The 106,988-nt window shown below is 47.1% G+C and overlaps 3 protein-coding genes and 1 pseudogene across 5 annotated transcripts; all 4 read left to right on the plus strand.

Annotated features, from left to right (window-relative positions):
- Positions 1-8,621: 8,621 nt before the first annotated feature.
- Positions 8,622-11,016, plus strand: LOC109434521 (uncharacterized; annotated as a pseudogene).
- A 35,632-nt stretch (positions 11,017-46,648) lies between these two features.
- On the plus strand, positions 46,649-62,687 carry ZNF8 (zinc finger protein 8). 3 transcript variants are annotated; one of them, XM_074315520.1, is made up of 5 exons: positions 46,649-46,831; positions 51,482-51,608; positions 51,913-52,008; positions 53,412-54,869; positions 57,197-62,687. In XM_074315520.1, the coding sequence occupies exons 1-4, from the start codon at positions 46,688-46,690 to the stop codon at positions 54,821-54,823; spliced, it is 1,779 nt and encodes a 592-aa protein (XP_074171621.1). In that variant the 5' UTR covers positions 46,649-46,687; the 3' UTR covers positions 54,824-54,869; positions 57,197-62,687. The 3 variants fall into 3 exon arrangements, with proteins under 3 accessions (XP_074171621.1, XP_074171620.1, XP_074171619.1); XM_074315519.1 differs by lacking the exon at positions 57,197-62,687 and adding an exon at positions 55,936-57,184; XM_074315518.1 differs by lacking the exon at positions 57,197-62,687 and having other exon boundaries at positions 53,412-55,093.
- A 7-nt stretch (positions 62,688-62,694) lies between these two features.
- Positions 62,695-75,411, plus strand: LOC141567603 (uncharacterized). Its single transcript, XM_074315580.1, has 6 exons — positions 62,695-63,602; positions 64,147-64,378; positions 68,218-68,298; positions 70,307-70,433; positions 72,770-72,856; positions 73,857-75,411. The coding sequence occupies exons 1-6, from the start codon at positions 63,547-63,549 to the stop codon at positions 74,138-74,140; spliced, it is 867 nt and encodes a 288-aa protein (XP_074171681.1). The 5' UTR covers positions 62,695-63,546; the 3' UTR covers positions 74,141-75,411.
- Positions 75,412-76,705: 1,294 nt separating this feature from the next.
- ZSCAN22 (zinc finger and SCAN domain containing 22) lies at positions 76,706-101,888 on the plus strand. Its single transcript, XM_019711634.2, is given in 4 exon segments — positions 76,706-77,195; positions 97,134-97,345; positions 97,348-97,575; positions 101,139-101,888. Coding segments are annotated over 4 exon segments (1,041 nt in total). The 5' UTR covers positions 76,706-77,118; the 3' UTR covers positions 101,663-101,888.
- The last annotated feature ends 5,100 nt before the right edge of the window (positions 101,889-106,988 follow it).

The following is a 106,988-nucleotide window of genomic DNA, read 5'->3' on the forward strand; positions in this document are numbered from 1 at the left end:
CAGCATGATGTTAAGCTCTGTAAATGAAACTCATTTCATCCTCACAGCAGCACCATGAGGCAGGACCTGCTATTCTTCCAGATCTACAGATGAGGAAACTGAGGTCCAGAGAGGTTAAGGCCTGTTAGGGGTCCTACAGAGGCAAGTGGTAGAGCTGGGACTTCGAAAGCAGGCAGTCTGGCTACAGGGTGGGTGTTCCCAACCCTCGCTCTTGGATGCCTCCAGACAAGCAAGGAGAGGATCAGAGGGTGGAAATGGAAACAGGCAGTAGGAGATGGCCTAGGGATGGGCTGGAGCATCAGAACAAAAGAGCATCATCTAGAGTTTTGGGCAGCCTTCTTTGGTGTGGTGTACGTGTGTGTGTGCGTGCATGCGCACTCAGAAGTGAGCGGTCGGGAGAGGGTGGGCAAGGGGGGACTGGGAGTGTTTTTCCCTCACTCAGCTGTGAGGAGCAGGAGCACCAGTAAGGGGGGGAGCACTGGGATGTAGGAGTTGCCTTCGCCAGAAGGAAACCCCTGAGAAGTTGAAGGGAACCACTTAGGAGGGTGTGGGCTTGGAAAGTGGAGGAGTCCAGGGCCATTGATTGGAGTGAACTAAGAGGCAGGTCTGCACAGAAGGGGTAGTGGAGGCAGTCGCTGGAAGGGGGAGTGAAAGCGAGGACATGCAGCTTAGGGGATAGAGATAGACTGCAAGTCGGTGTCCTTGCAGCCTCATACCACCTGGGACTCAAACCAGCAGGGGCAGGCAGAGAGGGCAGCTGGTGGCATGGGGCAGAGTGTGCAGAGCACCCAAGTGAGAGAGGCTGAGAAGTGGGCTCCAGATGGAGGATGATAGGAAAGACAGCTGGGCAGGGCTAGACCTGAGGGGGTGCTGAGATGACAGTGTGTGGAGGGCCATGGGCTGCAGAGTCCCAGCTTCCTACTCCCATGTCATGAGACCTTGGTTACTTTTTGACTTAAGCTTTCTTTTTTTTAAGTTATTTTTTAAATTAGTGAGTATACTATATTATTTTAGTTGCAGATATACAATGCAGTGTTTAGACTTTTATATACCTTAAAAGTGACCCCCTCCAATAAGTCCACTCCCCCCTGCCACCAAATGTACCATGTTTCCCCGAAAATAAGACCTACCCAGACCTTCAACTCTAATGCGTCTTTTGAAGCAAAAATTAGTATAAGATCTGGTATTATATTAATTTACTATACTATATTATATTATATTATACTGTATTATATTATAGTATATAGGACTCGGCCTTATATTACAATAAAATAAGACTGGCTAGGTCTTATTTTCGGGGAAACACAGTAATTATTACAGTATTGACTATATTCCCTGTGCTGTGCTTTATAGCCCTGTGACTGATTTCAAATGGGCAATTTGTGCTTTTTAATCCCATCATCTTTTCGCCGAGTCCCCCAAACCTCCTCCCATGTGGCAACCATCAATTTGTTCTCTGTATCTATGAGTTTGTTTCTGCTTTGATTTGTTTATTTTGATTTTTCAGATTCCACATATAAGTGAGGTCATGTGGTGTTTGTCTTTCTCGGCCTTATTTCACTTAGTGTAATAATACCCTCTAGGTCCACCCATGTTGTTTCAAACAGCAAGATTCTTTTTTTATGACTGAGTAATATTCTGTTGTGTATATGTACCACATCTTTATCCAGTCATCTATCGATGGACACCTAGGTTGTTGCTTCTATATCTTAGCTGTTGAAAACAATACTGCAGTGAACATAGGGTTGTGTATAACTTTTCAAATTAGTGTTTTCGATTTCTTTGGATAAATGCCCAGAAGTTGAATTACCTGGTTATAAGGTAGTTCTGTTTTTAATTTTTTGAGGAATCCCCGTACTGTTTTCCATAGTGGCTGCACCAATGTTCAATCCCACCAACACTGCACGAGGGTTCCCTTTTCTCCACATCCTCACTGACACTTGTTTGTCGATTTATTGATAATAGATATTCTGAGAGGTGTGAGATGATATCTTATTGTGCTTTTAATTTGTATTTCCCTGATGATTAGTAAGGTTCATCATCTTTTCATATGTCTATTGGCCATCTGTATGTCCTCATTGGAGAAAGGTCTATTCAGGTCCTCTGCCCATTTTTCAATCCGTTTTTTTTTTCAGGTGTTTTTTTTTTCTTATGTTGAGTTGTATAAGTTCTTTATATATTTTGGGTATTAACCCTTTGTCAGATATATCATTGGCAAATATCTTTTCCCATTTAGTTGGTTGTCTTTTTGTTTTGTTGATGGTTTCCTTTGTGGTGCAAAAGCTTTTTAGTTTGATTTAGTTCCTTTTGATTAGTTTTGCCTCTGTTTCCCTTGCCTTAGAAGACTTTTCCCAAAAAATACTTCTAAGGCCAGTGTCAAAAAGTTTATTGCCTATGTTTTATGGTTTTATGTCTTACATTTAAGTTTTCAGTGCATTTTGAGTTTATTTTTGTACATGATATAACAAAGTGGTCTAGTTTCATTTTTTTGCATGTATCTGTCATTTTTCCCAGCACTGTTTATTGAAGAGATTATCTTTACCCCAATGTATATTCTTGCCTCCTCTGTCATTAATTGACCATATAGGCATGGGTTTGTTTCTGGGCTCTCTACTCTGTTATTCTGCCCCAGGCAGTGGGGTAGCTTTCTGGTGCCTCCAGGATGTCTTGAGGGGGGTGCGCCTGGGATGACACCCCCTTATGAAGTGTCCTCAGCTGTTCTCCTATGGATTCTCATATCCTCCTTGTCCCCATCCCCCACACAATTTTGGAAAGCGGCTGATGTGTCATTATGAGAAGTTTAATTGTGCAAGTTTTTGATACCAGCTCATATTTCACTGGTATTTGAAAATTGTAGAGTTTTTTTTTGGGGGGGGGGTTTGGGAAACCAGTTGATGTTTCACTGGAATTTTTTAAAATTGTACAATTGTTTTGACCATCTGCCTTCACCTCCCTCTATTTCAGTCTCTTGAAATGACAGGAAAAACTGGCCTCTTCTTTGAGGGTTGAGGGACAGCTGTGTATGTGTGGGCTCACAGTTCAGACACCCCAGGTCCAGCATGAGCAGGCTGAGCTCACATCACAACTAGAATGCTGGCATGGCCCCTCAGCTAACATCAGAGCAGTGGACAGGGAGGCCAGGTGGTCAGACCCCTGCCTCCCTGCTCCTCACACCCCGAGAGAATGTCCCCTCAGCTGGCACATCTCTCTTCTGTGTTTGGGGTTGGGGATGGCCTTGGGGGCTTGGGAACTGAGGTGGCACTGAATCCCTGATTGTTCCCCAACCCCAGTACTGCCTCCTGAAGATGGCTTCCCTTTGCACGACAGCTTCTTCAGGTCTGAGGAGGAAATAGAGGCACGTTCTCAGCTGGTCCCATCCCAGGTGAGTTGGGACCTTTGCCCTCTTTGCCTCAGCCTCCTCAGTTGTAAAGTGGTTCTAGGAATAGCGCCTGCCTCCTCAGGGTGACACACATGAGAGCTTCATGATGCTGCCTTGTGCCTTCAGGTGAAACCCACGGGTTCCCAGCTGATGGAGCACCTTCCCTGAGTGGGTGAACCACAAGCCCCTAGAGTTCCCACACCTGGTTCCCTGGGCCAGGCCTCTTCCCTCGCATCCTGTGAGACTGCCTGGCATGGGACACTGTCTCCATGGTCATGTCAGGGCAACTTGTGCCAGAGAAGTTCAGGGACATGTCTAGGTGTCCAGCTAGTAAGCCATGAAGCTGAGATGCCATTTCAGGCCTGGCACCCAGGGCCAGGGAGTTGGCCCCTTGCCTGCCATCCTTTCTTGAGAGCAGGTTCTACCACTGTGTTCTGTGAAGGACCAGGTGGAAACTGTCTTAGTCTCTGCAGGCCAGATATAGTTTCTGTCCCATCTTCTTGTACATGGCCCCTTAAAAATATAAAATCCATTCTTAGGTGTCTTAGTCTGCTCGGACTGCTGTAACTGAATATCACAGAATGTGTGACTTAAACAACACCATTTCCTCACAGTTCTGGTGACTGAAAGTCTCAGGTCCGGGTGCCTGGAGGGTTGGTTTCTGGTGAGGACTCTCTTACTGGCTTGCCCATGGTGCCTTCTCTGTGGCCTCACATGCTGGGGAAGGGAACCTCTGGTGTCTCCTCAGATTACAGGGATACCAGTCCCACCACATTAGGGCCGTGCCCTTATTACATTACCCCCATTAACATTACTTTCGTAAGGGCCCTGTCCCCAAATACAGTCACACTGAGGGGGTAGGGCTCCAACATGTGAATTAGGGGAAAACACTTCAGCTCATGGCATTAGCCTTCTAAAGACACCTGATTTGTCTCTCAGGCTGTAGTTCACTCATCTCTGATTTAGACCATCTTCTTTGACTGGTTTCAAGTCTGATTTTGTAGAGAAGTGGGATGGGGGAGGTTATCTGTGTGGGGTTCCCATTGTTTCCCAGGACAGAAAATTGAGATCACTGGTGTGACCCATAATAGACAAGTCGTTTAGAAGTGAAATCACCATGGGACTGGGTAGGTGTCTGATCAAAGCACTGCCCACAGCGAGAACCCCATGGATGCTCATGGATGTTGTCTCCAGACTATGCCATCTCCCTCCCATATGTTTGTCCTGTCACCCCCCAACCTGCACATCGCGGAGGCAACACCCCATGGTGACTCGGGTGATGTTTCAGCCACCTGTGAGCTTCACGGACGTGGTTATGACCTTCACGCAGGAGGAGTGGGGACAGCTGGACCCGGCCCAGAGGACATGGTACCTCACCATCACTCTGGAGACCTGTGACCACCTGGTCTCCCTGGGTAAGGCAGGCTCTGCCCATTGCACAGGCTTTCTGCCTCTGGGACTCAGAGCTGTGACTCTTCACAAGGGTTGCTAGGGCTGGGCTGAAGCATTCCTAAAGTGGGTCCCCTTGAGATGCATATCCCAGGTATTTCTGCTCTCTCAACCTGCACTGCAGGTTTGTGACTTATTTTCTCAGAATGGCTCCAGACCTCTCTTAGTCCATCCATGTCTGTCCCCAGGGGCCAAGGGCTGGTCCTGAGGAACAGTTCTCTTCGTCTCCAAGCAGATCACCAAGTCCTGTATTTTCACCCCCCATTGACCAGGGCTTCTGCTCTCCAAACCAGATGTGATCTCCTGGCTGAAGCTGTGTGAAGGACCATGGAGGGCGCAGGAAGAACCTCTTCCCCTAGGTGAGTCATTGGTTAACGTGAGCAGAGAGGTCCCAAGTCAGAGGTGGAGCAAGGCCTTTGCAGGGAGCTCCCTCTGTATTCTTCTTTGCTACCTGATGTCCAACAAGGCAAGGCAACCACTTCCTTATGCACATGCCCAACCTGTGGAGAACATATGCCACTGTTGTCTACACACTTCTCAGGCGGGGATTCACTTCTGCTCCCATCTTCCCTTTCGCCTTCACCCCTCAGCCACCTCGTCTTATTCCCAGGTCCTCATGGCCCCTCTTTTCCATGAGCCCCTCATCATGCCTTCCACCTGGGGCAGCAGTTCCTCAAGCCTTCCATTCAGGACTGCTCTTTGCCTTGCAGTTGGGTGTCCACCCCTTCCATGTGGGATGTTCCCATGACTTCTAAATGACCCCGCACTGTGGTGAAAACTTGTGCATCCTGGGAAATGGCAGTGACCTGTTCCTTCCAGAAGGATCCCTCCTATGTTGTCAACCCTGGACCTGCTTCCCCAGGTCTTCTCATCCTGTAGACTCACCTCCTTATATCTCCCAGTGTGTCATCCTCATTTGAATTCTTCTTTTTTTAAACAGCTGTATCAAGATATAGATTACCCATTTAAAGTACGCAAAGGCTTTTAGCATAGTCACATCACCAAAATCAATTTTAGAACATGTTCATCACCTCGACTGTCTGCTTCTGATGTCTTTTTGTTGTTTTAATTAGTGGACTTTTTATGATTTATGCATAGAATAATTTTTTAAATTTATTTTTCCATTATAGTTGACATTCAATATTATATTAGTTTCAGGTATACATCATAGTGGTTAGACATTTATATAACTTACAAAGTGATCTCCTGATTAGTCTAGTACCCACCTGGCACCATACACAGTTATTACAATATTACTGACTGTATTCCCTATGCTTTGTATCCCCATGAATATTTCTATAACTGGGAATTTGTACTTCTAATCCCTTTCATTTTTTTCACTCTAGACTTTATTTTTAAAGCAGTTTTATGTTTACACAAGGTTGAACACACAGTACAGAGTTCCCATATACCACTCACCCCCAAACTCACAATTTCCCCCATAAGATCATGCATTCTGTCGTACATTTGTTAACAGTTGATGAACCTGTAGTGATTAATACATTATTATCGATAGAGATCAATAGTTGACATGGTCACTCTTGATGGTGTAATTTCATTTTATGGGTTTGGATAAATGTGTAATGACATGTGTCCATAATTACAGTGTCATACAAAGTAGTTTCACTGCCCTAAAAATCCTCTGTGCTTCACCTATTTATCACTCCCTCCATCTTCACTCCTGGTAACCACTGATTATTTTCCTGTCTCTGTAGTTTGCCTTTTCTAGAATGTTTTATAGTTGTGATAATGCAGTGTGTGCCCTTTTTGACTGGCTGGTTTCAGTTAGCATCACGTGTGTCCTTCACACCACCTGGAGTCATTGAATTTATCTTGCATGTTTCTGCTCCTTCTTACCCTGTAATCTCTAGCCTATAGCATTTGTTATTTCTTCCTCTGAAGTCTCACCTATTTTTACTCATCCTTGGTCCTCAAATGACATTCTGAATTCAGTTTACTAACAGTGTCTTCCTTCTGTCTGTCATAGAGGTAACTTTTTGGCTGACGTGCACAATTTGTGTTCCTCTTTACCTGATCCTGACAGAGACATTGGTGTAAAATGTTTAACCTCTTTTACCCAGTTTTCAACAGCCAGGCGCATCTTACCCACCCAGTGATTTGGTTTTTTTCTTCTTGTCCCCAAATATCCTTTCACTCCCCTTTATTGGATCATTGTTTCATTTGAAAAAGTTCTCATCCCCATCATCAGGGATTCCAAGGCAACACTACAAGGAACCAGCAGAGTCTTGGGAGGGAGATTGTGTTGGTTGTGGGGTTTGTTGGGTATAGATAAGGACGTTGCCAAAGAGGGTGTTTGTTTGACATGAGGGAAGCGTCCTCCTGGAAGTCAAGGGAAGGCCAGAGAGTGTAATGAATACTTTGCTAAGTGATGGAGGGTTTTTGTCTCCTTGGTGGGCATGGATATTGAAGCATAGGGACTTGAGCAGAAGCCTTCGTATCACTAGATGTGGGTGACTACATGAATGAAATGTGCAGAGAGACCAGTAAAGGGAATTTTGGAGGACCCCAGTGAGGCTCCTGAGTTGGGGGCTTGTAGCCATCGTTAGAGGCCCAATATCTTCAACACAGGGAGGAATCCCCACTAAGACAAGGGTGATGATATTGGCAGTACTGTATACTGACAGTGCATATTGTGCCAGACACTGTGTGAGCCTCATGTATTGACTCATTTATGCCTCAAAGTAAACCTTATAAGCTAAGCATTCTTATTCTTGGCTTACCGCTGAGGAAGATGAGCCTCAGAAGTCACCAGCTGAGGAAGCCTAGTTGCAGCTCAGACTGGCCAATCACACTGCTTCAGGGACCACAGTGCTTTTCTGGAAAGTCTGTAGCATCAATTCTGGAGTGGTAAAAGAGACTTTTTTTCTCTGTAGGCAGCCTGAAGAAGTGGTATAAATGGTGTGTTATAAATATTAAATCATTGCTGGTGTTTGGGATCCTGTTTCAAGATCCAGAATCAGAAAATAGACTAAGATTCTCGGTCAATAATACAGGCTGAGGCACCAGTTAAGATTTTGTATTGGTTTCCTGTGGCTTAAAGCAACACAAATTTATTCTCCCACACTTCTGGAGGCCAGAAACCTGAAATATCAATATCGTTGGACTGAAATCAAGGTATCAGCAGGTCCATGTTCTCTCAGTTGGCTCAAGAGGAAATATGTTTCTTGTCTCTTCCAGCTTCTGGTGTCTGTGGCATTCCTTGATTTGTGCCCAAATCACTTCAGTCTTTTGAGTCCAACATCTTCAAATCTCTTTGCTCTGTGTTCAAGTTACCTTATTTCTGTGTATTACCTCTTCCTCTGCTTCCCTCTTATAAGTACACTGTTGGTGACATTTAGGGCCCACCCAGACAATCTCCCTAACTCAACCTCCTTAACAGATTTGCAAAGATGCTTTTTCCAACTATGATACCATATTCACAGGTCCCAGCAATATGACATAGGTATCTTTTGTGGTTATTTAGTGCTATATACCTTCAGACACAAAGCTTTCAGTGGATTTCTCCTTTAATCTTCATGCTCTTCTATTTATTCTTATTCCTCTGCTCCTTCTTTGGGGACCAGTTCTCCTGGATCATCTCTTCATTATCTTTGCTTGTATTTTTATACCTTACCACTGGTTTCCTATTTGCTGATCCATCCCACCCTTTTACATCCTGCATGAAATTTCAGTCCATGGATTAGATGCCTCTCATATTTGGTGGTCTCTTTCATTCCCTCTCCCCTGTAATGTTTCTCCAGTAATTCAGCCATTTTGGATTTCTTTAAGACTGGAAGACTATACTTGAAAAGAAAGAGTCAGCTTCTGAAGAGGATATTACTGTGGAGAAACCATCTCTCCACATGGAAATGAAATGCTGTGTACAGGAGGAGGGCCCCTGGTCAATGTCAGTAGGAGAATTACAGAATTGGAGGAATCAGCCAGGGGAGCACCAGAAGCAATCTTTGAGTCAAACGGTGCTTATGTTGGAGGAGAGACCTTTTGCTCAAGGAGAATGAGCATGACCTTGGGGGAAATTATGTGAGTATAAACCTTCTACCTCTTACATTACCCACAACAAATTTCCACAAGCTTGACTTGCAGGTTAAAAAATTGAAACAGAATTCAGTTTCCATCAATCATCAGAAAGGCTGGGCCAATATGAAGCTCTGCAAAAATCATCAAAGTGCCAGAGCCTTCTCTCAGAGCATTTGCTTGAATAAGCTTGCACATGTTGAAACAGAAAATAAAAAGCCTTCTGAATATACTGTCAGGAATGACTCTTTAAACTATAGCACCTGTCTTCATTTTCATAATAAATTCTTTCAGCAAAGAAGAGCAATGATGGTAAGGACTATGGAAGCATCATTAATCACAGTATGTCTCTGAATGAACAAGATCCAATATATTCTGGAGAAAGTCAGAATGAGTGTAATAGATGCTTCATAAAATCTGAAATAACTGCCAGTGATCCTGGATGTCAGCAGGACTGTGATACCTTCTGCATGGCCTCATCTTTTACTGACTGTGACACCATTCAGACCCTAAATAAGCCATATGCATGTAATCTGTGTGGTAAATCTTTCAGCTGTTGCTTTGAGCTTGTTGCACACCAGAGAACACTCACTGGAGAGAAGCTTTATAAATGTAATCACTGTGAAAAGGCCATTATTGGGAGCTTTCACCTTATTTCACACCAGAGAACACACACTGGCCAGAAACCCTGTGAAGGTAATGATGGTGGGAAATCTTTTCAGCTGCGATCACAACTTATTGTGCATCAGTGAACCCATACTGGGGAAAAGAAAATTTATGAATGCAGTCATTGTGGAAAATCTTTCAAACGGAGATCTCTCCTCATTATTCATCAGAGGACACACACTGGAGAGAAGCCCTATCAGTGTGACATGTGTGCTAAAGCCTTCAAACAAAAGTCAAACCTTATTGAACATCAGAGAACACATACTGGAGAAAAGCCCTATGACTATATTGACTGTGGAAAAGCCTTCAGTAGTTGATCATATCTTAAAAACACACAAGAGAACACATACCAGAGAAAAACTCTATACATGTGTTGACTGTGGGAAAGCCTTCTGTTATCAATCATCTCTTAGAAAACACAGGAGAATACACACTAAAGAGAAACCCTATGAATGTAATGACTGTCGGAAGTCTTTTCATCAGCAATCACAGCTTGTTGTGCATGAGCGAACCCATACTGTGAAGAAAACTTATGAATGTAGTCATTGTGGAAAATTTTTCAAATGGCAATGTCTCCTCATTATTCATCAGAGGATACACACTGGCGAGAAGCCCTATCAATGTGACATGTGTGTTAAAGCCTTCTGTCAAAAGTCAAGCCTTATTGAACACCAGAGAACACGTACTGGAGAAAAGCCCTATGAATGTGACTGTGGGAAAGCCTTCAGTAGTCGGTCATCTCTTAGAACACACAAGACAATATGCACTGGAGAGAAACCCTGTAAATGTAACAACTGTGGTAAATCTTTTCGACAGTAATCACAGCTTGTTGTGCATCAGTGAACCCATACTGGAGTGAAACCTTACGAATGCAATCATTGTGGAAAAGGTTTCAGGCATAAATCTGTTCCCATTATACATCAGAGAAAACACACTGCAAAAAACACTATAAATGTTATTGACTGTAGGAAAGTTTTCAGTGATCAGTCAGCTCTTAGAAAATAGAGAGAATACACACTAGCAAGAAACCCTATGAAAGTAATCATTATTACACGGCCTTTATCAGCAGAGTCAGCTTAGTAGGCTTCAGATAATTTATACTGCAGAAAAACATTGAGTTTGCACATTGTGGAAAAAGTCCTTCTGCCATAATTCTGGCTTTGTTGCACATAACAGGATTCACACTCAAGAGAAGCCCTATGAATGTAACAACTATGAGAAATCTTTTTGGCAACAATCATAGCTTGTGCATCAGTGAATCCATACCGAGGAGAAGAAATACTGCAGTCATTGTGGAAAATCTTTCAAATGGAGATCTCTCCTCATTACTCAGAGGACACACACTGGAGAGAAGCACTATAAATGGGAGCTAAAGCCTTCAGTCAGAGATCACACTTTATTGAACATCAGAGAACACATACTGGAGAAAAGCTCTATGAATGTATTGACTGGGAAAGCTTTCAATGATTGGTCAGCTCTTAGATAACACGAGAGAACACACATGGTGAGAAACCCTATGAGTGTAATTGTGAAAAGGCCTTTAGCTGACAGAGTGGCCTTACTTTGTATCAGAATTCATACTGGAGAGAAACCCTATAAATGTAACAAATATGGGGAAGCTTTCAGTTATAATAAATCCCTTATTCGACATGAGAAAACTCATAGGAGAGAAGCCATATAAATAAATAAATAAGATGGGAAAGCTGACTGTCAGAAATTTTGTTCTAGACATCAGACATCCATGTGCATCAGAATCACTTGGAGTGTGTATTGAAACTGCACTTTACCAGGCTTACCCTGAGCTACTACATCAGAATCTCTTAACAGGCAAACCCAGGAGCTTGTTATTTCTAAAACCAGCACATGTTATTTGTAGTGCACTAAAATGTGTTTACTTCTGCATTTAGATGAGAAGGTATGAACATGACCACTGATGGAAAACTTTCAGTCAGAGCTCTTAGCAATAGTTAGGAAGTTCAGAATGGAGCTGTACCCACCAGATTATCATTTTATTATCATTTAGGTGGTTGAAAACAACCACCTAAACTTAAGCAGATGTTATCCTTGTAACACATTCCTGAAAATGATTGAGAGACTGCAACATATTCTTTTTTTGTTTTTTTAAGATTTTATTGGGGAAGGGGAACAGGACTTTATTGGGGAACAGTGTGTACTTCCAGGACTTTTTTCCAAGTCAAGTTGTTGTCCTTTCAATCTTAGTTGTGGAGGGTGCCATTCAGCTTCAAGTTGTTGTCCTTTCAGTCTTAGTTGTGGAGGGCGCAGCTCAGCTCCAGGTCCAGTTGCCATTTTCTAGTTGCAGGGGGCACAGCCCACCATCCCTTGTGGGAGTCGAACTGGCAACCTTGTGGTTGAGAGGACGCACTCCAACCAACTGAGCCATCCGGGAGCTCAGCGGCAGCTCAGCTCAAGGTGCCATGTTCAATTTTAGTTGCAGGGGGCGCTGCCCACCATCCCTTGTGGGAGTCAAGGAATTGAACTGGCAACCTTGTGGTTGAGAGCCTGCGCTCCAACCAACTGAGCCATTCGGGAGGCAGCTCAGTTCAAGGTGCCGTGTTCAATCTTAGTTGCAGGGGGCGCTACCCACCATCCCTTGCGGGAGTTGAGGAGTTGAACTGGCAACCTTGTGGTTGAGAGCCCACTGGCCCATGTGGGAATCGAACCAGCAGCCTTTGGAGTTAGGAGCATGGAGCTCTAATCGCCTGAGCCACCAGGCCGGCCCCTGCAAGATATTCTTGATACAGAGACTTGAACATTCAACCTAAGAAGAAATTATTGCATGAGGAAATTGGTGTCGAGTGATGAAATATGAAGCCAGCCATGTTCAATATAAACCAGCAATTAAGAACACGAAGGAGGACTGAGGTGGGAAATCTTCTGAAATGGTTTTATTGGAATTAAAAGTAGATTGGGGAAAAAAAAGTAGATTGAGTATTTTAGGAACTCTCTTATGCTCTAATTTTGTTGCTCAGTAGGTTGACTGTATTTAGAACTGGGTGCATAACAATATGGAAAATATCAGATCAAGTGAACAGACCCCACAGTCGTATATGCACAAAACGTTACAACCACATAACAACATGTGCACAGATGTTTGGTTAAGAAGGTTAGCTCAGTAGACTGTTCAGAAAAAAAGGCGAAAGTGTACATCAACAATGGTGAAGAAAGTGGGAGAGGCCATTACTGCAAATTTGAGCAAGGTGAAAGCAGGTGGGAGAGTGTCACCTGCAGATGCAGAGTAGGAAAGACTGAAGCCAGGAACATGAGAAGAAGGCTGCAGCAGTGGATGTCACAGCCCCTGGCAGCGTTACAGACTGACATGTGGCACAAAGAGGGTTAATTGAAGGTCTGTTCATGAAACTGTAAATGTCCTCCATCTTTTTTTTTCTTGTCTTGAATTAAATATCTGGCTGTGGGTGTGCAAAATAAAATAGGGAATGATTTAGGTACTAAAAAAAAAAAAATTAGTCTGGGAACTAGGAAATCTGGTGTATTATCCCCCCAGAAAAAGGACTGCCTTATATTTGCATTTTAAGAACCTTTATCCTAACACCTGGTTCTTGTCCTTTTCCCCCTAAAATGAAGCGTGCCATTAAGCCAGCCCCACCCATCTATGGAGACTCCCATGTGCTTTCTAACTTAAAAAAGGAAAAGGAAAGTAATCAGACTTCAGGGTAAACAAATTCTTCAAGAAAATATAAATATTGTACAGGACAACTATAGTCCAAATGTGAACCAAACTTTAGAAAGGAGTATTCATTTGACTCTGATGTTAATTTTTTTTCCTAGAAGAGGCAGAGGACTCATAAGATTGGAGTAAAATAGGGATAAATATAATCCGATTGTTTTGCTTGGCCCTTTACTGAACCCTATTTCCATAGATATGATATAAACAGTGGGTATTGGTTTTTTAATTTTAGGAAGAAATCCAGAGCTGTAACAGGATTTCATAATGGCAGAATGGTCGAGGGGGAATTATCCCTGTACCCTCATTTTAGGAAGTGAGCTTTTCAATATAATATGTTAGGTTATGTAGGAGACAAAAATTAGAGCTCCAAACAGTAATATGACAAAGGCTGGAAGCAAATAGAGGAGCAGAGATGGGGGTCAAATCTTAATTCCTTATCATAGAAGGAAGTCAGTAAATGCTATAGGCCATGAAAGATCCGAATTTTAGAGGTAGCTTCAAGTGGAACTGGAATAGAAATGATTAAAATTGGTTGGTGGGATGTGTGACTGTAAGGTAGGGTGGGGCTGAGACAGCTGCTTTCCATTTTAAGCCTTCTGTAATATTTCTTTCCGTAGTGGTACACTTCTTATTTGAGTAACAAATTTCAAATGTGTACCTATAGTTGAGGAAAACCACAGTACATGATGACATCTCTAACTGATTTGTGTAATTTTCCTCCTTTGATTGAGCATTGTCAGTAAACTGACAATTAAAACAGCAAGAGTGAGAAGAAAAGATGTCAGACTCTTCTTTTGGACCAGTTAGAGTTGGTTCCAGTAGGGCAGAAAGGTCCCTTGGCTTCTAGAAGTCCTTGGAATTGAAGGGCGTGGGTTATTTTAAGACTTGATTTTCCAGAAGTTTTATCATCAGAAAATCTCTCGGGGCCTGGAGAGGGGCTGGTATCCTGGGATTACTGGTCCAGTTCCCTCTGAATGGGCAAGATGGGTGCATGAATTTGCATAACCACCAAGTACCGAATGTATTTCCCTAAGGTCCCTCTGGCAGTTACCTGATACCTTTTATAAAACTCTTTAGGGAACAGCCCTCGTGATTCATGTGTGACCATGAAGTTGAGATGGGTGGCCTGAGCAGAGCAGGTGGGGATATTGCTTCCTGGGGAGACAGTTGGTCCTGCTGCTGGGAACAACATTGTGGTGCAGCTTTCAGAAGATGCTGGAGCCTCGAAGGAAGGACGTGCTGAACCGATTTTAGCAATGTGAACATTGTTTGATAATTCTTGTTGAGCAGACATCTGAGAGCAAGTTCTATTCAGCAAGTCCTGAAAGTAGTCTCATTCAGTGAAAGCACTACTGGAGGCTCAGGGATGGAAGGTGTGTGCAATACCACTATGTCCTTACGTCCCTTCTCTCCAAAATGGGGGGCTCCACACAGGGGCTTGGTTTTATATGCTGGAGACAACACCCAGCCGGAATCACACACAGGGAGAAGGATACGTGTGCAGGAAATGGAAGGACAGTATCTGCATGTGCAGTGAGTGAATCAGGCCCTGCTTTGAGAGAAATTCTTCCCATTCACAAATCAAAAACCTGAGACATTTCCACATCAAATGATTCTCATACCCAGAGGCCAGTGATTTTAAATGAAAACGTGTGTAAGAACCACCTGAAAGGAGGTGTTGGGCCCATCTTCAGAGTCCACTTGGTCATGCTGACATTTGCATAGTTTGAGAACATTATATCTGTAACTTTTAATATTTTTAAAAGAGTAATCAAAATTGTTGTTTATATATCAATTTCCTTTTTGTTGGTTTCACTTCAATTTGTGGCTTACTTGAAAAAAAAGACTCTAAACAGATACCATACTCATTACGTGTGCCTGAGGGGCTGCTTTTAACAGAAAACTGAAATCCATCCCCCTCCCCTTTGTGTAAAAACAGATATCAAAAAAATCCTAAACTTATTTTTGATACAACTAGCAGTGGAACAATTGGGGTCTCAGAAGACCACCCCCACATCTGGAGATTTTCCAGATTTCCTGGGACTCAGCGTATAGTTGATAAGATTTATTGCAGTGATGTATGAAGGATAAACAGTTGATTCATACGGGAAAGGACAGGTGAAGTCTGGGGGGATCCATGTGCAGGATTCCAGTGCTCGCTCCCCTGAGGGGATCGCACAAAGCACTGGGGACTAGGCAAGCAGGCACTGTCAGCCCAGCATGTACCAAAGTCCAGACTCCCAGAAAGCAGGTGCTCAGTGTAAATCATATTGTTTGCACAAGCAGTCTAGGCACAATGAGATGGTACAGACAACACTCTAAAAGCCAAATTCCCAGATGCCAGCCAGGGGCCAACCTTGCAAACAGGACCTAAAGTGTGAAGCCTCAGCTCTCAACCTTAGTGTCATCTTCTTAGAAACCTCCGCACCATGAGAGCCAAGTGGAGGAAGAAGTGAATGCACACGCTGAAGCACAAAAGAAGATGAGGCAGAGTTCCAAGTAAACTGCTAGTTTGTGCACCTATGGAAGCCACAGGAGCAGAAATGAGGAAAGCCAGGGGCTGGGGACACTGATACAAATTGTTGGGCTGCATGCCTGCTGTCTAGAACTCAATGGATCTAGAACATACATCGCCATCTCTTCCCCATGACCACCTTTTGGGAGATTCACCTTGCTCATACAAAAACAGTCCTTTTCTCTGGATCTATGACATTCTGGACAAGTTCTGTTCTCAGTTGTGGCTGAATTTAACTTGTAGAATAAGTTGTCTGCTGTCTTAGCTGAATGAATGAATGAATGAATGAATGAATGAATGAATGAATGAATGAATAAAATGTACAGCCTCAGACCTGCTGTGTTAATCCTTTTTGCATAAACTTTCATACCTCTTCAAACATGAGTACAATTAGCCATATTCATGGTACCTGTTCCATTAAGCTGCAGCTCTGGCAACACATGGAGAAAGCACAAGGGTGTCATGTAGTTCCTGCTTCAAATTGGTTTTCAAGAACCTGTTGTCACACCTCAAGGTTGACGTTTCTTGCCATAATTTCATTTTGTAGACCTAAAATCCATTTGGACTGCTCCAGGCTTAGCGTAAACACCAGGGTCTTGATAAGAGAACAATAACAACAAAAATGCTGCATTCCCCCCCTATAAACACCCTGAACATAAAAATGCAAATTTACGTTAAACAAATGAACTTTGCCAATTGGCCATTGAACAATGTGCCTTGTATATCTGACATTACCCAAGAATTATTCATACTCTTCATATTCAGTCTTGTAAGAGGTCTAAAATGGTGGAGCAGCTTCTGAGTATTAGGATCCTTCTTCCTTTCAGGTTTTAGATCCTATTTTTATAACCTGTCCTCTTGCCCCCCACCCCCACCCCATCAGAACTTCATCTTCTTCACGGCCCCACCCCACCATGCTCCTTTTTGACCTTCAAGTTCTCACAGTGGAATTCCCACGGAATCTGAATTCCCATGGAGACTATCATCATCTCAGCTGCCCATGCTTGAATGTGTCACCTGCTCCCCCAAGCAGCTGAGGTGGGTGGTTGCTGATCTCATGGACAGAGATTCATCCAGACTAGGTGATACCTGCTGCAGGGGGTGAAGAGGGAATTGAGACAAGGAGGCTCTCTGGTGGGAGTCTGGTGACAAACAACATTCAAAATGGTGGCTTCTCCATGCAGAGTGGTTATGATGAGATGAACAGCAACCCCTTCCCCACCCATTCAACTGCCAACTGCAGTGTAAACAGGAAGTCAATTGTAAACAGACCAAAACCACTGAGAGTGGGGGCTTGTTTATTACTTCAGTAGAACCTAGTCCATCCTGACTGATAACATCTGGCGTAAAAACTACTTAGTTTTAAGAGATGTTTCTAATAAATCTACACACCCCCAGCCCCAAGCACACACACAAAAATGTCAGCTCATGAAGGTAGCGGTTTTCTCAACCACCAGATAGTTCCTGGTACATAATAGCCATTCTTTGTTCAATGAAGAAATGTTGGAGAACAGCCTTTTTAAATTTATCTTTTACTTGAGCACTGGAGGGATGATGGGGGAAATAGAGAGGAGCAGGTCTGGGGAAGGATCAGAAGAGTTTGGACAAGATTGAGGACCTACTAGTCATAGTGAGTTCTTAACATGCTGTGTGGCCTAAGGGCAGTTAGGCCCACCTCTCTGCTCCTCAGTCCTCCCCATAGGTGAAGGATGTTTAGGTCCCATTTCATCTTGCACAGGCTGGTACCAATTTCCTGACTTCCAGAGGAGAGATGTTGACACATGAGATGTTAATCTCACTCCTTCAGGGGATGGGAATGAAGCAGTCATCCTGTGAGGAATTCTTCAGGGACATCAAGTGTGTGACGATGTCCAGGCTGGAACTAGGATCTATAAAGGGGGGGAAAATGAAGCCTCACTCCAACTCAGAGCCATGCCCAGGTGTTCTTAGATGTGGCATGGAATATATGGAAAGAAGCCCTCTAGTTGGAGATGTAGATACGAGATCTGACAATTGTGAACTTGTTGCGACGATGTTGCTAACCTTTTCTGATATCAGAGGGATTATTCATTATGAATTTGTACCAACTAGACAAACAGTTGACCACTCACATGGCACTGTCTGTGAGGGAGTTTTTAGCCAGTAATCAAATAACTATTGGAACACCCTCCCTACTCCCCTGATCTGGCCCTCAGTGACTTCTTTCTTTACCTGAAGATAAAGGAAATAGTGAAAGGAAGACATTTTGATGACATTCAGGACATCAAGGGTAATATGATGAAACTCTGATGGCCAGTCCAGAAAAAAGTTCCAAAATTGCTTTTTTGAGTGGACTACATGCTGGCATAGGTGCATAGCTTCCCAAGGGGAGTGCTTCGAAGGTGACCATAGTGATATTCAGCAATGAGGTACGTAGCACTTTTTCTAGGATGAGTTCGCAAACTAAATTGTCAGGTCTTGTAGTTTGATGGTGGCTTCTGGCTCCTGCACACAGGGAAAGCCCACTTTACTGGGCTAAGAGTGAGTAAGGCGGGATCACCCTTAGCCTACTGCACTCTGAGTCCACACATCCAGCCATCCCAGGTGGAAAGCTGCCTGACCAAGAATCCAAATTAGAGGATTCTACACCTGGCCACTTCTCAGCAGGAGATTTCCCTGGGAGGTCACGAGATTCCAGTCACCCTGCAGCCTGTCCTCGGAAACACTCCACTCTGGTGGGGTCGCCTCCACCAGCAAGTCTGGTGTTTGACCCCATCTGTGCTGAGCTCCCCAGCATTTTTCTCCCATGAGGTGGAAGAACAAGGGAGCTGTTCTTTGCTGCCAGGCTGGGTCTGCCCCACAGAATCCAGAGCAGAGAGGGTGCCCAATAAATTTGGATGGACTAACACAGAATGATCATGTGGTAAGCAAATGGTCTGAAATTAGCTGCCAAAAGTAAAAGTAAGACAACCCAAAATGCTTAGAAGAAATTATTCAAACATGGCCTTGCAGTAGATACGTAGATGGAAACTAGATGATTAAGGAAATGCGAATTTAAATGTGAGTCACTGTTCCATGCCCATTGGCTTTGTGAGGATTCTTTTAAAATTGTAAAGCTCTATGTCAGGGGTTGGTGAGGGAGACACATTGATGGAGACTTGTCGAGGGGCAGATTTCCTGGAAAGGCATTTGTCTCGGGTGTGAAGAGCTTTACAAGGTTTCAGACTAGTTGACCCCTAGAACCCTATCTATTCTGCAGAGGGATGTTTCATGTTGTGGGAAATTAAAATCTACCACTACTTTAAATTGCCATGAACCTCCAGAAATAGTCCAACTGAAAACTGGTTGAAATACCAGGAATATGGGTAAATCTATAGTCATTTGGGGACACTATTAACATATTTAACATCAGAAAAATGACTGGTGAAACAGATAAGTGATTGACCATGAAGCAATAATTAACAAGGTTGATGTCACTGATACAATACTTACCTTCACACACTCATAAAACACATGCATACATTTGTGACCAAATAGTTTAATACATTTCTTCTTCCAGGTACTCACTGAGCCCTGTCTATATTTCCTCAGCAATTGCCTTCATCATTAGCTTCTCCCTCTTCCTGTTTCTCTGTCTAGAGTCCCCATTATTTGGCCATGATGTCTTCTAGGTCTTTATACCTGGTCTCTTTTCTTTTCCATCAAGATCCTCATCTCTTTATGTTTTTGTTCTTTCATGAACTATTTCTTCTGTGGTTCTCAACAGAGACACTCTATCCCAGCTTATCTACTGAGGTTCTTAACTTGAAAGTAATTTTGTTGGCCCCAGAAAGTTTCTATACTCTAATTGGGTCTCCCTTTAAATAGCTGAGTGTGATTAATAATAAAGCTATGGAAAATAATAAAGAAAGGCTTTATTTGCTTGTATAGAAATCTTTCCAAAATATTGTTAAATGAATAAAAGCAAGATAAAATTCAATGTGTGGTAGCCACGACTTGTGCAAAAGAGTGAAAAATATACATATTTATTTATGAATGCATAAAATATCTCCAAAAGGCACACAAGAAACTAAAAATAGTAGTTGCTGATAAGGAGGGAAAATGGTGGGAGTCGAGGGAGAGGTGGAGATCTCAGCAGATACCCAATTGTGCCTTATGAATTTGAAACAATGGGAATGTATTACCTGTTGAAAAACATTTTTAAATATTTTTAAAACAATGGTGAGGGCCTGAATTTAAGACCCTTGTGGTGGAAAGAAAGAGAAAAGAGCAAGAGGGAGAGACGTTTAAGACGTGAAAATTCACAAGCCAGTTTCACACTTCCAGTGCTGTGTACCAAATATCCCAATCACAGGAGTTTAAAATAATGACTTCTTTCATTTCTCACCATTCAATGAGTTAATTGGGATCAGCTGGGTTTTCTCACTTAGGGTTCCTCATGCAGTTTCAGAGGCAGTGGGGGCCGGAGTCCTCTGAAAACTCAATGTCCAGTATAGCACACTCACAAACTGGCAGTAGATGCTGGATGCCAGCTGTGAGCTCATCTGGGACTGTTGGCTAGAGGATCACATTGGGCCCCTTCACATGGTTTGGGCTCCCCTCAGCATAGTGGCTGGATTACAAGAGGGAATATCACAGGATAGAGCATTGCAAGGGACATAGGCAGAATCTGCAAAGCTTCTTACGACATAGCTTCAGAAGTCACACATCATCACTTCGCCATGTTTTATTGGATAATTAATCAGGGTTTTCCCAAAGTCACGGGGAGGGGAAATAAATTCACCTCTCAGTGGAAAGAGTAATGAAGTATTAGGGGCATCTTTAATCCACCACGGAGCCTCAGTGTAATTAATAGAGAAGGAGGAATCTAATTGTGGGGGCGGAGCCCCAGAGAGTAGTTTCCAGGCTCTCGGCCTCACATAGACAGGTGCTGGCTCAGGTAGTAAATGGCCAACTGTGATTGCATGGCCATCAGCTGTGGCTAGTTGGCCGTCAGCTGTAACCAGTGAGCCATTGGCCACTAATATAACTGCTGTGGCTATGCTAGGAGAGAGAGGAGAGAGAAGGAATGGAGGCTAGCAAGGAGATGGCGGTTGGGCTGGCAAGCGTGGATGGCGGTTTGCGGACAGTATGGATCCAGCCTCCAGTGAGAGTATAGTGCCGCCAGAGAGAATATAGTGGTATGACTCCCCTATCTATGGCTCCGTGGGTGTTCCTTTTTGGCCTCACCATATCCTGCGTTCTTGTATGGGGAGTGGGAGCAGAGACCCCGCAGGTCGCCCGGCACGACAAATGGCGCAGCGAGCAGGGTCTCCCGCACGACAAATGGCGCAGCGAGCAGGGTATGGTGCCGGCCAAAGCTCTCCCAAGAGTGGTGGAGCAGTTTGTGTGTATGAACACTCAGTCTCAGGAAGACCAGGAGGAGCAGCTGCTGGAGAGCTGGACCCCCGTGGAGGGGTGGGAGGACGTGGACGGTTCTCCCACCAGCACAGGAAAAGCCATGCAGCTGCTGCAGAGATGGAGCCCCGTGGAGAGGTGGAAAGATGTGGACGGTTCCCCAACCAGCACAGGCCGGAGAAAGCAAAGGTCGTTGCGGCCCTGTGGGCTGGGAAGTTCCTGCTCAGGCAGCCCGGATGCAGGACTTGTAGTCCCAGGAGGTAACGCTTGCTGAGTCCTCCGTGGGAGATGAGGGTGAGGTCAAGGTCGTCCCTCACCCCCAGGACAGCCCTGGTGAATGACTATGGACTATGGGGAATTGCCTTCCATCCCTAATTTAATGGACCGCTTGACTGTTTGTTTGGGAACTGTTGTTAGTGGAACTGGGGGATATTTGCTTTTGTCTCTTGACTGGCCGCCATTGAGAATATGTAAGCACCTTGATTGTGAGTCGCTGTTGTTCCAGCAGGGTACCCTGAGAGGCACACAGAGAGTGGCAGTGCCTTGAGAGCCCTGCTGAGTCCAGGAAGTCTGGCTGTGCCCTGAAGATACCCTGGCTGTGCCCAGGAAGTCGGGCTGTTCCCAGAGAGAGTGGCAGTGCCCTGAGAGCCCTGGCTGAGTCCAGGAAGTCTGGCTGAGCCCTGAAGATACCCTGGCTGTGCCCAGGAAGTCGGGCTGTTCCCAGAGAGAGTAGCAGTGCCCTGAGAGCCCTGGCTGTGTCCAGGAAGTGTGGCTGTGCCCACAGAGGGTGGCAGTGCCCTGAGAGCCCTGGCTGTGTCCAGGAAGTGTGGCTGTGCCCACAGAGAGTGGTAGTGCCCTGAGAAATCCTAGCTGTGCCCGGGGAAACTAGTGGTATCCTAAGAAGTCCAGGAAGTCTGGCCATGCCCAGAAGTACTGGTGGTGCCCTGAGAAACCCTGGCTGTGTCCGGGAAGACAGGTGGTACCCTAAGAAGTCCAGGAAGTCTGGCCGTGCCCAGAAGCACTGGTGGTGCCCTGAGAAACCCTGGCTGTGTCTGGGAAGACAGGTGGTACCCTAAGAAGTCCAGGAAGTCTGGCCGTGCCCAGAAGTACTGGTGGTGCCCTGAGAAACCCTGGCTGTGTCCGGGAAGACAGGTGGTACCCTAAGAAGTCCAGGAAGTCTGGCCGTGCCCAGAAGCACTGGTGGTGCCCTGAGAAACCCTGGCTGTGTCCGGGAAGACAGGTGGTACCCTAAGAAGTCCAGGAAGTCTGGCCGTGCCCAGAAGTACTGGTGGTGCCCTGAGAAACCCTGGCTGTGCCCAGAGAGCCTGGCTGTGTCCAGGATATTGCATTCACCCCCAGGCTCCTCGCACAGGTCCCCTCGCGGAAGACGCTTGTCTCGTAGATTGTGAGGCGAGAGCCTGTAGGGGTGGAGTGTGGGGGCGGAGCCCCAAAGAGTAGTTTCCAGGCTCTCGGCCTCACATAGACAGGTGCTGGCTCAGGTAGTAAATGGCCAACTGTGATTGCATGGCCATCAGCTGTGGCTAGTTGGCCGTCAGCTGTAACCAGTGAGCCATTGGCCACTAATATAACTGCTGTGGCTACGCTAGGGAGAAGAGAGAAGGAATGGAGGCTAGCAAGGAGATGGCAGCTGGGCTGGCAAGCGTGGATGGCGGTTTGCGGACAGTATGGATCCAGCCTCCAGTGAGAGTATAGTGTCGCCAGAGAGAATATAGTGGTATGACTCCCCTATCTATAGCTCCGTGGGTGTTCCTTTTTGGCCTCACCATATCCTGCGTTCTTGTATGGGGAGTGGGAGCAGAGACCCCGCAGGTCGCCCGGCACGACAAATGGCGCAGCGAGCAGGGTCTCCCGCACGACACTAATGTAACCTCAAATTATGATAGACAACTGAGTAGCCTGAAGTGATGTGAAGGACCATGATTGGAGTGCAAGAACAAGATGTGTGCTTTGGGGAAGGTTATAGCGAGGCACCCACAGGACATCAAGGTCAAGCTGCCCACTTTAAAATGTTAGTCAAGGGGATGGCCAGTTGGCTTAGTGGTTGGAGTGCAGTGCTCATATCACCAATGTCGCCAGTTCGATTCCCACATGGACCAGTGAGAAACAGCTTGAGCTTGGAGCTGAGCTGCCGCCACCGGTGGGTGGCTGCTTGGCTCAGTGGTTAGAGTGCAGTGCTCATAACACCAAGGTTGCCGGTTCAATTCCCACATAGGCCAGTGAACTGCGCCCTCCACAACTAGATTGAAAACAATGACTTGATATGGAGCTGATGGGTCCTGGAAAAACACACAGTTCCCCAGTATTCCCCAATGAAAAACAAAAATGTTAGTCAAGGTCAGGAAAAACCATGGTATATGCCATTATTTATTTAGGTCTCACAAGAGAGCATGAAAGTGTGTTCTCTGAGCATGTAGAGATCATTTGCTGTGATCTTTGCCTGGGAGACTTTACCCCTAAATATCCCCCATGGCTCCCTCTCTGATCTCCTCCAGGCCTCTGCTCACATGTCCTCTCTTTAGTGAGTGGATTTTCAAACATATAGGAAAATGGCATGAGGACACTATAAAGGGGTTTTAAAAAGAAATGCCTAATTACTATGTTGTACACCTGAAACTAATAGAATGTCAACTGTAATTGAAAAAAATTTGTAATAATACAGATGGAGGAGGCAAAGTAAGTTCTGGAGACTGGATGAAGGTGTGCAAGAGGTCTCCAACCTGCCCACTGGGCTGATCCACATTTATGTGGATTACTGGCCATCTCAGGACATGCTGCATTCTCCATTTTCTTCACTTGAAGTGGCTTAGAGGTAGAGTTGGAATTCTCTACCATTTTCATATTGGCTTTTGAATCAAGGTAAGCTTGACATACATTTAAAAAATAGACCCAAAAATACATACATAAAAAAATGAACCCAAAGTATGGCTCCAACATTAAAAGTTTTTGTTTTAATTTCTCTGCTTTAGGCAGAGGTTGCAGAGGAAAAGAGGAAGAGCTGTCTTCCAGGGGCATCCCACAGAGATTCTTAATGCTTTTTGTCCCTTAGAATTCTTTCACAATCTGGTGAAGCCTGGGGACCCCTTCTCAGAACTCTGTTTGTAAATGCATAACAAAATGCACACGATTACAAAGGAAGCCAGTTATATTGAAATACAGTTATCAAAACACTTAAAAACAAACCATTACAGTAACATTAGAGTTCCCTTATTAATGACACACTTTATTAGAGACCCTAATAACTACCATAATTTTGGAGCAGTGATGAGTAACGTGATATTAAGGGACCTTTCCTTTAGAAATGTGCACTGACTCCCATCCTGGAGACTCATGCTAAGCCAATCCATTTGGCCATGCCTATTAGCCAAGCTGAACACATGACCAGAAGCTGGACCAATCAGTCACCCAGCTCCATAGCCATACCCCCTGGCTCCACTGGGTACATGACTGGGTGAACCAATCATAATTCTCTGATCCTTTCAAGGCACTCTCATTGGCCCAGTGTTAGGCACATGAGCCAGGCTGATCCCATGGGTCCTGTCCCATCAAACCAGGAAGATTCTATTTAAGCACAAAAGGAACAAGTGAACACACAAAAAAAGTTTAGTAATACAACAATGAGCTTGAAGTAGCAGATTCTTACTAGATTTATGTTTAAAGAGAAATAATCTTCTCGATGTGCCTAGTACCTAATCATCCACCCAGTCATCCATCCTAAAAACTAATATCCCGTCACTATATTCTCTAATAGTATGACAAAATTACAAATTAATTGGGAGAAAGAGTTCAATTTGGATAATTTAAAAATATCCTTTGAAAGCTATTTGGTCAAAGAGGAAAATAATAAAATAAATAATATAAAAAAATAATCTGGGCCGGCCCAGTGGCTCAGGTGGTTGGAGCGCCGTGCTCCTAACGCCGAGGTCACTGGTTCAATTCCCACATGGGCCAGTGAGCTGTGCTCTCTACAGTTAACATTGTGAACAGCTCTCCCTGGTCTGCCGTGAGCAGCCAGAGGTTGGCGTAAGCTGCTATGGGCTGCTGAGTGCTGCCATGTGTTGCCAGGAGCCACCAGTCGCCAGTGCAAGTGGCCAGCAGCCAGAGTGAACTGCTGTGGGCTGCTGTGTCCTGCCATGGGCTACCATGTGCTGCCATGAACGGCTGGTGGCCACCATGACCGGCCAACGGATGACTGGATACCAACTGCCTCAGCCAGGGTGAGTGCAAGGCTCATAACACCAGCATGGGCCAGGGAGCTGTGTCCTACACAACTAGACTGAGAAACAACGGCTCGAACCAGAGTAGGGGTGAGGGTGGGAGAAGAAGGGGGGGAAAAATCTGAATTTCTTTAGATAAAAAAATTAAAATACTCCAGAGTAAAACCATAGGACTACATACAAAATTATCAAAGCTTGTTTTTTGAAAAAGCCTATTATAAGAGGGTCAATAGGGTCAAATACAAGGTGATGGTAATTTAGGGACGGGGCGTAAAGACTATTTTTACAGACAAAGGAACTAAGAGGTTGGATTCCAAGCCTCCCACCTATGTGTTCCAAAACACAGAACTCAGACAGCCGTTAATCACATGGAAAAGACCATTTGAAACCTTATTGGGCAAAGAGATTCCATTGTAATGGCCATTCCCATAATTAAACCTATTACAAATTAGCCACAGGCTGTACAAAAAGTTAAAAGGTAAACATGCCCCTATCCTTCTTGTACCTTGCAGAAGTTCCCTATAACAAGAAATTTTCCATAGAAACAAGAAACATATATGAACCTTAGCCCTGAAACCAGAGGCCAAATGAGTCCTGGGCTCATGCTGCCTGTACCACTCAGCCAATAGATCAACACAGGAGTTGGGTCTTAGAATAAGCATTTATTATCAGAGTGCTGGTGGTCTGAGAAGGCAGCAGGTTAACACCTTCAAAAACTGCCTTAACATTCTCAGTCAGGCTTGGGATATTTAAAGGAAAATCTGGAGGTTTCTCCAGAGGCTACGTGATGGTGCCAGGGGTCTGCATGGAGCCTTCCCTCTGGCAATGTGGCTCCCCTTCATGGTCATCAACCCAGGAGCAGTGATGACACTAACCTGGAAAGAATGCTAGACCATAAATATTGTGATCAGTAAGTGTGTGTGGGGTGGGTATTGTGATCAGTAAGCAAGCATGAGTTTCAGGGTAATTATCTAAAGCATGATGCTGGGACAGGGGACATTCTAAACTCAGGAACTGGGACGGGACATTCCAAGCTCCAACTGCAGAGAGGGGATTGATCAATTGTTAAGCTCTATAGCAGGGAGAGGTGAGGCCAGGGACATTGCAAGGCCTGTTTTGTGGGGGTCCCAACTGGGCCCTGTTTCAATTTCCCACTGTCAATAGGCAAGGTCCATCTCTATGGGACTAGTTTGCAGTGAAATTGGTCACTGCGATGTTGAAGAAAGGCTTGAACCTCTGGTGTCTGTCAGGCCTTCGGCAGCCAGCTGGCAGCAGACCTATAAGCAGGGGTACACTGAATATAGCAGCGAGACATAAACCCTACAATTACAAACAAAAGAAAAATAAGGAATGTTTCCCTTAAACCAGCAAGGTTGGGGAGCCAGGAGGTGAGTCGGGATAGATCAAGACCAAAAAACTCTTCTCCCTGTTTAATATTAGATACGACGAGATCAAAAATTTGTTTAACCTTCCCCTCGATTAGGTGGGAGTTATCAGTAAGTTTAAAACAGCAAAGTCTTTTGAATTCTTCACATCTGTGGTTATGTCTTAGCAACAAATAATCTATAGCGGTGAGATTTTCAAGAACGGCCTCTCTAACTTGTCCTCGTTCTTCCCCGAAAGCATGGATGGCCTAAGAGGTGGCATTCAGGGCTTTTACCATAGAGCAGGCCATTCTGCTTATTTCTATGTTCAGTGCAATAGTCATAACTGGCATCACAAAGAGAGATAAGGCTGTGTATTCAATTGGACTAAACAAGTGTAGTTCACTACTGCAGTCAAGGCCTAGAGCAATTTCCCTGTGATTGTCTGGTTGGTGGGGTCTCTGTGGCAGAAAAACAGTAAGTCTTCCCAGGGAGCAAGGCCCTCCTGAACTATTGGTAGGCACATAAGAATAGACAGTTCTTCCACAGCTGAGGAACTTAACATGTCCATTGGCATAACTTAATAAGATGGTGGAACTGCAGTTTAGTTCTGCGTCGGCTGTAACAACAAAACAAGAGTGGGTACAACCAGTAAACAACACAGTCCTCTGCTGGGGTCACAGCCAAGACCTTGAGGGAAAACATACCGTGTTTCCCTGAAAATAAGACCTAGCCAGACAATCAGCTCTAATGCGTTTCTTGGAGCAAAAATTAATATAAGACCTGATATTATATTATATCATATCATATCATATATCATATCATATATCATATCATATCATATATTAATATTATATTATATTATATTATATTATATTATATTATATTATATTATATTATATTATATTATATTATAAGACCCGGTCTAATATAATATAATATAATATAATATAATATAATATAATAGTCTTATAGTAAAATAAGACCCGGTCTTATAATAATTTTTGCTCTAAAAGATGCATTAGAGCTGACTGTCTGGCTAGGTCTTATTTTCGGGGAAACACGGTAGCTTTGTCCTTCCTGGTGACAACAGGACCCCAGTTATAGATGTCAGAGTATGATATACACTTGTCAATAGATTGGAACATTGTGTGATTCCTGATAGTCCCTAGTGGGGTACAAACTCCTATTAAGCAGGAGGTGAAGGTCTGTGCTACATACGTCCCTCCTGAAAGGCAAAATCAGAGCTACTAAATACATGTTTAGCCAGATAGGCCCAGACATTTTTATTCTTCACAAGTGGTATTGGTCCCTCCGAGGAACATCCTAGGAGAACTGCCGTGAGAACAAGTATTTGAGGTCCCCTAAGGGCGTAGATTTCTATGTTGCAGTATCTTCTCTTCTGTCTTCCAGTTCTGTCTTCTTTATTCTGGTGTGGTTAATCCAGGGCCAGATTCCCTCAAGTTTGGTGGCTGAGTTTGTGGTCAGCAGCACAATCCAAGGTCCGGTCCACTGTTCGTTTAGCTGGTCTGCAGGTCCTTGGTGTTTCCGGGTTTTGAGCAGTATTTTGTCTCCCATCTTGAAAGGATGGTAGGGTCCCTCTGACGGAGCCCACTCTCTGTTAAGGGAAAATCTCTACTACCTGGGTAAGTTCCCTAAGATAATTCCTAACATGTAAATTGTGGTTAAATCAGATGGAGCTATGTCCCTTAGGGCCTGGAATGGTCTCCCATAAACAATTTCAAATGGGCTTTGGGGAGTCACCCAGACCCTCAGCAGGGCAAGTGGTAGTGCTTAAGTCCATGGTAGCTGAATTCCTGGCAGAGTTTTGCTATGGCCTTTTTAACGATATGATTCATTTTTTCTATTTTGCCTGAGGATTGGGGCCTCCATGGTGTGTGAAGTCTCCAGGTAATATTTAGGTGCTTACTCACATTTTGGGTGATAGCTGAGATAAACAATGGTCCATTGTCACTTTGCAGACTTTGGGGGAGTCTGTACCTGAGGATGCTCTCCCAGAGTAGTGCCTTGACTACCTCGGCTGCCTTTTCTGTTTGAGTAGGAAATGCTTCTACCCAGCCTGAGAAAGTACGCATGCAAGCAGGTACTGGTAATTTCCCTGTGCCCTGGGCATTTGAGTGAAGTCAATCTGCTAGTCATCAAAGGGCAGCTGGCCTTTGTGTTGACAATCTTGGCCTCTGGAGTCTGAATGTGCTTTTGGATTATTTTTCTGGCAAATTGAGCACTTATTGATAATATCTTGAGCTATTTGTGTCAAGTGAATTCCAGTGATTCGGGGGCTACATAATCAAGTAAAGCATCTCTCCCAAAGCGTGTGGCCTAATGTATTTCTTGGAGAATCAATGGCAGGAGTGAGGAGGGGATGAAGACTTTCCCTTTCAAGTTTATCTTCTGTTCCTTGTGGAACTACTTTGTGTGTAGCCCCCTGGGATGCTGCCTCTTGCAGGTCTGTTTCGGAATAGGCAGGCTGATGCTTCTGGAGATCTCTCATGGAAATCAGGGCCATAACTGTATCTAGGTGGGCTGCCTCCTTGGCTGCAAACTCGGCCCGTCTGTTTCCTGTTGCCAATTGATCTCCACCTTTGTGATGCCCCATGCAATGCATTACGGCGACCTGGGTGGGTTCTTGGACAGCCTCAAGTAGATGTAAAATTTCTGAGGTGTGTTTTATTTATTTCTTCCCAGCTGTAAGGAGGCCATGTTCTTTCCAAATGGCCCCATGTGCATGTAATACTAGGAAAGCAGATTTAGAGTCAGTGTAAATATTGACGCATTTTCCCTTGGATAGTTCAAGGTCAGGGTTAGTGCAATGAGTTCAGCCTTTTGGTCAGATGTACCTGCCGATAAATGTCGGGCCTCAATCATTCAGTCCAAAATAACTACCACATACCCCGCTTTTCGTCTCCTGTTGTTGACGAAGCTGCTTCCATTCACAAAAAGAGTCAAATCTGGGTCCTGGATGGGCTGGTCCTGTATATCTGGCCGACTGGAATAAACTAATTCCAGTTTCTATATAATCATGAGTTAATAGTTCATGGGGAAGGGGTAGCAGTGTTGCTGGATTTAGGATAGAGACAGTTTGGAGTTGATGGTTTGGATTATATTTCAGGATGGCTTGAAATTTGCCCATCCACTGGCTGTCAACCATAGTCTGCCCTTTTGTTCTAGTAGTATTATACCTGGTGTGGCACTAGTATAGTCAGGTGCTACCCATGAGAGAACTTTTCTGCCTCTTGTATAAGTTCACAGGTGGCCACTACAACCTGTAGGCAACTAAGCCATCCCTCACTGCATTTTCAAAGCTCTTAGAAAGCTAAGCTACTTGCTGTTGAATAGTCCCAATCATCTGGGTTAACATCCGCAGGGCAAAACCTTGTTTCTCATGAACGTATAGGTGGAATGGCTTAGACACATTGGGTAGCCCAAGAGCAGGAGCAGGGCTTAAGAGCTCCTTTAATTTCTGGAAGGTGATTTGACGTTCAGGAGTCCAATCAAGGCGTAATCTTTCATCTCCTTTTAGGGCCTCATATAAGGACTTGGCAATGAGGCCAAAGTTAGGAATCCAAATCCTGCGAAATCCAGCCATTCCCAAAAATCCCCATAGTTGTAGGAGTTGTAGGAGTTTCCAGATGTGTTATTAGATCCTTTCGTTGTTTTGAGAGGCTTCTCTTTCTGGGTTCAAGAAGAAATCCTAGAAAGGTGACCCAGTTTTTACATATCTGGGCTTTTTCTCAAGAAACCTTGTATCCACATTCTGCCAGGTGGTTTAAAGTCTCTACTGTATTATTTAGTCGATCTTGTTCAGAGTCACCAGTGATTAACAGATCAGTCACGTACTGCAGAAGCACTCCTTTTTCTAGCTGCAAGGCCTACAAGTCATGGGCCAAGGCTTCCCCGAAGAGGGTGGGGGAGTTCTTAAACCCTTGTGGCAACACAGTCCAGCAATATTGCGTCCTCACTAGCAAATCCAGGTCTTGCCATGCAAAGGCAAACGACTCTTGAGATTGTAGGTCCAGAGGTGTACAGAAAAAGGTATCCTTCAAATCCAGCGCAGTGTAGTACTGGGAAGTGCCGGGAATGCCAGTCAATAAGGTGTATGGATTAGGTACAGTTGGGTGAATATCTTCCGTAATTTCCTTAATTGCTCGCAAGTCCTGAACAAGCTGGTATTCCTGAGATTCAGGTTTCAAAACCGGCAGAATGAAGGTGTTATATGGTGACTGGCAGGGCCGAATAAGGCCCAAATCCTTGAATTTCTGAATGAAAGTTTGGATGCCTTTCAAGGCCTCCGTTTTAAGGGGTACTGTCTTTTCCTGGGAGTTCATGCCCCCTCCTTCAGTTTTATCTTTGTTGGTTCACTGTTCTTGACCCTGCCAGGGCTCTCATCTGCCCAGACAGAGGGATTGACCCAGAATAAGAAAGCAGAATCTTCTAACCTGTTCTCTAGCGTTGCAGTCAGGTCTTCCAGGAGCTTCTGGAGTCGCTATGCGTTTTCAATTGGAACTTGTAGGTGGAGCTGGTTTGCTTTAGGAACAAAGATTATTTGAGCATGGAGTTTTGAGAGTAAATTCTGGCCCAGCAGAGGTATTGGATAATCAGGCATATATAGAAACTTATGTTGTAGATGTGTATCTCCTACTACACATTGTAATGGTTGCAGGAAATGTTGATATCCTGGCTTGCGGTCACCCCAGTAACCTGAAGAGTTTGTCACGAAAGTCCAGTAATTTTCTCATTCAAAGCACAGTATGTAGTGCCAGTATCAAGAAGAAAGTCTACTTTCCTGTTCCCCACTGTCAATTGTACCTGAGGCTCTGTGGGGACAGAGTCCCAGAGAGCAGTTTCCAGGCTCTCGGCCTCACATGGAGAGGGGCTGGTTTGGTTATTAGAGGGCAAGCAGCTGTAATCAGATGGCCATCTGCTGTGGCTGGGTGGCCATCACCCGTAACCAGTTAGCCATTAGCCACTAATATAACTGCTGTGGCTACGTTGGGGGGTTGGTTGGTTGGCAGAGAAGCAGATGGCGGATTATGCATCATGTGGAGCCTGCTTCCTGTATCTCCAACCCAGCCGCCAGCAAGAACATAGTGGTATGAACCCCCTATCCATGGCTCCATTGGTGTTCCTTTTTGGCCTAACCATATCCTGCATTCTTGTGCAGGGAGCGGGAGCATAGCACCCTTCTATCAACCCTATCTATTTCAGACACCCCTGGTGGTGGGGGATCAGTTGGAGGTCCTGGGTATTGATTTTTGGCTACCAGGACATTGAGTTTCTCCTCATCCTTTAATTCCCCTGGCCTAGAATCAAGTATTGGGACAATTGCTGGTTCCGGAGCTAAGGCAGTGTCATGCAGAGTGTCATGCGGGGTCTCTAGTCCCGCTCCCCGCATAAGAATGCAGGATGTGGCGAGGCCAGAAAGGAACACCCACGGAGCTATAGATAGGGGAGTCATACCACTATAGTCTTGTTGGCAGCTGGTTTGGAGACACAGGAGGTGGGAGCCACACGATTCGCAACCCGCCGTCCACTTGTCTCTGCCAACCAACCTCACTTGCTAAATGCAATCCTCCTCTCTGTAATCCATAATCCAGACTCCGCCACACCACTCCACGCGACTACACCACCACTACACCACCACTACACCACCTTGCTAGCTTAGCTGCCGTAATTATATCAGTGGCTAATGGCTAACCGGTAACAGCTGATGGCCAACTAGTCACAGCTGATGACCATCTACTACCTGAGCCAGCACCTTTCTATGTGAGGCCGAGAGCCTGGAAACTGCTCTCTGGGGCTCTGTCCCCACACTCCACCCCTACAGGATCTTGCCTCACAATCTACGCAACAAGCGTCTTCTGTAAGGGTTCCTGTGCCATATTAGTCTACAGGCACCTACGGACGGAAAGAAATAGTAGTCTTAGGAACCAACAATGGCAAATCCCCTCTATCTGGGAGGATAAATACTAGCTTTTTGTCCTGGGAAAGGAGGGTCGCTGCCACTGGCACCTTTCCCAGTTTGTGGTACCAGACCTTTATGGCAGTGCTTGGGGTCCCTTGCGTAGTTTCAACATGTAACAGAACAGGGGACCCCATAATAGGCCATAGTGAGAGCACATTGGTTCCCCACAAAATCATCCCGGCATCGGGACCTCCATATACTACAGTTACTTGCAGTGGCCACTCAGCCACCACCCCTGACGTTACTTGCAAATCATGAGTCAAACCAGCCCCCCATGGGGCTATCAGATCCAACCCACGACAGTGGCGGCTTTTGACCTGCCAGGGCCAAGTCCATTGCTGCTCTTCCCCTGCTTTCAATCCTGTGGGTGCTGGTAGCAAAATGTTTCCATTTCTGCCATAGCCTGGCTTTAACAGAGTCTCACTGGTGGTAACCTGTAACTGAATGGGAGCAGCCATTCGATGTAGCAGAGCTTCTACTGGTGCGAGCCCTCCCTTCCGTGGTCTCTCATTCAGGATTCTCAAGACGTCCCATAGATGCGAGGCCCAGTCGTGCATCATGGGATGGTGTTTTGACACCTGGAGGACTTGCTTCAAAAGGCCGTTGCAGCGTTGAATCATGCCAGCTGTTTGCGGGTTATAACCATTGTACGTCCATCCTGGCAGCCCAGCGCTGTACTTCCTGCCCCATAAAATGGGTACCCCTGTCACTTTCAATGACTTGGGGGTGCCCATAGAAGGCGCACAGCCGTGTAAGAGCGACCACTGTATGCCGCTGATCCGCAGCCGGACATGGCCAAGCAAACATCAACCCCATAGCAGTGTCCACTGCTGTGAACACATACATAGCATTGTGGGCCTTAGGCAAAGGTCCAATGTAATCCACTCACCAGCGAGTGAGGGGCACCCTCCCTCCTGTAATCTGCTATGTCTCCCAGGGGAGCCTCTGCCTGGGCACAGACGGCATAATCATAGCAGACATCTGCTATCTACTGCCATTTCAAAGGCAGGCCCCAGCATCTGCTCATGTGCCGCATGGTTCGGCCTCCAGCATGCTGCAATTTCCTATGCAGCCAATGGGCCACATTAGTGGCAGGAGCCCATTCTAACCATCGGACCCGTGCTAGGGCGTCTGCTTCATCATTACCTGGGGACACTAAGGGGGAGTGACCTGTGACATGCATTAGGGTCACCTCCTTTCTCTGCCCTAGGTCCCAGAGGTCCTGCCACATGGCTTGACCCCACAGTGGATGGTGTCCCACCAATGAGTTTTGGTGTTTCCACATAGGGAGCCACAACATTAGGCCCCAGAACACCGCCCAGCTGTCAGTACAAACAACTAGGGTCCTGGGCTCATGGCTGATTATCATCCAAACAGCTCGTAGCTCAGCCCACTGGCTACTCTGGCCCGTCCCCGTATCAAACCAAATGGTGTCTGTTTTGAGCTGCACACCAGTAGCCGTCCAAACAGCTGCAGCTCCTTGGCTAGAATCATTGGTAAACCAGGCATCCTCAGGTACTGGGGGCTGTCCTTCTTTGTAGGGCAAGGGCTCCAAGTCCTCCCCCCTAGGCAGAGTGCTTGGCTCAGCCTGGGCTACAAGCTATACAGGCCCCAGGACCTGTTGCAGCTCTGTGCCCAAAGGGCTTGAACTAAGGGTGCTACATTGCTCTAAGTAAGCACCCCACTTGGCGAGGGTGGTGGTCTGTGCCACCCCAATTTTGGGTCCCTGGGTCCACGTACGGACCCACCCCTGGATGAGATAGGTTGTTCGAACCAACACCCATATCATTCCTGTGATGGCTTCTGTGGCCACTGGGGCTGCGTACACAGCAGCCAGCTATTTCTCTATTAGAGAGTAGCGGACCTCCGCTCCTTTCCACAATTGGGACCAAAATCCCACTGGCAACCAGAGATGCTCCTGCCGTTGTCACAGGCCCCAACTGTACCCCTCTTGGGTTACCTGACCATCAAGTTCAAACGGGCAGCTAGGGTCTACTACTTGCAGAACCTGTGCCTGCTGCACTGCCAGTTTTGTGGCAACAAAGTCTTGCTCTATAGCCTCTGTCCAATCCCATGAGGCCCCGTTTTTTATCATGTTATATAAGGGCCTTGCCATTTGTGCTAAATGGGGTACAAATGCCCGCCAATATCCTAGCAGACCCAAATACATCCGCAGTTGGGAGACCCTGGTCGGCCGGGGAAAGGCTTGTATTTCATAATCGCCTCAGGTATGACCTTTGTCTTACCCAACCACACAACCCCAAAAACTTGATGGATAAACCAGGGCCTTGGACGTTTTCCTCATTCACCACTCAGCCACGTGACTTCAGGTGGCAGAGAAGAGAAGGAGTTGCTTGCTCTAAATCTGAAAGAGAATCAGATGTTAATAGAATATCATTGACATAATGAAACAAGGCCACAGAGGACAGGTGATCCCACTGTGTCAAATCCTGGGCTATGAGCCCGTGGCAGATAGTGGGGCTGTGCAAATATCCTTGCGGAAGGACTTGAAAACTCCACTGCCACCCATCCCAAGTAAAAGCAAACTGCTCTTGACATTTTGGTGCAATGTCAATGGAGAAAAAGCATTGACCAAGTCCACTACATAGTGATACGTTCCCAGGCAGACAGGCAGAGGATCCATCAAATCGTGAATTGAAGGCACTGCAGCGTGCAAGTCGTCACCTTATTTAACTCCCTATAGTTCACAGTCATTCTCCAGGTCCCATCTGGTTTCTTGACAAGCCATACTGGGGAGTTAAAGGGACTATGCGTTGGCCTCACAATATGTGCCTTCTCCAATTCCAATATTGTACGACCAATCTCCTCCTGCCCTCCTGGCAGGTGGTACTGTCACACTATAACCACGCGCCAGGGCTGTGGCAACACTTCAGGAGGGTGGTGAGCATGCCCGCGTGTCACCGCTTTCACCACCCGGATCTGGAGACAGATCTCTCCACTACCGATATCTGCAAGCTGAGGCCATGTAGCACATCCACTCCTAGAATATACTCCGGAACGGGGGAGACGTACACTTTGTAGGTATGAGGGGGAAGCCTTCCTATATCCAGTGGTAAGGAAACAGCTTTTACAGTCACAGTCTTTCCCCCATAGCCATCAATGCAGATTGCTGGTCCAGGGAACAGTTCTGGGTTCCCATAAACAAGACTGCAGTCTGCACCAATGTCAACTAGAGCTAAAACCCTCTGCACATTAGAAGGGGACCAATGTATGGACAGTTCCACTTGGGGCCTCTAGTCCCGCTTGTCCCCTCTGATCGGGTACCTTGGCGCGACCCCTAATCAAGCTGAAAGGAGTCAGCCTCAAGCGGCTGCATGAAGTTCTGGAGGGACACAGGTCGCGCTTTCCCAGACTTCTCCTTTAGGCTTCACTGGAATTGCTCTTCCAGACACAACTGTTTCCAAAGTTCCAGCAGGAGTATATTGGGTTGTCGGTCTATTTTTTCCCGATCGACCCCTGCTGCCACGACATCATGCCACATCTGCGTGCGTGTTACTCTCTGAGGCCCGTGACCTCGCCCCCTTACTTTTGATTTGGGCTTCCAGGTCTCAACTACTTGGACCTCCTGTCTTAACTTCCTTTGCCGCCAACATCCCCTAGGATGGCCAAAATCAGATCTCTCATGCTGGCTGTAAAAAGCTCATCATCCAGCCCCCGCATATTAGGGTTGAAAATAGCATGTCTCATACCCATTTCACGGATGATTTGAGCAAGTTCCGTATATGACTGCCATTTACTCACAGTGTCTGGCAGCTCGCCAGCCTGTCCCCATACTGTGCGTACTGCAGCAGTGAGCCACTCCATTAGAGTGTGGTTGCCCTGGTCTTGGGCCAAACTATGGCAGTTCTGTAACCTTTGTTGCAGGGATGGATGCACTGTCATGAAGGCTAGCTTTTCCATCTCACCTGGGGAGCAGAGAACGCTGTCTGCTCCGATCCCATAAACGTAGTAGCCAAGCCAAGACTGGCTCTCCAGGGCTCTGTCAGCACCACCTCCCCAGCTCCTGCAACTCAGTGGGAGTGTATGGGGTGTAGGTTGTGAACTCAGTCACAGCTGGGTTGCTGGCAGCAACGCCCTGGGGGCCCAAAAGTTGCTCACATTTTACCTTTTGCTTTAAGATTGGCCGGGCTTTGGGGTTGGGAGCTACATTGTCTCCACTCGCTTCCTCCACCTCCACCCCAGCGTCTCCACTGTGGGGCTCCTCTTCTAACAGGCGGACCCAAGCTTCCAGTGCTTCCAACCGGGACAACTGGTCCGGCACCTGAGCTATTTCATTAGGTGCATCTTCTGTGTTGAGACTCAAGGCTGTGAGGAACATCCAGCCCAAGCGACCAGCTGTTCCCTTTGCCTCCTCCAGCAACCGCTCAACTAGAACCTGCAGGGCCCTCTCCATGCTGGCCGGAGAGCCATCTCTGTCTTCCCACCCCTCCTGGGGTGTCCAACTCCTGAGAACAGTGACCACCGGGCACCACACACTGTGTGGGGGCCACCTGTCCTCCTGCCCAGAGTCAGACGCCATTTCTACCTGGCCAGAATCTTGCTTGCCACTCCAGGTGTCCAAGTGGGTGGTTGCCTTGGTGTAAGATATCCATAATCCTCAGAGCCTATAGCAGCAGCAGATCACCAAAAGAAAGGCAACACCTTCCATGGCCAAGAGGGAGGTGTGCCATTTGGAGGCTTGAGTCTCCCAGGCAGACCGCACCTCCTCTTCCCTGTGCCACTCCTGATGGGCCTTCCGAAGCTGAGCTTTCACATGTACAAACTGCTTCACCATCCTTCAGAAAGTTTAGGCCAGCACCATACCCTGCTCACTGCGCCATGTGTCATGCAGGGTGTCATGCGGGATCTCTAGTCCCACTCCCCACATAAGAATGCAGGACATGGTGAGGCCAAAAAGGAACACCCACAGAGCCATAAATAGGGGAGGCATACCACTATAGTCTCGCTGGCGGCTGGGTTGGAGACACAGGAAGCAGGAGCCACACGATCCGCAACCCGCCATCCACTTGTCTCTGCCAACCAACCTCACTTGCTAACTGCAATCCTCCTCTCTGCAATCCATAATCCAGACTCCACCACGCCATGCCACTACACCACCACTACACCACCTTGCTAGCTTAGCCGCGGCAGTTATATCAGTGGCTAATGGCTAACCGGTAACAGCCAATGGCCAACTAGTCACAGCTGATGGCCATATACTACCTGAGCCAGCACCTTTCTATGTGAGGCCGAGAGCCTGGAAACTGTTCTCTGGGGCTCTGTCCCCACAGGCAGTCTACCTCTGAACCATCAGCTTATTTCCCTCTTTGCTAGTTTCTAAATTATGGAAACTCATAAACATCTATACATAAGGTATTTTATCCCATTTCCCAGACCTCTGACAGAACAATTCCAGTTGCAATATAGTATAATAATTCAATGAACGATTGAGTGGCCAGTGCTCTCCAGAATCTAATATATACATTGACCAAGCAGTATTGCAATAGAACATTAATTTCTTCTTGGTCAATGGCTTATGGCCCGAGTTTTGCCAATGTCCTAATACTTTGCCCAATGAGCTCCCAACCAGGATTGAAACCTTAGATCCCATTTTGAGCTCAAACAAATACAGCTGCACTTCACACACACACACACACACACACACACACACACACACACACACACACACACAGATCCAAGTATTCCCTGAATTGGACAGACAAAACCAGAAAAACTAGATTGGGATCTGAACACCAAAACTAAACCTAGCCAGGCACCAAATTGTGATGTAGCATCGTCTTACTCCATATACATGGTCTGTCGACCGTCAGACAATTGGCCAGTGGGCGAATACCAGAAACCAAATGTGTCCCTAAGACCACCCAATGCCCAAAGGCCAAAGCCAAGCATTGTTGCGTCCAGCACAACACGGGCAGTGAGAGAACAAGAAGGGGCGGCAAAGGGTTAAGAAAGAAACAGAAATCAAGAAAGTTTTGAAACAGGGGCCAAGGGTCTCACAGACTCAAAGGACTGAGAGCCCCAAATCAGGCTACTTTGTGGCTTTTATTGATGCACATACAAGGAAGTAGCATTGTTTTTACTACGGTCTGTGAGTTTCATACACCATACCAGAAAACTTGTTCAAACCAATCAGCCTTGCCTGCCAAAAGTCCCATGATGTATTAGTAATTGTTGTTTGTATCTCCCCAGGGGACAAAACCTTTATGCTGAAACTTGCTGAGATGGAGAACTGATGTTATCACATCTAGAATCACTTCCCAAGCAGGTTGTGGGAAGGAATATAGCCACATAGGCAGACGCTCTCCTTAGACGGGGGAAAGTGGGAGGCTGTGCCCACCTCTATCAACCCCTGGTGAGTTGTCCTGGTGGTCCCCACACAACTGTGCCTGTCTTAGGTTGTTCCTCTCTTGAGGAATCTTACCCGTCATTGGCTACCAGCCATGCTTTGGGGCCAAACAGAGAGACATGAGGTGTAAGCACAAAGGTGAAGCAAAGTCCCTGAAAGGATCCATCTCACAGACTCTTCTTTGTTTTTACGGGTAGGTATGAGGGGACAGATGGGCAGGCTACTGCATGACAACAAAGTGTGGTGGCTTTTACAGTGCCGACCACAAGCGCGCTTCCAAGACCAAAACAAGCTTGCAACTAAAGCCCCTTACTGTGGGGATATTAAGCCTTATTGCAATCTCACCTATTGGGGCCAATGAGTCAGTATGACCCCCCGATGGCCCTCAAACAGGAGCCCTGGATGGTGAGTGCAAAATCCTCCAGCTGTGCACACTGGGGCGACCCTGCTTTCTGAACTAGTAATTAGAGGCAGGAAACAGAGCAAACGCTTATTCTATCCCAACTGAGCAAAAAAGGCGTCCATGATGGGTGGGCCCTGGCAAAACCCCACCTCAGTGAGCAAAATCACTCGACAGCTGCTTCCAGAGGTCGGTCTTGTGCCAAGAAAACTGCCCAGACAGCCCCCAAGACCCTCTGCAAACCGAAAGACTTACCAGGGGGAGTCCTGAGGCTATCCCTTCATGGTTGCCAGAACCTGAAACCAGAGGCCAAACAAATCCAGGGCTCATGCTGCCTGTGCCACTCAGTCAATAGACTGACACAGGAGTTGGGTCATAGAATAAGCGTTTATTATCAGAGTGATATGGGCCAAAGAGTAGACCCCACACCCTGAAAAACTGTTTTCTTTCCAATGAAAGTTTCCTTCCCCTCCTACCCTTGCTTTAGGCAGTTACCCTAAAACTTGTGATTCATACTTGTTGATTGTAATCATTGAAGACTATTGTTCTCTCCTACCCATTCTGGGCCTAACTCCTGGACAATTAATGGCACAGGAATGAATGGTTAAATGTCCACAGGCTCTATAGAGCTAATGGATTAACTAAAACCTATTTTTCCTCATTCAGGAGTCTTGGGGATACAGAGAACACCCCAGCAAGATTTCCAGTTGAAACCAAAGAAGCCAACATGGTTTTCCAGGTGGATCTTGAGACCCCTTCCTCTCATCTGAGATCAGATGTGGTGAGAGTTCTGTGAATCCCCCAATAGGTAGGGACAGCGCTATGCCCCTGCCCAGCAGGAAGCAGATACAGAAGAAAAGACCCCTGTTCCTCAACTTCCCATAGAGATTTTATGGGGATCACGTTTCTCAAGGGGAAAACAAGGCAGGCAGGTAGAGATAGGCATCCAGTCTCTGCATTCTTGCATGTCCAACACATCCCACAGAATTCGACCACCCAAAAGACCTCCCCTCTGTCCAAAACTTCCCCTTTTTACTTTAATTATCTATCCTTATGAGGAAACAAATGGGTACAAAATACTGAACGAGATTAGACAAGTCACTCACACCTGCACAGTAAAGGCCACAACGACCTTCATTTCACCTGGGCCTCATTATACCATCATTATATCATGCATGTGCCCAGAAGTTCTTTAATATTATAACAGACTGAATTCTGGGAAGGAACATGCGCAGTCTAAAAAGATGAGGTAATAGCCTCTTGTCAATCACAGGTGTCAATCAAGAGAGCCCACTGGGGCCGGCCTGATGGATCAGGCGGTTGGAGCTCCGTGCTCCTAATGCTGAAGGCTGCCAGTTCGCTTCCCACATGGGCCAGTGGGCTCTCAACCACAAGGATGCCAGTTCAATTCCTCAACTCCTGCAAGGGATGGTGGGATCCACCCCCTGCAACTAAGATTGAACATGGCACCTTGAACTGACCTGCCGCTGAGCTCCCGGATGGCTCAGTTTGTTGGAGCACGTTCTCTCAACCACAAGGTTGCCAGTTCAACACCCTCCAAGGGATGGTGAGCTATGCCCCCTGCAACTAACAATGGCAACTGGACCTGGAGCTGAGTTGCGCCCTCCACAACTAAGATTGAAAGGACAACAACTTGACTTGGAAAAAGACCTGGAAGTACACACTGTTCCCCAATAAAGTCCTGTTCCCCTCCCCCAATAAAAAAAAAGAGATCCCACTGTAAATATAATGTGAGTTAGGTACCCCTTTGTGCCCTCTACTTGTTGTGTCTTGTTGCATCAGGGGAACGCTCTGTCCGGGTGGCACCCGGACATTGACTCCCCAGTCAGCAGGAGTAAACTCAGAAAGACCTCACCTGCCTTCCTGGTTGAACAATAGCTGACCTGCTGGTGGAACACATGAATACGATAACGTAGGTTGCCCTGTGGCCATATAATCTCATGTACATTGTGAAACTGCTGGAATCATGTCCCCTGCCTTCTACCCTAAATAATTATCCTGAAAATTGTGATTCATTGTCCCCCATGCTTGCTGATTGTAATCGTTATGGCCTAGCATTCTTTCTCGACTGGTAATCTATTGGAAAAAAACCCTATAAAATTAGTTTCCCGGGGGAGCCATAGTCAGAACTCTCTGACGGGGACACTCGCTGGACACACCTGAAACCAAGATGCTGTCTCGGTTCCCCAGTGCCTTGGAAACACTCTTCTGGTAGTGAGAACTCGCTGTTGCTCTTTGTCTTTGTGGGGACAGAGTCCCAGAGAGCAGTTTCCAGGCTCTCGGTCTCACGTGGAAAGGTGCTGGCTCAGGTAGTAGATGTTACTGGTTAGCCATTACCCACTGATATAACTGCCATGGCTAAGCTAGCAAGCTGGATTGCAGTTAGCACAGCGGATTGAAGTTAGCAAGTGAGGTTGGCAGAGAAGTGGATGGCAGGCTGCGGATCGTGTGGCTCCTGCGTCCTGTATCTCCAACCCAGCCACCAGCGAGAATATAGTGGTATGACTCCCCTATCTATGGCTCCATGGGTGTTCCTTTTTGGCCTCACCATATCCTGCATTCTGGTGTAGGGGAGTGGGAGCTGAGATCCCGCATGAGACGCCACATGACAGTCTTACTTTGCTTTATTCTGTCTTACTTATTGCCTCACTTAATAGTGTTTTGCTGCCTCAGCTCTGTCTCAGTGTGCATGGAGAATGCATTTTCGACACCCAAATTCTGTGGCCACATAAAATGTAGCCCCTTGCTGCTACACCCACTCCTGGAAAGGAGCAGCGCATTCTACAGAAAAAAGGGATAAAAACTCCAAGTCCTCGCCAGTCAGCACCTCTTGAGCTTTGCCTTTGCTTGGGGCCCACTCCAAACCCTTTGGAGTGTACTTTTTCTCCTAAAAATGGCACCTTGAGCCTTGAGCCCCTTGGGCCTTTTGAGCCTCTTCTTTTGCTTGGCCCACTCAAAACTCTTTGGAGTGTACTTTTTCTAATAATAATGCCACCTTGGGCCCTTCATCCATTCTCTGCTGCTCTGGTCCACTCCTATTACTTTGGAGCATACTATCTCTTCTAATGAACTACTCTTTCACCACTTTATTTCCATGTCTCGTTCAATTCTTTGCTCTAGATGCCAAGAACCTGGACACCGCGCCAAGGAGGGCCCGCTCTTCAGTGACATGAGGACCAGTGGTCTGAGAAGGCAGCAGGTTAACACCTTCAAAAACTGCCTTAACATTCTCAGTCAGGCTTGGGGTATTTAAAGGAAAATCTGGACATTCCTCCAGAGGCTACATGATGGTTCCAGGGGTCTGCATGGAGCCTTCCCTCTGGCGATGTGGCTCCCCTTCATGGTCATCAACCCAGGAGCAGTGATGACAGTAACCTGGAAAGAATGGTAGGCCATAAATATTGTGATCAGTAAGTGGGTTGAGGGGTGGGGTATTGTGATCAGTAAGCAAGCATGAGTTTCAGGGTAATTATCTAAAGCACGAAGCTGGGACAGAGAACATTCTAAACTCAGGAACTGGGACGGGACATTCCAAACTCAAACCACAGAGAGGGGACTGATCAATTGTTAAGCTCTATAGCAGGGAGAGGTGAGGCCAGGGACATTACAAGGCCTGTTTTGTGGGGGTCCCAATCGAGCCCTGTTTCAGCCCAGTGGGCCGAGGGGGGTCTCTCTTCCAATAGCGATTAGAGACCACCACTCCATCTGTGGGCTGGCCTTTTCTTATTCTCTACTTAGTAAACTTATTTTCACTTAAACTCTGTATCAACTCACATTTGAATTCTTTATTATATAAAGCCAAGAACACTTTTAACCTGGAGTTTGAGTCCCCATTCCGGGGATTAGCCCCTTTCCAGTATAATGGAAGGAGACTAGACTTTGGGTGGTGAGAACACAATAGAAAACATGGATGTTATATTATAAAGTTGCACCCCTGAAATTTGCATGATGTTATTAACCAACATTAATCCAAAAAATTTAATAATTAGGAAAATAACAAAGCTGTCGACAAAAAACATCCAATCTAAGAGAAAACTTACAAGAGTTTATTTGAGCCAAACTGATGACAATTGCCAGGAAGCAAAGTCTCAACAGATTGGGAAAATGGCTGTTTTGTAACTTATATATTAGAATCAAAGGAGGAAGGTTACATGAAATCCATTGGTTGTAGATTAAAGGGGTGGGAGAAAGCAAAGTGGGGAAATTTCTGGGATTGGATAAAAAGCAAAATGGAGACACACACACTTCTTTTCCATTGGTGGGTACAGGATAGTTAATAGCATTTTACAGCACATAGAGATGGTATTTGAGGAACAAGATAACAATGAGAGATTCTGTAGTTTCCTGCTCTGGTGTGGTGGGTTGTACCCCCTGGGGGGTCCTGTAAAAGGGGTTACTCTGACATTCCAAAGAGTATGTTATCTTAGATGCAAAAAGACAACAGACAGGCTCACTTAAAGTAAAGACTGACCTTTGTCAAGGAAGCTACAGACCAAGGATGTGATTTCCCACCATGGCCCACTTTAGTTAGGAATTTTTATGTTCACGCCATCCTATGTGGTTATTTTCAGTCTCCTGAGCTTGTCAGGTTTAACATGTGGCCCCTTTTCCATCCACAAAGCCTATACCATAGACAAGTGTTTCAAGCTTTTTAGTCTCAAGACCTCTTTAGTCTTTGTGGACCAAAAAGGGGCCTCAGGTTAAACTTGACAAGGTCAGGACATGGAAAATAACCACATAGGAGGGCGTGAACATAAACATTCCTAATTAAGGTGGGCCATTGCAGGAGGTCACATCTTTAGCCTGTAGGTTCCTTGACAAAAGTCAATCTTTACCTTAAGTGAGCCTGTCTATTGCATTTTTGCATCTAGGGTAACATGCCCTTGGAATGTCAGTAATCCCTTTTTCGGGACCAGAGCGGCAAACTACAGAATCCCTCATTATTATTTTTGTCCCCTGATTACCATCCCTATGTGCTATAAAAAGTGAACTATTAACTATCCTGTACCCACCTATGTGAAAGAAGTACCTGTCTCTCCAATTTACTTTTATCCAATCCCAGAGATTCCCCGCTCCTGCCAGCCCACCCCACTTTGCTTTCTCCCACCCCCTCAATCTACCATTAATGGATTTCATGTAATGCTTCTCCTTTAAGTCGACATACTGTGTTTCCCCAAAAATAAGACTGGGTTTTACATTAATTTTTGCTCCAAAAGATGCATTAGGACTTCTGTTCAGGGGATATCATCCTGAAAAATCATGCTAGGCCTTATTTTCAGGTTAGGCCTTATTTTCAGGGAAACACGGTATAAAATAAGCTGCAAACTGCCATTTTGCGGAGCATTTTCTCAATCCGTTGAGATTTTGCTTCCCGGCAATTGTCGTCAGTTTGGCTCAAATAAACTCTTATAAGTTTTTCCTTAGGCTGGATGTTTTTCATCGACATCTTTAAAATAATTGAGGACCCCTCAAATAGTTATTGTGGGTTCTTACTATCAGTATTGCATATTAGGAATTAAAACATTTAAAAACTAGTATTTTATGAATTTAATTTTTTAAAATAAACTTATTGGGCCAGCCCGGTGGCTCAGGCGGTTGGAGCTCCGTGCTCCTAACTCCGAAGGCTGCCGGTTCGATTCCCACATGGGCCAGTGGGCTCTCAACCACAAGGTTGCCGGTTCAACTCCTCGAGTCCCGTAGGGATGGTGCGCTCCGCCCCTGCAACTAAGATTGAACACAGCACCTTGAACTGAGCTGCCTCCCGGATGGCTCAGTTGGTTGGAGCGTGGGCTCTCAACCACAAGGTTGCCGGTTCGATTCCTCAAGTCCCGCAAGTGATGGTGGGCTGTGCCCCCTGCGACTAGCAATGGCAACTGGACCTGGAGCTGAGCTGCGCCCTCCACAACTAAGACTGAAAGAACAACTTGACTTGGAAAAAAAAAAGTCCTGGAAGTACACACTTTTCCCCAATAAAGTCCTGTTCCCCTTCCCCAATAAAATCTTTTGTAAAAAACAAAAAATAAACTTATTGTGTGTTAGGGCTTAAATTACATACCCTGAAAATTCATATATTTAAGTCTTAACCCCATACCTCAGAATGTGACCTTATTTTAAGATAGGGTATCTCTAGAGGTAATTAAATTAAAATGAGGTCACTAGGGTGAGCAGTGCTCCCATATGACTGGTGTCCTTCTAAAAAGGGGAAATTTGGAGACACAGGCATACAGGGTAGTCTGCTTTTGCCCACTTGTATTTGACTTCTTTTACCCCTCTGGTAGAAATAATGTTTAAATTATAAGGCAGGGACCAGCCCAGTGGCCTAGGTGGTCCTAAGGTCAAGGTCGTGCTCCTAACACCAAGGTCGCTGGTTCGATTCCCACATGGTCCAGTGAGCTGCACCCTCTACAGCTAAGATTGTGAACAACAGCTCTCCCTGGAGCTGGGCTGCCATGAGCAGCCAGAGGTTGGCGCCAGCTGCTGAGTGCTACCCTGTGCAAAGGCTACCGTGTGCTGCCATGAGCGGCCGGCAGCAATCGTGAGCAGCCAGCAGCCAGGGATAGCTGCAGTGAGCTGCCGTGAACGGCTGACCAACCACGGAATACCTCAGCGCAAGGGGGTATGCGCAAGGCTCTTAATACCAGCATGGGCCAGGAAGCTATGTACTACACAACTAGACTGAGAAACAACAGGCTTGAACAGGAGTGGTGGGGGGGGGGGCGGGGGAGGAAGAAAGTGTGGGGGGAGAGGAAGGGGGGGAGTAGAAGGCAGCAGGTACCCCAAAGACAAAATGGGGAAGTCCCAGGCCTCCCCTTGTGCACTTCCCGGCTGGAAGAGCAGGCCCGGCTTCATACCAGCCCATCTCATCCCAGCATGTATACTGCGGCGACTCATGGGACCGGGGTTGTGGACCCCTACAGGCTAGGAGGCCCCGTTCCCTGCCATTCAGACGCCCTTCTGTGGATTGAGCTCTACCTCGCTGGCAGCCTCCGAAGACTCGCAGTCAGTGCTGACGGTGGGCACCACCCGCTCAGAATCGCCCCTATTGGCCAAAGGCGAGCGAAGGCTCCCATTGGTCGAAGGTTCAACTAACGGAGGCTCTAGTGGCGGGCGCTGCTGCGCGCGCCGCTCGGCCTTCTGGGAGTTGTAGTCACAGCGTCTCTGGCGTGGTCGCCATTGTCCGACGGGTGGCGTATGGAGTCGTCCTGCAGCGGGGCTGGCTCTCGGGTTTTAGGTCGTCCCAGGCGCCTATCCTTAACCTGTCGGTTCAGGATGGACCCCGAGGAGGACACCACACCATTGGCGATGGCTACGGGACCGCCCGCGGAACGATTTCAGGTAACAATAATAACGATGGCAGCAGCCCCTGGGCCAAGCGTCTCCTACAGATACTGAACCTTTAACCTTCTCAGCGCGTGGTTAGCAGGGCGCGGGCATTATCTCCATTTACACAAGGGGAAACAGGCGCAGGTCGGGGCACGCTAACTGGCACGGCGGGTAAGGGATGGGTTCGGAATCGAACCCCGGCCATCTGGTCCCAGAGTGCGCATGCCCAAGTGATACTCTGGCCTCCCCGTTCTGAGATGGAGCTTTGGGTCGTTCTGGAGGACACGGCTGGCCCAGCTCCCGCCAATGCCATTCCCCTCGCCCCGAAGGCCAACCACCGTGATGATGGGTAATAGAGCGCCGAGGTGGCAGGTATTACCGAATAGAGATGCTTTGATGCATGGAGTCAACAGAAGCGAAGCCTCTGGCCTGTGGACGGGCACAACCTCTGGGGGTAAGGAGAAGTCACCACGCACCCCCGTTAGTGGGCTGGGAATGACTACCAGACCCCCCAATACCACCCTGTGCGGCTGTGGGGGAACTGCAGTGCAGGGCGGTCAGTGTTTGCAAGGCCATTTGGGGAGGCACCTGATTCAGAGCTCCAGCTTTGAATTCTAGACGAAGTGGCCGTCGCCTTTGTTCTCCGTAAAGTGCTATCTCCACGTTGGCAAAAATAATTCATGATATCTGAAACATCTTTGAAATTAAGTACTTTTTGTATTTTGTTGTTCATAGGGGTCGGCATTATTTCAGATTTGGCAAAATGAGATAATTGATAATTTTAGATTTGCATGTTTTCAGTTGTGTGTCACAGATTTGCATGAAATGCAGCCACCCTTTAGTTTGTTTTTGCTGCGGATGTTGGAGCAGGGAGTGAACAGTGTCAAAGAAAATCAGCTGCACGGTAGCTAAAGCAGTAAATACAGATTTCATTTAGGAACTATTGCAGTAAAGAGACCGGTATAGAACTGAGCTCAATTCTGAGTACAACAAATGAGCTTTTATAGCAGGGATTGGGAGATTCTTGCTGAAGCAGGCCAAGTGATCAGCTCTTACCTAGACGATTGTGGGGATGAGAACTTTGACAAAGATATCAAGAGTGATCACATATGGGGAGGGTAGGGATCCTGCCTAAACCGACTTGACAGGATTTTTCATAAAACTGGGTGATGCAGAAATGGACACAGATCCCTAAAGGTCAAGGCCTAGATGAGAAGAGGGTTCAGAGAAGCCAGGCTAAAGTTTGATCAAGGAAAGAATCTTTATCAGAAGTAAGAGAGGCTTGGGCCGGCCTGGTGGCTCAGGCCGGTTGGAACTCCATACTCCTAACGCCGAAGGCTGGTGGTGCGATTCCCAATTGGGCCAGTGGGCTCTAAACCACAAGGTTGCCAGTTCGACTCCCACAAGGGATGATGGGCTGTGCCCCCTGCAACTAACAATGGCAACTGGACCTGGAGCTGAGCTGCACCCTCCACAACTAAGATTGAAAGGACAACTACTTGACTTGGGAAAAGTCCTAGAAGTACACACTGTTCCCCAATAAAGTCCTGTTCCCCTTGCCCAATAAAATCTTTTAAAAAAAAGAAAAAGAAGTAAGAGAGGCTTAAGAGGAAGTCTGTTATCTGTTGCTGTGTAACAAATAATCCAAACACGTAGTGGTCCAAAATAATAATAAATATTATCTCACAGTTTCTGGTGATAGGAATCCTGGAATTACTTAGCTGGTGGTTCTGGCCTGGGTCCATGAGGTTATAGTCAAGATGTCAACCTGGACTGCTGTCACATAAGACTTGACTGGGGCTGGAAGAGCCATCTCCAAGATGGCTCACTCACATGACAGTCGGCAGGAGGTCTCAGTTCCTTCCCACATGGGCCTCTGTGGGCTTCTTGGGTGTTCTCACAGCATGGCATCTCACTTCTCACAGAGCAAGTGATCCAGGAGAGGGCAAGGTAAAAGGCACAATGCCTTTTGTGACCTGAGGTCAGTATTCACACTCTGTCATTTCCACAATATCCTATCAGTTATACAAATCAAACCTGCTCAGTATAGGAGGGGACTACACAAGACTGGAATCATTGAGGCCATCTCGGAGTCTGGCCACCACAGGAGGCAAGGTGCAGAAGTGGAGGGCTTTGAGGTATAGTGTGTTAGCTTTCTGTGGTTGCTATAACAGATTACCGCAAACTTGTTGGCTTAAAACAGTACACATTTATTCTCACAGTTCTGGAGGTTAGAAGTCTGAAATCAATTTCACTGGGTTGGAATCAAGGTGTAGGCAGAGCCATCCTTCCTGTGGAGGCTCTAGGGGAGAATCCGTTTCCTGGCCTTTTCCAGCCATTTAGAACTATAGACTTTGCATTCCTTGCCTCCTGGCCCTTTGTCCATCTTCAAAGCCAGCAGCTTGGCATCTTGCTTTAGTTGTCACATTGTCATCTGCATTCTCTGATTAAATGTCCACCTGCCTTCCCCTGAGAAGGACATTTGTGATTGCATTTAGAATCCCATCTTAAAATCCTTAGTCACGTCCACAAACTTCCTTTTGCCATTTATGGTAACATTCACAGGTTCCTGGAACTAACCCAGATATCTTTGGGGGCCATTATTTAGCCAACCATAGCCAAGCTGAAAGGGGTCAACCTATATCTAAAGGTGAGAAGGAGCCTGACGAGTGGGAGCCAGAGAGATACCTAGTGTTAACTAAGACATGGTGGGCGGGGGGCAGTGATGAGATACTGGCTGATGCTGGGTGGTCACATCAGCTCTGAGAGAGTGTGTGGGTCTGACACAGCCCATCCCTCCAGGCCCACAGTGCAGAGCAAGAGGAGGACTGCAGGGGACTGAGGTAGACCAGCAGCGAGAGTCACAAGACAGCAAGGAGTGGGTTCCTGCTAGAATTCCAGGAGGAGATATGAAGGACTCATGTGATGCCATAGAAAGGCCTTGTGACCTGGACAGACCAGTAGTCAGGGGACCCGGTGCCTGGGCTGTCACTGCAACCCAAGCAGAGTCGGTAATGGCGGGTGGACGCAGGAGGCCCAGGGAGCATGTGTCAGGGTTGGAGGACCTTCTTAGTGGGAGGTGAGGGTACAGGGACAGAAGCAGAGCCCTCTGTTCCCAGCCACAAGCTTCTGCAAGTTGCCTGCACAATTTTTGTCAGAGCCATACGCCACCCTAATGTTTTTAAAATTTACTTGTGTTTTCTTTAAAGAAAATACCTTTTAGAATTGAGGTATTTGGTGTATGATTTGATTTCCATTTCCCTGGTGGCTAATGAGGTTGAGCATCTTGTGATTATTTGCTATTTGTATATTTCCTTTCATATCTTCTTTTAAGAAATATCTGTTTAGATCCTTTGTTTTATTTAGATTGCCTTTATTATTGAGTTGTAAGAGTACTTTGTATCTTCTGGATACCAGTCCTTTTATCAGATGTGTGATTTGCAATTAGTATCTCCCATTATGTGGGTGTCTTTTCACTTTCTTGATAGTGTCCATTGGAGCACAAAAGTTTTTAATTTTGATGAAGTCCAATTTATTTATTTTGTTGGCTGTGCTTTTGTTTTCCTAAGAATCCTTTGCCAGTTCCAAGGTTATAAAGATTTATCCCTATCTTTTTTCTAAGAGTTTAATAGTTTTAGCTCTAACATTTATGTCTTTGGTCCTTTTTGAGTTAACTTATATATGGTGTAAGGTTGGAGACCAACTTTATTTTGCATGTAGTTATCCAGTTGTCCAGTAGGAAGTGCTTTACAGCCACTTACTCCCCATCACAGCCCCCAAGGAGACAAGGAAACAGGGAGGCAGAGGTGGGGACCTGCTCCATGCTTCTTGAGGAGAAAGTGGCAAAGCCAAGATTGTTCCAGAGATATCTAGCTTTTGACCATGGCCACAGCCAGCCCACAAAAGGGTTTCATTTATGGAACAGGTTTTAAATACATTGTATCAACTTATAAAAATTAAAAGTTTTAACTGAAAAACATAACCTAGTTTTCAGCTTCTCACCAGAGACTAGCAGTTCTGACCACATGGGGCCTATATTTCCCCACAATCTATTGGTTCTGAGTCCCAGGTGCCCCATGAGACAGGGCACGTGTTATCTGTCACTTCCAGTGTCACCTCTCACAGGTTAAATACCGGTAGACTCTTACACTGGCCCACTTCGGTTACTTGTAAGCCTGCTTGGTCACTGAAGGCAAGTGAATTTCTGACTCTTAACTGTACACTCCTCTTTTCAGGGAGGATGAGGAGCCTTGCTTGGAATCTGAGGATTAGTGTATCAGTTAATTGTAACTGAGTAACAAACTGTCCTAGTTTGTTAGGATAGTACCTAGTGCCTTTAGACACTAACCATTTCTTTAGCCCACAGATGTGCAAGTCAGCAGTTTAGACAGGTCTCTGTTGGCACCTTCTCCTGAAATCAGTTGTAGGTCAGCTATGGTTAGCTCTGATCTCGTCTGGATACTCTCACATGTCCTCGCTATACAACCCACACCTACATGCAGCAACCCAGTGGTGCCCCGCAAGACCTGATTCATGTTGCCCAGAACATGCACTTTCTCAGGACACTGGCCTGCCCATCTTCTCCATCCTCATTCCTCCTCCTCTTCCTGAGAGCACTGATGGGAACGGTCCAGCTGATCGAACGCGTGTGAAAAATTTCAGGAGCCAGTGACCTTCCGGGATGTGGCTGTGGACTTCACCCAGGAGGAGTGGGGGCAGCTAGGCCCTGCCCAGAGGATCCTGTACCGCGATGTGATGCTGGAGACCTTTGGGCACCTGCTGTCTGTGGGTAAGGCCCACTTCCAGAACTGATGGTCAGATTCCTGCAGTAACTTATTCTTCATGGGTTATAGGTCTTAGGGCCTCTGGTATGAGAACTTGACCTCAGGCTGGGGATCAGGGATTTTGTTTCCTCCTTCCCTGTAGGACATGCAAACAGGGGTGTATTTGCCCTTTTCTGTCCCATTGCAAAGCCTTCACCTTGTTGTGAGGTGTCCACGTGTCCTGATGGTCAGGAGCCCCGGGTAGGAGACTGGGCTCGTTCCTACTCTCTAGATCAGACCCCCACATCCTTTGTCTTTCCCTGTTTCCAGGGCCTGAGCTTCCGAAACCTGAAGTCATCTCCCAGCTAGAGCAAGGAGCTGAGCTGTGGGTGGTGGACAGAGGAATCACCCAGCGCTGCTGTCCAGGTGAGAACACGCCAAGTGGGAACCCCTATCGGGAGCAGTCCAGTAGGTGACTGCAGGTGTGCTGCTTGGAAAGGGTGGTGTGTCGGGGTTCCTGAGAACATCCTCAGATTCAGCGATTACAGCAAAAGGTTACAGGGCACAGTCAGCGAAGGGAGAAGGCACATGGGGCACAGTCCAGAGAAAGCTGGGCTTCAAGTCCTGCCCAGTGGTGCTATGTTTGTGGTGAGTTTTCACAGTGCCAAAGGAAGCTAACACAGCTTCGCTTCTCTGCACTGTAAGGAGGGGGGAGCCTGTGCCTGCCTAAGGGGCAGTCCTTACTCTGGAGGGTTCAGCACTGAGGGCTGCTCCCCCACAGTTAACTAGAGGCAGGAGGGCACCTCCACTTGAGTTTTCGAAAACTGAGTTGCCCATCTCTCCCCAGCCTGCTGCTTCTGCGCTTCATTCAGCATCTGCCTCCCTGCGCCTGAGGGCAGGGCTTTTCAACTGTCCAGGTCACTGCTTTGTCTCCAGCATGTGGGGCCAGATAAGAAATATGTTAGGCTTTGGGGGCCATGTGCAGTCTCTGTGTTTGTTTTCTGTCGTTGCTGTAACAAATTACTACAAACACAGTACCTTAAACAATACACACTTAATTATCTCACACATCTGTCGATCAAACTTGGTTTGTCTGCTCCAGGTCTCACAAGGCCAAAATCAGAGTATCAGCCTGGGAGGCTTATAGGGAGGTTTGGGAAGACTCTGAGTTCAGGTGTCCAGACTCACTCAGGTCATTGGCAGAATTCAGCTCCATGCATCCTAGCACTGAGGTTCCTGTGTCCTTGAGACTGTCGTCCAAGAGGTGTTCTCAGCTCGGGAAGGCACCTGCACCCCCTGGCCAATGTCCCCTGCACAGCCAGCCTGTCCTTCTACCTCCTTCTGCTTACAAACGTTCAGGGGTTGCTTTGGGCCCACCCAGGTAATCCAGCATCATCTCCCTATTTTAAGGTTTAAGGTCCGCTGATTAGTGACCTTCATGTCCAACCCTTTCACAGCAGTATCTTGATGACTGTCTGATTGCCATGGGACAGCTTTAGAATTCTGCCTGTCTCTGTTACATAGTTGTTGTTTTTTCCCCTATGGGTCTTTAACAACATGAAAACCATCCATAACTTGGGAGCTTTATTTTCCGGCCCCTGATCTAGGCCCATACCTGACTCATGACAGGTGCTCAGGAAATTTTTGTTGAATGAATGAATGAGTGAGGCTGTGTTTGCAGATGGGGCACTTAGTATCAACATAAAAGCTGAATCAGGATTTCCTTAGAGGCCAGGCAGGTGGTTAGGCTGCAGACCCAAGGTGTTGGGGTCCTGTCGCCTTCTGTGTCTTCTCCACCAACCCCTCAGAGCTCCTTGGTTTTCTTTCAGGCTGGGAGCCTGGGCTTGAAGGCCAAGCAGAACTCACAGAGCAGAGCCTTCCTGAGGGGGAGGCATCCCCTGTCACAGAGAGGGGGGTCTTCCTGAGGGATGTTCCCTATCCTGCCATACGGGGGGAAGGCTGGAACCGTGAGGGCCAGGTAAAGGCTCCTGAGAAGGACCAATTGGAATGTTGCCCGAAGGAAGCAGCAATTCAAGATGGAAGCCATGAAAGTCTCAGACTTGGGGAAAATCCTGTGGTGAATTCAGACCCAAACCCATTCCTGGAGGTTTCTGGGAGAGGATATTTCTGGACTCACGACTCACAGGTTACAAATTCGGAAAGTGACTCCAGCTTAGTGGGTCAGCACACAGGCGCCTCGGGAGAATGGCCACGTGACAGCAGCAGCTGCAGCTCAGCCTCCCGCCAGGCAGCTGCAGGTGTGGAGCTCATGCAGAGCCCAGTGCGGGAGAAGCCCTACAAGTGCGCGGACTGCGGGAAGGCCTTCAGCCACAACGCGCACCTCACTGTGCACAGGCGCATCCACACGGGGGAGCGGCCCTACGTGTGCAGAGAGTGCGGCAAGGCCTTCAGCCAGAACTCCTCGTTGGTGCAACACGAGCGCATCCACACGGGACACAAGCCCTACAAGTGCGCCGAGTGTGGCAAGTGCTTCTGCCACAGCACGCACCTCACTGTGCACCGCAGGATTCACACCGGGGAGAAGCCCTACGAGTGCCAGGACTGCGGGCGCGCGTTCAACCAGAACTCCTCCCTGGGCCGGCACAGGCGCACACACACGGGCGAGAGGCCATACTCCTGCAGCGTGTGCGGGAAGGCCTTCTCACGGACCACGTGCCTGTTCCTGCACCTGAGGACTCATACGGAGGAGCGGCCCTACGAGTGCAACCACTGTGGCAAGGGCTTCAGGCACAGCTCCTCCCTGGCCCAGCACCAGCGCAAGCACGCCGGGGAACAGCCCTATGAGTGCCGCCAGAGGCTGGTCTTTGAGCAGAGGGCCGCACTGACCCAGCACGAGTGGGCAGACTCCCTGGGCTGCAACCCAGCTTTGAATCCCAGTGACAGGGCTCTTCGGAACGACAGGCCCTTCAAATGCGGTCAATGTGGGAAGTGTTTCATTCAGAGCTCGCACCTCATCCGGCACCAGGTAACTCACACAAGGGAGGAGCCCTGTGGCCGTAACCGGCAGCGGGAGCAGCCCCGTGTCCGGGGCTCCCATCAGCACGTGTGCCCAGGGGAGAGCCCTGGGGGCGGGACAAAGGCCGGACAGCCTGCAAGCAGGGCGCTTGCCCTATTTGACATCCACGAAATCATGCAAGAGAAAAGCCCCGTGCACGTTATTGGGGTAGAAGAATCTTCCGTGGGCACTTCTGTATTATTTGACATCAGAGACTCCACATAGGGGAGAATGTCTACAGATGACTTTGAACCACAGGTACAAAAATTTGGTAAGTCCACATGGGTATTCATGGAAAGGGGGGGTGGGGGTAAAGATGCCCAAGGTGACTTCTGATTTCCTAAGGAAAGGTGCTTCCCAAAACTCCCGAGATTGGTAGTTCTCAGATCTCTCAAGCCACAGGTGATGTAACCTACACATGTGTTTAATGTCAAAATAATCACTATATGGCCCCATTTTCTAAAGGATAATTAAAACAGAAGTAATTTATGATGACGTGTACTGAGTTGGTGTGGAATCTCTGCATATGACTGGTCTGTAATGCTGGGGACCTGGTCACTGCCTGTTGCTTGCCGTCTGGTATACAGGGTGTGGTGTTGGCCACAGAAATGTGAGGAGTATTCCTGTATGGGATCTGATTTTCCAAAGTGGTGACTCACTCTTGTAAAAGTTTTGGATGAAACAAAGTGCTGTTGCATTTCTGGAAAATTATGTATAAAATTCTAAGCATGTAGGAATTGATGTGTGTTTGGATGTGAAGGCGACTTAGGGTCCCAGTTCATACTTACAGGCAGGTTGTTTCATACACACAGGGATCCCAGGGGCCAGTCTGCACTTCACAGTCATTAGAGCACGCTTGGCACTCACCCACATCAGCCATACTCATGCCCAAATCAGATGACAAACCACCATGAAATTCCACAACATTCCCTGGCATATCACTGCTTCTGTTGAAAACCGTTGCCTTAAAACAGCCAGTGCTGCTAGAAGCCTCAATCGGTTGGTTTTGTCCCACAAAAGACATTTGGTGATGTCTGGAGACATTTTGGTTGTTATGACTGGCGGGAGGGAGGGGTGCCACTGACCTCTAATGGGTACAGGCCAGAGATGCTGCTTAACATCCTGTGATGCCCAAGACAGACCCCTCAATAAAGAAAAGGCCCCATCCCATGTGTGCTGGGGTAGACGCCATGAGCAGCACCACAGCCGACGTTGTCTAAACTCTGCATTGCTTGATCAGTGCTATGCTAACAATCCCTTATGTTTGATTTTAACAAATGATATTAGCTAGTTTATGCACAATGTGTTTTGTAGTAATTTTTTAAACCTTTTTGCAGGATTCGTAATTGGTGTGGAGAAAGGAAGAGAATCTGCTTATTTTTCTGATTAATCTAAATTTTAGCATTTTATTGTGGACACTAAAACATGGACAATATATTTTCACTAGTACCCCTACCTGCCACAGGATTATTTTCACCCGGGTCCCAGAAACCATGTGATTTCATCCATTTTTTCTGAGTATATCTCTAAAAAGCAAAGACTTTTAGAAACAGATATAACCATGTTGGTCCCTGGGGACAAAACCGCTTCCATAAGTACAGTGAGCATCACCTGCCGCCTTCACGGTGTTGATGTTGCTGTGACAGGGCAGACAAGGCGGTGGGTGCAGTGCTGGGCAGCGGTCCCCAGGGGGTGCTCCAGATTCTTCCTCACCGGGCAGCGCAGTAAAGAAAACAAATGCTCACTTCACTTAAGAATGTTTGTGATGAAGCAGGATGAATTATTAATTTTTTAAAATCTCAAAACTGTATAACCATTTTCATATCTAAGTGGAAATAACAGTAATTCATCAATATATCATCAAATGTCCAGTGTTCAGATGTTCTTGGTTGCCTCATAAATTGTTTTGTTTTTTACTTGGTTTGTTCTAATCATTGGTTTGAGCTAAACAAGATTGACACTTTTCATAGGTCTCTTTCTTTTTAAGTCTCTTAATATTTAGTTTTCTGGGGAAGAAAAAAAACCAACAGAGTAAGCTAAATGTTGTCCCAATCTCAAGCTTGCCCATCAGACCCTCCTTGCTTTTACCTGGTGAAATGACTTCTGATTTGGCATCATGCCACCGGGTTGTGTTGAAGGGTCTTGTGGATTGTGTGACTCCCACTGCTCTCAGAGTCAGCTCCCCATCTTGCATGGGGGTCTCTGCTGGAGGTCTCGGCTGCCAGTGCCAAGTACAGCCAGACCTCTGAGAAAATTGTTTCTTTTTATACGATGCAGGACATGCTAACATGACTATTTTAATGTCACAGTTCAAAACTTCACCTTGATTATCTCCTTGCTTTCCTCCAGTTTTACACCTGAGGAAAGCAAAGCTTTCTGAACTATGTCCATGCTGTTCTTGACATAAAGAATACTGTGGTCTAAGTGTGATCCTTGGTGTCTCATAGCCCAAGGTATGTAAAAACCAAGGATTCAAACTACTTGCTTTCGCACCTAAAATGAAACAAACATGCATAAGCAAGATGCCTGTCCCAATGGGACTACTGTCACAGGCACTATTATACAGAGCATGGCCTTTGTTTCCTATTCCCACTGCAGTTGCATTTGAAGTCAGATATACACCATAAACATCAAAAATTGGAAGAAAGGAACACTGATCATGGCATATCTCAGCTTGTAGAAATTGCTTCCTAAAAATATCCCACAGAACAAATGTTGGGTTGGCAGAACATAGAGTTGAACGGAAGAAATGGCGTCCTGGAAAAATATAGCAGCAGTTCTGATGGCTTTGTTGGAACGATTGAGCATCAGGCCTCACCGCCAAGCATCACAGTTAAGTGTCAGAACTCTGTGACAGCCTTTTGTGTCCTTTGTGTTCTTCGGATGCTGTGAGTGCCACAACAATGGGGTTTCTGTGGTAGCCGAGCTGGCTTTGCAGCTCATCTCCAGTTTCTGTCTCCAAGACCCTCTCAAAGCCCTGGGTGCATTTCTGTGTACCCAACTTCCCTCTGGGGTTGTCCTCGTGTATCTCCCTTGTCAGCCCTCATTTTTCACAGCTCTGTCCTTATACCCCAGCCACACCATCGTCCATTTCATTCTTGGCAGATACCTTTCCATTTGCATAGCTGAGAAAAGGTGTGTTTTCAGGCAGACAGGCAGGGCCTCAGTGATGGTTCTGTGAGGTAGTAGTATTCTATATATAAGGAAGGTAAAGCATGGGACAAAAGTACATAGTAACTAGAACAAAAGTAAACATCCCAAGGTTACACAGCCAGGAGGTGGAGGTACAATTTGAAGTCAACACCCAGTTAACAATGGCTTTAAACAAATTAGGTTTTCTTTGAAGGCTGTCCCTGCAGCATCTCTGCTACTTCAGAGGCAGTGTTTTCTGCAGCCCTTGGAACCTTTCCCTCAGTTGGAGTGAGGCTGCTGTGGCATCAGCCATTGCATCCAAATCAAGACTTGAAGAAGGGAAGGGAAGGCCAGTACTCATCTCTGATGAGGTTTCAAAGAAAGGCTGCCCCAGAAGCCTCCAGCAAATGCCCACTTATGTCTCATTGGCCCAGATGGGGTCACAGGGCCACCCCTAGTAACAAGGAGGTTGGAGAGTTAGTATTTAGCTTTTCCAACCTCCGTGTCACAGACCTGTACCCTGAGAAAGGGGCTTGGGAAATGGGTAATGGGTTGGCAACCAGCAGCATTTGCCACCTTTCTCATCCAGTTTTGCTGGGGCTTCCTATTGCCTTGATCAGGCGCCACTGTCTTTTGGCCCCATTGCTTCATCTCCTGGATTGTCCAGCCTGTCCTTGCAATGCTCAGTCCCCTGGTATTCTGGGGTCCTGCCCTCTTCTGGATCCCTTCCACCTCTTGAGGGCCTTCTTGTCCTCCCCTCACCTCTTAAATGTTGGAGTCCCCAGGACAGTGCCCGGGAGACCCACCTTGTGCTCCATACCCTTCCCAGATGTCCTCATCTACACCCATGCCTTTGTGCTGCTCACTGCCAAATCTTGGCCTCTGGTGCCGAGTTTTGAGTTTCAGGCTGAAGGAAGTGTATGCTGCTGGGCAGCTCAAACCAGTCCCCTTTACTTTGGTCCCTTTCATGGGATACGTTGGCACCACCATCCCATCCCTGGAGCCAGAAGGTAGGTATCCTGTTGGCCTCCCTTGTATCTATTCTTTGTGGGCCGACCTCTACAAGCCTTACCACCTAAACGTCCATTCCCCACTTCATCCTGTCTTCACTACCACCACCGCTGGTGCTGGGCAGCCCTGAGAGGAGAAGCGACATGTCACCAAGTGGCCCAGCCACCAAAGCCCCACTTTTGACTGTTCCTTCTCACTGTCCCATCAGCGGTATGGGGTGCAGACTCAGGAATGTTCCAGCTACTAGTGCTGTCTGGCGAGCGGAGACCTGGCTGTGACTTCATGGTTCTAGATGGCTATGGAAGCTGGCCCTGAGATTGCCCCGTTCTTTCTACCTGCACCCCAAAATGGCAGCTCCTGAAGGGTCATGCTTCCATGGTTTTCAGAGTGGACACTGGATGGACTGAGATCACAGTGGCCTCGCTGAGTAAGCTGGGAACCAGCTCATCACTCGGCACTCGCCTCCCTGCCCCAGGCAGCAAATATCTTGGCAATTTTCCGTTTCTCATTCCGGGTCATGTTTTCTAGGCATAATGCTCTTAGTGACTTCCTTGTAGATATTTGTAAACAGATAAGAAACTCCTCAGGGGATATTACTATAAGCTAGAGAAAATACATGGTTTTGATAGTTTATAAAAGTAATGCAAATTCTTTGTAGCAAAACCTGGAAAATGCACGAAAGTAAAAGAATACACAAAAGTATGAAGATTTATTTAAAATTTAATTCTTCATACTTCTATCATCCAGAGATGGTCATTACCATTAAGATTTTGTTAATTGTCCTTGTAATTTTTTCTTTAAAATATGTGTGTATACATACAGTGTAACACTAAACCTTATACATACAAAATACATGTATACGTAGTTATCTTATATTTAGAAAATTGGACTCCCTCCTAGTTCTCTTGTAACACGTGCTTCTTACTACATTTTCAGCATTTTCCTCTGACAGTGAATTTCATACAGCTTTTTAAATTACTTTTCAGGAGGACTGTGGCAATGGGCCCTCCACCCAGCATTTTACCAGCCTTTTATCCAAAAGGGGGAGGAGATTTTTGTACAGTTTCAGGGGGAGTATGCATTGACACAGCCTCCGTAGAGGGTAGCTCATCAGTTGCTATCTAACTTACAAACACACAAACCCTTTGTCTCCGCAAACCTGTTGCTGGGAGTGGATCCTACAGGTGCAGACTGTACATGGTTTTCACTACAGTGTTGATTTCAAAACTAAAAATTTGGAACCAACCTCAGTGGCCACAATGGGGAATTAGCTAAGTGATTTATGGTGTGGAATGGAGAACGACAGACTTAAAAATGGAAACTCTTTATGTACTAACGGGGGAGAGTTCCAAGATACAGTGTCAAATGAAAAGGTGTAAACAGTGTGTATAGTATGTTTCCCATTTGTGTAAAGAGGAAATATTTGCTTATACACACACACATCACACACACACACACAGAGTCTGTGAAAAGCTACAAAGTAGCCAGTTGCTCTTGGGGAGGAGAACTGGAAAGGGATGAGGAATAATTTTCAGTCTATATCTTTTGATATTTTTGGAATTTTGAAACATGTCAAAGTATTACTAGTTCAAAAAATTAACAAAAATCTCAACTCTTTCAAAAATCAAAGTTTGAGCATTTGTTACATTGTTATTCCCCTACTAAAACATCCATAGGACCTTGTCTCTTGGCCACACCTGTTCTGTATATACCCATGCGCATGTGTGTGTTAACGGAACAAGTTGAGTATAAAAATAGCTTTGACTCCATGATATTTCTTGCAAGCTGGTTGTAGCACATCAGTTTCCAAGTTATTTTATTAAATTCCCTATATCAGTCAGAGCACACACAAATTGTCGCCAAAGCTAAGTCTCTCATTGTCAGTGTCTCCTTACACATCCTCAAAGTCATTTGTGCAAAAAGTAACTAGTAAAAACACCTGAATTCAGTGTGAAAAGCAGTCTCCCATAGGCCTGTTGTAAGGAGATCCAAGGTGACCGTCTTCCAGAATGTGCTGTCCAATGTGCTAGCCACTAGCCACGTGTAGCTATTTAGATGTAATTTTAAATTAACCAAAATTAACATAAAAATGCAGTTCCTGGGTCACACTAGCCACATTTCAACTGCTCAGTAGTTACAGGTAGAATATTTCCATCAACATCTCAGAAAGTTCGGTGCTGGTCTAAAGGTAGGTGGCTGACAGTATGTGTGTGTGTGTGTGTGTGTGTGTGTGTGTATTTTTTTTTTTTTTTTTTTTTTAACTCTCCCCTTGTGATCAACTGACTGTAGTGGGAATGAAGGGTATCGCCAGGTTAGCCTATACATCAGGATTCTGCTTCACCAGGTGACACATGCTTTCCACTTGTGTATGACATTTTCATGTCCCACATTGTACTCAAGGACAACCGTTAATTAGGGAAGGTAATTTGCCTCACAAAGGGCCTAACCATTGTTGATTTTTAAGGAGTCATCGTGGATATACAGAAGAATGAATGTACAGAAACATTCATTGCATGTGTTTATCGTAGCTCAATTCCCATCTAACGGTGGGGAGGGTGATTTTGTGATTTATACTGAGAAACATTTGGTCTTTGTGCCCGCCCGCTTCTGGCACAGTAAAACCTGTGGAATTTCCTAAGTGATGAAAGCATAAAGGTGTCTTGGTATGTGACTGATATGACTTTTGAACTTAATCTAAGGAGGGGGCTGGTCACCAGGAGAACCAACCCTGTGCAGGTTGGACCTTTCAGTCCCATCCCTGACTTCCAGGTGGCGAGAGGGGCTGAAGGTTGAGTCAATTGCCAATTGCCAGTGATTTAGTCAGTCATGCCTATGTAATGAAGCCTCCATAAAAACCCTAAGGATAGGTTTTGGAGAGTTTCTGGGGGGTGAGCACATGGAGGTGCTGGGATAATGGCACACTTGGTTAGGGCACGGGAGCTCTGCACCCTTCCCCATACCCTCCCCTGTGCATCTCTTCTATCTGGTTATTCTTGAGTTACAGTTATTTCTCCTTAATCATAGGGGATATGTTCCAAGACACGCAGTAGGTGCCTGAAACTACAGATAGTACCAAACTCTATATACTGTTTTTTCTTATACATATGTACCTATGATAAAGTTTAATTTATAATTTAGGCACAATAAGAGATTAACAATAATAACATGCAATTATAACAATTATACACTAATAAAAATTATGTGAATGTGGTCTCTCAAAGTGTATTACACTATACTCACCTTTCTTGACCTGATGTGAGTTGATACATGCCTATGTGATGAGATGAAGTGAGGTGGATACACTGGACAAAGGGACAATTCATGTCCTGGGCAGGACGGAGTGGGATGGTGCAAGATTTCATCAAGCAACTCAGAACGGGGCGCAATTTAAAACTTATGAATTCTTTGTTTCTGTAATTTTCCATGTAATATTTTCAGACTGAAGTTGACTGTGGGTAACTGAAACATTGGACTGCTAAACCGCAGATAAGGGGACTACCATATAACATTTTATAATAAACCATTAATCTAGTGAGTCAGTGGGTTTCCTGAGGTCTGTGAGCACTCCGGCAAATTAAACCCAAGGAGGGGGTTGTGGAACCCTCTTATTGATAGCCAGTCTGTCAGTGTTACAGGACTGGACTTTGAACCAGCATCTGTGGGGGCACAGGGAACAGTCTTGGACCCAGCCCTCAACCTGTGGAATCTGGTGCTATCTCTAGGTAGATGGCGTCAGAATTAATTGCTTGTTGGTGTGGAGGAAATTGCTCCCTGCACACATTGTAACTGGGTACAGAATGGAAACGTAAATAAATTATGGTAAATTCATACAATGGGAAACTAGCCATGTAACAGAATCGGTTTCAAAAAAATGTTTAATGGAGAAATGTTCAGGGTCAGTAGAAAAAAACAGGAGTATGTACAATCTGGTGATTGTTTTAAATTATATACAGGAACAATCAGACAAATCTAAATTGGAGGACAATTTGGAAAACTGGATATATGAAAAATGTCAAGATTATTTTTAAAAAGAAAAAGAAAAGGCTGAAAATCTGTTCCAGATTGAAGCCAACTCAAGTGGAACAAGAAGATTTGGTTTGGGCTTGAATAAAAGATAAAAATAAAAAGGTAGGTAGGAAATTATTGGAAGGAATTAACATATGGGCTGTAGACCAAGGGAAGGTGTGGTTTCAACGTCGTTTCTTGGGTGGATACAACATTTACTTGTTCTTGGGGGACATTTGCTGAAGGATTTAGAGAATATACAGGGTTTAGGGTGTAAAAAAAAAAAAATCCCATTCTATATACCTATTTTATGCATGTGTACACGTATGTATACAAAGTGAAAAAGGTACAAATGCTGTATGTTTTAAACATACATAAAGTCTGCGTATCAATATACACGTCTCGTTCCACTCGCCGCCAGTGCAGAGCGACAGGTTCCCACGCTCCCTTCCTGGCGCCGCCGCGCCCTGGACTCCATTTCCCAAAAGGCTATTCATCCTGTGCCCGGCCGATTCCAGGCATGCAGCGCGCAGCGCTCTCTGGGAGATGAAGTCCTGGACGGATCGCGGGCTACTTGGCGAAAGTGCAGGCCACAAGTGCCTTCGTTGGGTATGCACGGGCACGGGGGCACGTGAGCGGCAGCGCTGTGAGGTTCTGTGAGGAGGCAGCAGCTGTGGTAAGTGCGTGGTCCCGACGGGACGGCCAGTGTGAGCGTGAGAGACGAAGAAGGCCGCGAGTGCGGTCGGTGGGAGTGACCAAGTAGACGGAGGTCCACCAGGGGAGCGCGGAGCCGGGATGGCATGGCCGTGGGGACGGGGAGAGAGGAGGGGCCGCGTGTGCCTGCGCCTGCGCTGGGGTAGGTGGGAGGGTGTTTCGACCAAGGTGTGCAGATGAAAACCCAGTTGTGTGTATGTGGCCAGTGTGTCACTGTGCATGCATGACTGTGGGGAGGAGGTGTTTTGTATGTCTGACACCCCGTGTGTCAGGTGTGACCTCAGGTGTGTGCCTATGCCCTGTATCCTTTATCCAGCACTCCCTATTCCCTCTCCCCCAGCCTGGCAACCGGTAATCTCCTTGCTGTCTGTTCTAGACATTTCATGTAAATGGTATCATCAAGTATGAAGTTTTTGTGTGTGGCTTTTTTTTTTACTAGGCATAATGTTTTCAAAGTCTAGCCATGTTGTGCCATATGTCAGTACTTCATTCGTTTTTATAACTGAATAATGTTCCATTGTATGGTAAATCACAGTTTACCTAAATAATGCTGCTGCGAACATTCCTGTACAGGTTTTTCTGTGGACGTGTGTTTTCAATTTGGGGGAGTAAGGCAGTTGTTGGTCTGCCCCAAAGGAGCCCACCTCTGTGGCTGTGGCCATACCCAGCAGTATTTCATTTTCCAGAGTCCCAGCCCTGGGCCCAAAGGTCAGAGCCAGGAGCCTGGAGAGCCACCGCTGTGTGGGAGTGGAGAAAAGAAGGCAGTGGCTCGGAAACAGGAATCCACCCCTGCAGCAGTCACCTGCAACCTGGGACCTCTGCCTGGGACTAACACCACAGGCCCCCCATCTTGTAGGGGCTAATGTGAGCAGCCTGGAGACAGAAGAGAGTGGCAAGCAATGGAGCCTGAGGCATCAGGTAAGGCGGAAGGTGGAATGATGGTCAAAGGGCTGGACATTTTCAGAAACCAGATACCCCTCAAAACATGCCCTGCTCCTGCCACATTCACTCCACTGCCCTGTCCTCCTCAGCCTAATCCAGCCCACAACGTCTTCATGGGTCTCCTGTCTCTCCTTGCCCCCTCCATCGCTCTCCACACAGCACTGGAGGGGTCTTTAAACCCTAAACGGTGAGGCCACCCCTCCCATTAAACCCTCCTTCGCTGCCCAGGCCATCAGAGCAGGGTCAGCAAACTCTCCCTGTGAAGGAACAGATAGCAAATATCTTAAGCTTTGTAGGTCAGGAGGCAAAACCAAGGAAGTCATGTAGCTACTTATCTAACAAAAACACATTCACATGTTTTTTTCCAGACAAAATCCAGAACTTTATTGATGGATACTGAAATCTGAATTTCATATAATATTAGTCTTTTGATTCTGCACTCCCCCCTAACCACTTAAAAATAGAAAAACTATTTTTAGATCACAGTTTATACAAAAACAGGCAGTCAGGCCAAGTTTGCTGACCCCTGCTTTGAAACAAATCCATACTGTTTTGAAACAAATCCATGCCTTTCAGGCCCTGCATTACCTGATTTCTGCCTGTTTCCAGGCCTCACCTACAGCTCTCCCTTTGCCCATCACACGCCTCCCCAATCATGCTGGCCACTCAATAGGGTATACGTTTAGCTATCACCTCAGAGACCTCTGGCCACCTGATCCAAAACAGGTGACACGCACTTTTTTTTAGCACTTACCACATTTGAAGGCTTCACACTTGTTCCCATTCATCATAGACTATAAGTTGCACAATGCACTGCCAAGTTCCTGGTGTGCTTGTTAAATGAATGAACAAACAACTTCCCACAAAAGGTACTATTACCCTATTTTACTAGAAAACTAGGACAAAAGGCCCTTCCACATCAGACCTTCCCTCCTGTATGTCTCTGCCAGGACCTGAATTCAGGACAATTGGGACTGTCCATTTTCCCTTTTCAGACCACTTCTCCACCTGGCATCTCACTTTGTGTCCAAGCAGTCCTTATGAAGAAGCATGCTGACAAGTAGTGTCTGCTACCGCTGCTGTCCATAAACCTGATAGCATGGAGCTGAGACCTCAGTGTTAAACAGCATGGGATTCACTTTGTATGAAGTTCAAGAATAAGCACAACTATGTGTTCTGTCAGAAACCCCAACTGCAATCATGTCAGCGCTGGGGAGGTCCTTGCCTGAGTGGAGCTGTCCATGGTGCTGAAGTGTCCTAGACCTGAGCTGTCCAATATGGTAGCCATGCACCCCTGTGGATATTGAAATGTAAATTAAACTTAAATAAAATTACAAATCCATTTTCCTGGTCACACCACCCATGTTTCTACTGCTCAGGAGCCACATGGGACTGATGGCTGCCAAATCAGCACAGCTGAAGAATGTTTCCATCCTCACAGAAAGTTCTAGAGCTTGATAAAAATGGTGTCCACACAGGTGTGTTCATTGGTCAAAACTCACTGAGCTGAACATTCATACCTCTTTTTTCCCCCCTTCTTCTGCCTTCCCCCCTCCACTCCGGTTCAAGCTGCTGTTTCTCAGTCTAGTTGTGTAGGACACAGCTCCCTGGCCCATACTAGTATTATGAACCTTGCACTGCCCCCCACCCCTGGCTGAGGCAGTCGGTCATCGGTTGTCGGTTAGCTGCTCACAGCAGCTGATGGCAGCTCTCGCCAGCTGCCGGCCACTCACACTAGCCACCGGCTGTTCCTGGCAGCACACAGTAGCCCGTGGCAGCACACAGCAGCCCACCTATCTCCAGCTGCTCACAGCAGCCCAGCTCCAGGGAGAGCCATTGTTCACATTCTTAGCTGTAGAGGGCGCAGCTCACTGGCCCATGTGGGAATCGAACTGGTGACTTCAGCTTTACAAGCACAGCGCTCCAACCACCTGAGCCTCCGGACTAGCCCATACCTGTTTTAGTTTTTTTTTATTTGAATATATATATTTTATTGGGTAACAGTATGTTTTTTCCAGGACCCATCAGCTCCAAGTCAAGTTGCCCCACCAGCAGGTCAGTGGAAGCCCAGTTCAAGTCATTGTCTTCAGTCTAGTTGAGGAGGGCGCAGCTCACTGGCCCATGTGGGAATTGAACCGGCAACCTTGTTATCAAGTGCTCACGCGCTCATGCTCTAACCAACCGAGCCACCTGGCCGCCCCCATACCTCTATTTTTTTTTTTATTTAATTTAATTTTTTTAAAGATTTTATTGGGAAAGGGGAACAGGACTTTATTGGGAGAACTTTATTGGGGAACAGTGTGTACTTCCAGGATTTTTTCCAAGTCAAGTTGTCCTTTCAATCGTAGTTGTGCAGAGCGCAATTCAGCTCCAGGTCCCATTGCTGTTGTTAGTTGCAGGGGGCACAGCCCACCATCCCTTGCGGGAGTCGAACTGGCAATCATTGTGGTTGAGAGGATGTGCTCCAACCAACAGAGCCATCCAGGAGCTCAGCAGCAGCTCAACTCAAGGTGCCATGTTCAATCTTAGTTGCAGGGGCCGGAGCCCACCATCCCTTGCGGGAGCCTTGTGGTTGAGAGCCCACTGGTCCATGTGGGAATCAAACCAGCAGCCTTTGGCATTAGGAGCACAGAGCTCCAACTGCCTGAGCCACTGGGCCAGCCCTATACCTCTATTTTAAAAGTATCTGCGGGCACGGATTTGAGGCTTACTGCTTGGCTTCAAACCCCTGCTATCTGTCACGTGCTTTACCACCTTTGATTTAACTCTGTGCCTCCATTTCCTCACTTGTATCACAGAGAGTGATGATGGTACCTCATTGTCCCTGTGTAGGGAACTCGATCGGCATTGCACAGGGAGCCCTTGGGAAGCTTGCAGCCTGGGGGTGGCTTGGGCCTGCAGCACAGGGACTAAGCCTAGGTTCAAGCCTAGGTTCAAGGTAGATCAAGCCTGTTTTAGAGGCCCGGCCTGCATGGACCAAATAAGAGGTCCACTTTCTGTGGAAACCTGAGCCCAGGGACCCCTTGCCCAGCCTGGGAGCTGGGAGGTAATAGTGGGTATGAAAGCCATGTGGCAGCAAGGACACCATGAGGTGTTCTATGTTGTGCTCCATTGCAAGAAGACTTTACGGCATAGTGCCGTCCTTCCTTCTGGGAGCCTGTCCCTGTTGTACCCTGGAAGAACCAGGCCTGGAGCAGGGATATGGTCGTTTAGTGGCCTGCAGTAGAGCCATGGGTCCTTCAAGCGTGCATCCTCCCCTGGGTCACCTCATATCCACAGCGGCCCTGCACCAGAACCCAGGTGGAGTGCTGTATCCCCAGACTAATTCTGGGGATGTAGGTCACCCCATCTGTTCACATGGACAACTCCTTCCCCATAGGACTTGCCATTTTGGCTGGTCCTAGGGAAGGAGAGGTGTTGCTTCCCCACAGAAGCTTGACTCAGGCGAGGAACTTCCCCTCTGGGTGCCTCAGTTTCCTTCTTGTAAAATGAGTATGGTAGCGTTGCCTCACTCTTAAGGCTGGAGTGAAGATCAGGCAAGCTGATATAAGGTACCCACAGCATGCCTGGCTTGTAGTACATGTTGGGGACTATTTCAACCAAGCCCTGGAAGGTGAGCTGGAGGAAGCAGTCCCACAGCGGGCAGTGCAGTGGAGGAGGAAACGTCTGTGGGAGGGTCTGGACTGGGAGGAGTGTGAGGTGAGGCCCTGGGGATAGCAGGGCCTGGGGGCATTTGGGTGAGGGGATTTTGGGGCTGGAGTCTCTGGGGCTTCAGTGTAGGTCAGGCTTCCCTCATGTTCCCTCCCCTTCTCCAGCTGTTCCTTCGCAGGGGAGCATTGATGAGGACAAGCCCAAGGCCCAGGACGCTACCCATGTTCCCGGCATATGCCTTCCGTGTGAGTTTCCAAAAATGCCAATGGTCTCAGCGGGCATGCTTCTGTGGTGCTTCTGCCCCTTGGTACTAGAGCCACAGTCCCCAGGTAGCACGTCGTGGGGCAGGGCCTCTTCCTCAACCCTGGCCACCCTCCTCCTCTTCCTCTTCTTCCTTCTCTTCTCTTCACCCCAGGGTGGGGCTTAGTGACCCTGTCACTAATTTGGGGCACCTCGGTGGTGACCCCTCACCTAGGCAGATCTAGAACACAGGGAATCTTAGTGGCCACATTGTTTATCAGCCAATATCCAGAAAAAAGACAGAGCATGGCCTGGAACACACAGACACCAGGGACGTATTAGCAGGCAAGTGAGTGAATGCTGGTGTTGAGCAGTGCGTACAGATGCTCCTTGACTTACGACGGGGTTACATTCCCAAAAACCTATCAACCTAAAAGTTGAAAATATCGTAAGTTGAAAATGCATTTAAGACACTTAACCTACTGAACATCATAGGTGAGCCCAGACCGCCTTAAACATGTTCACAACACTAGCCTGCAGCTAGGCAAAATCATCTCACACAAAGCCTCCTTGATAATAATGTGTTAACTGTCTCACATAATTTATTGAATACTGTACTGAAAGTGAAAACCAGAATGGGTGTAGGAGCATCACTTTTCACACTACCATAAAGTTGAAACATCATAAGTCAGGGACAGATTGGAGGTGGGGGCTTTGGATGTTAAGAATGGTTAGTATTTACTCTGAAATCAATGCTGCCCACTGACAGGCCCCTTCCCATGGGGTTCCCAAGGAGACCCACACACAGGCAAGGAGATTGTTGTCAGAGCCTGGGGGTGCCACTGTGGGTAAAGGCCAGGTTGGGGACACTTTCTGGCCGCAGGGCAGATGTGGCTGGTACCAAATGCCATCCCAGCCTCCAAACCTCCCCTGCCCAGTCCTGAAGGGCATGAAGATGACACAGATGACAGATGGCTTTATGGGGGGCTGTCCCTCTGGGGACCACAAAGTCGAACACCATGGAAAATCATGAGGAATCACCGTGTCTTAATCTGCTCAGGCTGCTCTAACAAAATACCACGGATTGTGTGGCTTAACCACCAGAAACTTATTTCCCACAGTTCTGGACCTGCAAATCTAAGGTCAGGACTGGGTTCTGATTAAAGGTCTCTTCCTGGCTTGCAGATGGCCTCCTTCTCGCCATGTCCTCATATGTGGGGTGGGGGGGTCAGGAAGAGCTTTGGTCTCTACCTCTTTTTTTTGGGGGGGGAAATGTTGGGGAACAGTGTGTTTTTTCCAGGGCCCATCAGCTCCAAGTCAAGTCATTGTACTTCAGCCTATTTGTGGAGGGCGCAGCTCAGCTCCAAGTCCAGTCGCTGTTTTCAACCTTTAGTTGCAGAGGGCACAGCCCACCATCCCAGGCAGGAATCAAACCAGCAACCCTGTTGTTAAGAGCTCGCGCTCTAACCAGCTGAGCCATCTGCCCCCCCCCCCTTTTTTTTAAGTCAAGGACAATCCAACGTTTTTTGGGGTTTTTTTTTTTAAACTTTAAGTGTGTTTTTCCTGGACCATCATCTCCAAGTCAAGTAGTGTTTCAATCTAGTTGTGGAGGACACAGCTCGCAGTGGCCCATTTGGAGATCGAACTGGCAATCTTGTTAAGAGCACTGCACTCTAACCAACTGAGCTAACTGGCCGCCCCCATCTACCTCTTGTTATAAGGGTACTATCCTGTCATGGGGCCCCACCCTCATGACCTCATCTAACCCGTCACATCCCAAAGGCCCCACATCCAAATACCTTCACATAGCAGGGTGAAGACTAACATAGGAATTTAGACACACATATTCAGATGGGACCATGGTGCCCTGTATCAAGATGGTAATGGTGTCAGATTTTGGATTGGGTCATTCAGAGTGTGTGCCCCCTGATGGCAACATCCTGCCATTTCCAACAGGGCCAGCCCTGGTCAGACACAACCCATGGCTGAGCCAGTGCATGTGGGATGTTTCAGAAGCTGGTGACATTTAAGGACATGGCCATGGACTTCACACAGGAGGAATGGGGGCTGCTGTGCCCAAAGCAGAGGGTCCTGTACTGCGATGTGATGCTCAGGACCTACAACAAGCTGGTGTCCCAGGGTGAGGCCTCCCTGTCTCTTCTTCATCCATGTCACTCATCTGTGTGTACATATGTATATCCTGCCTCATCTTTGGTCACTCACACCCATGTGTCCTTGCTCTGACCCATGTCCCCCAGCTGGGTGCCCTCTGTGCAGAGACTGGACCCTCCACCTGCATCACCAGGGAGGGATCTTTCCCATGCCTCAAGGGCACACACTGCACTGTTTGGCCTGTCAGGGCCAGGCTGACTTGTGGCAACAGCATGTACATTTTCCTCTTTTCTCACGATGGGCAGGACTTCCCGGTTCCAAACCAGATGTGATCTCCAAACTGGAGCAGTGGGAAGACCCCTGGATTGTGGAGAGAGGTTCCAGTGAGTGAAGTGAAAGCTTCCCCACCAGAACCATTTGGGTTTTTTTTTTTAATTTCCCCCATCTTTACTGATGTATAATTGACAAAACAATATGGTGAATGTTTAAATTTTAAAAATTATTACAATAAAAGACACATTGCCATTAATCCCCCTCAAAATACTCACCCTTGCTTCGAACACACTTATCCTATTGTTCTTGCCACTTTCTGTAGGAGTTCTGGAAGTCCTCTTTCGTGAGTGTCTTCAGTTGCACTGTCATGGCTGCCTCGATGTCCTGAATCGATTCAAAACATTTACCTTTCATGGTCATTTTGATTTTGGGGAAGAGCCAGAAGTTGCACGGTGCCAGATCCAATGAATAAGGTGGATGAAGACAAACTATAATGCTTTTATTTGACAGAGAGTGCCATACCATAAATGATGTGTGACATTGAGCGGTGTCATGATGGAGGATGAAACCATTTGCCCATTTCTCAGGCCGTTTTCTATGCACATAGTTTCTTAAACACTCTAATAAGCCCTTACAATATTCAGAGTTCACCATAGTGTTCCTGGGTACAAACTCAGCTTGCACAATTCCATCAAGGTCAAAAAACACAATTAACATCACCTGGATGACACTCAGCAGCAGCATTCACCGTATTTTTTTTATCATACCTTGTAGTTAAGGTGCACAACACTGTGTTTTGATATACATGTACATTGAAATGATCACCACAATTAAGCTAATTATTTATCTATTACCTCACATAGTTACAGCTTTTTCTCATGGTAAGAACACTTAAGAGCACCTCTCTTAGGATATACCAAATATACAATACAGTATTATAACTGTAGTCAGCATGCTTCACAAGTTTATTCGTCCTCCTGGGGCAAGGAGGTGCATTGTACATCCAATGGGAAGGAGTCAGTAGATGCAGGAACCAGAAAGCAAACTCCTACTCATTAAGCAGTCACTTCCCCCAGTCCCTGCCAACAATTAATCTGCTTTCTGTCTCTGTGGATTTACCTGTCCTGAACCTGTCATATAAATGGAATTTAGATAAATGTATTCATATAAGTATATATCAATTCATACATTTCTCATACAGATACATGTAACAGTGTGTGGTCTTTTGTGTCTGGTTTCTTTCACTTAGCATAGTTTTTCCAAAGTTCATACATGTTATAGTAAATATCAGTCCCTCATTCTTTTTTGTGGCTGAATAATATTCCATGCACTGATAGACCACATTTTGTTTCTACATTCTTCCTTTGATGGACAGTTGGGCTGTTTCCACATCTTGGCTGTTGTGGAATAGTACTGCTATGAACATTCACAGACACGTTTTTGCTTGAGCACCTGTCTCTCTATTCTGTTGGCCAGGCCCTGTCCCAGTGAGAAACAATCCCAATGGCAGCTGACAGGTGGGAGGGCTCTCAGTGGCCTTGGCCCATGCCCTTCTGTGTTCCCTTCACCCCGTGCACCTTTTCCTTTGCTAATTTTGCTCTGTGTCCTTCTGCTCTAATCAGTCAGAGTTGCGAATACATGACTCTGCTGAGTCCCCTAAGTCCTAGTGCATGTCCAAGCCGGGGGTGGTCTTGCAGACCCCAACCGAGCCGCTGTTCTGTCCTCAATCTTCATCCCCTTCCTAAGAAGCCCCTTCTTTTTTCTTCTTTTTTAAACTTTTATTTATTTTAAGTGTGTTTTTCCAGGACCCATCAACTCCAAGTCAAGTACTTATTTCAATCTAGTTGTGGAGGGCGCAGCTCACAGTGGCCCATGTGGGGATTGAACCGGCAACCTTGTTGTTAAGACCACTGCACTCTAACCAACTGAGCTAACCGGCCACCCTGCAGGAGCCCCTTCTGAAAGCGATGTCCTAGGCAGCAGCTCATTCTGTTGTCCCAGTCTGACTGCGGGGTTCTGTCCATGCCCCTAGATTGGCAGTGCATATTCAGGTTGAGCTGATTGTTACTATTTTCTTTGCTTATTTTTCAGAGTCAGAGCCTGCAGGGTCCCAAGCTGCTGGCTACCTCCAGATGAAGGGGCTCCACCTCAGGAAACAAGGACGATGGGACTCACAGGGTAGGATTTCCAGCACATGGTCCTGCGAGGTCACAGAGCATGGAGGCCAGGCAGCACAAACATGTTCACCTGCAGTGACACTGCACGGGGGGTGGGGGGGAAGAAGGGGGGGAGCCTAGAGCGGAGCCTTGTGTGACAGTCCCCCTGGCGCCTGTGCCTCACGGAGCATCACTGAGCTCAGGCTCCCAGGACCCATTGTCATGCGGGGGACCCTGCTCGCTGCACCATTTGTCATGCGGGGCGGCCTGTGGGGTCTCTGCTCCCGCTCCCCATACAAGAACGCAGGCTATGGTGAGGCCAAAAAGGAACAGCCACGGAGCCATAGGTAGGGGAGTCATACCACTATATTCTCTCTGGCGGCACTATACTCTCAATGGAGGCTGGATCCACACTGTCTGCAAACCGCCATCCACACTCGCCAGCCCAGCCACCATCTTCTTGCTAGCCCCCATTTTTCCTGCTAGCCTAGCCACAGCAGTTATATTAGTGGCCAATGGCTCACTGGTTACAGCTGACGGCCAACTAGCCACAGTTGATGGCCATGCAATCACAGTTGATGGCCATTTACTACCTGAGCCAGCACCTGTCTATGTGAGGCCGAGAGCCTGGAAACTGCTTTCTGGGGCTCAGTCCCCACACCCATGTTCCCACAAAGGGCCTCACGTGCATTTCAGACCAGGGTCAGGGGCGCTCCAGCCAAGGAGAGGGTATGTATGTGGAGGCCTTTGGCTCCCTTTCAGACCTCAATCACCCACAAGTTCACCCTGTGGAGGACGCCCTGGTGTGTGGGGGGTGGGCCGATGCCTTTGGCAGAAACACGTGCCCGTTGAGCTGTCAGTGGATCCCTAGCAGAGGGAAGCCCCACAAGTGCCAGGAATGTGGGAAGACCTTTGTGCAGAGCACAGGCCTCGTTCAGCACCAGAGAATGCATACCTACCAGAAACCGTTTGCATGCAAGGAGCGCGGCTGCGCCTTCAGCAAAAATTCATCTCTTGTTAAGCACCGAAGTATCCACACCCAAGAAACCCTACACGTGAAACCACTGCAGCAAAGGCTTCCGGAAGAGTTCGTTCCTCGCCAAGCACCGGCGGGTGCACACAGACATGTGGCCATACGCGTGCAGCCAATGCAGCTGCACATCCAGCCAGACCTCCCACTTTGTGCAGCACCCACAAGTGCACAGCAGATGGGGAGCGGCTGTTCGCCGGCATGCGGCTGTGCCTTCGCCGACCCCTCAGCATTGCTGGTCCACCAGAGGAAGCACATAGGGGACAGGCCCTATGAGTGTGGTATGTGCTGCAAGGCATTCAGCCTCAGCTCGTCCCTGGCCAACCATCAGCGCTGCCACACAGGCGAGCAGCCATATGAGTGCCGGGAGTGCGGGCGTGCCTTCCCCTAGAGCTTGTCCCTCGCCAATCACTGGTGTGTGCATAAGGGCAAGCAGCCATATGCCTGCGGCCAGTGCAAGAAGGCCTTCTGCCAGATCAAGTCCTCACCCATCATGAGCGCCTCCACACTGGTGAGAAGTCCTTCGTGTGCGGTGACTGTGGGAGAGCCTTCATGCAGAGCACCTTCCTGGCCCTCCACCCGAAGACACACATCAGGGAGAAGCCCTACAAATGCAACAAGTGCAACAAGGCTTACATTCAGATGTCACACCTCACTGAGGCACGCATACAGCCGCTTGCCGGGGTGAACACACGGGAGTGGCCCTTTGGTTGCAGTGTGTATGGCAAGGCCTTCAGCTGTAGCACACACCTTGTGCAGCACCAGCACATCCACACCTTGTGCCAAGCCCTTCCTATGCGGCACGTGTCGGAAAATCTTCCACGGAGGCGGCGGCCCTGGTTCTGCATCAGAAGATCCACACAGGAGAGGCCCTTTGAGTGTCAGAGTGCAGCAGAGCCTTCGAACAGAGCAGATCTCTGGTCTAGTATTGGAGGACTCATTCCCCGGGGAAAGACCCTGTGAACACAGTGAGTACCGGAAAACACTCAGCAACTGTTTGGTTCTCGCATGGCCATGAACTGGGACCATGCCAAATGTTGCAGAGACCCATCTGTCCTTGGTGTGTTGTCCTGCGTCCTGCGGAGGGCCCATGTAGGTCAGCGCAGAACAGCCCCCGTTGCACATCATACATTTCCCCCTGCAGGGTCACCTGGTGTGGTGAGAAATCTGGGAGTGGGCCTTGAATCCAGAGTCTTCTGTAGATGTTTGTAACCTTCAAGAAGAGTGTGGTTCTTCTCCATTATACAGGTTTCCACGAATGCCCACCAGATGGCAGGAGCGATCCACAGGTGGGGACCTGTCTTGCTCTCAGTAGGCCTGAAATAGAGTTCATTTCAAAGTTTTTGCAAAGAAAGAAATGAAATTTATTATAAGAAAGAAAGGAAAAAAACTTTTTAAAAGATGCTTTTTAAGTTGTTTGTGCCTTGTATTAATTCAGCACCTATGGTTTGGTTTGGTTTTTCACCACAAAAAGTGAGCTTCATATGCTGAAACAGTGTGTCAAAAGTCCAGCTCTTTCTAAATAAAACTTTGTGTGTCATTCTTCAGCTTCAGCATGATAAGGTCATTAAAAGCAGTTGAGACGGCGACATTAGTGTCAGATTTTAGCACTTTGTAAGCCCTTCACACATGATGTCACATTTCACCCTCAGCAGCCTTGGGATACACGTATTTTTATCCCCACTTCATAGACGAAGGAGCTGAAAGTTTGAGAACTTAAACCACTTGCCTGAGGTCCTCAGCTAGAAGCCACTCACTTTTCAGGATGAAAATATTAGAATTAACAGATAAGGACAGTGTGGCAGAAGTACTATACCCCCAGAGGTGTTTCCCTTTGAGGAGACAGTTCTAGAATATGAAGTTCCCTTGAAGTGGGAGACGATGAGGTGATTGGGATCCCACCTGAAGAAGCAGGTTGAGTCATTTGGCTGACTTGAAGCAAAGGCAAAATAGGAGCTGGGCAGCCATTGTTTAGGCCAGATATTGGTTCAATGGCTGCCAGGAGCCATTCATTTGTCTCATCATAGGTGTGAGCCTTTCACTTTCCCATGCAACTGTGCTCAGGGGTTCTCTGTGGCTGTCAGAATGAAATCTGGCCTTGAAGCCCCTGCGCTAATCCACCATGTGCCACAGCCACACACACACCACTCACACAGGCACCCACACCTCTCACCCCATCACCCACACTGCTCACACACCCCATGCCCTCACGCAACCCAATGCTCCAGTCACGGCCCCACAGAGGCCTGGCGCATGGGCAGTACCCCAGCTGCACTACAACTCCCCGAATGCCGCGGCGTGGGAGAGGCCCGATGATGCGCCTTCCTGGGAATTGTAGTCCAGGCGGGCGCAGGGTCCTGGTGGGCAACGCGGTGAATTCTGGGAGTTGTGGTCCGATCAGGTGGGCGCGCAGGCCGGCTCTTTAGTTGGGTGCCTCTGAGTCCGCTCCTGGAAGTGTCGGGCCGCTGCGCCAGTGAAGTGAGTTCCGGTTGGGTCTTGCCGGACTTCCGCGGAGAGGAAGACCGCCGACCTGGAAGCCGCGAGCGGCTGTGGTGGCCTGAGCGAGCTGTGCGGGCCCACCCGCGGGCGGAAACTGAGGCGTGTGCCCCGACCGACGGGCTGAGTGTGGGACAAACTTACGGCCCGAGCGTAAAACTAACTCATCGAATGTGGGGCCACCTGGGTAGATAAAGGGTGTGGGACTGACAGACCAGTCGTGTGATGTGCCTGAAGATCATGCTTATGTATCTGAGACATTTTAGGGGTGTGTTTCTGACTGACAGGTTGGGAGTGTGTGAGCGACGGATATGATGAGCGTCTGACTGACCCTATCAGGTGTGCGGCTGACAAAGATGGTGGTTGTTTGAAATTTTGTGGGTGGGTTGTGTGGTATTGTGAGTGAGAGGGTGGGTGTGACCACTACCTGTGATTTCCGCTGTGACAGTCTATCTGGCTGAGATGGTAACAGAGATAATGACTGTGTGATGGAGATGCTGTGAGGGCCTGTGTTTATTTGATTGACTGAGAAATTGTATGTGCCTGGGTATATTTGGGGGTATGACTCACTGCCTCAGATAGGGTGTGAGCATTGACTGAGATTGTCAGTGGGACTGAAATGTGGGTGATTTGACAGAATTTGTGCTTTGCCTTGTCTGCAGCTGAAATTGTGTGACCAGCTGGGTGCATGAATATGTCCCCTGGGCACCTTAAGTCTGGCAGGGGCCTGTGGAGTTGTCAAATTGGGCATTTACTGCATGTTTGCTGTGAGCCAGACTTGTACTGGACACTTGTCATTGATCGCCTTGGGTAACCTCACAGCAATCCTCTTGAGGTAAGTGCCGTTATTGGGTCAGGTACAAAGAACGAGTGACAAAGGAAGGAACCACTCTCCCCAGTGGGTTAGGCAGTCATGGATGGGGGACCCCAAACTCATTTGAGGTCAGCACATTTTGGGGGGGCCTGGGCTGAAGCGGGCCCATATACATATGTCTTGGAGATAGTCATCAAGGATTTTCCAGAATGGGGGCTCCAGGGGTGCAAAGAGGGAAGCTGTTACTACATTTAATGTCATCACTGCCACTCCCTCTTCCCCTGTACAGTAAGTCCCCAAACCTGTGGATGACTATGTCAGTCTTTCTTGGCCCCTCCATTTGTGTAGCACCTGTTTCCTGTGCACTTGCTATAGGTAGGACCCTGGGCACTGTGGCTGCAGCATGCCCAGTCTGTCTGGAGAGAGAGACCCAGGGCATTAGAAGGACACTTAGCCTGCTCCTGGTGCTGTGGCAGCTCTTGGAGAAGATGACAGCTAAAGTGGAGCCTGGAGGACTAGGAGAAATTAGTCAGGTGCAGAGAGGGACTTTAGGACAAGGGAATAACAGGAACAAAAGCTGAGAGGAATGAGGGTAATGGCAAGTGCAAGGTGACCAGAGGCACAAGTGAGCTTTCCAGTGGAGTTAGTGGCTAGAACACAACCTTGCCAGAGGTTGCCAGCTGCCACTGATTGGGGTCTTATTTTACTAACATTCATGTTTCCCTGTGCCCAAGGCCATGGCTCCTTCTCAGGTCTCCTATACCTCTGTCCAGGGTGGCTTCTCTGAGTGGGGACTCCAAGCAGAGTGGGCGTCAGAGCTGACATTGGAAGGGGAAGAGAAAGAGAAGAACTGTAAACACTTACATCTGTGGGGATTGTGAGTCGGCAGGGAGAGGCCAAGTCCATGAATAAGGGGGATCCTGTGGCCAAAGCACACATTCTTTGGGGTTTCCTAGGAGGGGTTACATTTCATTTGGTGGTGGTGTGGAGGGATTCCTGACTATAAAGAAAAAAAATTTTACCATGGAAAGTAGATAAAAGTAATAGTATAAAAGACCTTGGCAAGAGTGTGGATAAATTGGAATCCTTATCCATTGCTGGTGGGAATGTAAAATGGTGCAGCCATGTTGGACAACAGCTGGGTAATTTCTTTAAAAGTTAAGCATAGAGTTAACGGATCACCTAGCAATTCTACTCCTAGCTACATATCCAAGAGAATTGAAAACATTTGTCCACACAAAAACTTGTGCATGAATGTTAATAGCAATTTTCATAATAACCAAAAAGTAGTAACAACCCAAATGTCCATCAGCTGACAGATGGATAAACAAAATGTAGTATATCCACAGAGTGAAATAGTATTTGTTCATGAAAAGGAATGAAGTACTGGTACATTCTACAATGTGAGTGACCCTCAAAAACATTGTGCTCAGTAAAAAAGTCCAGACACAAAAAGTCACATATGGTGTGATTCCACTTATACGAAGTGCCCAGAATATGAAGGGAAATGGAGTGTGACTGCTAATGGGTATGGGGTTTCATTTTTGAGATGATAAAAATATTCTGGAATTAGATTTTGATGATAGTTGTACAACCTTGTAAATATACACTGAAAGGGTGAATTTTATGATATGTTAAATATATATGTAAGTAATTTTTTAAGTAATAGAAGGTGGTAGGGGGAGCGACTTCATAGCCCCACAACCCAGAGGAACCCACCTTACTTAGCATCGTGTTTTCAAGGTTCATCCATGTTTTAGCATAAGTCAGTGCTTCCTTGCTATTAATGGTGAATAATATTCCATTATATGTATATACAGCATTTTTTCCATTTATTAGTTGGTGGACATTTGTGTTGTTTCTGTTTTTCGGCTGTTATGATTAATGCTGCTGTGAACATTTGTGTACAAGTTTTTGTGTGGACATACGGTGTGGGGACAGAGCCCGGAGTGCAGTTTCCAGGCTCTTACCCTCATGTGGAAAGGTGCTCACTCGGGTCGTATATGGCCATCAACTGTGATTGGATGGCTATCAGCTGTGGCTAGTTGGCTGTCAGCTGTAACCAGTGAGCCATTGGCCACTAATATAACTGCCGTGCCTACGCTAGCAGCAAATGGGGGCTAGCAAGAAGATGGTGGCTGAGCTAGCAAACGTGGATTGCAGTTAGCACGGCTGATTATAGCTAGCAAGTGAGGTTGGTTGGCAGAGACCAGTGGGCGGCAGGTTGCGGATTGTGTGGCTCCTGCTTCCTGTGTCTCCAACCCAGCTGCCAGCGAGACTATAGTGGTATGACTCCCCTATCTATGGCTCCGTGGGTGTTCCTTTTTGACCTCACCATGTCCTGTGTTCTTATGTGGGAAGCGGGACGAGAGACCCCGCATGACACCCTGCATGGCATATGGTTTCTTTTCCCTTGATTGTATTCCTAGGAGTGGAATTACTAGGTTATACACACTCTGTTTGTAACCTTTTGAGTAACTTCCAAACTGTTTTCCACAGTGGCTTCACCATCTTATAGTCCCTTCCTATAATTCCAATTCCCATTGTTATAGGAGTCTTGGTTCTTCGTGCCAACGCAGTGAAGAATCAAAGGTCAGTAAGCTAATTAGTATGCAAGAAGCAGGGTTTATTAGTGATATGTTCTCAGGGAAGAGAATGGGCCTAGCCAAGGTGGAAGAGAGAGAGGCATAGACTCCCAGTGTTAGTGATATGTTCTCAGGGAAAAGAACAGGCCTAGCTGAGGAGGGAGAGACAATAAGAGCGAGGGAGACAGACACACAGGCAGAGACAGAGCCCTAGGCCTCTTGTCCTGAGGACTTACAGTTTGCTCGGTGGGGTGAGGGAGTTACATATTGATTTGGTGGGAAAAGGTAGTGCATGGTCTTCCACGCGAGTGTGTGACCTCCTAAGATGAATAGAGTTGACTCAGGTGCTTATCTTGCTCCAGACCACCTCTCGGTCATCTGTTGTAAAAATTGATTTGTTGTGTCCAGCGCAACACAGGCAGTAAGGGAGTGAGAAGGGGCAGTGTTAGGTTAAGTTTTTAAGAAAGAAACAGAGACTTAATGCAGTTAAATCTCAGAAGGCCAGGGGGTTTCACAGCCTGACAAGAGACTGGAGCCCAGAATGAGATCAACTGGTGGCTTTTATTGATTATCATACAAGGAAGTAGCATTGTCTTTTCCACAGTCTGTGAATCTCATACATCATACCAGAAAAATGATTCAAACCAATCATCCTTGCCTGTAAACGGCCGAAACAGAAAGTCCCATGATGTCTTAACAATGATGGTATGTGCCTCCTTAGGGACAGGTCTCTCATGCTGAAACTTAATTGTAGGGTTAGACGGGAGAGCTGATATTATCGCTCTCATGACTTCTCTCACAATCAGGTGAGAGGGGAAAGCCAGAGTCAGCAGTGGCTTTTCCCAGGCAGGGAGAAGGGGAGGCAAGGCCCTTTCCCAGATCTTCCAAGGCAGCTCATTGGGTGTCCCCACATGGTTCCGCCTGGCTTGAGTTGTTCCCCCCGTGGGGAATCTTACTCGTCATTGGCTGCAAACCATCTTTTGGGGACCAGACAGAGAGACATGAGGTATAAAACATTAAGATAAAACAAAATCCCAGAAAGGCACAGTCTCACAGACCCCTCTTTCCTCAAGGAAAGACACGGGGGTTGGGGGGGAACAGTTGGCTAGGCTGCTGTGTGACAACATTTCCCCCTTTTTGTTTTCGAAGCATGAGAAACACAGACCTTGCAGTTTTTTTATTTACTTCCCGTCGGAGGGCTATTTGTCCACATCTGAGGACTAAACAAAATAAACAGAGAACAATAAACAGAAAAGCAATAGCACCAGCAAACCCTCCACCCTGAGTCTTTATCCACTTGACAGGATTTAAAGTGGAAAGTCCTTCTTCAGCCGCAGAAAGTGTTTCTTCTCCAAGGAAGAGCTGAAGTTTGGCATTAGACATCTGGTCAACTTCTTGTTGTAATTGTATAATGTCCACAGTGAGATTAGGCATATGTCCCAAGAGATGGGCTCGCACCTCAGACCAAGGGGTGCGAGTTTGATTATAAGAAAATGGAGTTATACAATAGTGGATATATTCCAATCACATTTTAAAGTAATCATAGTATGAAGATTTTCTAACTGATCACCAAGAAATACAACAGTGGTTTCTAAATCTGTTAATCTAACATTAATTTTTTGATCTATCTTAACTTGTTGATTCCAAGACTTACTAGCATTTTCATGCCATTTTTGTATAAATTCTGTAGTTTGAACAGTTTGATGTAGAGCAACACCAGAAACAGCAGCTACAGTGATTATAGCGATTATTCCCATAATAACAGCAATTAACAAATCAATAAATCTTTTAGCTCTATGTAAAATCTTACGAAGCAATTGAAGAGCAATATGAACAGTGGGAGAGCCCTCCCACAGTTGCCGGGCTTGGACAGGAATCCATAGACCCCGTCTTCTCCACGAAATCATGATTTGATCTTGAGAAGAATTATAAATTGAAGAATCTAAGCAAGTAAACAAATGACACTGAGGACATTCAACTACCTTTAAAGTTGAATTAATTGTAAATTTTCCAATCAAAAAAACAAAAGCAGTTTTAAGACAAACTTGTAAATCAAACATTTGTGTTTTTTCAAACCTAAAAATAAATTGTTTCTTATTATTTTTTGTATAATTTCCTTTCCAAAGTTTATTTTGTCCAAGGCTTAAGGCCACTTTCCAGAGGGTTTTTTGTAAAGGACCTCGAATAGGTTTAATCATTCTTAACTGAGGTGGGGCTAAAACTTTATCTTCCAAAAAATAGAAATATTAAAAGGTGATTGAATTATTCTTGGATCTGTTCTCTTAATGATTGAGGATCAGAACATTTTGACCGAGAACACACACGAACAGCAATTCCATATGGTCCCCAATCAACTACAGTACCGTGGGAATTATTAAATAACACTCGATCTAAACTTCCTCTGCATTCTTCCCAATGAATGCGGGAATGAGTGTCAACCCAATTATCTTGAGGACACGGATGAAGGGAGGGAGGAAAACTATGAGTATATAACTCTTGTGTCTGAAACCCTTTTCCTGAAAGCATAAACAATTCTCCATAAGTGTCATTCCCTTTTCTCTTGGGAAGGACCCAAGCTTGATCAACGAGAGGAAGACACGGAGGAATAGGCCTTATACAAATGGGTGTGTGTAAATAGCCTAAGTCCGTGTGGCCAGAGAGTATAAATTCTCAGCCTTCTTCATCAGGAAATTTTGGGTCTCTTTGATCCTCAGGTCCTGGGTACCAGGAGCTATCATTGATGTATACTAGAGGAGGATCATCATTCCAAGTTACTGGTGTCAACATGGGAGGATTGGGAACATAAGCCCAATAGGTAAAATTATCAGCATGGACACTCATTGGAAGGCAACTTACTATAGACAAAATTGCCATCATGGATACCAACATATTGGTATCGGTCTTTGGGAACCTTTTTTTGATTAAATTCTTTTCAGCCTCTCGGGACAACTTTAAGTTGTCTCCAGGTAGGGAGTGCAGTAGCACTCAACTCAGGGGCCTTAGTTGAAGATGATACAGACGAAACAGAAGCAGGTCGGCCAAAGGTGCCACGTTGATCCAAATCAGGTGATGGAAGAGGAGCCAACAGGAGCGGTGGCTGGCGGGGCTGAGGTGACATCTCTGGGGCCGGTGGCCAATATTGGACCCTCGGTGGACTGATCCGAACACCGAACACACTGGTGATCGGTGGTGATTTTGTCCGGCGAGTGATTATCACACTGGACTGGGATGTGGGATCCATGGTATGGCTTGATGCACCGACTAGGCACCCATAAAGGATGTTCTTTTGGTCCTGGAGAAACAGGCAAAACCTCGTCCCCATGTTAACAAGGTCCCTAACTGCCATTGATTAGTCTGAACGTCTTTTCACCAAATGGGCACATCTTCCAAAGCCTTAGGACTATGGAGATTATTAAAATGTCTTTCGGCAGCTGTGCACCCAAGGTGTGGCTCTGTATTACTGCTAGAGCCAGAAGAATTAAAAAAAATTAAAGTAAACATAGCTTTGGCTAGTTGTACTTGTGGAGGGTCCTTATTGTCTCCTTTTTGTTTTTGAAGTTGTTTTTTAAGAGTACAATTAGCATGTTCTACAATAGCTTGTCCCTGGGGATTATAAGGAATCCCTGTGGTATGATTAATTTTCCACTGTTCACAAAATTTTGTGAACCTGTTACTAGTGTAAGCAGGGCCATTATTTGTTTTAATAGCTTGAGGGAGGCCCATAATGGAAAAACAGATAAGTAAATGTCTGCAGGAATGACCAGTAGTTTTGCCTTTGAGAGGTGTCCGAGATAAAATGAGATGAAGTGTCTACAATAACATGACCAAAGGACAGACATCCAAAAGAAGGGATGTGAGTCCCATCCATTTGCCAAATAGCATTAGGAATTAACCCTCGGGGATTAACTCCCTCAGGGCATTCTTGTGAAGCATTGAGAATTTGACAGGTTGGGCAGGTTTGAACTATATGTCTAGCCTGTTTATAGGTAATAGGGAAACAAGCCCAAAGGCCAGCAGCATTTGTATGAGTTAAAGAATGAAATTGGGTTGCCTCAGTAACAAGGGCATTAGCAACTAGTTAATCAGCAAGAGCATTGCCTCACGTCAATGGTCCCGGTAAGGGAATATGAGCGCATATATGAGTAATGAAAAATGGATGTTGGGGCCAGCCCGGTGGCTCAGGCAGTTAGAGCTCCATTCTCCTAACTCCGAAGGCTGCCGTTTCGATTCCCACATGGGCCAGTGGGCTCTCAACCACAAGGTTGCCAGTTCAATTCCTTGAGTCCCTCAAGGGATGGTGGGCAGTGCCCCCTGCAACTAAGATTGAACACGGCACCTTGAGCTGAGCTGCTGCTGAGCTCCTGGATGGTTCAGTTGGTTGGAGTCCGTCCTCTCAACCACAAGGTTGCCAGTTCGACTCCCGCAATGAATGGTGGGCTGCGCCCCCTGCAACTAGCAATGGCAACCTGACCTGGAACTGAGCTGTGCCCTCCACAACTAAGACTGAAAAGACAACAACTTGAAGCTGAATGGCACCCTCCACAACTAAAATTGAAAGGACAACAACTTGACTTGGAAAAAAGTCCTGGAAGTACACACTGTTCCCCAATAAAGAACTGTTCCCCTTCCCCAATGAAATCTTTTTGAAAAAAAAATCTTAATCCTGTATGTCCTGGTTGAGATGAAGGCTGAATAGGTTCCCTGATGAAACTTTCCCTGATTAAACTTTCCTAGACCTTTTTCTGGTTGGTACCCCATCTGACTCATTATATGTCGGCTTTGGGGGTTATGTTGTCCAGGGGGTATCCGGATCTCTGCTCCCCATTGAGAAAGCAGATCTCGACCCCACAAACTTATTGGAATGTCAGCGATGTAAAACTGTAAAAATCCTTTTTGTCCCTCTGGCCCGAGGCAAGGGAGAATGCAAGTGCTCTGAAGCAATCCTGAAGCCTCGCCTATCCCAACAACATTAATATTAGATTGTTGGGTTGACCAATTAGCCAGCCAATCTTGAGAACGTATTATGGAGCTGTCAGCACTAGTATCTGTAAGTCTGAGGAATTTTTTATTTTGAATTTTAACTTGACAGACTGGGCGGATGTCAGAAATTTTTTCTGCTAGAAATGTACCTGCCATTCTGGTACTTCCAAATCCTCCAGTTCTTTTTTGGGTTCCCCTCATTTTAGGGGGTATATAAGGAACTTAAAGAAGCTGGGCAACTCGCTCTCCCTTTTCTTGCAGTCCGAGGAACTGAGGAGGACATAACAATTTGAATTTCTCCCTTGAAGTCTGGATCTATTATTCCAGTGTGGACTGTGACTCCTTTTGATGTTAAGCTTGAGCGACCAAGGAGAAGTCCAACTGTATTTTGAGGGATTGGTCCAATTATGTCTGTGGGTACGTGAAGGGGGTCTTCCCCTGGAAGCAGTAATATATCTTGAGCTGTAGAGATATCAACTGCAGCTCTTCCCTCAGTGGCAGGAGTTAATTGTTGTATTGATAGTTTAGGGGAGGAGGTAACGCCTGACAATTTTGAGGCGCTATCTGACTCATGAACGCCCTTGTTGTCTGGGCCTGGGGCTGGCCCTGCTTCCTGTTTCCCTGAAGCAAGGTCCCATATTTATGATATTTAGATTTGCGTTCTGATGCCCAATGATTTCCTTTTTTACACTGAGGACATACCCCAGGTTGTCTAGGACCCTGGGGAGAAGAGGAATTTTGTGGCTGAGAGGCGCTTTTATTTTTGTTTTGGCAATATTTTTTTGAATGACCAGCCTTTCCACAATTGTAACAGGTGCCAGAAAATTTATTTTTTTCTTGAGTAACTCCTATAATGGCCTGTGCTAACATATTGGTTTTCAATTGTTCAGTCCCTACCTCTTGGCACAACTGAAGGTATCCCATGGCATCAGTCTTTCCTTTTTGAGTTCCAGTCACTCGTTTACAATCTCTGTTAGTGTTCTCAAAGGCCATAATTTGTAATATGATATCAGCGGCAGCAGGATTAGTAATTTGTTTATTAATTGTTGCTTGTAAGTGAGCAAGGAAATCTGAATAAGTTTCCTGCGGACCTTGTAAGATTTTTTGGAAAGAGGAGGGAGTTTTACCCTTTATTTCAATCTTTTCCCATGCTGTCAAGCAAATTTGTTTGAATTTTCCAATGGCCAATTCTTCCACATCTAACTGATCGTGTGTCTGAGTCCAAAGTCTCTTCCCCAATAATTGATCAGCAGAAATAACTACATTATGAGCCTGATTTTGTCTCTCTTGACTTTCTGCACCATCAGTCCACCAAGTTTTAAATTAGAGAAATTGAGAGGGAGAAAACACGTCTTTGCTAGTGCATTCCAATCTTCAGGAACCATCGGCAACACCTTTAAGGAGGCCGACAGTGTATGGAGAAGTGGTTCCAAATTGTAAAACTGCTTATTTTAACTCTTTGAGCAATTTAAAAGGAAAAGGCTCATAAATCGCCTCATGGACCCCCTCAGAATCGTCTGCATTAGGGGCTTCAGCCTGTCTAAAGATTACTGGAAAATTGAGAGCATCTATGTCTCCCTCTAATTTAGCCACACTCTGTACTTGATAATGAAGAGCACATACTCTTTTTAGTTGTCTGAGGGATATTTTTACTGAGAAAGGGATTGTTATTTCTTATAATAGATTTGGAAGGTTTTCACGTTTGTTCTAAACAGGAAAGCAGTGGAGGTGGCCAATGAGACAGAGGAGGGGGCAATCGTCCCTAAAACGTTCCTCCAAATCTGGATACAGATTTTTAGGAATGATAGTGGATGCTGTCTCGGACCCCTTGTCATCATCTTGACCCTCCTTTGTCTTTTTAAACTGATCTTTATCATCTTTTTCTCCCTCTTCTTCTCAGTCTGTTTGGAGTGGTTCCAAAACTGAACGTACCAGCTCAAAAGTTTCCCAAATTGAACTAGGGAAGCACACTCCGTTGGAATGTAATTCACGGAGGTCTTGGCCGACTTCCTCCCATTTATATATGTCAAGCATTTCAAGGTTTGGAAACCAGGAACAATGAGTTTCAATTACCTTAAGGAGTTCTTCTAATTTTTTTTCTGAGGTTTTGTGCTTTCTCTTTTTAAGAAGCTGCTTAAGCAGGCAGATATAAGGTATGTACTTACTTTCTGAGTTACCCATGTTAGGAAAGGAAAGGAAAGGAAGGGAGGGGAAGGGAGGGGAGGGGAGACCCCCAAACCAGGTTGGCAAAGCCAAGTCACCGTTATGCCATACGACGTAATCACGGAACCTCAGGGTCGAGCCCGATCAAACTCTGTAGCCAAAGGCGGTGGAGCTATGATCAATCACTCACACACTCACACTTTCACACGAAAATGTTAGTAGTTTCTTTTAAATTCCCCCATTACCCTGGTTAAATTCTCCAAGTCCAAAGACTACCTCCTTACCCCAGATAGTTGCCATGGTGGATGCTCGGAGCCCTTCAGCCATATCTGCAGAACCCTACAACTCTTAGTCGTCCTTCCCTTCTCGGGCCCCACATTGGGCGCCAGATGTTGCGTCCAGTGCAACACGGGCAGTAAGGGAGCGAGAAGGGGTGGCGTTAGGTTAAGTTTTTAAGAAAGAAAGAAACAGAGACTTAATGCAGTTAAATCTCAGAAGGCCAGGGGGTCTCACAGCCTGACAAGAGACTGGAGCCCAGAATCAGACCAACTGGTGGCTTTTATTGATTATCATACAAGGAAGTAGCATTGTCTTTTCCACAGTCTGTGAGTCTCATACATCACACCAGAAAAATGATTCAAACCAATCATCCTTACCTGTAAACAGCCTGTCGTGCGGGAGACCCTGCTCGCTGCGCCATTTGTCATGCGGGAGACCCTGCTTGCTGCGCCATTTGTCGTGCGCGGAGGCCTTCTCGCCGCGCCATCTTTCAGGCGGGGTGGCCTGCGGGGTCTCTGCTCCCACTCCCCACACAAGAATGCAGGATATGGTGAGACCAAAAAGGAACACCCACAGAGCCATAGGTAGGGGAGTCATACCACTATGGTCTCACTGGAGGCTGGGTTCACCGGACGTGCGACCTGCCGTCCGCCTTTCTGCCAACCGACCAACGGAGGACTCTCCTCCACTCTCTCGACTCTGTTCCTCTCCTCTCTTCGGCTCTCCTCTTCCGCTCTCCTCGGCTCTGCTTGGCTCTTCGGCAATCCTCGGCAGTCCTCGGCTCTCCTCCGTAGCCACAGCAGTTATACCAGCGGCCAATCTGCTAACCGGCCACAGCCAACGGCCAATCAGCCACAGCCGATGGCCATCCACCACCCGAGCCAGCACCCTTCCATGTGAGGCCCAGAGCCTGTAAACTACTCTCTGGGGCTCTGTCCCCACACAGCCGAAACAGAAAGTCCCATGATGTCTTAACAATGATGGTATGTGCCTCCTTAGGGACAGGTCTCTCATGCTGAAACTTAATTGTAGGGTTAGACGGGAGAGCTGATATTATCGCTCTCATGACTTCTCTCACAATCAGGTGAGAGGGGAAAGCCAGAGTCAGCAGTGGCTTTTCCCAGGCAGGGGGAAGGGGAGGCAAGGCCCCTTCCCAGATCTTCCAAGGCAGCTCATTGGGTGTCCCCACACGGTTTCGCCTGGCTTGAGTTGTTCCCCCAGTGGGGAATCTTACTCGTCATTGGCGGCAAACCATCTTTTGGGGACCAGACAGAGACATGAGGTATAAAACATTAAGATAAAACAGCCCCAGAAAGGCACAGTCTCACAGATCCTTCTTTCCTCAAGGAAAGACCCGGGGGGACAGTCGGCTAGGCTGCTGTGTGACAACACTGATACGTGGCTGGAGGCAGCTAAACAAAGCTATTTATGAGCTTTTTCTGTAGGCACTATGGATCCCCCTCCCACCCCTCCTCTTTCTACATATTCTAACATCTACCGAACATTTTACCCCTTCAAGCATTAGGAACCCAAATCTTTGGGGACTTTGGGGCTACGACCGCTCAGGCTACTTCCTGCTGTAAAGGGACATTGAGACTTCTTTGCGTTCCATCTGCTTGATAACTATTGATCGGAGGAGGCGGAGGGAAGTGATCATCCATCGGCCCATAATAGATGTCTGGAGCTTGGGGTCCTAGGGGTCGATAGTTGTTCATGATGATCATTTGTAGCTTTATAGCCTCTATTCTAGAAGAGATAAATTTAATTAATAAGTTGCTGCGTTTAGTCCAAAATGTGTGGACTTTACGTCCAGAGGGATGCAAAAGAATGCATCCTTTAGATCTAACACAGTAAAGGAACTTAGAAATTACAGGCTGAGGCCCAGCCCTTGCCTCAGGTACTGCTTCTGGTGGGGAAACTGTGAGGGACCCTTAAGAATAATGAGGCCTAGGGTAGTGTTTTCAGCCCAGCCAGGAATCCTGGTGTCCCAGACACTGGGTCAATTTGACTCTCCTATGTAGGGGTGAGAGTATTCAGATGGTCTTCAGTTTGCATAACTAACATTTGGAAAGGCAGTCTTGGGACAGGATTTTCTTCTATAACTACCATATTTCCCTGAAAATGAGACCTAGCCAGACCATCAGCTCTAATGCGTCTTTTGGAGCAAAAATTAATATAAGACCCAGTCTTATTTTAATATAATATGAGACTGGGTATAACATAATATAGTATAGTATAGTATAGTATAGTATACTTATAATATAATAATATAATACTGGGTCTTATATTAATTTTTGCTCCAAAAGACACATTAGAGCTGATGGTCTGGCTAGGTCTTACTTTCAGGGAAACATGGTATTTTGCTTCCTAACAATTGGAGAAGCTCCCTCCTGAGGAGAGGAGTTGGGCATTCAGGGACTACAAAAAAGGAATGAATGAAATAATATCCATCCCATAGACAGCCCAAAGGAGGAGTGAAAGTCTTAGTGGTGGGCTTTCCTGCCACATCCAAGACAGTGCAAGCTTGGGAGGAAAGGGGTCCAGAGAAGACAATAAGGACAGAGTAGGTGGCCCCAGTATCCAATAAAAAGGTTATTATCCTATGTGCCACATCCATGCATACCCTAGGCTCCGGTCCAGTAAGGGTGACCTCTTGTGGTGGGGCCAGCTGGGACGGGCAGCTTCAGTCCTGAGTTACTGTCATGCAGGGTGTCATGCGGGGTCTCTGGTCCCGCTCCCCACATAATAACACAGGATATGGTGAGGCCAAAAAGGAACACCCACGGAGCCATAGATAGGGGCGTCATACCACTATAGTCTCGCTGGCAGCTGGGTTGGAGACACAGGAAGCAGGAGCCACATGATCTGTGACCTGCCATCCACTTCTCTGCCAACCAACCAACCTCACTTGCTAACTGCAATCCACCGTGCTAACTGCAATTCGCGCTTGCTAGCTCAGCCACCACCTTCTTGCTAGCCCACATTTGCTGCTAGCATAGCCACGGCAGTTATGTTAGTGGCCAATGGCTCACTAGTTACAGCTGACGGCCAACTAGCCACAGCTGATGGCCATCGAATCACAGTTGATGACCATTTACTACCTGAGCCAGCACCTTTCCACGTGAGGGTGAGAGCCTGGAAACTGCACTCCTGGCTCTGTCCCCACAGTTACCATCTGCAAGGCAGTCGCAGCCTCAGGCCTGGGGGCCCGAGGGACAGAGGGCTGCCCAATGGCCTGCACTCCTGCATTTGTAGCAGGGTGTTGGGGAGGCTTATTATGTTTAGGACACTCCTGTGTCGAATGCCCTGCCTCTCGGTACACGTGACACTTAGTGTCTTTTGGAGCAAGTCATGCAGGGCCTGCAGGATGTGACTGTGAATGTCTCGCAACTCAGCTAAAATGGGTGTGCCTAGTCTCCTCCCGTTTCTCCTTCTGCTGAGCCCTGGCCTCCATGTCCTGGTTGAGGTTGTAAAAGACCACATTGGCTGTGACCAGCATTTCGTCCAAGGAAGCTCCAGGTCCCTGGAGAAGCTTTTGTAACTTTCTCCTAATGTCAGAAGCAGATTGGGTTAGAAATGTGTCCTTTAATATTACTTGTTCCTTGTAAAACTCTAGATCTAGGTTAGTATGTTTAATGAGAGTTTCCCTCAGCCTTTCCAAGAAGGTAATAGGAGTTTCATCTGGGCCCTGGCTAATGGCAGACACTTAGAATAATTAATGGCCTTTTGACAGCCAGCCTTGAGTCCCACCTTAATACAGAGTAAGAAATGGTTTCTCTCCCACTTTGGGGACTTGCTCTTCTGATCCCATTAGGTTCCATGAGTGGGACCCTATTTCTCCTATAGGGTATTTGTTGTCAGACAGATATAAATTGTTAGCAAATTTTCTGGCCTCCTTAATTACTTTTTCCTGTTCAATGTCTGATAAAGTTTGTCCCAGAATTATCATCACATCTTTCCAGGTCAGTTCATATGCTAAAGTAAGGTGTTGGAAAGCATCTATATATTTGTCTGATTGCCCAAATAGCTCCCAAGGTCAGCTTTAATTTGCCTGAGCTCAATGAGGGAGATGGGTCTGTGTATTAGTTGGGGGCTGAATTCTCCTGCCGTTTATCAGGGGCAAGAGCTTAGTTGTCGGAGCAGCTTTAGGGGCAGGAGAAGCAGAGGCCAGTATGTGTACTGGGGACCCTGGGTACAGGGGTAGTGAAGAAGGCATCCAAAGGGTCTTCTCTGGTGTCCCTGGGACCAGGGTTGGTTCAGTGAGCATTTGGGGATGAGTAAGTGCCGCATTAGTAAGGCTAAGTTTATACTTTTTACATAAATCTCTACGTCCCTCAAATAGAAAAATACATAAGTAGGAAAAATACATAGAAGGAATCTCTGACCACTTGCCAAGACATTTACAAAAGAGACTGAGTTATAGAACTGTGCTATAGTTTAGGGTCCCATTAAGGGGGCCCTAGTTGGTATTGGGGCCAAGCTGTGTTACAAAAAAAAGATTAGTTGGCCTTTCTAAAAATTTTGAAGATCAAATTGTGACCAATTAGAAAGGGTACACCTCAAGGTGGCACCAGCCGGAATGGACTCTTGATTCCCCATCTAGAAAAGAGAAAACACCATATGCTGGGGCGAGGCAAGTCACCCTTGGGGATGGGCAGTGGCAAGAATGCCTCTTGAGGGGCAGCCAGATGGCTCAGTTGATTAGAGCGCAAGCGCTGAACAACAAGGTTGCTGGTTCAATTCCCACATGGGATAGTGGGCTGCGCCCCCTGCAACTAAAGATTGAAAATGGCAACTGGACTTGGAACTGAGCTGTGCCCTCCATAACTAGATTGAAGGACAACTTGGAGCTGACAGGCCCTGGAGAAATATACTGTTCCCCAATATTCCCCAATAAGATTTTTTTAAAAAAATGATCCTTTAAAATAAAATAAAAAAAGACTGCCTCTTGAGAGGCAAGACTGTCCCACTCCTTTACTGGATTTCTAGGGGTTGAGAAAGAGTCCTGGTAGTTCCCGCATTCTTCTGAGAGTCGAAAAAGGCTCAGTCAGGAGTGGGAAATTATAGAGGACTAATGGAGAAAGTCCAGGATAGATTTTGATTATTCCACCCAGAAGAAAGTACTCAAGCCCTCATACAAGCAGTTTTCCCTTTGTTCCTCCTCCTCCCGGTCTGCTGGTATTAGTGTTACCCCCTGTTGGGCAATAATGATCAAAAACAGCATAGCTTTAAGGGATTAGATTGCTGCTCCACTTGACAACAAACACCGCAATTACTCTGTATCAAGATAGACAAAGAGGTGGTAGAGATATAAATAGAGTAGTCAAGAAAAGGATTGAAGATTTGTGAGTGAGGCAAATTTGAGTGGACAGACATAGTTGAAAGAAACAGGCCTGAAAAGGCTGAGAATCTCCGCTGACGGTTAAACTCTTGCCTCCTCCTCCAGAGAACTAAACGTAAATCTGGGATGTGCTGCAGGGGTGAGAGTGTGATTGCCTCTGGGGACAGTGAAACAAAGGAAAGATTTAGGGTGGAGAAAGTAACAGAAGAAAGCCTAGACTGGGCTGTTGCTCACTCACCTGGAAGTCAGAGAAAGAAAAGGGGGGCCCTAAACCCAGGCTGAGCAACTGCTGCCCACTGCTCTGCTGGCTGCAAGTCTCCTTGGGACCCTCAGAATTTAGGAGGAAATAAAAAGTTCATACCCGAGAAGGGGCTTGGGTGTGCTCTAGGGTGAGCCTGCCCGTGCTTGCGGAGATTCAGCTATTTCTCCAGAGGGAGAGAACAAGTTATTCACCAAATAGCACATTGTCCCTCCTTGCAGCTTCCACAAAGGGCATTCAGCGCCTGAGGCGGAGGGAAATGCTGCAAGCTTACAACAGCCCGATCATTTAAACTTATTTCTCTCTTGGCCAGGTTTAGAGGCAGAAAAGACTAAGAAATCCGTGTGGTGGGTCAAAAGTGTGCTGTTTGGGGTGGCCAAGTGGCTCAGGTGGAGCGCTGTGCTCCTAACACCAAGGTCGCTGATTCGATTCTCACATGGGTCAGTGAGCTGCACCCTCTACAGCTACATTGAGAAAAACGGCTGGACCTGGAGCTGGGCTACTGTGAACTGCCTTGAGCGGTTGGCCAATGGCTGGCAACCAACTGGCTCAGCTGGGTATAGCCCAATGCTCATAATACCAACATGGGCCAGTGAGCTGTGTCCTCCACAACTAGACTGAGAGCAATGGCTTGACTCGGAGTTGGGGGGAGGGGGAAAGGAGAAAAGAAAAAAAAATTTGCTGATTGTGAGTGGGGCTCCCAAAGGCCGTTACACCTTTGGTTATCCCCAACTCTCTACGTGCCTCGGTTTCTCCCCTGGCTGTCCACCCCTTATTTGGCACGTCTCCAGATGATCCAGATTTACATTATAGTGACAGGAGTTCCCCATGAAGCCCTTGAGCATCTTAGGGATTGACCCCAGAAACCTCTGGGAGGCCCCCACTCTCATAGGGACACCCAAGATCTCAGACCGAAAGGAGGAAATGCCTCTTCTGTCTTTGGGGCACAGTAGAAACCTGAGCATTCATTTCAGATTGTATCATTGTTTCTGCCTCCAAAAAGACCTAGCATGTTTGAATACCCCCACAATGTGGTATCTCTTTTTAACCCTGAAGGTGGGAAAGGCAAGAAAACCTTGCTGATCCATACTCACTACATTCCAATCAGCTGGAGACAATAGGTGGTGTTAGGCATGGCCGGAGGAATGAGTCACGGGAGACCAAAATTGGTCTATTAGAATTTATTTGGCATGTTTGAGCTGTGGGAAGTCAGGCTAGAAAAGACCATTACCTCTGTGGGGGCAGAGCCCCAGAAAGAAGTTTCCAGGCTCTCAGCCTCACATAGACAGGTGCCTGGCTCAGGTAGTAAATGGCCATCAACTGTGATTGCATGGCCATCAGCTGTGGCTAGTTGGCCGTCAGCTGTAACCAGTGAGCCTTGGCCACTAATATAACTGCTGTGGCTATGCTAGCAGAGAGAAGAGAAGGAGAGAGAGAATGGTGCTAGCAAGAAGATGGTGGCTGGGCTGGCAAGCGTGGATTGCAGTTAGGATGGCTGGTTGCGGACAGTGTGGATCCAGCCTCCAGTAAGAGTATAGTGCCGCCAGAGAGAATATACTAGTATGACTCCCCTATCTATGGCTCCTTGTGTGTTCCTTTTTAGCCTCACCATATCCTGCGTTCTTGTATGGGGAGCGGGAGCAGAGACCCCGCACACCACCCCGCACGACAACCTCCCTGAGCAAAAAGGGGTATGGCATTTTATAGGAGGGGGTAAACGAGGCTGTTCCCCCTTCAGTGCTTCAGGAGCTTTTTTTTGTGTTGTCTCTCGCAACAAAGGGTTTTGGGGCATGACTAAGCCCTCAGTTCCACATCCTGGGCCCCAGGCCACCGTCTGGACCACCCGCTGATCATAAGCCGCTAGGAGACAAACACGAGCCAGCAGGTACAAAGTACAAAGCAAGACAAAATGGATTTTAGGATAAGATGGTTCCTAGATTCCAGGCGGCTTCTCCAGGCCTAAGGCAAATAGAAGCTGGCAGGTACAAAGTACAAAGCAAGGCAAGATGGCTTGTAAGATAAGGTTTCTGCTCCTGGCCTAAATACCGTGTTTTCCTGAGAATAAGACCTAGCTGGACAATCAGCTCTAATGCATCTTATAGTAAAATAAGACCGGGTCTTATATGATATAATATAAGACTGGGTCTTATATTAATTTTTGCTCCAAAAGACGCGTTAGAGCTGATTGTCCGGCTAGGTCTTATTTTCAGGGAAACAGGGTATGGCCTAACAGGTGGGATCTGAGTCATGGCACCAAAATGTTACGGGAGTCTTGGTTCTTCTTGCCAATGCAGTAAAGAATCAAAGGTCAGCATATGATTAGTATGCAAGCAGGGTTTATTAGTGATATGGTCTCAGGGAAGAGAATTGGCCTAGCGAAGGTGAGGAAGAGAGACAGACAGACAGACACCTAGCCAAGGTGGGAGAGAGAGAGAGAGAGGCCTAGGCCCCAGGATTAGTGATACATTCTCAATGGACCTGCCGAGATGGGGTAGAGAGACAGAAAGAGAGAGCTGGTGAGAAATAGTGAGAGAACCCTTGTTCCGAGGACTTCTAGTTTGCTGGGTGGGGTGAGGGAGTTACATATTGATTTGGCAGGAAAAGTGGTACATGCTCTTACACGGGAGGGCATGACCTCCTAAGATGGGTGGAGTTCTGTTGACTCAAATCCTTATCTTGCTCCAGACCACCTTTCATCATCTGTTGTAAAAACTGGCTGGAGGGGCCGGCCCGGTGGCTCAGGCGGTTAGAGCTTCTAACTCCTAAGGCTGCGGGTTTGATTCCCACATGGGCCAGTGGGCTCTCAACCACAAGGTTGCCAGTTCAACTCCTTGAGTCCCGCAAGGGATGGTGGGCTCCGCCCCCTGCAACTAGAAAACGGCAACTGGACCTGGAGCTGAGCTGCGCCCCCCACAACTAAGGTTGAAAGGACAACAACTTGACTTGGGGGAAAAAAAAAAAGGCCTGGAAGTACACACTGTTCCCCTTCCCCAATAAAATCTTTAAAAAAAGCTGGCTGGAAGCAGTTAATCAAAGCTACTTATGAGCTTTTTCTGTACGTACCCTGGACCGCCCCCCTTACCCCTCCTCTTTCTCCTACATTTTCTAACTTCTACCAAACAACGTTATGAGGGTTCCACATCTGTGCCAACTTGTTATCTGTCTTTTTGATGCTAGCCATCCTTGCAGGTGTAAAGTGACATCTCATGAGGGTTTTAATTTGCATTTCTCTGGTAGCATCTTTTCATGTGTTTGATGGCCATTTGTTTAGCTTCTTTGAAGAAATTATTGTCGATCCTTTACTCATTCTTTAATTAGATTATTTGTCTTTTTATTATGGAGCTGTTCTAGATACAGTTCCCTTATCACATTTGGCAGGAATAATAGAAATAACATATATGATTTGGAAATATTTCTCCCATTCTGTGAGTTGCCTTTTCACTTTCTTTATGGTAGCCTTCGAATCACAACTTTTTAATTTTGATGAAGTCCAGTTTATCTATTGTATGTTTTGCCACTCATCTAAGGAGGTTTTGCATTATTTTTAAGGGTATGTGAAACGTTGATGAAAATTAACCATATAGTGGGTCACAAATCAAATCTCAGTACATTTCAAAGGATTGAAATTAACCTAAGCACATTTCCTGAGTACAACAGACTTAATCTGGAAATCAATAATAAAAAGAAAACTAGAAGATCCCCAATTGTTTGGAAATGAAGCAGCAGAATTCTAAATAACCCACAGTCAGGAAAAAACCACAAGAAAAATTAGAAAATATTTTGAACTAAATGATAATGAAGATGCAATATCACACTTCACATATTTATTGAAAAATGTCTACATATACGAGTAAGTGCACCCACACAATTCACACCTGTGTTGTTCAAGGGTTAACTGTATAGAAGAAAAGAAAGTCAGAAAGTCAATTATCTACTATCTGTCTCAGAAGGTGCAAAATAATTAGCAAATACACCGAGGGAATGACCACGTGGCTCCCTGGGAGTGTGTGACAGGAGAGACGGGGCTCCATGGGGGAGGGTGCACCTTCAGCAGACCAGCCATGGGGACAAGCTACCTGGCTTTGTCAACTCAGCCACCGCCCATCCCTTTAATATCTGGGAAACTTTATGCAAGGTTTTCCTCCTGTGTCTGTTTTCATATTCGTAAATTGGAAAGAAAGTTCCCACCTCCTGGGTTTGTTGTGAGTTTCAAATGAGTTACGTGCGTGTTGAGAAAGGGGCTCAGCAGCACACGCTATCTTGATTATTTTAATGCCATATCTCTGTGAGAGTGAGTCACATCTCACAGGCACCAGGTTCCACCCGATGACCAAGTTCTGATCTTCCTGCAGACCCAGATCCAAGGCTCTAGCCGGCTCCGTCTCACTGGAGTGCTCCTCCTCAATGGCCATTCCCCTGAGCCTGGTGCCCTGGGAACAGGATGGCTTCCTACGTGTGAAGGTGAAGGATGAGGAGGCCAGCCTCTCCCAGGTCCAGGAATGTAGCCCTGGCAACGCGGCCCACTTCGAGACTGCATGCCTGCGCTTCCGGGGGTTCTGCTATCCGGGGCAGCAGGTCCCCACGAGGCTCTGGCCCAACTGCACGAGCTGTGCCGCCAGTGGCTGCGGCCCGAGGTGTGCTCCAAAGAGCAGATGCTGGAACTGCTGGTGCTGGAACAGTTCCTGGACGCACTGCCCCCGGAGATCCAGGCCTGGGTGGGCGCCCAGTGCCCCCAAAGTGGTGAGGAAGCTGCTGTGCTGGTGGCAGAGCTCACCCAGACACCAGACAGGAGAGGTAAGGGGAGCGGTGCAGGGGGACGGTGAGGACAGGGGCGCGCTGGGGCCCCTCACGGACTTGTTTTCACGTTGGCACCTCCCAGCTTTCACACTGTGCTAAGCAGCTCTGTTTTGATGGCAAATGACCCACAACCCCACTCAGAGTGACTGAAGGGAAGCAGGGAGGCTTCACGCTGTATCCGGAAGTCAATCAATGGCATCAGGACTCTCTCATTCTCTTTCTCGGTTGGGTTTTCCTATGGTAGTGTTATTCTTAAGTTGCTTCTCTCCCCAAGGGAGACAAAGCTAGACCAGTATCCCCAGGCCGATGTGTCACCAATGTAGAAACCCCAGGGGGAGAACAGAGAAAGGCCAAGGGCTAGGTGAACTTGTTGGGGTCTTGTGCTTGTCTTTGGCTGACCAGCTCCCACAAACTGACCTGAGCACGGGTGGCTCCCCAAAGGAAGCCCAGGCTGCTGGTACCAGATGAGGGGCTGGATGGCAGGGGGTAGTGGGCGACAGTTAGAAACACCAGGTGTCCCTCTGTGTCCCCCCTCTGAGCCCCCTACCCCCAACCAGAGTGGGCACCTTCACTCTGGGAGACCCTCACAGCCCAGGCAGATCCTGTGGGACACAGGGAGGACCCATCCCTGGGACAGTGTAGAGCAGGACCAGAAGGCTTCTCCCAGAAGAGCCTGGCAGGCCTGATGATAGCAGATGGGGGGAGTGGATGTGCAAGGCATCCAGCAGGAGGCGTGTCATAGGCAGGAAGAACATGGAGTTTGGATTCAGAAGCCTCACGGAGGCTTGCTAGACCCAGCTGCTGCTCTGATTCCTCCTGACTGTGTGACTTTCTTGTGCCTCAGTTTCCAGTCAGTAAAATGGGGATTGCAGTCATAATACTTACCTCCATGTCTTGGAGAGGTGTCAACAAGGTAGCACATGAGACGGAGCCTGGCACAGACAAAACACACAGCAATCACATCTATTAGCAGTTTGTTCAGCTCCCTGAGAAACAGGTATTTCTGGAAGAGGTTGGTCAGGTACCCCCTGCTGGCCCCATCGGCTGTGCCTGGGCAGATGTCACAAGGACAGTGAGAGGAAAGAGGGTGGGTCAAGAACATTTTCAGAGAAAGGGCAAAACGATCATGAAGGGATGAGAGAGCCAGTAGTCCAGGCAGAGGGAGCAGTGGGGGGCAAAGGCCCCATGGCGTGACATGGACGGGTACATTCTAGGAAGAGCAGGTGTTTCTGGAACAGTGGAAGAAAGGGGGAGGCGGGTCCTAGCATGTGGCTGGGGAGCTTCGGGGGGCTAAGGGGACGTCTGTGGGTGGAAAGGAAAAAGAGGTTCTGGGGCTGCAGTCCCAGCTTGGCCATTAGTCTTATCTAGTTTCTCAACCTCTCAGAACTAATTATATGATCTTTTTTTTAAAAAAAAGATTTTACTGGGGAAGGGGAACAGGACTTTTATTGGGGAACAGTGTGTACTTCCAGGACTTTTTTCCAAGTCAAGTTGTTGTCCTTCAATCTCAGTTGTGGAGAGCGCAGCTCAGCTCCAGGTTCAGTTGCTGTTGCTAGTTGCAGGGGGCACAGCCCACCGTCCCTTGCGGGACTCAAAACTGGCAACCTTGTGGTTGAGAGCCCAATGGCCCATGTGGGAATCGAACCTACAGCCTTCAGAGTTAGAAGCATGGAGCTCTAACTGCCTGAGCCACCAGGCCGGCCCCTAATTATACGATCTTGTACCAGCTCCTCAAGACCTCTCCTCACCTAGGCCTCAGTTTCCCCATCTGAAATGCAATCATTGCAGTACCTCCATCTGAGGGCAGATCGAAGCTGAAATGAGGCAACAATAGTTACCCACTATATTCGGGGCCCATCCATGACAACAGCCTATTGATGGCCAGCAGCCCTGGGAGGCCAATAGAGGGAGTGTATTCTCCCTCTATTACAAATGGGGAAACTGAGAGTCAGATTGCCCCAAGTCCTGGAGCAGGCAAGCTGTGGACCTGAGCCATAGTTGCTCTGTGTGCCCCCTCCTTCCTGGAGTCTGTCTGGAAACAGTGCCCTGTGCACCCAGCAAGGGTGGGTCAGTGCAGGCACGTCCCTGCTGAGTACACAACCCAGTCTCCAGCTGCCTTTTGCCATGCTCTTCCATCACAGCGCTGAATGAAGACTGCACCTTAGGCCTCCCAGGGCTCATGGAGGCCAGGCGGTGCCTCCCCCACTCACCCACAGTAGCACTTGTCCACTTGGGCTTCAGGGTGGCTTTAGAAAATTTCAGTCACCAGCATCTGGACTCATCCTCCATCCAGCCAGTATTTACCGAGCAACCCCAGACCTATCCAGGCCCAGAGGCAAGCTGAGTGTGAGGGGCACTCTGGCCTCAGGGGCATGCACACAGCGGTGGCAAGGACACACCCCTCGCACACTCGGCCTGTCACTCGCTCTCACTTTCGCTCTACTTTTTTTGTTGGTTTGTTTTTGTTGTTGTTGTTTTTTATTATTTTACTTTTTTCTCCCCCTTCTTCTGCTTCCCCCACCACACACACACTATGGTTCAAGTCGTTATTTCTCAGTCTAGTTGTGTAGGACACAGCTCCGTGGCCCATGTGGGAATCGAACTGGCTACCTTGGCGTTAGGAGCACGGCGCTCCAACCACCTGAGCTACTGGGTCGGCCCATGTTTTTTATTATTTTTCAATTACAGTTAACATACAATATTAGTTTCAGGTGTGCAACATGGTGATCAGACATTTGTATAATTTATGTAGTGATTACCCCAATCAGCTTAGTACCCACCTGGCACCATCCATAGTTATTAAAATATTACTGACTATATTCACTATACTGTACTTTACATCCTGTGACTGTTTTGTAACTGACAATTCGTACATCTTAATCCCTTCCCCCCTTGTCACCCAGTCCCCTAACCCCCCTCCCATCTGGCAACCATCAATTTGTTCTCTGTATCTATGAGTTTGTTTTGTTTGTTCATTTATTCTGTTCTTTAGATTCCACATATAAGTGAGATCATATGATATTTGTCTTTCGCTGTCTCACTTATTTCATTGAGCATAATAACCTCCAGGTCCATCCGTGTTGCTTTGTTGCAAGTGGTAAGATTTCATTCTTTTTTATGGCTGAGTAATAGTCCGTTGTATATATGTACCACATCTTTACCCAATCGTCTATCGATGGACACTTAGGTTGCTTCCATATCTTGCCTATTGAAAATAATGCTGCAATGGACATAGGGATGCATATGTCTTTGGATTTCTTTCTTGCTCTCTTTCAAATCAGTTCAACCTCAAGATTTTCCTTCTGACACTTGAGCCAAGATCAGCAGCCTTAAAGAATGGAGAGTTTGGGGGTGTGGGGGGAGTATCAGTATTGATGGTGTGAAAGGACAGCCCTGGGCCCTTTTATCATCCAAGACACCAAATGAGACACTTCCCTTTAGAAACGGGACACATGTCAGGAGTGGCCCCCATGTCCCCTTAAGAGTGAGGCCAGGCCCCAGGTGGAATGAGGGAGGCTGGTGTGGGAGGAGCATTGATGCTTTGATTCCAATTGTTTCAGGATGGGAGCCAGGAGCTGAACTCTCAGAGACAATCTGCAAGCAGAGTGATTCAGAAGAGTCAGATGGGGCGACTGAAACCCAAAGGCAGCTCAGAGAGGCACGCAGGACTCTCAGGGGAGGTCGGGACAAAGTCCATCACCCAAGCGTCAGATTCCAAGAACAGTTCAGGGCCTCACAGGGACGCCCCGTGGCCCAGCCGGGCTGTGAGTCTGGCGCCTTGGAAGACAACCCCACCGTGTGGCCAGACTTCACTTCGCAAGAGTTGACCCCTTCTGAGGAGAACTCGGGTGTGCCGGCCGGTGATGAGCTGGAGCTTCCATGCTCGCCCTCAGGGAGGGCACCCACCAACTTGCGGGAACTGTGGGGACACAGTCCGGAGCGCATGGGCCTGGGAGGCACCCCGAAAGAGCTACCCTCGGAAGATGCCCTACACCTGCAGCTAGTGCGGGAAAGCCTTAGGCCGCAGCACGCACCTGGCGCAGCACCAGGTCGTGCACACCCGGGCAAAGCCCCATGCGTGTAAGGACTGCGGCGAGGCCTTCAGCCGGGTCACCCACCTGACGCAGCACCAGCGCGGGCACACCGGGGATAAGCCCTATAAGTGCGGGGACTGCTGGAGAGCCTTCAGCGACTGCTCCGCCCTGATCCGGCACCTGAGAACCCACTCGGGGGAGAAGCCGTACTGCTGCCACGTTTGTTCGAAGGCCTTTGCACAGAGCTCCTCGCTCACGGAGCACCAGAGGGTCCACACCGGGGATAAGCCCTACAAGTGCGGGGACTGCGGGAGGGCCTTCAACAGCAGCTCGGCCCTCACAGCGCGCATGCAGGGCCTCATCACAGTGCTGCAGTGACCCACTGCACCTGGGCTCAGCCAAGAAGAATGGGTGGGTCTTCACTGAGTCCCCAAAATGATAAAGCTCTTAAGGGCAGACTCTGGCTCTGTCTGGGGACAACTCTGCATTTGGGGACCCAGATGAATGCAGAGCTGTTCTCCAGCAGGAGAAGCTTTAGGAGGAGTCCTGCTGCCCTCCCCCAACCCCCCTCACTAGGCCCGCCTCAGAGGACAGCGGAGCTGAGGCTGTGGCTTGGTCCTCAGGGCCAGGGTGGTGGGGGTGAAACTTCTGTCTGGACTCACCCAAGGATGCTCTCCGCCAGGGCTCCCACCTCCCGTTCCTGTGTGGCTGTTCCGGTTGACCATTCCTTTCCTGCTTAGGGCAGGAGGGACGCCTGCCCACGCCACCTCCGTGCCTTCCCACAACTATTTCACATCACTATTTACATCCAACTCCAAGGCCAGCTTGTGAGGCCTCCTCCCAATGCTCCATCTCTCTCAGTCCCTGTCTTCACCCAGGGTTCTGCTTGACACTTAAGGGGCAGCATGTGTTTCTGCCTCCCCCTCCTTCCATATCCCACCAGTTATCGGTGCTGTTGTTTTTACCCAAAACTCATCTCTAATCTGTTTCCTTCTCCATCATCACCTTATGTGAGCCCCTGTCACCTCTCATCTGGATTCTAGCAAGGGCCTCCTTTCAGACCCCTTCCTGCCCTCTCACTTACCCCACTTTCTATTTCACACTAGCCTCCAGGGGGGCTCTTTCTACACATGAATCTGATTGTGTCCTCCATGGTGGGAAGCTCTCCAATGCATCACCTACAGCAAAGCTTCCTGAATGGGTTACAGGTTTTCCAATATGTTAGTCACTTTGGGCCCCATCAACCTCCCCGGTTGCCCCCATATATGTGTCTGAATACTGTCCTCTTCCTCTTCAGTGATGTGAAAATGATTTCAAGTACTGCCCTGTAGGATGAACCTCAAACTCCCTCACCTACCCTGCATGATCGTGCAGGACCTGGCCCCAGCCTCATCCCCTGCCACATAGGACTACTTGTGGTTCCAGAAGAAGCCTTATTTTATCTCACCTACGTGCCTTCAGACCTCTGCCTGGAATCCTCCTGTCCTCTCTCCTCCAAGATGTTTCAGATATCGTCTTCCCCAGCAATGTCTTCCCCCCTCCTCAAGCCAAACTCAACTTGCCCTCTCCACTTCCAGAGCACCTGCTTCTGACCTGTCCTGAACCTCCTGCCATGTTGTACTCGCTCCTTGCAAGCGCGGAGTCTGTTTTCCGAGGATGCTGAGAGTTTCCGTCAGCAGGTACCATGTCTTATCCTCAGTACCCACAGCACAGACCCACCACATATTAATAGGGGACGCAGCAGGCCCTGACCCACGTCTGTTTAACGAATGTCTTGTGACTGGTGCCCTCCCAGGCAGTCGCCATGCTCCACTCTGCAGTGTCCTTGTATATGTTTTCAGGCTGCCTCCCCACCAGCCGTGGGGAGGCAAGGCAACAACAGTCCAATTCTCCCAGGGGGCCAGTATTCAGAGGGCCTGGCACACAGTGGCCTCAGTGATATGCTGCTGTATTGAGTCTGCCTTTTCTGTGGTCCCCTGGTGCCATGGACTTGGACTGCCAGCCTCTTGTCAACACACTCTGGCCTTCTCTCACAGTTCTGTGTCCCAGTCCCTTTCTGGGTCTACGTCTGGCACTAGATGTCACAGCCTCTGTTCCTGACTCTCAAAGTTTCCATCTGTTTTCTTCTGTTTCTGTGATGATCCCATCATGTGTGAACCATTTGACCCACCATTTTGTTGTGTACTGGTCATCTGCTCTGTCTCTAGGATTTGTTTCCTCTGTGTCACAAGTAAACAGGTACATAAGATCAACCAAGGAGACAGGTTCAGAACAGGAAGACTGAGATCCAGGGAGACAGAGATCTTGTGTTAGTATCTCAGACAGCCCCACATACACCCAGACACAGGCAGACTGCCACACTCAGTGCAGCTGAGACTGACAGATGGAGAGAAATTTGACAGACACAGGGAGAAACTCAGAGATGAGAGACATACATCCCCAGTGAAATGATCCCACAGGCGTTCAGCAGGCTGCAGGCAGTAGAAAAGATGGGGGCCTAAAGTTAGGCTGCAGAGGGGCCTCCAATAAGTGACTTCCCTGAACCTCAGTGACCTGCTTTGTGCAGCAGCTGACCCAGGGCCTGGACCTGCCTCTGACTTGCACACCTGTCTCTGCCTCGACTCTCCTAGTCTCTGTCACCAAAGAGCTGGCTGCCTGTCCTGTTGACAATCTGAGTATCTCTAGCACCCACTTTGTCGTGAAATTCGTGTCTGTCCATGTCTGTCTAAGGCAGGAGGAGGTCAAAGGGAAATCTTTTTTAAGGGCCTACATGTGCTGGTCATTCTGCCCAATATCATACATCCCATTAATCCCCACACAACACTGAGCAAGATGACTGTCCCCATTTTATAGAGGCAGGGATGAGGGGCAGGAGAAGGTAAGTGACTGGCCAAGTTTATACTGCCAGCAACTGGAAGCTTTCAGATTTGGGAGCACATCCAAATACCTCAGCAGTATCAAAAAGCATTACTATACTCAATACACCAAGTAAGACAAATATAGCAAATGGGACTTCTTTCAAATCCAGGCATATGTTTTTGTTGTTTTTGTTTTTTTAATTTTATTTTATTAAATTTATTGGGGTGACAATTTTTAGTAAAATTACATAGATTTCAGGTGTACAATTCTGTATTACATCATCTATAAATCCCATTGTGTGTTCATCACCCAAAGTCAGTTCTCCTTCCATCACTATATATTCGATCCCCCTTACCCTCATCTCCCACCCCCCACCCCCCACCCCCCTTACCCTCTGGCAACCACTAAACTATTGTCTGTGTCTATGAGTTTCTGTTTCTCATTTGTTTGTCTTGTTCTTTTGTTGTTTTTAGTTTACATACCACATATCAGTGAAATCACATGGTTCTCTGCTTTTTCTGTCTGACTTATTTCGCTCAGCATTACTCTCTCAAGATCCATCCATGTTGTCACAAATGTTCCTATATCATCTTTTCTTACCGCCGAATAGTATTCCATTGTGTATATATACCACAACTTCTTTATCCATTCATCTATCGAAGGACATTTTGGTTGTTTCCATGTCTTGGCCACTGTAAACAAAGCTGCAATGAACATTGGAGCACACGTGTCTTTATCTCTAAATGTTTTCAGATTTTTTGGGTAGATACCCAGGAGAGGGATTGCTGGGTCATATGGCAATTCTATTCGTAATTTTTTGAGGAACCTCCACACTGCCTTCCATAATGGCTGCAACAGTCTGCATTCCCACCAACAGTGTGTGAAGGTTCCTTTTTCTCCACAGCCTCTCCAACATTTGCTACTATTTGTCTTGTTGATGATAGCCATTCTGACTGGGCTGAGGTGATATCTCATTGTGGTTTTGATTTGCATTTCTCTGATGATTAGTGATGTTGAGCATTTTTTCATATGCCTATTTGCCATTTGTATGCCCTCTTTGGAGAAATGTCTCTTCAGGTCCTCTGCCCATTTTTCAATTGGGTTGTTTGTTTTTTTGTTGTTGAGTTGCATGAGTTCCTTGTATATTCTGGATACTAGCCCCTTATCAGAGGCACTGTTTGCAAAAATCTTCTCCCATTCAGTTGGTGGCCTCTTTATTTTGTCAATGGTTTTTTTGCTGTGCAGAAGCTTTTAAGTTTCATATAGTCCCATTCGTTTATGTTAGCTTTTACTTCCATTGCCTTTGGAGTCAAATTCATAAAATGCTCTTTGAACCCAAGGTCCATAAGTTTAGTACCTATGTTTTCTTCTCTGCAGTTTATTGTGTCAGGTCTTATGCTTAAGTCTTTGATCCATTTTGAATTAACTTTGGTACATGGTGACAAATAGCAGTCCAGTTTCATTCTGTTGCACGTGGCTATCCAATTCTCCTAGCACCATTTATTGAAGAGGCTGTCTTTGCTCCATTGTATGTTTTTAGCTTCTTTGTCAAAACTTATCTGTCCATATTTATGTGGTTTTATTTCTGGGTTCTCAATTCTATTCCATTGGTCTATGTGTCTGTTTTTCTGCCAATACCATGCTGTTTTGATTACTGTAGCCCTGTAGTACAAGCCAAAGTCAGGAAGTGTGATACCTCCATTATCAGGCATATGTTTTTGTTTGTTTTGTTTTTTAAAGATTTTATTGTGGAAGGGGAGCAGGACTTTATTGGGGAACTGTGTACTTCCAGGACTTTTTTCCAAGTCAAGTTGTTGTCCTTTCAGTCTTAGTTGTGGAGGGTGCTGTTCAGCTTCAAGTTGTCCTTTCAGTCTTAGTTGTGGAGGGCGCAGCTCAGCTCCAGGTCCAGTTGCCGTTGCTGGGGGCATAGCCCACCATCCCTTGCCGGAGTCGAACCGGCAACCTTATGGTTGAGAGGACATGCTCCAACCAACTGAGCCATCCGGGAGCTCAGCGGCAGCTCAGCTCAAGGCGCCATGTTCAGTTTTAGTTGCAGAGGGCAGAGCCCACCATCCCTTGCGGGAGTCGAGGAATCGAACTGGCAACCTTGTGGTTGAGAGCCCACTGGCCCATGTGGGAATCGAACCGGCAGCCTTCGGAGTTAGGAGCACGGAGCTCCAACCGCCTGAGCCACCATGCTGGCCCTGTTTTGTTTTTTAAATCAATTTGAAAACGTTTTTATCATCGGGAAAAGAAGCCCTCTGTCCATTAGCAGTCACTCTCATTGTCCCCTTCCCCCAGCCCTAGGCAACCACAAATCTACTTCCTGTCTCCATGGATTTATCTATTCTGGACGCTTCACTGTAAGCGGAGTCATACAATATGTGTCCTTTGGGGACTCGCTTATTTTACTCAGCATATTTTCAAGGTTCATCCATGTAGCATATATCAATACTTCATTCCTTTTCATGGCTGAATAGATACACCACATTTTGCTTATCTATTTTTTCTGTTGAT

The sequence above is a fragment of the Rhinolophus sinicus genome, linkage group LG11 (assembly GCF_036562045.2).
Source record: "Rhinolophus sinicus isolate RSC01 linkage group LG11, ASM3656204v1, whole genome shotgun sequence".
Classification (NCBI taxonomy): Eukaryota; Metazoa; Chordata; class Mammalia; order Chiroptera; family Rhinolophidae; genus Rhinolophus; species Rhinolophus sinicus.

Bases quoted from the DNA above. Each gene is read 5' to 3' on its own strand.
- ZNF8 (XM_074315520.1), top strand. From the start codon at position 46,688: ATGGAGTCGTCCTGCAGCGGGGCTGGCTCTCGGGTTTTAGGTCGTCCC. The intron at 46,832-51,481 runs GTAACAATAATA...GAAAAATTTCAG, and splicing joins CGCCCGCGGAACGATTTCAG to GAGCCAGTGACCTTCCGGGA. The intron at 51,609-51,912 runs GTAAGGCCCACT...CCCTGTTTCCAG, and splicing joins TGGGCACCTGCTGTCTGTGG to GGCCTGAGCTTCCGAAACCT.
- LOC141567603 (XM_074315580.1), top strand. From the start codon at position 63,547: ATGGCCGTGGGGACGGGGAGAGAGGAGGGGCCGCGTGTGCCTGCGCCT. The intron at 64,379-68,217 runs GTAAGGCGGAAG...CCCCTTCTCCAG, and splicing joins AATGGAGCCTGAGGCATCAG to CTGTTCCTTCGCAGGGGAGC. The intron at 70,434-72,769 runs GTGAGGCCTCCC...CTTATTTTTCAG, and splicing joins CAACAAGCTGGTGTCCCAGG to AGTCAGAGCCTGCAGGGTCC.